The sequence below is a fragment of the Cydia splendana genome, chromosome 5 (genome assembly GCF_910591565.1).
Source record: "Cydia splendana chromosome 5, ilCydSple1.2, whole genome shotgun sequence".
Taxonomy (NCBI): domain Eukaryota; kingdom Metazoa; phylum Arthropoda; class Insecta; order Lepidoptera; family Tortricidae; genus Cydia; species Cydia splendana.
In genome coordinates this window covers 17,977,305-18,085,641 of record NC_085964.1, presented here as the reverse complement: position 1 = coordinate 18,085,641, position 108,337 = coordinate 17,977,305, and the positions used below count along the sequence as shown (strand labels likewise).

Here is a 108,337-nt window from a genome sequence, read left to right as displayed (position 1 = left end):
GGTTCATGGGTGTCTATTGTTGCGCCTGTGAATGGGTCCGCAGGCGTTCTACATGACATTAAAGCTCTCCAAAGGGCCTCTACGTGTTGGATCTGTATCCCCACGCAAGCCTATCAAAAGACCGGGATTTATAGGCCCGTGAAATCCAGAACGTCATAATCATAATTTTCATAGAAATATGATATTGGTGTTGACGCTCCACACTTTCTCTCAAGTCTATGCAAAATTAACTTGGTCTCTAGACCTATTAAAATACTTATTACCTATGTAGGTAAGTTGCTGTTTTGTGTCTGTGGCTACCATTTCAATCGCATTGTCCGTACGCTACTTATTCCTAGTAATGCCTGCGGTTTGGCCAGTTTAGTTGCGGTTCGTCATTAGCTGACCTCATTTAACATTCTTTTCATATATATGTATGTAGGTATAAAAAGGAGACAGAAATTATGTGATTTTTCTTCCCCATGACTTCGCAGTTACAATAAAACAATTTAATTTTTGAAGTTTATATTGTATACCAATGTATGTATTTATATAAAAATACGTGTGTTATCAATGGGGTCAAAAAGATTCGATACTAACTCAATTTTCACTTTTTCAGTGCAATAAAATCGTTGCTCGTCCAGAATCGTTGAGAGCGGAACAGCATCAGTTAGAACGGATGAAACGCTGTCGTGTGATTTCCACCCTGATGCAGGAGTACGCCAAGGTTGTATAATTTCGCCTCTACTATTCAACATTTATACAGAGATGATAATGAGAATTGCCTTGGAAGATTGGCCATAGACGGGGTCGTAATTGGCGGTAGAAGGATCTCCAACTTACGTTATGCGGATGACACGACCTTATTCGCAACTAGTGCTCGTCATATGGAAGATCTGCTGCATAAGATGGAAGCTACAACCCGTGAATTTGGATTGAAAATAAATCGCACAAAAACCAAAATGATGATTGTCGACCGCGTCAATAACAACTTACCAGGGATCACACACATAGGAAATTGTGAGGTTGTCCAATCATTTATTTACCTTGGGGCGTTAATATCCAACGAAGGCGGGTGCATAGACGAAATCAAGCGACGCATGGCCGCCATGGTACTAGGTTTGCTATGGACAAAATGAAAAAGATTTGGGGTAATAGGAACATTACCAAGACCACGAAAACCAGACTCGTTTACTGCCTAATATTCCCCATTTTCCTTTATGCGTCGGAGACATGGACCCTTCGTGAAACCGAGAAGAAAAGAGTTGACGCTTTGGAGATGTGGTGCTGGAGACGGATGCTAGGAGTATCGTGGACAGAGTTTCGTACAAATGACTCCATATTAAAAGAACTCGGCATCAGACAGCGCCTATCAACCACAGTGGAGTCACGCATTCTGACTTTCTTCGGCCATGTTTCTCGTCGTGGTAATGACTCCATAGAGCGTCTCGTAGGGCAGGGAAAGGTCGAAGGCACCAGGCCACGTGGTAGATCACCAATGAGATGGACAGACCAGATAAAGGCCGCAACTAAGTGCTCGGTTTACGAATGTACCCGGAAAGCTGCAGTCCGCGACGAATGGCGCCGTATTAGCAAGATCATCACTCATCGAGATTCACAATGATGACCACGACCACTCTGGCAAGAGTGTACCGACTAAGAAGAAGAAAATCGTTGCTAATTTAGAGACCAAGCTAACTCGGCAGCGGTTTTGATTTAGGTAGCACAGGCTGTGCTAAAACGTTTAACCTTTTGAAGCCACAGACGGCAATTGACGTCAACGCAAAATCGTGACAACGACGCCAAAGACGGCATTTGACGTCGATCGTTTTTTGATGAAAATCTACTGAAAAACACCCCACTTTTAGATTGGCATTATTTATTCACAAAACTAAATTTTACCCCCGTGGCGTCAATGGCACGGCAAATGGATGCGCCGTTTGGCGTTCAAAAGGTCAAGTGTTTATTTTAAACGTCATAATTTAATAGTTTGACGTTTAAATAAAATAACACTTGGTCAGTGCTATCAAAATCGCTGCCCAGTTAGCTTGGTCTGAGTCTACCTTACCTAATATAATAGGTACTTAAATGAATCTTATTTTATTTTGCTAAAACCGTAATGGTTTAATGTTTCAGTTCTATATTTTATATATTTTGTCTGTACATAACAATTAGTTATAAGTTAAAAGTTCCAGATCAAGTTGAGTAGGTACCTAGTCAGGACATCAATAGGTATTTTGTCGTTTTAGCGGCAACGCCCGGTTAATCGTACAAAAATACCTTTCGTGGAAACCGCGAACTGGGATGCAACATGGAAGGCGATATTCGGCAAATAATGAATCATGCAATCTTAACTTCGATTCTCGCTCCGCCAACATTGGATTCAATTTGGATTTACAGAGTTGGAGTACGTACAGCGCTAGCAAATATCTACACGCCTCTATTGTCAAGGCGTTAGAGTGCGTGCTCAGATGTTTTTGAGCACCTCGTCCGCTCCTGTATATCTGATGGCGACTGATGTATAACATACCAATAGTACCATTAATAGGTGAATAAAAATATGGGCAGCACCCAACCTTTTTCATAATACTCGTACCCTCACCCAGGTTAGTCTTTAAAAAGATTTTTTGATACTGAATTAACGTACCATTTTCACTTTTTTCGAAGTTATAAGTAGTACCTATATAAAAATCACCGCCTCGGGCAAGATTCGAACTCACATTAGATGGAAGCTGGTATCCCGAAGTTCGAGTCTGGTTGACGAGAGACGAGTCAAAAATTGTGATTTCGTTAGCAGATGGCTCTGTTGAGTATATCCTTTAAAATTAGCAAAAAATCATGGAGTTCAGGCCTCCTCGACGCTCAACGCTCAATAGTGCTAATGTTTCAGAAAAAATGCTAAAAATGGCTATAGTTTATGTGCCTGTGTCCGGTTGCCAATTTAAGGATTAAAGTTGAATTGAAAGTAATTGTTACTTGGTTGTCGCTGACGCTGAATACAGGCCTCGTCGAAATTAACATATGCATCCGATCGTCTGACGCAGGGCAGGCGTCCACAGCTGGGCAATGACGCAGTTAACCGTGCTACTGTACCTACCTATATGGTGAACCCAAATACAATTTTTCACGAGAAATATGAAAATAAGAAAGTTAAGTAATAAGTATTCATTCATACTGTTGTGGTCTAAGACTCTATTAAATAAGTGGTGTATAATAACGTGGATAGTACGCTTGTTATTCAATTAAAACCGAAATGATATTTTAGTTAGTTAAGTAACAAATATATTGATACATTACAAAAAAAATGCACTTTGCTCTACTTATAACTAGAGTCTGACCACTCTTAAGTTTTCACGCCAAGTACGTGAAGTAGCATTTCCATACATTGTCACAGGCAAGTCAATACAAACTTAACTCAGCGTAAATAGAATCTAAAAAAAAACATGTGGCTGAACGTGAACGTTGACCTAAGCTATAAATCCACTATAAATTTAAATCTCAATTACTATCGCACCAATCTACTGGTTAATATAGGAATCAGTTACCAGCAAATTCGCGCCACGCATTACACGCGTAATTTCTCCTCTAAGCGAAAACCACGCTTTGACGCACTCACGGGTCCTGCGCTCTGAAAGGGTTAAAACGAGAACTTTTATATTATTTTACCGATACACAGGACAACTTATCAGTTTAAAAGGGCAATTGGTATGTAACAGTTTAAAGTAGTCCAAAGTGGTCCTACTTATTGACTCACGCCCTAGATACGTTGATAGAAGGTACATAGGTAATCACCAAAATGTTGAAGTTACTTATCTAAGTTTTTATGAAATGGATTCTCAACCATGCCTACGTGCCTATGAAATAATTTCGGTTTACCATTGCTAAGGACAGTTAAATTGCAATTGTTTATTTTGTATAACTATCTAGTAGTAGTGAGGAAACCAGGCTGATTCAAATAAGAAAAAATAGTTCCCCTGACCTAAGGCAGTCATCGTCAGTGATTTTGTTTTACAAAGTTACTGCGAAATGTTTTATAGTAGGTACTAGTTAGTTGGGGTACCATAATAGACCGGGAGATAGTGACACATTTTACTGGGTCATTTGTACCAGTATGGCGGTTCGTCAGGGGTCTAAGCATGTAATGAAGGAAAGAAAAATGATGGTCATAGCGCTGGTACCGGCGGCCCAATCGCGTGGGCGTTAGTCGAACGTGTCGGATAAAATACGAGTGTCGAACGATTTGTTCCACAAAAATCCTCGTATTTTCCGATAGTCCATAAAAAAGATGTAGGCGGTAGCGTAATGCCATACTTCTCCGGTGTGACTTACAGCCCGCCATACTGAGGCGAACACATTAATTAAAAAAAAACAATTCAACCATTTGTGCCAAGCTAATTTTTGCACAGGTAATCATCGTCGAGCAGCCATTCATGGACATTACCATGCCATACTCTTCGGACGGTTCCAAATGGCCGCCATACCGCCGCAAGGGAGTTAATTTTTTTTTTTGTTAAACGATTTGTACCAGTATTGCATTTAAATTTTTGGAAAGTATTTGATAAAATGTGACCGTTATTATAATTGCCATACTTATAGTAGGGGGATAAAGTGCTGCCATACTTGAAAAACTTATTTAATCGACACGTTTCAAAAATACGACTATGTATACGTAAAATAATTTTTTACAGCATGGCATCATCATATTCTGTTTGTTTGGATACAATTGTACCTAAAAAAATATATTTCAGATTATAACTACGGGGCGGACGACTGTGAGACTTAAGCCAAGACTTAAAACAAAAAACAATTTTTTGACGATTTGTACCAGTATGGCATTTGGATTTTTTGAAATTATATGATGCAATGTGACCATTATTATATTTGCCATACTTCTAATAGGGGGAAAAAGGGGCACCATACTTGAAATAAAAAAAAAAATATTGTACACATTTGCCACCTCCTACAGGTATGGCATTATGAGATTTCCATTTATGATCACACAGAAAGTCTTGAAAAAAAATTACAAGATGGTACAACTCGTTTAGCAATAAAAAAAAATTAACTCCTTTGCGGCGGTATGGCGGCCATTTGGAACCATCCGAAAAGTATGGCATGGTGATGTCCATGGATGGCTGCTCGACGATGATCACCTGTGCAAAAATTAGCTTGGCACAAATGATTGAATTGTTTTTTTTTTAATTAATGTGTTCGCCTCAGTATGGCGGGCTGTAAGTCACACCGGAGAAGTATGGCATTACGCTACCGTCTACTTCTTTTTTATGGACTATCGAATAATACGAGGATTTTTGTGGATCAAATCGTTCGACACTCGTATTTTATCCGACACGTTCGACTAACGCCCACGCGATTGGGCCGCCGGTACCAGCGCTATGACCATCATTTTTATTTCGTTCTTTACGTACTTAGACCCCTGACGAACCGCCATACTGGTACAAATGACCCAGTAAAATGTGTCACTATCTCCCGGTCTATAAAGATAGAGAACACGCTCCCGATGCTAAGAGATACATAGAGTTATCAAGAAAAGTCTGCACCGATTTTGATAGCCCACGCAGTGCAAGTGTTATTTATACGTCATCATTTCATAGAAGTTTGACGTTTAAAATAACACTTTTCTTGGTATAACTCTATGTATCTCTTAGCATCCGGAGCGTGTACCTAGTGTGTGATTTAGGCATAACACGATAATTAAATAAAACAAATGTTCCAAAATTAAATAACTTCTTTTATTTTCAGAGTCAAATTTGTTTCCTACATAAACGTGTTAGAATGACAGGCGCAGTAACATTAATTGACCATTACACTAATGGTACCGCCACGCGGAACTTGGTGCGAGAATGGAGGGCGGCGCCGCGCGTCAAGCCCCACATGTGGCACCACCTTTAAACATCTCTGTGCAACCAGTATAACTTGGCTTTCAACTTCGTAACAGCTAATCGTAGTCGGAGGCCAAGATTTATACTGGCGATGTGTTCGATAAGTATAAATAACAGCCCGGCTGAGGACTAATTATTTTTTTAATTAACGTCTCCTCGTAATTAACGTCTTACTTAAAAAATAAGCAAAATAACTGAAAGATGCGAAATATGTTGCACATTCTAAAGGTGGTTACACATGTGAGCCCGGGAGCGATGCGGCGCGACTACACAGTTAAATACTACCGGTTTTATTACAGAATTTTCATAATACTATAATAATGTAGATTTTATTTTATTAACTATGCAATAATGATCACAAATACCCATGAACCGAACGCGATCTTAGCTTTCTGCAACCTTTTAACAATAACTACACTCCTCTAATGGCTTCGGGACCGGGCGAGGCTTTAGCGACTCTGTAACGAGACTTCAATACTCGTTTCGTGAAAGATCGTTACACAGGAGCTCCCTTTCTAATAAAAGGGGTTAAAAAGAGGTTTCCGCCTATATTCTAAGTTAGAATCTTTCATGAAACTGATTGCTTGTTCGCTGGCGTTCTCCGTCGAACCACTGTAGTGTAATTTCGGAGTACGGAATACGTGTATACAAGTCTCACCCTTAAGACTCGCCCTTGTTCGCTAAGCGTTGTCGCCGCCCCTCCAGAGATGTCAGCCGCGTCAGTACTACGATCCAATGCCACGAACATCTAATTTAATCAATAATCAACAATTATCGCCCAACTCTAACACTACACGCTTTACCATTTTACAATCAAGTGGAAAAATAATTTTTGTTCCTCCGTCGTCGAAATCATCGCGATCCATGTTCGTCTCGTACTCACATGGCAAAACAAAATTATACAACGCGACGCTCGGCGGCGGCGCGGGTCCGGACCGGGACCCATATGTGGTCCTCAAGGCATGTGGCATGTCACTCAAGCAATGTGGCAAGCCAGCTTTGTCAGCCAAATTTGAAAAATGTAGGCACGAAGGATCGACCTCTTATATAAATTTTGAATTTTGCGCCTTTTACTAGTGACAGAGTTGTCTTGTCTGAGTATATGTACCTATACAGCGGCCCCAGGCCGCGCCGCCGCCCGCAGTAGTCATTGGAAAGACATTAACTACTCTCCGTATGCTTATAAGAACACTTCATAAAACAGCTTTATATTATACTACACAATTTACACATTATTCGTAGGTTTACATTTTTACACAGCGATAATAATTGTTTTGTAGTCTTCATTATATATTCTATTTACTCCCGAACGCTAAATATTGTCGCATATTAAGCATTTTTTTTACATTTTTATGTAGACACCGCATGGTCATTGGTGTCTGAATACTTTTATTTCCACAAAATACTCTTTCTCTCGACGCCGTACCGTTACCGTAGAGGCCGCGAGAGGTTCTACGCACTTTTTGAACACCATATTAGTCACTATTTTTATTCCAAAACGTTAAGTAACCGAGTACACAACTAAAGCTAACTTTCAAAATTAAACTACCGAATTTTAATAAACGTTTTCGTGAATAGGATGAGACGCATCGAGTACACGGGAAGAATCGGAACTCGAACCGCAAGCCCGAACGTAAACTATAAATGCTGACAACATTGTCTTTTGTCTGGAATGACACTAAGGAAATGTTCTACACCAAGATTTAAAACATTACTTCTAAAGCATATAAATATGTTAGAATTTTGAAGACCGATCATTCTAATCGGACTTTACAAAAATCGACTCGCGTTAGTAAAAAATATATTAAATTTAGAAAATTATGGCAAAATATTGGCGAAGTGTGTCGAATCGGCTCCCCGCGAATATCTACAAGTCAAACACCAAACGAGCGCGAGCGTCCGACGGCGGCCGCGCATATTTACTAGCCCCCACACAAACGAACCGCGAGAACCAAAACGTGCGCCCTAACCTTTACGACTAACAAAGAAAACTGTGACGATACAATATAAATAGGGAACACTTTTACTAGTATGCGAAACACGAACCGAAGTCGACTCCGGGACCGCCTTCGTTTCGGAGCGGGCGTCCGCCGCCGCGATCGAACTTTGGCCATCGCACACGAACGGAGGGAAACGGGGGACGAAACTCGCTATTTACATAAATAATGCGCGCAATATAAAATATCTGAGCCCGGAACCGTCCGGGGTGAACGTTCGACTATGGCATTGCAAGTTTGTGACTGTAACGGCCGGAGTACATCGCCCCCGGCGCTACCAGGTGCTGGTGAGATGGAAGACGAAGGCGTAGTAGAGGCGCGTGACGCGCGGCAGTGACGCCCGCGCCGGCAGCCGCGCCAGGAACCACGCGCAGTGCAGGTTGCAGGGCACGCCCGCCGCCGCCGTGACCCCCCCGCCACGCGCCGTGACACGAGTGCCTGCCGGCCGTGCCGTCACCGCCGCGCCTGCTGGCCGTGCCGTCACCGCCGCGCCTGCGCACGGGCGTGACGCGCGCGTCGCGGGTGCGCCGCCGCGCCGGGACGAGGCGGCTCCGGCCCAAGCGGTATATTATAGGTCCCTGAAACAATATGCCCATCATCTAAATATTATCAGCGCGGGACGGTAACTATAGTTAGCGCACGCGCTGATCCAATTAAATGTTTGTATCGCCGTAAAAAAAGGGTGTAAGGTGCAGCGGGCCAATTTCGACTGCGGGATAATTTCAACTAATCGAAATATCTTCCATATTTTACATTATTAACTAGAGTGCCATAATATGTCCAGATAGCGAAAAAGATGTGTTGTGTGTGATTCTATTTAATAATGTAAAACATGGAAGATATTTCGATTAGTTGAAGTTACCCCGCAGTCGAAATTGTCCCGCTGCACCTTACACCCTTTATTAACATTAGTTAGTATGGCTGCGTACCTATTTCTTCATGATACATACATACTACCAAAGTTAAACCATAGATTAAAGAATTATCACTGTATCGTAACCATTAACCATCAAAGCGATATATTTTTAACATTAGATGAATGATTACAAATAAAAAGTAAAAATATTTCATTTGAAGTAGTAAGTGCACAAAATAATTTATTTTCACGAAAGAATAGGAATGAAATGTAATGGTATTACCTTACCTACCTCATCCACTGCTGCGTATTGTGGTGCGACGGCGCGGGCGCATGCGTCTGTGTGGCCACCCTCTGCACCACCTACGATTTAAAAAAAATATCATTTTACAATTTTTCAAAAAAGTACAAAAGCGAGATACATTTTTTTTAAGCAAGTTAACTAGTTTTACAGTACATAACAAATATAGTATGGCCTTTCTGATTCTGATAATTCACTCGCTATAAAATTTGGCCTGCCCCTGTCCACCCATGCTCTAAAGACTGCAAGCTGCTTAAACAACACGAACGACATGAGACACCGCGCTATGCCACCACGACATCGAGAAATTACCTACGTCATATCACCCAGCGATGCCAGCTCAGCTGTTGGTTGCAGGATTTACATATTGCCTTATAATTTGCTGCTTGTTTTCATCAATCAATCAATCATTTATTTATTTATTACAGGCACCTGCCGCGATAGCAGAGGACGCTGGTTCGATTCCAGCCTGGAGCACTTTTTCTTAGTAAATGACATTTATTTCAGTTTATAATTTATTTATTTCTTTGAATGCGGTACATTTTTAGATATAATAAAAAAATTGTTCCGCACATCCTGCCTGCATAGGCATGTTTTGTCAATTTGACAAAGTCGTCAAGCGATTAAAATACAATAGAGCGACCTGCTGCACGAAGGCGCGCGTGAGGTGCGGCGCGCTGCGCTCGGCCTGCTCGAAGGCGCGGCGCAGCTCCTCGATGGCCGCCACGCTGCCCGCGCCGTGCTTGCGCGACAACTGACAATAAACATACATTTGGTCACAATTTATACATTACAGCCCTAGGGAGCTGTCCATTAATTACGTCATCGATTTTTGACGATTTTTGACCCCCCCTCCCCTAAAATCATCCAAAAATCATGCTTGGAATGACCCCGTTTCCTCTTACGTTATGCTACCATCATCCGATGTCTAGAATTTTTTAATTATTCTTTTTTTTTTTTTTGAAATGACGTAATTTGAAATGACGTAATTTATGAATAGCCCCTAGGGCCAAATTTAGGATTTACGGACCGCATCGCCTACGTGGAATAACATCTTTTACGAGCAAGTGTGATGAAAAACTGATTTACAGCTCTGCTAGCCTATGACGTCAACTGACTCGCGCGGCTACAAACCAATATCAACCTTCGTGCATTCCCACAAGGATCACGATGACGTGTCAAAGTTCAAAAGATTAAATTTTAGGGACACACACACTCACACTTTTGATCATGCCAAAATTTTTTTCATAAAATAAAACTCAATAGTAGAATAGAATATTACATTCTATTTTTTGTTTGTTGTCTTACACACAGTTACAGAAAACTAGTCACATCGAAGTTTCGGATTCGGTAGAAAATCCGGTTTCAATCGCACACTGCAGAAAACAGTAGCCGGGTAAAATATGGTAAATGTGTAATTAAAATTTATATAAGATATCCGAAAATGACTTACCTCATTTAGTAGCGGGTAAATAAGCTGGTGCAAATATGCCTGATGCTTTTTGACTTTTTCCTCACTATTCGCTCCTCTGTGGTCCAAAGCCTGCAATGTAAATAAAATAATTACGATGTAATGTTGTTACATTAAAAAGCGGTTATATTTAGGTACTAAATAATCCGCTTAGCTAGCTTTTCTAGCCTAGAGTAGAGTGTACACCAAGGGTGGAAAGTCACCAATTTCATGGTTCGAAGTTAAAACGGATGTGCACACCACTTGCGTGACGTGTGCGTACACGGTTTCAAAATTATAGCGCACGCGCACGTCTACGCACTCTCAGCCGGTGTGCTCTGACCTTTAATGTCAATAATGGACACTTACGGCTTTATTGTAGGCTAGATGGTCGCGCTGCGCGGGCTCGTGGTCCTGGCGCTCGGGGCGGTCGCGGTCGTTACGGTCGCGGTCGCGGTCCCGGTCGTTGCGGTCGTTGCGATCGTTACGATCGCCGCGGTCGCGGTCCCGGTCGCTACGGTCACGCTCCTTGGCCGCTCGCGGCTCCGTCACAGCCACAGCCACCGGAGACTGTCGCGGCTGGAAAGTAAAAGAGAGGCCTTTGAAATGTAACCACAATTTTTGTTAATAGTAGCTATCAAGTGGAGGCAGATCTCCGGGAGCTCGGCGTCAGTGAAAATTGGCGTGAATCCGCGCAGAACCGAGTAAAATGGCGTGCTCTTGTGTTGGAGGCCAAGACCACAGACAAAACATCCTCCAGACTGAGCATAGTCGCGCTACCCCCTCTGCCACGCATACGGTAATTTTACTCCATGTTCGAGTCGAAAGTGTCTTTGTGTGACGTCCGTGAACTCGTTCGTCGTTTGAACGGACCAATCACGGCACGGGACTTCGCTCACCTCGTCCCGCGCACCCCCGCATTTTTGGCATCATCGGTTGCATGAAATAATTGCTCTAAACTCGGTCTAGAGGATTCCTAGTCTATGGCCAAGACTCATTTTGGGTCATCGCGCCAAACTATAAGTACATAGTTAGTAGCCATCCAAAAACATATTCGTCTAGCTCTAGCGGATTTCTTTATAAGCAAGGTAGTGTAGTAACCCATAGCATTGGTCGTAATCCAAAGCTTTTCTTCGCTCCGCTGGATGACCCTCAATGCTATGGTTGATTTCCGCCCGTCTCCTCTCATCTCCGCTTTAAAGGAAAGGCAGCCTAAAAGTAGGCCTAAATTAGGGGTAAAAAAAGTTTACAAATGCCTATTCAGCAGTGTTGGGCATAATGCAATAAATTTGTAATTACATTAGGTACGCATTAAATTACATTTAAAGCAAATTACTTGTAATGCATTATCGTAATTGAATTGAATTAAATTAAATTTGAATTACCTGGTAATTTTTAATTGAAATTACATTACGCAATTACGTTGTGTAAACTATTTATTACTTACACAAACAGGATCAATTTACCCACGTGGAATGGTTAAGGAGTAATAGTACAAAACGATTAAATACATACAGTGTATATTTTTCATTACTCTACTATTTATAACTCATTTATTTACATACAATATATGTATATACACTGTATAAACACTGTATAGTGGTACTACTAAACGAAATTAATAACTAGCTTAAATCTAAAATAGGCCCTTGAGGCATTGTACCAAGGATGCTGGCGGCATTTCCTCATTTCCTGTGTATATTTTTTGATGTCTAACCGCTAGAAAAGCTAATATCGATTTCAAAATTCATGTTTAGAATACCCGGAGTTCCAAAAACCGAACCGAAAAACTTGTTTTTTTCCTTATGTTGATTTCTTTTTATTTTTGTATCCTATGTAGGTACAAAGTCTTGCAAATATATATACCTATTTATATCAATTATCTAAATACATGAAACATTTTTAGCAGCGCACACATTTTAAGATATACCTATAAGTAGTAGTTCGCCTCGATCTAAGACACTCAAGTTATCGTTATACGTATGTTATCGTCTAACAAACTATCAAAATTTAAATTAAATCGAAATTCACAGCCGACTCAGTAAATGTGTCAGTCCAAACCAAAAGGGACCTTGTGGCGGACAATGAGTTATCTACGGGATTGAAATCTAGATACATATACCTAACTATTAATACAAGAATCAACCCACCTAAAAATACCGCCATAAGGTCCCTTTTGTTTTGGACTGACACAAATAGCGTCCAAAGTTGAATGTAAGAACTAAAACACGTACTAAAAAACTTACACAAGTATGTAAAAAAAATAGTTGAAAATTTTGAGGATAAGTTCCGTAAGATTGAGTTGCAAAATTAAAACACAAACCCACAAACAAGTATAGCATGCTATATAAAAACAATGAAAATGTTTTACTAAGTGAGTGTAATTTGTAATGCATGAAGTAATGCATTACGAATTAAAATTACAAAATGTAATTTCTAATTGCATTGCGAATTACATTTTGTAATGCAGTGAAATTTTAATGCAATTAGAAATTACATTTCCGTAATTTCAATTCATAATTCAAATTACATTTTGTAATTGCAATTCATAATTCGTAATGCAATTACTTTTTGCCCAACACTGCTATTCAGTTAATTGTGACGCCAAAAGTCTTCCATCCTCCATAAAAAAACAAAGATCCAAGAGACAGATCTCCGATGGAAGTGATCTCAGGTCTAATATGCCAGCATTAGTCGAGAGACCCCGAGACATGCCGAGAACGAGTATGTACATAGTTCTCCTTTCTCGTTTCGTCTTTTTCCGATTGGGTCGGTTTTTTGTCGAGACTCTTGGCGAGTGTGTAAAGGTGGTATTCAATATGTCCAATATCTTTGTCCAATGTGTATTGCGTCTCACATTTTGCTTAATGAGAGATTGAGACGCAATGACATTGTACAAAGATATTGTACAGGTGGAATACCAACCTAACATAGAATATGGTTAGTACTGACCGGCTGCTTGTCGGTGGAGTTGTTGTTGTTGGGCTTGGCGTCCTCCTCGCGCGCGGGCGACGCGCCGTTCTGCTTGGGCGCCGCCACCACCGTAGGCGACGGGATCGCTGGAAACAACACACACCACTTGTGAGTTATAGTTGGTCAAACCAATTTGTCAGTCAGTAAGAACCAGGAAAACTATACTCATCCTTTTCTTTTGGGTGCTAGTACTAGTGTAAGACAAAGATAGTATGATTTTCTCTGTCTGTGATTGAAATGAGACAGTCCTTTGACAAACTATATCTGTTTTATTTCTTCTTTTTGTTATGCAATAGGTATGGTTTTGGATGATATTAGTTCAGGATCGAAACAAGTGGCGTACTAGAAGAGAGGCCTATGCTCAGCAGTGGGCGATGAAAGGCTGATATGATGAATAGGTAGGTACAGTACTTAAAATTATGTACAGATTAATTGAACCTTTTCGCGAGACGACTCTATTTATTCGCGCTCATGAGATGATTCGCACTACCCACTTATCGATACGGTTCCGCTTACAGAACGGAGCGACTCTGAACCTTAGTACATATATTTTGTGAGCATGAGCATCAAGTGGACCAAGGAGACGGCTGTAGATCAGGCGGGCATGCGAGCAGAGTTTTTTTTTGTTACCGAAACCTAGTTAATAGATTTTGTTAGTTACTACTTGTATTGCTAATAGTTAGTTACTTGAATTTCTAATAGTCAAGGCGGATCCACACCCCGCTAGTGTCCGAGCGGGACCTCGCTAACCTATAGTATATCGCCGTCTCGTTCACATTATAGAGCGGGGTACGGATCCGCATCATCGTGATAACGTAACTGGTGTTCTGAATACACGTACCGTTCTCCCTGGTGTCGATGGCGGTGAGGCGGCGCTTGTTGTCGAGGTCGGGGTGCTGGATGGCGCGCGCGGCCGCGCCGCCGCGCACCGTCATGATCCACGGCTCGTCCGCCTCGCCCGAGCCGGCCGGGTCTCCTCCCTGCGACACCGAGGATACTAGTACACGTACCGTTCTCCCTGGTGTCGATGGCGGTGAGGCGGCGCTTGTTGTCGAGGTCGGGGTGCTGGATGGCGCGCGCGGCCGCGCCGCCGCGCACCGTCATGATCCACGGCTCGTCCGCCTCGCCCGAGCCGGCCGGGTCTCCTCCCTGCGACACCGAGGATACTAGTACACGTACCGTTCTCCCTGGTGTCGATGGCGGTGAGGCGGCGCTTGTTGTCGAGGTCGGGGTGCTGGATGGCGCGCGCGGCCGCGCCGCCGCGCACCGTCATGATCCACGGCTCGTCCGCCTCGCCCGAGCCGGCCGGGTCTCCTCCCTGCGACACCGAGGATACTAGTACACGTACCGTTCTCCCTGGTGTCGATGGCGGTGAGGCGGCGCTTGTTGTCGAGGTCGGGGTGCTGGATGGCGCGCGCGGCCGCGCCGCCGCGCACCGTCATGATCCACGGCTCGTCCGCCTCGCCCGACCCTGCGCGGCTCTCCTCTCTGAAACACACAGGGAGGTACTGAGTATCGGCAAACAAACTATCCCCGGCCTTTGCAAAAGCCACCGCCAAAGACGTCAACTGACGTGCGCGGCTTAGCCATCAACCTTCGTGAATTCCGACAAGTTTCATGATGACGCGCCGCGCACGATAGGCGTGGCGTTCAAAAGGCTAGCCTCGGCCCCGGAACGCACACTCTGAGATTTAGCCGTACGTTTGTGGCTTCGGTATCGAGCCTGCGCGCTTCTGACACTCTGAGCGTTCGTTTTGTAGCCTTCGAGTAAGTCTCTTATACAAATATTAGGGCAAACTGAAAGTGTTTAGAATAGAAAAAGCTGAAGTAATTAGGACGTTACTCTTTATTTTAATGCGTGCTTTTATCTCTTTCTGACCACGAGTACAAATTTTCATTAGGATAGGATTACCCTGAAGCGCACACAGCTCATTCTTCCAATGCCTTTTTTGTATAGCAATTTTAGGTCCTCGGAGGTTTTGTATGAAATGCATGCTTCTCTATGATCATCCGTTGAATAACTACAAAAGCGATTAAATGTGTAATTTAAAAAATAAACAGACGTACAAGAACTAGGCTTCATTATGAAACTATAACTGAAGCCTAATGTAACTCTGTTGTTGGCTGAGCCCACAATGAAAATCGTTATAAATAGTAATACGAAAAAATTCTTAGGTCGAAATTGGAATAACGCTCGACGTACAATTTCCAAATTGCCATCAATCCTGAAACACAGATAATGACCAAATTGCATATACCCCAAAAAATGTATAAAGAGGTATATTTTTATAAATAATATGCCTCTTTTTGTTATATGATCTCTAAGTAGCCTTTTCTAAGAACTTTCAGAGTTGCCGAATACATAGGCGAACCCGTCATCAAAGACTTGGCTATTTCACGAGAGCCGATTTGACGAGCGCTGCGGATAAATATGGGGCTTGTCTTGGCGAAAAATCGACGCCTTTGTATTTACATACTACCGAATTGATAATATTGACAAACGTTTCATACAGGAAAGGTTTTATGATCAAACGGCCAACAAACAAACGGATTACGTATGACCTTCCAAACACTCATTTTATAAAAATGGTATCTTATATTCGTTAGGTATGCAAATTAATGGTATCTTGAACGCTTATCGCAGAGATAGCGCCAATGAATGTGGCTTTCAAGTATTAATATTGATTCGTCTTTAAAATAAATCAATATGACATGCATGTATGTAGACTGAAGTTACATAGCTCTATTGCAATTTCACGTCCCGTCTTGATGGCCAACATGAGACTCTGCCATGACGAAATTACAGTAAGCGCCTGCCCTCATATTGAAAAAGAAGTCGTTAATCTATTAAAATGAGTTTATAGCAGTTACAGTTACCTACATAATTTTAAACACATTCGTCACGCCCCCATGCGGGTGATAGGTAAACACATTTTTTTCTCTACAAATAGGTACCGAACTGCAGAATATACTAATTTAATTCTTGTTTTGGGTTCGTATCTGACTATTCTCCTGAAAGTGTAAATATCTAGACGAATGCTCTACCCATAATGATATACATACACCGAATTTAATAAAAGTGACAAATGATTAGAATACTATCTAATCATTCCATATTTTTGTTCCTCATAAGTCATAACATTAACATGTTTGCGGAATGTGTGGACTTGTGCTTATTAATAGGTGCGCGATTATGCATACTTACGAATCTGAATTCTCCGATTCGGTCTCGCTTTCCTCGCTCCGCTGCGCTTTCCACTTCTTATACCTATCTATAAGGTCCATTAGATACGAGTTCTTCTTTGCCTTTCTGATGAACTGGAACTTTAATAACTCTTTTGCCGTTGGCCTCTGTAAATAGAAACGCATATATTATCGATATTTTATCGCGCAAAGGCATGCCCCAACAAACAACATAAAGAAAGGCTATTCGGTCCGGATCATCGTAATTATTCATAGGCAAATTTATAGCTTCTCCGAACAAGAACATAAATAAATACATCGTGCCTAATTAAGCAAGGATAAATAACGGCCAGCCAAATTAAGCCTAATCTTTCAATTCATTTTCCTCATCGCAACTCGTGTACAAGCGACTAGCCACCATTATTGCCACCAAACACAACACAACATCGTAACTCACATTTTCCGGGTCCTTATTCAGGCACGCTTCGACGAACTCCTTAAACGACTTGGAGTAGCTCCCCGTCAGCTGCGGCGGATTGTTCTTCGGTATGAGGAAGAGCACCCTCATGGGATGTAGTTCGGAGTTTGGCGGTTCGCCCTTGGCCAGTTCTATGGCGGTGATGCCGAGCGACCAGATGTCGGCCTTGCTGTCGTAGCAGGACTGTTTGATGACCTCGGGCGCCATCCAGAAGGGCGTGCCGACGAATGTGTTACGCTTGCTGGTCGTGTTGGTTAGTTGGCCGGCGACACCTGGAATGTTGAAATGTTACATTATTATTTGTCAGCCTGTTGTGTCCCACTGCTGGGCAAAGGCCTCCCTCTCTTTCTTCCACGCGTCTCGTTCTATGGCAATATTAGGCCAATCTTTCCGAAAGACGTCAAGATCGTCATCTCCTTCGAGGTCTGCCGTGACGCCGCATTATGTTTGGTGTCCACTCGGTAGTTCTCTTGGCCATGTTACATAAAACATTTGAAATGTTGTCATGTTTGAAAAAAGGATTTGGTTGCTCTTAGTGAGTTTTTTAAATCTTACTCTCACGAACGAATCACACAAAATGTTTAAAGAACAATCATGTGTATGTATGGAAGTGTTATATCCAATGCGGTGATTGCTATATGTGGGAGCTGTTGTTGACTACAAAGAGAAGTACCTACAGTCGGTAACAAAATATATTTTAAGAGAGTTGTACTAGTTAATTTACGTTTTTAGAGCGACATTCTGCTATGGAATATCCAAGCAAATACTGTCGCATATAGACAGGCTTGGTTGTTAATTTTTACCGTTCCAGCGGGTACGAACCATCACAGCTCAAACATTGCGCGCTGGCCGGGCGCCAACCGGCACCCTAACGTATAGCTTCACTTACCATGTAGAATATAGATGATAATATGTGCGGACTCAAATTTACGGCTCTTTAGTGTAACATCTCTATAAAACGACGAAGGGGCGATTCGAAAGAATGGAAAGCAAAAAATATACGAAGGTCAATGAACGCAGGGGAAATAATTTCTGAAAATTAGAAAATGTCCGCAGCATTGACCGCAATGAGTTTCCTCTACCGGTGTGATTACGCTGACATACATTTAAAAAAAGTAGCGTTAACAACCTCAAGGGGCCCACTGATTACCAGTCCGCCGGACGATATCAGCCTGTCTGTTAAAGGAAAAATTTGACAGTTCCGAACAACTGACAGGCTGATATCGTCCGGCGAACTGGTAATCCGTGGGCCCCTTAAAAATGGCTGCTATTTAACTGATCACCAGATTTAGTAAAATTTAATACCAAAAAAATCTATTTTACCACCCTAAAATCATGAATGATCACCAAAATTATAACACCATTTTAATGTGAAATGATTACCAATTTTATTACATTTTACTATCCTTTTAAAGGAAATGACACCAAACTAATCATTATTAACCCAAAAATAGTCAATGATTACCAAATTTCAAACCCCATTTTAATGTGAAATGATAACCAAATTTTTACATCTTGCTATCCTATTAAAGAAAATGACACCAAAATAATCATTGTAACCCCAAAAATAGTAAATGACCACCAAAATTCGAACTCCATTTTAATGTAAAATGATAACCAAATTTTTAAATCTTGCTATCCTATTAAAGCAAATGGCTCCAAAATAATCATTGTAAACGCAAAAATAGTAAATGATCACAAAAATTGTAACCACATTTTAATTAAAAATGTGCAAACATTTAATATATCGTTATCCTATTAAATTAATTAATCCACTTCGTCACCTTTTTCTAGTAGCATTTTATTTCTGTAACAGTCGCAGTTCTAACCTAACCTAACCCACTTTTCTAGTAGCATTTTGTTTCTGTAATGGTCGCAGTTTAAACCTAACCTAACCCACTTTTCTAGTAGCATTTCTTTTCTGCAAGGGTCGCAGTTCAAACCTAACCTAACCCACTTTTCTAGTAGCATTTCGTTTCTGTATGGGTCGCAGTTCGAACCTAACCTAACCCACTTTTCTAGTAGCATTTCTTTTCTGTAAGGGTCGCAGTTCAAACCTAACCTAACCCACTTTTCTAGTAGCGTTTCGTATCTGTATGGGTAGCAGTTGAAACTTAACCTAACCTACTTTTCTAGTACCATTTCGTTTCTGTAAGGGTCGCAGTGCTAACCTAACCTAACCCACTTAACTGATAGCAGTTTAACTTACTTTTCTAGTAGCGTAACGAAATGCTACTAGAAAAGTAGATTAGGTTAGGTAGGTATGCGGTGCGGGCTACTGGGGGTTGAGCGGGAGGGGCTAGTAATTTTGGCATCAGTTTACTTTATTTGGTAATATGTATACATTTTTTGGTAATCATAGTTGTTTATTTAGGTGAAAATATCGCATTAATTTGGTCTTCAAGATTTGGTGATCATTAATGATTTTTGGTGATCATTCAATATATTTGGTATTTGAATACAATTTGAAGTGCAGTCGTAATTAAAGTGGTGGTACTTTTGTATTTTTAGGCCTTACTTTTTTGGTGTTCAGTAATTTTTTTTGGTAAGCATGATTTTTTTATTTAGGGTACCAAAGTATTTTTTGGTGGTCATTATATTTGTAGCCCTTAAAAATGGTAACTATTAGCCTTCCTCCTTAGATATTACACACGTTTGATTCCTTCTTAAAACTTGTGTTTAAGTTAATTAAGTACCTAAGTAAGATCACTGTTGTAATACGAAATACAAAAATAATGGAAACACTGAGTACTCAGCTCTTCGAAAGGATATTTAAGTTATAATTGTATAAACCCAGTCAGCATTAATGAATAATAATGATATGACAATTAGGGTTATAAAGAGTTTTAAGTACTAATTTATTTTTCCAGTCTCTAAGACGCCGCCTTTTATTACAGGTTTAATCTTCAAGCACCATTTTAAAATAAAGCTCTATACAAAAACAAAAAATGCTTCTTTTATTGCTTAGGTACTTAATATTAATTTAATAAGTATAATCTGCAATAAAACCTTGATGCACAACAAATAAAATAGGTAATTATATGGGCAAACGAAATGAAAATACAAAATTTAATGATCATGTACGATAAAAATACTGCTGTATTCGTCGTGTAACCCGTTGGGAGGATAAATCGCGCAGCCATTTATGAAGCTATTAGGTAAAACGTCACATCATAACATAATGTTATTCAAAGTAGCGTGCCGCGAGCGGCGTAACAAAGGAAGCATCGACCTACAAACCGTGTTGCTTACCAACAAATATTTGAATGTACTAATTCTGGAGCGACGCCCTTACACATAAAACACTTAGTAGACTTGTTACAATCATTACGTGTAATTGAATAAATTACATCGAGTTTTCCCGCCCGTCTGAGCTACAATACCCAATTATCAATTAGGCTCGTCCGCACAGAATCCACGCTTCTGTTTTATATCCGCACAAAAGGAACATATTCGAAACTGATTATCCATTTTAATTAAATTGCTTAAATATTTGCGCGTGGAATCAGGAAGTCAGACAGCTTAATTAAAAATTAGGCGCAGATCCAGGATAATAACGTGTTATTTTAATCCTGTTTTGGATGATAATTTAACGGAAAAATACGGCAGTTACTAGTTGGGGTTACCCACATCCTTTATATATTAATATTACTGGAACGCGACGATAAGGAAGTCGCTTATTACCTATTAATATATTATTCCCATGTATTTAAGTAAATTCTCAATAACATAAATGGAGAACAGAAAAACGAATTTAGAAGCCAATAACACAACAATTCTTTCTAACAGAGTCCAGGATATTTGTTTTTGATCACTTTGCAGACCCGACTGAGCCGACAAAGCATTTTCATATCGGAATGACGAGCATTTTCCACATAGCGAACGATCAAATTAAGCCGAAACTACACCGCCTATTGTGTTTGACGGCCGTCTGTTATTTCAGTTTGCATTGTGTTTGATTTGTACGAATTAGTAACGTTTCAGTTAAAACTAACGGTGTGTAAGTAAAGGCTGATAATAGTAATAACTTATTAAAATTACAAATCTAGAGCTCCTTTTAATTAAATCATGGAATAATATATAAAATTGTTGTTACTTTGATAAGCTATGAGGCTGATGTCATACTTTATTATTTTATATCAGTATCTAACCAAGCTATCGCGTTGCGATAAGGCATGAGCAATCATGGAGAGCCCTAGGAGTTACCTATAAATATTCATAATAAGTAGATATAACCCATGGCCTACATTTACACGTGTCCACTTGCCCAGCTGTACGATATCTTCTAGTTAACATTTGAGCAATTATTAAGAGAAAAAATAACCATTCTTCCTTCCAATGAATCATTTTATATAGTGTGCATAAATATGTGCCAAATTTTATCTTCTAATGCAATGATTGGCTAAACATTATACGAAATGTCTGCAAGAATAGTTATTTACGATACAAGTGCGGAAAAGAGGAAATCCGAAACGAGTGGCGATAAATTAAAACACGACCGAAGGGATTGCTTTAAATCGATGCGATATTACCTATTCGCACGTGTATCGTACAACGTTTTACAGTACATATGGCCCTTTAAACTTTTGACATACGCACGAAAAGTGCTATTTTACGCACTAGTGCGGGAAAATAGGACCATATGTACTGTAATAATATTTAAGTTCCGATTGCAGGTAATCACGCCCCGCACCTCGCCAGGAACGGGGAGGTCCCGCTTGGTCATCAAGGAGTACATGAAACATGTAGGTAGCTTACCGAAGTCGGCCAGCTTGACGTCGCCCATCTCGCTGAGCAGCACGTTGGCCGCCTTGATGTCCCGGTGCAGCTTCCGCTCCGAGTGCAAGTAGTCCAGCCCTCGCAGCACTTCGCGGAGGATCACTGCTATGTGCATCTCCTCGAAGCTGCCCGCCTTCATCAGGTCTAGCGCCGACCCGCCGCCGAGATATTCCATTATAATCCATAGCTTCGTTCCCTGGAAAGAGGAGAGAGTTTTCTTTATAATATTTTCTGACGATAAGCGCGAGAAACATGTCACGAATTAGCCCTGTTATTTCGTAATAAAACAAAATACTTTCAATCTATCCGATACAAAAAAATATGAACAGAATAGTGATGCTTTGAAATGATCTCACTATAGTTTCCCTTAAAAGGTAAGCGTCTATAAATAAAAGGCTTTCACTGTTCTCTATCTCGTGTATGCTGGCTATACATATGCTAATAAGTTAATTAAATGGAACCTTATTCAGAACGCCCCCGTTCAACCTTGAGATGAAAGTAATTTAGATGAAAGAGCTTCGCTAAACAGTAAATATTTTCGTCAAACAACCAAACTCAAATATGTAATACAAATAAATCGCAGTGTCTGTGTTTTGTGAACCCATTTTCCACAATCCCCTGTGATATTCAAAAACGCTCAATCATTGGCCAAATGAATAGATAATATATGGGCATACGATTCACGGCGTGGCTCCGGACAATGGGCACAGAATGGAATGAGATCCGTACTTACTGGACGGGACGGAATACTTAATTATGCGATTCCCCGAATTTTGATACGATTATCCTCAGTGAAAATTAAGCTCATGAACAGTTACATAATGTAATCGACACTTGTTAAAATATGTTATTTCAGCAATATGCTTTTGAATTGGAATCAACAGATTATTTTACCGATGGATATGTATTTATGTACCAATATAATTCCTACCTGTTGATCTATCTAACGAGAAAAGAATGGAACGGATAATCAACTGCGAAATTGGCAGCTTACGTGATTTTAACGTTTTATTTGGAAGCGGATTTATGACTATTTTACGTCGAGTTGCCTCGTATGTCACGGTGTGCTATACATATATAACTAAAAACAGTAGAACGTTACTTCCTGGTTAATTCTGCAAACATGTCGTTCAGGAAACTACCCTTTACCTAGCACGCAACGAAATCATCAATCACACTGCTTCACCGGGTTTAAAATGCAAATTCGACAAAGCTATACTTAATCCCTTCGCATGTATGAAATGTATACCCAAAATTCATATATTTGGATAGACTACAAAATGAACTTTCTTTAAAGATATTAAGATATTTCGGTGACTACGAAAGTACATAGTTGATTTTTGGGATATAAGTTATATGACGTTAATCCAGGTTATTAATATAATAAACTATCCGTGCATTTGCAGCCAAAACCCTATTACTCAAGATACATACAACCTATCCAATTAGTGATTCAGGGGATAGCGGAATTAGTAAAGCTATTGATTGATCTGAATAAAATAGCTGCGCAGTTGTCCCAACAGATTATATAGGCAACTAAATTCATCACGGGCACGTGCAGAGGTACGTTGCAACGCAGAAGATGACAATGGGTGCGGTGGAGCGAGGATCCCTCGCGACCCATTGACGGTCCATCAACTGAGACATGCGTCGGGATGCCAGGGTCGCTCATCTGTCTCGGCTGACGGATATCAACGTTCGTTCTATGTTCAATTATAGAACAAGGCTGAACTGAACAGCCTAGCAGATAATTTAGGTGTTATCATCACGGGTACGATGCATGTAGGCACGGTGCATTGCGGAAGACGACAATGGGTGCAACAGAGCGCGTATCCTGCGCGACCCATTCACGGTCCATCAGCTCGTACATGTGCTGGGATGCCAGGGTCGCTCATCTCTCTACGCGAGCGGATGTCAATAGTTTTTACTCAATGAACCAGAAGAGGTTATGTTTCAAGTGTAGATTTTTATCTGTTTCTTTGGCGCGTCCAGCTTGGTAATTTGAAGTAAATAGGAACGTAAAATAAAATGTTTATACCAAGAAAGGTCGTTCATGTTATAAATAAGTTATTTTGTAGACAGCACAACATTGTGGAAACCTAGGATTTTTCGCATTTTAAAAACCATTTTCACCCTACAAATAAACCGATATATATACGGCACAAAACTCTGAAATATTGCAGTTTATAGATTTTTTCCCCAAAATCGTTAATTCCGCGTAGCATATTTTCCATTCGCATTTTTTCCTACCCGAATTTCTGCCCATACTGTTTTTTTGTCATTCGCTTGTTTCTCTATTCTCAAATTATCGCAACATTTTTATTTCTTACGCTATAATTTTCTTATAATTAATACTTTCCTTTCCAAGTAGTTTTTTTCGCATTCTTTTTATTTCTTAGGCGATAATATTACCATGTGGTCCCACCGCACTGTTTATTTTCAAAAATTTAGTGTGACCTATTAATTTAGTGTGACGTTCATGAAAACATTACACTTTGAGGCAAAAAGTGTAGGTAGTTTAGGTTCGTTAGGTAGCTTCAGATGCCCGAAGGACAAACCCCCCAAAAATAGGAGCGAAGCGGGGCTCCGTCTAGCTACGTTGTAAACTAAATGTTTTTTTAAAAGAATCAGTGCGGTGGGACCATGGTAATATTATCGCCTAAGAAATAAAAAGAATGCGAATAAAACGACTTGGAAAGTATTAATTATGAGAAAATTTTAACCTAAGAAATAAAATTGTTGTGATAAATGTCAGAAGGTCATATTTGATGATAGAGATATAAGCGAATGACAAAAAAGGGTATGGGTAGAAATTCGGTTGGGAAAAAATGCGAATGGAAAATTTGCTACGCGGAATTAACGATTTTGGGGAAAAAATCTATACACTCATATTGCAATCGATACAGAGCAATGGAATACAGTTTCACGTAGATCAACCGAGTGTTAACTGCACTGCAGGCTGTTAGTATAAAACCACCATTGCAATCTAAAAGCTATGAGGAACCAAACCATTTCCAAAATAAAAGCAATCGCCTATGCAGAGTTTCTGTTACATTGGGAAGCTTACTCAATTGTGCACCATAATATAGCACAATAAAGTACATGTTCGAATGGATTTTACAATGTAACACAAGGTTGTTTCGCGTTGGGGCAGAGATGTACCCGCTGCATCTCTAACCTACATTGACTACTTAGAATAACAAATTCGACAAACGTTAACGATCCTACCTCGAATCGTTAACAAAAACATGTAGGCGGTAAAAATATTTGAGAAGAGCTTTACGTTATCACGGAGACACGAATATTTTTATGACGTGACATCTAATTTTGTTTGTGAATTGCGAAGCACGTCCTTTCTAGGATTAACTCCCGATGAAAGCAAATACATAGATATTTGTGATAATTACTGTGATGACACTAAAGCTCATTAAATTTAACAAGGACAATATATCAATCTTATATTGAAGTAAAGTTAGATAGCCATAAAAGCGTCAGAACCACTTCAATGAATATAGCAAGCATCCCAGACGTTAGTGCCGACAGCCCTAACAAAATTTGCCAGACGGGAGGCAATAACAATAAACAAGTGATAACACAACGCACATTCACTCTGCTAATACAATAGAAGAAGGTATGTACTTTAGGCAAGGACAATATAAATAATTCCCGTCAGGCTATTTGTGCCGTCGCAGCCAATATTATGAAGATGCCTGCATCATAACAACAAATGTTTACATTTCAACAATGGTAACAAACATCAACAATAGAGTTAGTTTGTTATGAGATGATGGAGCGATCACTAAATATTTATTATAAAGTTATTCATTATTTAGATTTCAGGTGACAACTCTGCTCGACTTATAAGTTACTATAAATAAACATAAACAAATCAACCGAAATAAAAAAGCAGTAGCGTTGTAGCTACAATTACATATGTAATTTGTAACGGCATCATGGACCTATATAACCAAAAAATCCGAAAAATGGACAAGGGCAGCATATATATAAAGCATTTTTGGGCAATTTTATTCAAAGTTGTACACAGTGTTTTCGGGTTGTCCCATACTTTTGATATAATGGTTTGCATATTTATAGGGCTTAATTAAATTAATTTTTTTTTTAAATCAAATCCTCATTTAGTTTTTAGTTATTTAGCGTATTCATTTAGTCATGTAGTATAATAATACATTAAATAAAAAATATTGTGTGGTAAAAAACGTCATGCTTTTTGCTGTCCCAACTCGATTGTTGAACTTCTTAAGTATTTTTTTCAAAAACTATTCGTATAAGAACTTAACGAAGGCAAAATATATATAGACTGATATATGCGCTATTATGTTATTAAAACATATGATGTTAAAAACTAACACACTATGTGAAAATTATTAAAATTTGTTGAGACGGAATCTGAACATTGCGGAATTTTCCGTTCCGAAACCGCTATTTGATTGTGTAATTTAAAATATTATTGCTACTATTTGGTATCATTTTACTCTGCGTGGCAAAATTAATCTAAAACTTCATATATCCGCAATTTTTCATTGAATAGTTGCCCGAAAAACACTCATCGAAAGTGCATGTACGCAGTGGTAACATTTTGTTCCACCATCCGAAACCAAATTTGCCGGTAATTACGTAATGTATATATTTTTTACATTGATTACTTATACAAATAACGTATACAGAATCCAAATTATCTTAAGATTATTTAATGAAATATTTAGTTAAATGTCGCCAGAGGTAGTATTCTGAAACTTCCATTCCGAAACCCAATCGTCGGTTTCGTATAAGCGGAACGAAGAAAGTCTACGGTATGGAAGTATAACGCGGCATACATATTGTTTTAATGTGGTGCTGTTTTAGTTTAGGTACTTATATGAGGAATAAGTTAAACCAGACCTGGTTTAACTTTCGGTTATAAAGGAAAAATAAAGGGTATCAAGCCAAATCTCACTACATCTAAAGACTTGAAGCTGTGACTGTGAATAAATCAAACTTCTAAGTTAACGTAAAAAATATACGGCCATTTATGCCACAAAAAAACGTATAAGTATATCGACACTCTCAAGGGAATCAAAATTTATAACTTCCTGTTGACCTAGAACTTCGAAATTCTCAAGTTATGTCGTCTTACACTACAAGTACAGGGAAAAATCTCAAAAATGAAAAATAAAAAAATTATAAGTTATATTTGTACGGAACCCTCGGTGAGCAAATCCGACTCGCGCTTGTCCGGTTTTTAGACAAAGGTTTAATTATGTTGCGATTTTAAAAATAAAGGCTTTAGATTTTTTTTATCGGTGGAAAATATGCATACGGCCCGACTGATGGTAAATAATCACCGTAACCTATGGACGCTTGCAACTCCAGAGGTGGTACATTGTGTTAAAAATTAGACTTGTGCTATTACTTCTGGACGCGTCTTTAGAAATTGTTCTGTCACTGTCCCGTGCTAGAAATATTTTAATTTGCTAAAATATTGTATAATTTGTTTATAAAGTTACGTGTTCATTATTTTATATAAAATAATAAACTTTTATCATTTTAATTACATGTGATTCAATCGAATAAACCCGTAAAACCATATAGTAATGGGAAAAAGTTTGATTCATTTTGTCCTCCGAGTCACGGAGTGGAATTATGCGAGTGTCTCTAAAAAAAGTTGGCTACATTTATGTTAAAATGAAAGTGCAATATTATAATTTACTCTTTTAGAAATAATATTAAACACATTGCAAACATTCAATCCTTTTGTTTTTATTATAAACGTTCATATACAAGTTGGTTTCGGAATGGAACGCTCGCTTCGCCCCGACTCAAGAAAACCCTGTTTCCTTTATTAATTACTTAATAATCAAGTAAATTATTTACATTTTACATAAATTTACTCATAAAAGTATCCATAAAAATAGCTTTCATCCATTTCCTATGTGATTAATTTTCAACACAACATTTTTCGGGGTGTACAACTTTGAATAAAATTGCCCTTTTACACAATTCTGATCGTGGCAGTGAAAATAAGTAAAAGGGAACTAAAGCTTCACAATAATGAAAAAAAAAACTATCTAATTCAAATTTTTAGACCTTCTGCCTACGTGGGTATTTACACCTGCCCTGGTTCAGCGACCTTATTAGCATTAGAACAGTGGAAGATAAATGGCTAACCTAAGGACAACATGGCTTTGTTGTCTACAAAATGTAAACCCGCAAAATTAATTACCTTAATGAAACTAGCTTTTATCTAGAGAGGGCTCGGTAGTACCGACACTTAACATATATTTCACGGTTAACTTGGGACAAAGAACGAAAAACTTAATGTTACTAAAAACTTGAAAGAAATAACACTAGTACCTTTGGCAGCGCAGAGGCTAAAAGCATAATTTTAATGAGGTATAAAAACTGGTTAAAAGTTGTAAAGGCTTTCATAATAAGCTTTTTCAAGCTCATACCCTTTACACAAACTCGTGTAGGGACCACGTAGGTATTCGTTGTCATGACGACGGGGAGGCGTCCGCGGCGGTCAAAGACCTCGGCGTCGCGACGTCCTCAAAAGAGAAACAAGTAACTTGCACTATTAATTGGAGGGAAGTCAAATAAGGTTTAGCAAAGTTAAACTTTGAATAAGCAGACGTTTAACAGACAGAGCATAGAAATCTTTTTGTCTTTTCTTGGTTAAATTTGCAAAGACAGTTCAAAATAGATAATAACTTTGTTCATTACAGGACTGAACGTAAGTTTTATTAAAGACGAAGAAAGAACGACTGAAGTTCACATAATGGCAAGTGGATTCAAAGTTTTTAACGAGTTAGCTGCTAGTCTGATAGTCACGACTTTAAAGCAGATCTTGATTCTGCAATATAGTTTTTATTAACTTTTGCACGTACGTAATATAGCTATAGCTACAAGAAAAACAACCTTCCCTGCCAGCGCGCTACACTACTTATCCCACTAACTGAAAAAACTAAATTGAGTAGTGCCCGTCGTGAATCGTACAGGTCGAGGGGCGAGCTCATCATTCGCTTAATCCAGGGAACCGTTGCTATGACAACCCTACGACGGAGCACAACTTCCTTCGCCTCGATAATTTCCCGAATGATTGGGCCGCCACCGACTGGTGTAAGTTGTAAACAACAGCTATGCGGCCAATTTAAGTTTGTTACTTCGTAAATTGGTTCAATTTTACAATGCAATTGAAAAAGCCGTCGTGTTCCAGATTTAGTTTGATTGGATGAATCCGCATAAATTGCATTAAGCTCGCTGTTACGTGATTTTGTTCAAATAGTTCATTGTACAGTTTTTGAATAGTAACTAACAAACATTGTAGAATATATAAATTTTATTTTGGAATATGTTAGATTTTAAGTAATTTTAAGTAAGTGCCTAGGTATATTTTCCTAAATGTTGATAATAATTTTATGAATAATTATATATATCTATATACTTAGGTATAGTTTTAACGTTGTCCCGAAAGAACCATTTGGAACAAGTCGGAGCTTTTTATTCCCTATTTATTCCCCCTATATGATATGTCAAAAACATACGGTTACCATGATTTATAACTGTATTTGTAATTTTTATGTAAATATATTTAAAAACTACTTTTATACAGTGTGATTGCCATTGCATTGTGATAACAATCTTCTATTATAAAAATATAAAAGGAATTAATGATTAAGTATCACCAAATTAACTCTGTATAGTTGCATCGAATTTAGTTTTACTGTTTAAATTTTAAACACACAGATACAAACGAAATTCCGTTGTTTAACGAAGGCACACACGTCCAAAGCTCTTGTGAAAACAGTTTAATAAACAAATTTAGTGAGGCATTTTGTGTCACGTATACATTTTTGATGGGCCCAAATCTCTCCAAATGTAATGGGCCTCGCATCACCCACATCACGTCAGACGGCCTTTAATGAGGCCCACGGATAAACCCGACTGCGAATAGCACGGCACCGGTAAAAACAGCATCAAAGGGGGGTTTATATCCTGCAGTGAGCGTAAACAAGCCGAAATGGATTATTGTCCATTCGCGAATATCCGTGGGAGCTCCGAACATTGACCTACATATTTATTAGTATTTTTTTCGTTCTGATTTACTTTCTAAACTGGACTGCTAAAGATGTCATTGATATTCATAAACATGTTTGAGATAATGGAGCCAAAGCCTTAAGAGTAATAAACTTTATACCTTCAGGAATTCTGTTTTCCTCGAAAATCCAAAACCCGAGCACGAACTTTTCAATCAACGTTGGATTAATTCAATGCAGTTCAATTTGGAAAAGGAAAACCTCGCAGCGGAATACATTTCAAAACGAAAACTCAAGAGTAAAGCGGGGATTGTACGAAATTGCAAAGATAAGGACGCTGGGGTCCCAGCTAGTCGGAAGGGAAGCCGCGGAATCCCTTATAACAGCTGGAATTAGTCGCAATCGTATTCGCTCTCCAATAACCTCAGAAACGAGGACGACTAGATTTTTATCTATACTATTTAATTCAATTTGCTTTATTTGCAATAAAATATACGTAGATGTAGATACGTAGGTACCCATATTTCTCAAAGAGGAACAATTTACGTTGTGCAGCCGGAATTATCCGAATTCTATGCCGAAGTTCCTTTATTAACCCCAAACTATTGTTATGGGGAGTTCCGAAGACTCCAATCCACTAAGTAGTTATCGACTTTAGTAAATGGCCTAAACATGAGCTTCGTAGCAATTTCGTATCAAGGATTTATGAAGCTACTGCGACCACAAATTGTACTTTTTAAACTTGTGAAATATGAGGCCATCAAGTTTGTATAAAAGTTGCTTGTTCTTACGCAGCATTTTGTCACTGAAACGCATCGCTGACTTTGGTTAATCTTGTTTGACGGAGGATGGAGGATTATCTCCACCGGCAAAGTTTCGAAACTTTTCAAGGTAACATACCGACGTACACTTTATCATATCTTGGATGTAAAGAAATGCTTCAAAGTTACATTAGTGCTGAGTTATGAAATTATAGGCCCTCACCGTGCAGCCTCGCGTGACGGTTTCGTTGCCAACAGATAAGAGCCATTGTTGCGATAGTCTGATGTTTGCTAGCAAACATTTTGAGGAGGCCGCATCGCCGCCAGCGTCGTCAGAGGCAATGTGGAAATAGCTCCCTCCTTTGCTTTGAAATAAGAGAATAAGGAAACAAAGAGACGTGATAATAACTAAATAAATTATTCATACGATGTCCGCTCGTATCGCGCTTGTGAAGAAAGATTTGATGATAGCAAAATATATTACATGAAAGAGATTCTTTTAGTCTTCGGGTGTATATAGGCGATGCGAATAGGGGATAGGAAATGGGAAATTCCCTAATATCATTTCAGGGAGCTATTACGCGAGACTGTGACGGGCTATAAAACAGTCAGCACCTCCGATCATACGCGGCTGGTCTCATAAAATCTCCGTAAGGACCATTGACGAAAGGGCCCAGTAAGGTGAAAAGCGTAGATAGCTGAATAGACCAGATGTAGCATTTAAATTTGCTGACTGTTTCGGCTAGTAAATAAGTGCTTTTAGAGAATAGACTTAAAAAATCGCTTATTTTCGTGGCCCTTAATTAGCATACAAAGAGTTTTAGTCGTATTACGTATGAGTGTTGTCGCAAGAAATCCCTATTGTGTTCATTTATAACGCAATATTACCATGTGTCTGCCCCTCTACTTAAGAACGAAATCGCTAGCATAAATTTATAATACACCGTATCTGACATCGGTTTAGTGAAAGTGTAAATGTGTACATTAGACATGCTATGTCACGAAATGCTAAATAATAACGTTTAACCGGAGAGCTTTGTGTTACCTAACGCCTAAGGAACGCCATCATTACTCGACACTTATTTAATTATGTCAAAGAAAACATGATTTGGCGGGTCTTTTAACACAGAATTTACCCTTTAAAATCGATATGACCAAAATTGTTAACAGAGTAAAATAAAACTCGAGGCGTAATTATGAAATTTCCAGGTTAAATATCAGGTTTCTAGTCATCATTCATTACACTTCCGATGAAACAAGTAGGTACCAGTGGCGGCGCGTGGAATTTTTCGCTAGACAACTCGGAGCAAAAAAAAACACCTACATTATGTACTTATTTTTTCATGATAAGCGAAGGTAAAGTAAAGCGCTAGGTGTGTCCTTGGGTGCGTTCTTTTGCAGTTAGTGTATAACCACCTTTGCCATACTTGTCATCACTGACGTCACATGAACAGTGTATGTCGAGTATGACAAAAGCGGATTCCTACTCCTAAATTCCTAACTATCCTAACTAATAAGTTTTTTGCAAAAATTTCATTTTTGGTACAAGCTTTTATCGCTGACTATACTTTTCTTACGACAGACAACTAATACTCATCGAGTCAATTCTAAAAACCCCTAACACAATTAGGTTGCGTTGTTTCATCACAGAGTTCTTATGGCGACCTCCTGTCTCCATCATCAGATCAGTTCGACAGTATCATATTATTGTATTGTCATCAGAACTACATACAGCTGTCAATTTTCATGACGCTACGATCCTTGGAAGATGGTTAAATTAGTTACCTTAGATTCCATTACATAGTTACATACAGGTCGACCTAATAAAAGCTTGTTAAAAACAAGGACTGACCTTGAAACACCTGCACGAACAATACGCAACACTTATGACACTCAAAAATTCACTGCTTTAGTCTTTATATATAAATATATGCACAAAACTAAGTAAAATCTCATTAAAACCTATAAAACTCTAATAAAAACAACAATAACAACAAATCTTGGCAACAACCGGAATTGTGTGTTGTCATAATTATTCCATTTTTCACCCACGACTTCCAAAACCTATTACTACAAATTTATAAACAGTACTTTCTTTGAAGAAACCCTCGTTATCAAATTACCTTAACTAAACTTGCGACTCCATAATATTCTTGGATTTTGTAATAAAATTTCTTTTTTTAAAGGTTTTTTGAAAATTTGGTATTAATGATAGCAAAATACAATAAAATTTTACCCATTAATTCAATTCAATGTTGGTATGGCAACATTAACCACACGAGCGGCAAACGCGACTCGATTCAAAATTGTGAAACATTACAGTCCAATATAAATCTTACCTCTTTGTATTTAAGGTTTAAATTCAAATGAAGCAGCAAGTGAATACACTTGCGCCACTCGCGGACTTTGACTGTGTGCGTGCATTTTTCCAATATAAACCTTATATTGTTACGTTTAAGGTTTTTATTTAAATGAATAACTCGATACAAAACCGTGTTATTTTGAAGCGTAAATACGCGGACTTTCTTTAGCGAACTTTATGAGCGTGTGCGTGAGTTTTCTTATGTGTGTGGTGGCTCATGAATGAATATTCAAGCTTAAACTTAGTTGCCCGCGCGCCCGCTATGATTAGTTGAAATTTAATCAATAGTGAAGCTTTAGTAAATCGTGTTATCGATGCCAAGGTAATACGTAGTGTTTTCCTTATGGATATATATGTAGCAATATATTTTAGGCAAGCCGGTGGGAATCGGGTTGTATGAAGCCGCCGCTACTGGTAGGTACATACCTATTTAAGACAAACCCAAACGCAACCATTCGGCCATGGTTGAAAATAGTGTACAAGAACCTACATTTAGGTAAGGATAATATTCAATATAGAATAGCTTATTCATAAATTATTCAAATAGAATATTTTAGTACATATATTGCAAAATTTGTTTATCGCTTAAAAATATTGCACTTAAATCTGCCTGGTTCAGATTTGATTGGTATTGTTGTGAAGTAACATAATTTGTAAAAAAAACCCGTTACTCCCTTCACCATTACCCCCTGTACCACTGCATTTTGTGGAAATTATGGAATAACACCCTTTTCGAGCAATTTCAACGTAAAGACAAGCTATTATTTGTAATGATTCTGTGTCCTCTCAGCAGGGAATTGCTGTTACCTTGAATCTAATTGGCAGCTATTGAAATATCCTATAAAGTAACCCATTAAAGCGGTAAAAATTACATTGCGAATAGATTTTTTATCGACGGGTCGTCCTATCACCCTTACTTGGCTGTCGGTAGTAACTCTCAGTTTATTGCTGTTGGTGTAACAACACGGAATTTATTGAGTCGTCAGGGATGTAAAAACGTCTGGAACGAGCGTCGTCCGCGAGTACCTACATCTAATAATTTATTTCGTGCTTTCCCGGTTACACCAGCCTGTCATACATTACAAAACGATAAATTTAAGTACATATATTGCAGCTGTCAATATAACCATTACTTAATCAGGTTTTTCTCCAATTTTGTTCAATAATGTTACTAAAATGTTTTATTTTGCAGAATATTATTTCACGGAAAATGTGTAACAGTAAGTGAGTAACCATTATTGTCTGCGTTTAGCTTTTCGGTTTCAAACAGAAATCATTTTTATACTTCTACAAAACTTAACATTCGGTCAGATCAAATTGTAGTATATGTACCTATATGAAACAAAGTCATTAGAATGAATCGAGGTCATAATTTTATTACTATCACGGGACTGAATCCAGGCCATAAATAAACGTAAATTTAACGTGATTAAATCCCGTGTTAGTTATAAAAGTATGAGTGAAAATCGTGTTAGTTTAAATCAATATATGAATCGAGGTGATGTTAATAACATTGTAACAGGACAGCAGTCTCATACGAAGGGTTCCGGATATTGAGGGAATGCAAATGTGCGACTAATGTAATACGGCATTCGGATGGAAAAGGCCCTACCAAGTGTCGTATTCGCTATAAAATACATGTGGAAATCCGAGGACGATATAGCGTAAGATAAGCTCGGGTTATGGAATTCCTTCGTTTGTGAGGAACACGCTTTGACCGAATGTTCTTTTTGGTCTTAAGAGTTTTGTATGAGTAGATAAGTATATTTATTTTATAAAATTATGTACTATTTATGTTTGAATTTGGAGTTGACGCCAAAGGAGTGTTTGATAAAAATTACGAATTTCCAAACCATTCATGAAACAGTGATAATTAGTGATTAGTACCTACCTACTAAGGACTAGTTGTATTTTACTTATGTTAGGACTATTTACAACACCATTTATTTATCTTAAAACGTTGAAATCATTTTTGCTTATAAAATAATCATGTATTCTTATAAAGGTGTATCATTCTTGTCAATAAACTTATTTGTTCCACATCCAAGTCGCTCCACCAGCGAGTAACGTAATAAAGCTCGTCACAATAGGCTCCCACGCGTCACCGGTAGTATTATGCATACTTATACCTACCATCTTAGCAATCATACCAAGCTTTTCTTTAAGCGTTGTCGTTCGCCGCATTATTTCAATGAATAGATATTTATATAGTATGACGAAACGGCTTACTTTCTAACGATGTTACAATACAATGGAACATAATTACGTTTATGAGTCTTGTTAGCTAATACATGCGTAAAATTGTAATTTCGAGAACATAATAGAGTAACCGAATAATTGAGAAGTAACCTACATACGACACAATTCAAATGCCATTTGATAGGAACGCACATAATTTTGTACCGCATTTCTTGAATGAAAGTGCTGTATAATGTGTAAGATATCATAAACATATGTAATTTTATCACTAGGCTGATCGGAATTCCATGATAATTTAACTGTGGTTTCAATTACTTTAGCCGTGAATAGAATTTTAAGGCCACGTAAAAACGGTACAGCAATAAACATATAAAGTCGGATAGGGTAAACTGTTTAAATTTACTTACCTACTCAACAGGATCACCACAAGACGTGATCAATTTGAACCATAAATGTTTTCTGTTGTTGTCATAAATATTTAAATTAAGGCTATAAATTGTGAGAAATCGTATTTATTAGTGTTGTTCTGAAACAGAATAGCTGTTTATTAAATTATAAGTTTATAGTTTTAGTTATTTTTTCCAAAGAACTGCGTATTGATTGCCTCACCAATCTCACCATTTGCAGATATAACCTTATTATTTCCTAATGTATTCATTAAATCCCGTTACAAAAAAGTTAGCCATACAACAGACGCGTACTTATTCCAGTTATACATTCCAGTTATTTAATGAATGCTCAGTCAGTATTTAATCCGCAAAGGAAAGCAAATAGACAGAAACGCCACGAAACTTTCCCTTACCCCTCGGGAGCCGCGTAGTTAATAAGATATTCATGTGTGTAGCCCGAATTATGACTCAAATCAGAATATATGGTCAGATAAAGGTGCCCCAACCTGAATTGTTTCAGATTACACGTTGTGTTCGGCATAATATTGAGCAGAAGCAGTGCCTGCCGTTTTTTATTGCGTGCCTGTTTTACGCGTGGGGGTCGGATCGTACCGATTCGTGTCCTAACGGTTACTTTACCAAGTTACTGCAAACTCGTTCGTAAATTGAATTTGAGAAGAATGTCTATTTGCTACATTGAATTTTGATAAAGTTTTTTTTTTAGTATAGTTAAATTATTTTCAGTTCCGTATTTATCGTAAGTTAATATTTACTTTAGTATTTACGTTTTATATTTCCTCAAATCATACAGGAATTAAGATATACTTTCATACAAGGTATCTCTATCTCATAATAATCTCATAAAAGTTTTGTCGTAATCATAAAGCACAATTTGGTTCCTTTAACTGCAATGCCCGTTTGCAAAAAATCATACTTATTTGCACGTGTGGCATCCCCATATCCCGTTGGAGCACCGTCGCGTGCTGCCGCGACATAACGGGGCGACACGACCGCGCCGCGGTGTACGGCCGCGATGTGTACTCAGGAACTTCTGATTTGTTCATCGGAAGCCTCGCAAGTCAGATAGCTTTATTACCTGCACTGGAATGGGTGCAATTGTTTTTTTAATCCATTCATCGCAGTGCGTAAGCTGGAAAGCGGACCCCGTCACAGTACGGGACAAACGCTAGGAGGATGATGATCGTTGCGGTGCGTGCGTATTTTTTTTTCCTTTTTTATGGTAAAAAGCGTCTACATACACAAATTATACATGCAGCCTAATGTAGGTATCATAAAACTATACCAAAATAGGTATTAGGCAAGGTTAATGTACTCACATGTCATAAATTACATCTGTACAAAATAGAAAATGCAATAAACTGTATTGGCAACACGTGTTAATTACACGGTAGTAACAATAAATTTATACATATAGGAAGTCTGCGGATAAACATCCCGCAGATGATATAAACAAAATGATTAATTAACAAGACATCACGTCCCAGAGCGGACATCATCATGTCTCAATTTGAAATGAAATTGCGATCGACAAGTTAATTGGCAATGGCAAATGATTGAACGGGCATCACGGCATCAGTATTCGGCTCAATGATAATGACTCCGAGATAGTGTATGGACTGCCAACTCGTTACACTTCCTCGGAATTTCAAGGCCATTGTAATAGCATGCCTAACTAGATTTCGGTCAACATGTCTAACCAGATTCTGCGCTAGACTATAATAGCTGTATAATTATTTAAATAGGTGATCTATGTTGATGTCGATAGGCATCTTAAGCTTATTGTCACTGTTAATAATGCCGATTACAATGTTCATTAAATATGCTACTATTGCCACTCAAGTAGGTACAAATGTGAAGAACAATTGAGGAGTTAAAATACTTAAAATATAAGAAACAAGAAGAAAAATATTGTTTTGTTTAGTAGTTGGTTGGTGGTTACTTACCGTTTACTGGTTCTATATAATATTTATACATAATATGTAAGTCAAAGCTACAGTAAAGACTTTTTCAAACATAAACACGGACGGAATGACGTAATAAACTAAGTAAACTACTTCTGGGGTAAGAAAATGGAAAATCCTCGCAATATTCAGAATAAGATAAACGTGTGAAACTGAAAGGGAGCTTTATATAAATATCAATCTTACCGGATTTCCGCAACTCCGCCTGAGAAATGTCTCGTAAAGGAGTTTTGACGAAGAAAAAAAAACAAACCAACAGGCGTTACAGGCGGGATAAGGGATGGGAAGAAAATGAAAGCCCCAAGATTACCGACTATTATTTTTGGATGAAAATAAAATTAAGGTGGAATGCGTGTCGTGGAAATGAAAAGGTAACATTGCAAGTGCTTATTGTAATTTCACTATTAACGTTAACTATCGCGTCTATGACATTTGGTCTTGGTACCAAAAGTCTTATACAAGTTGAAGAAGTTTGCCGGAAGGCATTATTATTTAAATGTTGACTACTAAGTTTAAATTTTCTTAGCTTCCGAATTATCGAATTGTAATAATCATGCAGACAGTCACATAAACTAACAAAGCCACTATCGCGGACGAAGAACACTAAAAAGTAGATAAGTAAAATTGAACTTGCAAGAATTAAGTTAAAACAATCAAGGGGCAAATAAATTAAAAACAATGCCTAAAACCACGTAGGTATCTGTTTTCCAAAAAGCCATTTTATCCTTGGCTCCCCCATTGTGACAGTGGCACTAAAGGTTTTCCTTGAATAAATAGTACAGGGCCAGCGACTCACGCTGTGCCCGAACATGATGATGATGCACGTGAAATCGTTTTATTTATTTTAGACAACGACACTACGTTTATAGGGCATCACTTTAAATAGCCCCAAGCCCAACATTAGTGTGTGTAAAAGAGAAAATCATACCCAGGACTTTGCGCAATTTCTAGTGGCCGAGTCATTCAGTTTTTAACCGACTTCAATTTCATAGAAGGAGGAGGTTCTGTATTCGGTTGTGGCTATTTTCTTTTTTTTTCTTTTTTTTTCTATGTACGTTCACCGATTACTCCGACATCCGTAGTCCGATTTGAGTAATTCTTTTTTGTTTGAAAGGAGCTACCTCCGAGTTGGTCCCATTTTAATTTAGTTCTGTTCTGATGATGGGATCCATGAGGAATTGAGGGAACTCCTCAATTTTTAAAGGCACATGCATGATGTTTTGGGCGTTTTCTTAAGCAACTCGAGCATTTTCTCCCGAAAACCACAAATTTGATGAAGTAGACCTGATGATGATGATTATTTTGATGATAATGATGATGATTTCTTTAAATGTAAGTATGTTTAACGATTACTCCGGTACCTGTGATCCGATTTGAGTAATTCTTTTTTTGTTTGGAAGAAGTTACCTCCAAGGTGTTTCCGTATTATTTTTGGTTCTGGTCTGATGATGGAATCCATGAGGAATTGAGGGAACTCCTCAATTTTTAAAGGCACGTGTTAAGTGATTTCGGGGTTTTCTAAAGTAACTCGAGCATTTGCTTCCGAAAACCACCAATTTGATGTACTGCAACTGTACCTTTACCACGAGTTTGACATTGACATATTCGCTTAAACGTCTTATGCATCTAAATGTAACTTTTTATGCATCTCACGAGCGAGATGCATAGGAAGTAAGTTACACACATGCTAGCGAATATATCAATGTCAAACTCGTGGTAAAGCTGGTAAGGCTACTGATCGGGGGTTAGGGTTAGGAGTTAAGGGGTCGGGGATGGCGGTTGAAGGGTTGCTGGTTCAGGATCGAGGGGTTCCTGGATCAGGGGTTGATCTGCTGTGAGGTTGAGTGATCGGGTCAGTGGCGGGGCGGGCGGATGGATTTAGTTGACAGGAATTATAATTTCCCAGACGGACTCGAGAAAATTCCTGATTACATATTTACTAAAGTAATAGGTACACGAATTTAGTGTTAAACATGATCTTGTTTTTCATTCATGCGTCGCGCTCTTAACAATGCGTTAAAACTAAAAATGGTAAAATAAAAACTTTTTACAAAAAAATGAAACCGACTTCAAAAAGGATGAAATAAAATATTATCCTTTTTTATGTCTATGCGTTACCAACTGATATGTTTGAAGTCGGTGCCAAGCCAAGTAGTAACAATACCAGTCAAAAAATAATCAGCTTTATGGCTATAAATCCCATTAGAACTGTACTAATAACTATTATAAATGTGTAAAGAATTCTGTCTGCCTCTTTGTCGCCTTTTCATGGCTAAACAACTGAACCGCTTTAGGTGAAATTTGGCAAGAAGGTAAATTCCTTGAATTGTTTTATATTTTGAAATGTAGTCCTCTGGATAAGGGACGGGAAATAACTCAGTCCCAATCCCACACTTGCGTACTATAGACTGTTCAAGCATTAGTAAGATATGCTCTTTAAAAAATACGACGGCAAAAAAATGCATTTATATTTACACTAATGTGCCGACAAATATGGTACGGACTGCGCCAAGAAGGTTTGATCGTGTGTTCTGAGGTGTGTTCTTAGATCCAGTCGACGTCAATGATATGTTTACACTTTTGCATGTAAAACAGCCATGATGCGCAAAAGTGTGCTAGGAATGGCACCTCAAATATATAATAAAATTCCGAACACTATAAAAGAATTAAATATTGTACATTTTAAGAAGACTTTAAAATCACTGCTAATCAAGAAATGTTACTAAAGTGTACAGCAGTTCTTGAATGATAATGATTTATAGCTCGTTTTCTATTTTTGATTTTTTTTCTATTTTTGTAGTTTTGTGGTTGAAATTTTCATTGTTGACATTCTTTAATATTTATAGTTTTAAATTATTATTGTGAATTTTCTTTATGTTCTTATTTGGATTAGGATGAATATAGTTCGACAAGAAATTGTAGAAAATCATTGAGGGCGCCACTTCCTACGTGACTGTCACATTTTTTGACGTAAAATCCTTAAACATGGCAGCAATTTGATATGCAAATTTTTTTTAGTTCCATTTTATTTAATTTCTACTATTTTATGTCGCACTATACCTTGGACTTGTGCATGTTTGAACTTAGTATATATATATATATATAGTATAGGTAAACAAATTCGTACGCCTAGCGGCAAAACATAGCGTTCGCAATTATGCTTTAACTATAAGACCAATACAATGTACCAATGTTATAACGAATAAATGCATTCTGATTCTGATTCTGATTCTGCACCTTACTCCTTTGTAATAAGGCGAAAAGTGTGAACATATTTTTAACGTCGACTGTACCTACAAAAAGTACGTTCATTGTCGTCGTGTAAAGCAATCCAACGTAGGTAAATCCTTATCGAATCGCACCAAAGTCATGGTATGCTTTAAAATTTGGCTTGGCACCGACTTCAAACATATCAGTTGGTAACGCATAGACATAAAAAAGGATAATATTTTATTTCATCCTTTTTGAAGTCGGTTTAATTTTTTTGTAAAAAGTTTTTATTACTAAGCTATACCTAATACCTAAATTAAAAGAGACAGGATAGCTGCTTCTACATTTGGATTAGACCACAAAAGTACAATAATTTGAGGTCCATTATTCAAGAAAACGACAACCTCTAGCGGATTAATGTAACTAATGAATTCTCACGAAAGCCCTTAGAGCAAAGGATTAACATAATATATTGCGTTAATTATTACTTAGATTGCCTTGCTTGCCACTTCTCTAAGTAATCCTAATTCATTCTGTTCATGTTACAATGCCTTGTCCAATATTTTAGGCTTAAATAAGAGTTAGTGTAAATAGAGTCTGGCTTGTCATGTCACGATCTGCGTAGCGAACCGCGAGTCCGATCGCCCGAGGCGACCGAGGGCCGTGTTTAAACGAATATCAATCATAACTTTTCAAACCGCTCACGGCGACCCATCGGCCCGTAGTTGCAATAACAATCTCCAAAACCATCAACATCGAAATGGGAACATCAAGGAAGAAAACTTTCATAAATAAAAGGAACATTAAATAAACGGCATTTTGACGGAGTTGAAAAGGGAGTGTAAAATAAGGTTCTTTAAAGAAATGAGCGCGACAGTACGACGCAGGGAGACGTAAACAATTTAAGTGTGCTCGATGCACTTCAGCTGAAGCAACGAACCGAATAAACGCTAGTGCGGTAGGTACAGGCAAACAAGACGGACGGAGACCGAGACTCACTTTACCTAATAAACCTCTTGTTTTAACAGGGCGCTGTCGTCCGATGTTTTTCGTTCCTAAAATACGTTTTTAATTATGCCCTCCTAAAGACAATAGATTACGAAGATAAGTAAAATAAAATGCGAATAAATGCTATTCTCAAGCAGGATCTCGTTTAAAATTAACAGGGTTAAGAGCTAAGACTAGTTTGTTTTTAGATATATTTTATTTTTAAAAACAATATCAATCAATTCAATAAATCTACCTAGACTACCTACCTCTAAATACGAAAGCCCTTCCCGGGAAGTCGATATTAGTCATAGTGAATACATATTACAAAATTATAGCATGGCATTCAAACCAATCGAAATCAGTAAAAATACACTTTATATTGGGATACTAGTCGTAAAAAATGTTATCGTAGCAAAACAAGCATTTACAATTTGCTCAAGTGGTTACGAGGTAGTTACTACTTGTTCTCATACTCTACGCCCAACCTTCATTCATCGACTGCGTGTTTTATGCTGTATTTCACTCAATTACCTGTAACAAAAAACAATCAATGAGTCAACTTATAAATATAATTGCTATTCTTTTACACTTGTAAATAAATAGTTGTTTCAATACCTACGATAAATTATAACAAAATATCAGTTAAACATAGCAAAAATGTAACAATTTAAACCTTAAATACAGGCATGTTGGAAGTATTCTACGCATTATTTCATAATTCGTTTGTGTACTTGTACGCTACAATAATTCTTTGTTGTATGGATGACATACTTGCACGGAAATATTATTATTTCCGTGCAATAATCGAAAATAGTATAGCACCACGCATCTCCTATCACTACACCTTATAAAACAAAGTCCCCCGCCCCGTCAGTTTGTTTATGTGTTTGTATGTTTGCGATAAACTCCAAAACTACTGAACGGATTTTCATGCGGTGTTCACTATCGATAGAGTGATTCTTGAAGAAGGTTTGTGTGTAATTTGTTAACCCGTGCGAAGCCGGGGCGGATCGCTAGTCTATATAATAAATTTCCTTTTAATTAAATAGTTAAGCGCGACAAGGATTATGACAACACAGCTGCAGACATCGTGCATAATAAAACTAATTTGGTAAGTTCCACCGACATTACTATATGGTATGCGATATCCTGGCAATGAGTTGCGCTATCATCGGCAGCGCGATTTCGAGCCGGGCAACTTTTCCCATTAGTTGGGTGTACGGCTTCGCGAACCAAGTAAATTGGGACGCACAAGATGCCTGCGAAACGAATCTTAGAAACAAGAGAACTGTGTGAAGAAGGGTTGGCACGGAAAAATACTACAGATTGATACTTGGGTTAACCCTCCGTTTCTCGTTTCATAAAAGCAAAGATGCTTTTATGAAACGAATCATAACAAGATAAATAAGAGGCTATTTATAAGGATAATTAAAATTGATGTCACCTTTAATGACATATTTATTTACTTATTACTAGTTCAACTCGACCAGATACTTCGAAGTGATGTCCCGGGGCGCGCGTATTACGACTTTGAACCCCTTAAGGGGTCATCCATTAATTACGTCACACGAATTTCTAGGTTTTTTTACCCCTCCCCCCCTCCTTGTCACACTTGGTCACATTTGGCAAACCCCTCCCCCCTGGTGTGACGTCACATTTCTTCAACGAAATCGGCAAATATTTATTTAATATTTTATCAAAATATTTTTGACAAAAGAAATATTAGTAATAATATAACCCAAAACTGATTAAGAAATAAAATTAAACGATAAAAACGATTATCGTTTCAAAACCTTGTTATTTAAATGATAATTGGCGTATAAAATAATTTAAATACAAAAAGTGACGTCACAAAGTTTATGACTCCCCCCTCCCCCTTGTCACAACATGTCACATTTTCTTGACCCCCTCCTCCCCCTAAACGTGTGATGTAATTAATGGATGACCCCTAACTACATAATGCCATCACTAAATTTCAGACCAGATCTAGCTTATAAATTTTATTACCTTACCTCACCTACGATATTTCTAAAATTATTATTAGTTAATTATTAGAGTTATTCTTGTTTTAGTTATCGCGAGACAAATATCTTTCATCCCAAGTCAGCATATAAACCTCGTCTGAAAAGATAGGAATTCCATTAACCTATTTAAAGGTCCATCCTACCCATATAGGATTTACGGTAACCATATAAATAGCCCATTCAGGCCTAAAACATTGAAATTGGTGCAGAAAAGTTAGTGTACTGGCCTCGAAGTGAAATAACGATTTACCGAACGCCCGGAATACTAATCCAGCCAATCACGGCAGTGTGTGGGTAACGACTACGAGCAATTATTGCCGAATCCGAGGAGAAACTTAACAGTAACGGCCCTTTAGTTGAAATGGTCGTTTCGGTTATTCGCCAACTTTGCGAACTTCATCGTACATTAACAAAGATGAGTTTAGATTTAAACACTATCTGATTCGAAAGAAGAAGAATTCGAAATCTGCTTACGAATTTCATCTGCACTTGTTATGGATAATGATCTGTCACTGTCAAGAGTGACACTTCCGCAACCAGAAACGTCGCTTTGAATTGACTGATCATATACATAGATACAATACAACTGAAAAAATGACGCTGAACATCAAATAACTATTAAAAGTCTATAAATTTCAGTCCGTAAACTCAGCACTGCATTTAATTTGCAAATTAATAAATTATTTTCGTGCATACCTACTTGAGAAGCCGTTGTTATTTTACGGATCATTAATTTACCTACAGCTTTATTTTTAACGAAGTTAACTTTAAAACCCTTTAATGCGAATGAATGACGCAAATAAATTGAAAGCAAAATGGATTGCAAAACGATCGTTGAAAAAGTTAATAGCATGGCATCATAAAGCACTCACGTAATACCATAATTATCCGTCGTATCGTAACCGAGCTGTATCGGAGACGGCAAATGCCACCGCAGCAATGGCGACCCCGTTCGTAGTGGCCGATGCCCTACCTCAACACGGAAATTATTATCACGGTCATAAATCAAGACGGGTTTACAAAGACAGGCTGAAATTTGTCACGTCCATGCGAGGGTTGGGTTTATATTCGAGCTATCAGAGAAGAGCCGGGTTTGTGAGGAACTGGGGCGCCATTACTCACACCGACTATCTTAAGGCTAGGTGTAGACATACAGTTGACATTAGCGCAAATGTCATTGCAGATATAACTCGGCAGTTTCTTAGTGCTTGTTTGTTTTATTAGCGAGCAAGCATTCCTGCCACTTGTTTTGCCTTAGTGCAGTATTAAATGTGTCATCATCACAGTTTTATGCACGAAACAATGTAAGTAGATTTATTATATTACAATAATTATTACCGCCATTAATTACAAGTTAAAAAATGCTAATATCCCCAATGGAGGTATTATTTACAACTACGGTTAAATAAGTCAATGAGGAAGACCTTCGATGTGTACTGTTCAAGGGGTAGCTTTGAAAATGCCAATCGCCATAGAAATAAACAGGCGTAACAATAAACAATCACTAACCAGACAAATAAATCTATAAGCGTGGACAGCTAATGGCAGTATAAACCGCACGGGAGCCCGAGGCGCAGCGGCGGGACAATGGTGCGCCGTCCTTGAATTAGCACCGGAACCATTGTCACCGCGCACAATGGATAGGATTTGCCTAGATTGTCACTGGTATACACAGCACGCGCTCGTAGCATTGCAAAAACTACATCAAACCCAACTAAAGCGGAAAATTGGATGGAACGGCAAGGCGATTAACTAGATGATGAGTAATTAAACCTCCCAAAAATGCAATGCTTCATGCATTTCCCGGAAATTCTCGCGGGAATGTGACGAGGTACCTAAGTATGAAAACTTTACGGTATCTGCTGGCGGTCTTTGTCTGAGTCCCAAGAGATTTTTCGCAGCGAGTATGGAAGGAAGATTAGTCCTGTCGTGTATCCCTAGTAATATCATAAATGCGAAAGTACCTCTGCCTGTCTATCCGTTACGTCTGTAGCAAACCGATTTAGCTGAAATTTCACATGGAGATATTTTGAGGCCCGAGAAGTATTTAGGATATTTTATCAGTCATCACCATCATTCTACAAGACGAAGCGGGCAGAAGCTAATTAGAATATTTTAGTGGACAAAATGCTTCCATGCGCTGTTTCTATCGAGGAGTATCGACTGACAAAGTTTAAAACGAGATTGTTGTGTGCCATATCTATGCCGTAGTGATTAATTGTCCCCTCAACGTTGATCCGCTGGCTGTAGTGCATGCATCCGTGCATGAGCAGCGGATGGAAATATCTAAACTATTTTCAGTCGAGCACTATCGAATTCAGTTCAGAATAAATCGATAGAATACAACTGCACAAATTGAATACGATTTATGACGCGAACTCCTTATTGGCGGTCTGTTTACTACAACTTTCAGCAAATGGCCCAATTTCGTCTTATCTATCTTCTGATACCGGAGATTATCCAGTAATATTTTTAGTCAAGTCTACTATAGCCAATCGGTGATCTATTTATCTAAAAGTAAATTCATGATTAAGTCGGTCCAGATTAATAGGTACGTAACATGGAATTTTAATTCATCAAACGCAATGTCCTGTGTTAATTAAATTGTGGGTAGACTGGGTCCCCTTTACAAATATTTGAGGAGAAAAAAAGAGCCGTTTTGAGAGGCTGTGGATTTAGGTCGCGAGGCCGCCGGAGCATCGCATCCCTACGTAAATAAATTCATATACACGTCTCGCTAGTTATAGAGGCTGTACGCAAGGATTACAGCCCAGGCTAAATTCAGCCGCGCGCCGAGTGAGACACGATCCACGAGACCACGATATGTTAAAAGGTACCTATGTTGCAATCGACGGGCGTTTTATTTTTAGTTGAATCAATATTTTTCTGCACAAAAATGTTTTAGTAATAAACGACAGTTGTTCTGCGGAAGAAATGGCCTTAGTGCAGATATGTAGCTATGAGTCATCAATATCGATTTGCAGAGAAATTGTTATCAGAGCCATTTCAATCGACACAAAGACGACCGTTTAGTCTACGTTCAACAACAGGAATACAATTACAAATGGAACACCCTGTGCTGATAGAACCGAATAGTTTATTTTATCGGATCAGTGTAGATACGTGTTAATGATTCGTGAGATCAATGCGTTTCGTAATTATTGCGAGGCGAGGCGAAAACGTTATGTATGATACAATAGCAAGGCCAGGCCGCGTAGCCAAGATGCCGTTCGCTTACGCTCCGTAGGGATCGAAACGCAACTGTCACTGTCGCACTAATATGGAAGAGTGATAGAGAGACATAATGCTTTTCGTTGTCGAAGCGATAGCGATTGTAACCTTGGCTAGGCCGGCTGAGTCGCGTGAGTCACGAGCGAGCGCCCGCATTTCGGTGTTAAGTTCACTTGTAATGTGTCGCAACTTCGCCGACACATCATGAGTTTGGATGTAAATTAGTTAGGAAAGCTTACAGCACGCGGGTATTTGTCACTCGGAATTAGTACGCAAATTTAACCCGCTCTCAACCAGAAGTGTAATTAAACACTCGTGTCATCGCTAAGCAAAATACCGTTAGTAATAGTTACTTCTCCATTGTGTTGTAATTCGTAATTGTTAACATGGAGTGGAGAACTGGGGCGCACCTTTCTAAATGTGTCGTCAAAGGACAACTGCGGTGAGTGGTAAATAGCGATGGGCGGCGGGTAAATACCCGGGGTAGATATCGGGTATTTATCGGGTATTTACCCAATCTACCCGGTATTTACCTTTTCTACCCAAATGAGTGGGTATAAATAAAAGTTGGAAACGGAGTAATAAATTGAATTGAGATAATGTAAACAACAGTTTTTTTGATACTCATGTAGTTCTATAAAATGTATAATATTCGTATTGACTAAGAAAATTGTCAAATGTTTAATATCTTAATACATACGTTCTACAATACGTGTGTTTGTCACTCTACTCCTCCTAAACGGCTGGAACGATTGGGATGAAATTTTGTGTGTATATTTCAACGGGTTCCTGAAGGGTTGGGAAAAACAATTAAACCCGGTAGGTGGCGCTGCTATCGGTAGATAGCCAAATTCGATTTACTGAAACCGATTTGGGTGAAATTTAGTGTATATGATTATTATATATGTACATATATTTCAACGGGTATCTGGATTGTTTGAATAAACTATTGAACCCGGTAGGTGGCGTTGCTGTCGGTATATCACCTAATTTTATTTACTGAAACCAATTTGGCCTCTCAAGAAGCAACAATCCGACCAACTTCACGTCGCTGAAATGCGAATGCTTAGGTGGTCTGCAGGAGTGACACTCATGGACAAAGTGCCGAACCGTTACATAAGAGGCTCGTTCAAAATAAGACCCATACAGGACAAGCTAACGGAAACACGACTCCGATGGTACGGTCATGTCATGAGAAGACCGGAGGACCACATGACTAGAAAGGTGCTAGAGTGCATGAAAGGACCGAAAAAGAGTGGACGACCCCGACTTACATGGATGTCTGTAGTTAGGAAAGACCTAGAGAATAAGAATATAGATCCAACGACGACCCAGAACAGATATAACTGGAGAAAATTGATTAGGAGAGCCGACCCCAAATAAAAGTGGGATAAGGCCGGAAGAAGAAGAAGAGAAGAAGACTGAAACCAATTTGGATGAAATTTTGTGTATATATTTCAGCCGGTATCTGGATTGTTTGAAAACACTATTGGACCCGGTAGGTGGCGCTGCTGTCGGTATATCACCTAATTTTATTTACTGAAACCGATTTGGATGAAATTTTGTGTAAGTATATTTCTACCGGTACCTGGATTGTTTAAAAACACTATTGGCTATATATATACCGATAGCAGTGCCACCTACTGGGTCATATTGTGTTTTCAAACAATCTCATCATCATCATCATCATCAGCCTACTCTCGTCCACTGCTGGACATAGGCCTCTCCTATTACATGCCATTGAGCACGATTTGCGGCCACTCTGATCCAGCTCTTGCCAGCCGCCTTGCGAAGGTCATCGCTCCATCTAGTCTGAGGGCGTCCTACGCTACGTTTGCCGATGCGCGGTCTCCACTCGAGAACTCGTCTACCTTGGGGTATGGGTTATCGGTTCTACGGCTAATATGAGCGGCCCACTGGACTGCAGTAGACGTATGTAATAGGTAGACGTATTCCTGAACAACCTCGAGAACAGCCCCTTGTACTGCAATAGGTCCCGGAGCAACACGTTCGTTGAACATAACTTTCGTTTTGTCCAAATTCATCCGGAGACCTATGCGTTGAGAAGAATCAGCTAGACCGGTCAGCATATGCTCTAGATCCTGCAACGTCTCAGCCATGATGACGATGTCGTCCGCAAATCGCAAGTGGGAGATGTATTCACCATTAATGTTAATACCATGTTCCTTCCAGTCGAGCGTTTTAAACATATCCTCCAATGCATTTGTGAACAATTTAGGGGAAATCACATCTCCTTGTCTCACACCACGATGCATGTGGATAGTCTTAGTCTGCTGGTTTTGGACTTGGACGGTCATGGTAGCTGCGCTGTACAGACATCTCAACACTTGGATATATCGCCCGTCGACTTGGCATCGCTGCAGGGGATCCAGAACAGCCCAGACTTCAATGGAGTCAAAGGCTTTCTCATAGCCCACAAGGCCACAAATGCTAAGCACAGGGGCCGATTATACTCTTCAGTCTTCTGTGTAATCTGCCGCACTGTGAAGATGTGGTCTATGGTGCCGTATCCTCCTCGAAATGCGGCCTGCTCCGGTGGCTGAAATTCGTCGAGTCTTCGTGCTAGGCGGTTCGTGATGATTCTCGAAAACAGCTTGTAGATGTGGCTTAGGAGCGAAATGGGTCGGTAGTTCTTCAATAGGGCCTTATTTCCCTTTTTGAAGAACAGCACGACAACACTCCTACTCCACACCTCTGGAGTTCTCCCATCGAAGAGAACGGCGTTAAAGATGTTCTGGAGCTCCTTCAGTGCAGTTTTGCCTCCCGCTTTCAGAAGCTCAGTTGTAACGCCGTCCTCGCCTGGGGCTCTTCCATTTTTAAGCTGTCTGAGGGCCATGTCGATTTCGTCAGTGCTGATTTCTGGCAAGTCTTCGGCAAAGTGGCGGATTAATGTGACTCTCGAATCCTCATTTTCGGGATCTGGTTGAGATCAAACAATCTAGATACACACAAAATTTCATCCAAACCGGTTTCAGTAAATCAAATTTGGCCATATACCTAACGATAAAATTACTGTATTAAACAATAAATATAATAAAATGTAGAAATATAAAACCAAAATATGAAAACAATTTAAAAATAGTAGGTATATAAACAAAGAAACACACAAATTAACAAAGAAATGTAAATACTCCGGTATAAAATAGCTTAATTAAATTAACATTTCTACACCACAAATCAGTGAACAAAATGCACTCGTCGAAAAAATTATACATTAATTGTGTACAAAAAAGTTGTGAGATTGTGATTTGTATACTTTATTTTAACTTGTTTTCATATTTATACGATAATAATATTGATATATTTTAGTAATATAATGAATTTCTTCAATTATACGAACAAATTTTAAATACCCAACAATTTGGGTAGATACGGGTAAATATCGGCTAGATTGAGTAGTTTTGGGTATTTTCCCGGTATTTACCCGCCGGCGCCCATCTCTAGTGGTAAACAACGCTCTGATTCATGCAGCAAACACAATGCAACGAACTGTTCGATAAGATTACGAGCCTAACCTTTGCCTTCGGTTGTGGGTGAACGATTTGTCTAACGATAGTTCACATTTGCATTAGGTACCAATGGATAGACAAAACAATGAACAATGAGACTAATTCTACGTTTAGTTTATCCAGTTTGGCCCCACCCGACTACATATATAGAGGAGAGTTTTTCGGATGATCGAAAATCTTTATACTATCTCTGTGAGGATAATTTTGTATGAATCTTATTAAAAAAATATTAGGTCAAGACTTGTGTCGGTACAACACGAAGGTAAAGGAAGATACGGGTCAAAAACGTTCCGCAAAACGGGCGTTTTGTTTGTGGGCTACATAATAGTTAACGATTCAGTAAAATGTTTTCATAAGGTTTTTAGGAAGTAGAAGGTTTGAGCATGCCTTTATAAGCATCAGACGTCGACCTTTGAGGGTCCAGAAAACGAGACTTTATAAAGTTCATGTTTTTATGTCCATTAGAAAGATTATGCGCCTTTCTAATGGACAAGCTAAGTCAAGCTTAAAAAGTTTTTGACCTATAAGTACATCTCATGAATTATATTTAACATGAAAGCAGTAAACACATCGTCATTTAAATTCCACGGTTAGACACCCAGTCTGTAACGAGTTGCAACTATGTACAGCATTGCGGTATACGTAGTATTTGCCAAGCATCCGTGCGATAATTACGTAGGTTGCCCTGAAAGTTTCGGGAATGGGACACTTAGAAATAACATAATAGAAACAGGCATATAATTTATAAAAATGTAACTCTTTATAAAACTTTTAAGGTATATTCCATTTGGTTGTCATTTGTATTTAAGAATTACTGGCAATTTGAAAATTGTATGTCGAACATTATTTGAATTTTTGGCCAAGTGATTTTTCGGATCATATTTTTAAACGGTTTTCAATATGCCCTCAGCGAACAAATAAAAGTTACAATGGGCTTCTGTTATTTTTTTATGAACTAGAGTTCATCGTACGCTCGTTTGCAGTTAAAATTAAATATGAAAGTCACTTTCATTTTATCCCATGGGTGATCTTAAAGAAGCATGTCATTCCAAAGCGACGTCAAAAATTAAAATCGCATTTGTGCTGTTAATTAAAAAGACTGCCAAAAAAGTTGCATATCGGCAGATTTCGACATTCCTAAATATTCATATGACAACAGTAAAAAAATCTTTTATATATATATATATATATATGTAAAAAAACTTCAATTCCGTTGGCTACTCCACGAATTTCATACAAAACCACTAAGGCCCCAAAATCGCCATACAAAAAGGACTTTGGGATTATGAGCCGTGTGCATTACAGAATGATTACTTTCAAAAGAAAATTTATATGCGTGGTCAGTTTGAGTTTAAGTATGCATTACAATAAAGATTGACTGTCTAGATGCGACAGTTTTCTCTATTCCCGAAACTTTCAGGGCAACCTACGTATTATTATGTCACAAGCATCCTGTTACGAGGGCTTGCACAATCGCAAACCCGTAATTAACCGAAAAAGCTCAAACAATTAAACATCCACAAAAACTAGTCGGAAGCGAGTCGCAATCAGGACCATGGTTTCAATTAAAACTGTTTACCGAAGTAACGAGAAAGCAAAACGGTTTAGCCGCACACTAATGAGTTTTATAAACAAAATCCTTACTTTGCCCATGCCCTGCTTAAAAGGCCTGATTGCGCGAGGTCAAGGACAAGAAAATGTAAACCGTATTCATTTTAGAGATGAAACAAAAGATTCGCTGACTGTTATAAGTATCTGGTTTCTTAAAACGCATTACTGTCAACTCGACGTCTGCTAGCGAGAATGTATGCCGGGTTTCTAGAAATGCATTGCCAACTGCATACAATCTGTACATAAGCGAAATGCCAAACTAAAGCTTTTAGCTGGCAGCGGCGACGATGGGAACTATTGAATCGCCCGTGATAAATCAACAGAGCTTGTCGCTGCCTGGGAAATCTGTAAGTGGAGGTTTCGACGCCATCTATTTCGAATCCAATTCCATCTATTTCGAATGCATTTTGAAACCTCGGAGTTTCAGATTGTGGGTTATAAATGAATTGTACATAACTTAGTTGGTTGCAGTTGCTCAGTAAGTGATAATAGAAACGTAGATCTAGAGGGAAGGCTGTGGCGGAGAAGCGATAATTGAATCTACTTTTCATTAGAAGATAAACCTTGGATAAATGATAAAATAAATTAGAATTTGACGAATGGATAAGATGCACGACTTTCGCACTGACAATTTGATAGATAATCACGAATGATATTAATTTTGTATTAAGAAGAAACGTCTGCGAACAATGCTATTAAGCGCAGAAACCATGTTCACCCATGAATTAAATTTCTACAGACGAATTGAATAAATGTAATCGATTTACTGTATGAGAAAGATAGTGACGAAACCAAATGTGTTTTAGTGCGATGTATTTTGAAACAAGTTGGATTTTAAATGAAGACCCTCGTCTTGAAGAACATTCGTACGGACTTCAACGAACTAAAATTTCGGTGCCTAGGAACTAAGTAGAATACCGTGTATGAAACGGGCAGATGGTGTGGCAGAACGGAATAATTCATAACGTGCTTTATTGTAGTAAGAGCGGGCATAACAGCCACATTTATAGCAGGGCAGGTATGAACGGTTGCAATATAGATCGCTTCCGCCTCATAATGTATGTAGTGGATCCTGAGCGACGGAAGAAGCGTGGGTTGGTAGAATATTGAATTCGAAATACCACTTCAAATACTTCTACCGCTTTATATCAGTGATTGCCTTTCGAACAGAATATACTTAAGTTTTCTCTTTGTTACATATTTAATATTTTGATGTCGAAATTGTAACTCTTTTTATTTAATATAAAGGATACCGAAAATGGGGATAACGGTAAGTTTTTTTTTCTTCAACAAGAAGACACTACGTATCAACTATCAACTTAAAACAGTAGGACCGATTTAGCAAAACCGGATTACATTATAGAAAAAAAAAAACAATAATAGGGACTAATTTTGTAATAAACTATTTTTGAAATTACTAAGTTTTTCAGGAGACTTCAGATGACACATATCAATGTAAAAATCCAATTTCAGTGCATAACTAAGTAAACAACGATAAACATAGGCAGTTAAAGCGATGATACGCTAAAAGCTTTTAATTATGGATACAAGCGTTTTGATATTTAAGTGCCAACAAAACCCTAATCTAAATTGAAACTGCAATACATTGTTGGTTCACGTCAACGTACCTACAAAATGTTTAGAACTTATAGTCATTCAAAATTGCACAACACAGAAACTTAGTAATTTTTGAACTCGTAGTTTTCTCGAGTAAGTACGAAACTAATTATTACTCAGAAACGGATGGCGATAGAATAAAATGTATAGTCCGCAGTAGACAAGAAGTCGATCATGACATTCATGACAATCGCCATTTTTATAAATAAAATCCATAGGTATTTCAGAACCACTGGACACCATTCTCAGGATTAATTTGTTATAAGCCAAGAACGAAAACCATAATTTAAGATTAGTTTACGCAATTGACATTTGATGTAAAATTAATTTAGTTCCAAAGTTGTCAAATCGTAATACATATTTAATATATAATCCACGAGTAATTTGTAATACATTTCATTCATTGACAACCGGTCTGGCCTAGTGGGTAGTGACCCTGCCTATGAAGCCGATGGTCCCGGGTTCGAATCCCGGTAAGGGCATTTATTTGTGTGATGACACAGATATTTGTTCCTGTCCTGAGTCATGGTTGTTTTCTATGTATATAAGTATTTATATATTATATAAGTATATCGTTGTCTAAGTATAGTGTGTAGCTTTCAAATAGAGCTCGACGGCTAATCCTATTGTCTATTGTTAAGTAACACCGCACGTGCTACTTACCTGCAAAAAAGGGTCTTATTTATTCTATTTGGCACCTGAGCGCGGGCTAGTCCAACGCTCAAAAAACCAGTGTAGGTGCGCTCTCCGATAAGCCGATAACGCGCTATTGTTACGCATCTCGATGACACATTTTAGACTGGTTCTGTAGCGTTCGACTCGCCGGCACTCAGTAACCGAAGTACGTATTTTTTATGCAGGTGCATGGTTGTGGCACGTGGCACGAGCGGTTTTACTTAACAATAGACAATAGGATTAGCCGTCGAGCTCTATTTGAAAGCTACACATTATACCCACAACACAAGCCTTACCGTGGGGCTTAGTCAATGTGTAAAAAAAATGTCCTATAATATTTATTTATTTATTATTTATTTATTCATAATTTCAGTCACATTAATTATAGCTTAAATTCAATTTATTCGCTCTAATATGTATAAGGAAAAAGTTCGTGCTTTTAATTTCTAGTACCTATGGCACACCTACGGTCTCTCACTCGGCAGAAAGCATATACAATTATACATTGGTACTTGGCATGTGTGAAGTTATTCGAATAAACTGAAAAAATAAAGAAATTACAAAATTAGAAAACTTTTTAAAAGTCGCGCAATCACTGATTTTTGTTCGTATAATTTTAGAATCATTCATAAAAAAATTATGAGATATGATATTCCCTTATAAATATAGTACACTTGTTTTATTATTTGGAGGGAAATACATTTTCAAAATTTATAATCATAGGAGCCCGTATATTTGCTAATTACTACCTACAATACATAGCTTTATATTCAGTAACAATTTATAGGTTATTACCCCGTTTGGCACACAATTGGAAAGCATAGCGCAGTAATGGTCGATAGCAGCAATTAGGCAGGGCATGGGTGCGTCCGCGCAGCGCGCATTGGGCCAACGCATGCAAATCGGACGGCAATCAGATCGCGACGGGGACGGTCAATCGAACAGCGGGGTCGTCGAACTCTGGTGACAGTGATTACATTGTTTGCACTACAATGTAACTGTTCTATAAGGAAGGTACCCTCAACTGAGATTCTACACTGTTTGTAAATTGAAGATTTCTATGCAGTTAGCATACCATGTAACTCACAAATTCATCACTGAGCGAAACGGTATGCTTTGGCTCAATAAGGTTATATAGGGAAAGCCAACTTGCTTTAAATTTTCCCAATAAAATTTCGCTAACCATTACCTTGTCAAAAACCGTAGGCAGCGAACAACTAACAACTGCTATTTAGCCCAAATGCCCCAAATAGTCCCAAAGTCCCATGTCATTACTCCGCCCAGTCTTCCTTCAAAATTATTAAGATTTCAAGACCGGGGCAAAACTTCATTAAGGGTCCTGAGAATCCGCAGAAATACCTTCCCCACATATAATAGACGCAATGAATCTGTAAGCAGGCACTTATCAACAACCAAAAGTGAAGAAAGTTCTACAGGGTACTTTTTTATCTGAGTTTCAGTGTAACATAAATTGCGTGGAGCAGTTTTTCACTTTCGTCGAACAAAAGAGTGAAATTTCTCATTAAAACCGTTTATTTATGAATGAAGTTGTTCCTGATAAAACTTTCTTCTTCGCCACGGATAACGTTTCATTTCTGCGGCTTGTTTCGCGAGTTCATAATTCAAAATACTTTCATGTTGCATCAATTTAGGAAGTTTATAATTAAAACGAGGTCTTGATAAGCTGCAACATGGTGAACTTTGTTTAAATTTTGATTGTATATTAAATGATGAGTATGATTACTGCATATTTAATAATTACTTAAGCTTCTTGGAAAGTGTCTGAAATAACGCAGATCATTTAATTGTGCCACACACACCTTATGTTAAACTGAAACTAAACTCCATTTGAGTAGCAAATATAATACTGTGTTATCATTCTTATCTGGAGTGGAATAAAAACAATATGTGTGGATGCACTGTTTACAATACTGATTGAAGTGCATTATATAAATAAAGTCTATTAAAAGAAACCAGCTGCCTTGGTCGTTTAAATATATAATTAGCTTCAATGGTGGTCGCGCACCTGCTCTATTTTTCGTTCGACATCAGACCTTACTTCTTAAACAGTTTCAGTAATTATAACACTAGTGGCTCTGTGAGCTGTAGACCTCGCGAGCAGAGCTTTAAATAACATGGTGCTAAGAGCTTTAAATATAGTCAATTAAAATAAAACAATACGAAATTTATGTGTAAAAAAATACAATACCTAAGTTATAATATCCCACAGCATACAATTACTGGGGATCGAACCCAGACCCTCTGTGCAAACAGACAAAGCGAACGTTTACAAACTGAGCCAAATAGTTCTTAGATGGGTTGACGAAATTTAGCTACTCCTTCTCAAATTAAAATTAGTTAAAATTAAATATCTCAATACCTCCGAAACCAGCGAAATAAATTTTCTGAATTTTTGGCCATTTAATCTATAAACATATCTCAAAAAGAAAACACTCGTATGGTACCGATACCACTATTTGTTTAGGCGCGAGCTATCACGACTCCGCCATTTTAAAAAAATTCAAAAAACCGGACGGACAAAAAAAAATTATTTAGACATAGAATCCAGTCACAAAATTTCACGAGATTCGGTTAAGAATTGCGACCTGTAGAGGAGAACATCCGGACATACAAAAGCAAAATGCTCCAGTCGAAACGTAGACCTTCGCTACGCTCCGGTCAATTACTCTTTTTACTGTAAATACAAGCGAATATTTTGATATTTTTAATACTGTGAAAAGCTTTAAGCTTGACTGTCAACAAAGAGAGCAGATGATTTAATAATGTCATTTAACGAGCTGGTGCTCGTCGAAAATACTTTATTGCTCACTGGGCTAGCGATCGTTAAACTGCAGGGGATATCATAAAATTTCCATTAGGAGTTTGATTAATATGATTATACAACATGGATGGCCAACATGCATAGTTTGCCATTTGGAGCTACTACTTAACCCTCATTCACAAAATATTTCCCTCTTACAACTTTTCCATACCCATGTTATAAAAAATTCGTTGGTCGCTCCTGAAAAACCATATGGGTACAGTCACTTGCAATCCTGCAATAGTATTTTACTCTCCGAAGGCCGCAAAAATATGTAACACGCTCTTATGGCTCTACAAATAAGATCGTGTCTGATATTTTTGCGGCCTTTTATGTGTAACATATTATTGCAGGTACCTGTACCTAATCATAAATTCATAATCTACCTAATTATAATTTTTATGTCTAGAAAAGGTAGAAGGCTAAAGAAGACCAAGTAAATAGACGGTACATACGAACCCCTCTACGGACACTTCATCAGCACCGGATCATGTTGCAAATAGCCGCGGTCCCCATACGAGACCGAGGAGGGACGACGGCAATGAATCGTTTCCGCGACTCGACGAGGCGTCAGCCTCATAATCATTACATTACCACTATTACGATCCATCAGAGCGGGTGTCTACGACGTCAGTGCGTGAATGAAGACTTTAATTAAGCGCGCACATTTATGTTTAATGTAGAAACACCTCCTGAATACTGCTCGAGTATGCCGTTGGTTGTTAGAGAAGTGTGTAGAGGCATGTGATGTGGTTAAGGTCGTTATCCACCTACGAGCGTTTTATGTAATATGTATGTATAACCATTGATTTATATATATTGCTGCCTAAATAAATTGATATTTAAGCTCAAAACTCTGCAAAAGGTAGGTCCGATCCCATGTTCCATTCGCCATTCCTTAAGCTCACCCAAAAGGTACCATTAATCAAATCCAGTAAAACATATCCGTTTTTCAGGCATTGAATAAAAAGGCCATACGTTGTCTCCGGGCCGTCAGTTGAAGTTTTTTACTGCGCCTCCGTCAAATCAAACAAAGAGGCGGAACAAAGCGGAGAGAGCGGCCTTTGTGTGGATACGTCGAGCGGCGGCACTTAACTCTGACATCGGTGACGGCAACAACGGCTCTGTCCACCGGGGCGCCACCGCTCCGAGACCGCGTAATCTTCCAGTGGACATCTCACTGAGGGCTTTGTTATGTCATAAACACGAGATAACGTCCAGGCTAACGATAATAAACTATTATGTTTTGTCACACAGACTGCTCTTAATCCCTAGGGCGTATCGCCAAGACTAGAAGTAGCGCTACCTGCAATATTCCTAGAATGAAAGTTTGAAAACCCAGTTCGTATTGTTCATAAATTTAATTATAGAGATGATGACAATTTTTTAAACGAAATGGATTCTAAATTCGTCATCCGCTAACCGCAGATGGCACAGGAAATTAAAAGCATAATGTTTAATGCATTTTATAAGGTAACCCATAAAGTATTAATAGGTTTAAATATGGGTCGGCGGTCGGTAGTGCATCAGCGACGGAGGAACGACCCGCGCTCGTTAATGGCGTTGTTTTATTGGTTTGGCCTAATTGCCTCCCTCCCCGGGTTAAATAACCCCGCACCGACCTGAATAGGTGTTCCACGGTTAATTCATGCAGAAACGAACGTGCCGACTTATGAATAAGAAACCATATTTCAAGTCGACCTTTCAGTGAGTAAGCAAAATTCTGGTAAGCGCCGAGCCACAATGGTCAGCGATAGTAGTTCCATTGCCCACAGTGAACGTAATCAACTCAGAACCGATAACGGAAGGAAGTTGGTGCCCGTTTCCAATATTCCTAACCGACAGTCAGCTGCGTCCGCGTAATTCGGAATTTATCATTCTCGCCGAGACGGACACTCGTCGCCTTTCAATCACCTGTTTGTGTCCCGCCGTCCACGGGAAAACGAATTGCGAAAATAGGAATTGGCGAGAAAATATATACGGTTACGCGACAGCTGTGCGCAGATTGAATACGGGATACAAGGGTCCTTTAAGAGGGCCCTCTTGCGTCTAACATATAATAAACTTGAATATTTTATTTAGAGTATTGTGACTAAATTCAAACAGGCGTGCACGGTACGCATACTTGTATAGCACGTATTAACCAAAGTAGTTTAATTAAATCAGAGATATTACTAAGTTTTGTTACAATGTAAACTCGGAGTTCTGTTCTCTACTCGGAATAGCGATTGAGCAAGTCAGTATAAAGGGGCCCACTGATTAATAGTCCGCCGGACGGTATCGGCCTGTTAGTTGTTCGGAACTGTCAAAATTTTGTTCTAACTGACAGGCCGATACCGTCCGGCGGACTGTTAATCAGTGGGCCCCTTTAGAAGCTTATTTAGCATCAGTACTAGTAAAAACTAGCACCGGCAGCAGGTGGGATCACTTTGCCGCCTTGCGCCACAGCGCGCGCGCCGATCCGGTTTCGTCCCGTGGATCACGCATATAAACGCATAAGAAGTATAAGAACGTTCGCTGCAAAACGTCAGTGACGCATGCGCGCCTTCTACGGCCAATTTACTGAATTTATAGCAGCTGCAAGGTCGGCAAAGGATAACGAACTCCACACACGTGCGGCATGTTACGAAACAAGCGTTAGCTTTACATATTTGAAACACTGCGCTTACTTAAGGGAATACCTAAACAAAAACATCCTTTGGCACTCTACGCGTGAACTTGAACTCGAAATATGTCGATGTAAAATTATTATTAGAGGAACTTTTCCAGTCATGCTATCGAATCGAATCAATACATAAGTGTTTTTATTGTTATACTAATATTTAAAAACATTCAAATTAATACCAAAACTAGATGATCTTTTCATTCGGATAGTACAAACTGATTCAAATCTTTAAAAGTAATGCCGTCCTAAATACCAAAGTGAAACCTGGCCACCTGTAAAAAAGAATTTTCTCGGCTCACATAGACACGTACGTAACGTAATATAATGTCAGATTAATTGAATTGCTCGGAGCGAATGCGAGTTCATTTCTACAGATTGGAAGGCGGGCAAAAAACGAGGCAGAGTTAACGTCGTCATCTAACGGACCCGACCTTATCGGTAGTGCTTGAATATAAGACGTGTGAAAGTCGGTCAACCCCTTTCGGTATATTTGTTTCTGTAAATGGAGAATTTACTCGCAAGCTCGTTTTAGTTTTCAGGCACTTAATCACGTATTTAATTGTGTTGTAACTAAATAATCTGAAAATAATGAAATAAGAAACTTTCCAAACAAAAGTGTGGTGTGAAAATAATCAAATAACGAATTATCTTTTTAACTCAATTTTAAAAAGAAGCTTAGCTTCGTATTATAGCGATATTACAATACAATCGAACATAACTTAATGTTTTCTATCCTCGTTTCTACAAGAGTAACTTTTCTAATCTTGCTGCTATCTCGAGTATCAGCGTTCCACTGATTGCTAAACTGTTTATGCGCTTCATTTTATACTGAAAAAGATTTTAATACGAATGTTATGCATAACGTCAAAAGGGTCTAGTTAAAGAGATTTGTATTTCCTTTGTACCATTTAAAAGTCTAGAAAAGCACTTAAATAGTGACAGTCTAAAAGAACTAAAACTGAGTAGTTATTAAAATGGGTCAACTAGAGCACTAATGGATTCGGACAGAGATATTTATTCAACAGCACTATGCACTATTCTAACCCTGAAAATGCAATTAAGTCTGGAATTTAATTTTTCCTTATCTTTTATGTTCATAGAATTTTCAAGTCAAAATGGAGTGAGTGTGTATGGAGGGAGTGTGTGGTGTGTGTGTGAGTGGACCGAGTCCGTACGCAAGTTATTTGTTTCATTATTTATTATTAAACAACTGATTTTTTTTTGTAAAATGTATTTGCTGGTAATATGGCTTCATCGCACCTATACTCCTATTAAGGTTTATCTATTCCGTTCAGAAACATAATATTTCTTCCACTCATAAGTAAGTATCCATAAGGCACTGTAAGTAGGACACACACACGACGTTTCCCAGGCACAGGTCCCGTCGAATGTGTTTATCCAGCTAACACTAATGAGCGCTAATGGCATCAGTCCAAATATGTCATGACATGCCGATAATGATAAATGATAACACTCGAACTGTTATTACTAAACTGCTAAATAAGGTAACCTGTAACGATCTTGTTAAAATTAATTTTGGTGAGTGTTACTTTTTTTTGACACAGTAGTAGCAAACAAGAGTAGGTACGACATGACGGAAAGTTAGACTAATAAGTCTACGGGTGATAATACATATACAGGGTGATTCAGGAGACGTGAGCAGGATTTACACTGCACATTTCGTAAATTATAAGCAACTGTTTCGTATCAGTATTAGTGAGATTAACGTTAATTTTCTATTCGAGTTGAAAAAAAAAGTTATTAATTTTTTTACGACATGCATGGTCACCCTTAAATTAGAATACTAAACTACCGATGTTCTGTGTCAAATTGAATGTCATCACTGTCATCACAGTCTGGTTACTTTTGAAAACTCGTATCTCACTCAAGTTGACAGTTTATTTTCTTCGTAATCAAAATGCTGTCATTACGGTTAAAGAGGTTTTATGTTTATTAATTAGGTCTTGTAGGGTGACCATGATTGTAGAGAATTAAATTTGCCCTCACCAAAAAGTTAAAAAATAGGAAAAAGTGTGGCTGTTTTACCTAAATATCTGATAGATAGGATATGATCGATCAATTATCAGTAACTGAGTGTGCAGGATTAGTCCTGCTCACGTCTCATGAATCATCCTGTATAGGTAAGGAATTACTCACCGGCAGTAACACAACATTACATAGACATCTATAGAGTAAAGTGACAAAGATCTCATTGTTGGTCGGAACCATTTTAAGTTTCCACGAGATTAATTTAAATTTGAATACGCAATGTGACGCAAAATGGTAAATTAGATTTCACGAAACTTCGTTAACTTACTTAGGGTAGGTCGAAATTGAAGTAATTATGATAAAATATTCAATTAAACGTAGAATGGTGTCCAGCTAGGTACTTAATTCAGAAGCATTTGCCCCCAGCATAAATTGTTCCCAGAAATGTGTAACGCATTTAGAGGTACTAACACTGTTTGTGCTTCTCAAGCGATGCGAATGACAACCCGAGAATGCCATTTCCATCGTCTAAGAAGATCAGTCGAGAATGCGCCTCTGGTTAAACAGTAAACGTGACTTCGATTACGCATATTTGTTGCTGATTTTAAGGTCACCCTTGTACTGGATGTACTACGCTGGACGGCAATGGGAATACTTGGTCAGAAGCCTGCGGTTAAGTTATTAAGGAAGCCTCGAAGCTACCCGTAATGAGATTAAACGGCACGTCAGGATCTTGCACGACCTCTACATAGCTACACCGTGGCACCATACAGGATTATATACAATTGAGTGAGTTAAGAACTTGGTCAGGACGATTTACATTTAATACAGGAGAAAAGTAACAGGTCTAGATTGAATTTCGTAAGAATTCTTACAGACTTAGCAAAGGCAGGTGGTATTTGAGGTCTGCCGCATATGTACTAATTGATCGCCATTTTATTTCATTGGGCCGATGACAAGGCAACCTAAGTTAAAAAAACGCATTTAACTAATTTGCAAGACCGAAGTGAGCCTATAAGTGTTCTGTGAACAAAGTTTTGTACGGAACACTAAAAACACCAGCTATCTGTGATTACTTCACTGCAAAACATCACTGTTTTTCTAACAACAAATTTGGCAATTTTATTGATCGCACAATTTATACATCTCTAAAATCGTCTATCGAAACAATCGTCTCTAAAATCGTCGTTAGTATCGTCTTGAAACTTTTTTCTCAATCTAAACAAGTAACCGTCCGCAGCTTGAGGCCATGTACCTCGGTTTGAATTATCCACGGCCTCTGTGACGCGACCGGTAATCTTGTTTATCAGCTAAGGTGTCATTCCGATAGCTTACCGAGAGCAGGCACACATTCACTAGCACAAGTGCGTTCTCAATTTTTTAATTTAACTTTGGAGGTGACCTGGCGTAAGTCCCGCCTTAGCGGTTACAGTAGTCAAAAGCCGTTGAAATATGTAGAAGAATACAAACTTGGAACACTACGGGAATAACAGGCCCAGGCCCAGGCCCAGGCATTTGCAAACCTTTTCAAAACATGTACTCTTCTTTATTGAATGACAGCAGCTTCGGAGCAGAACGCCCCATACAAGCATTATATCAATGAAACTTAGCGTTTCAACATGATAATTTCTAAGCTGATATAGTTGATGCAACGTATTTCGTGGTCACCACCTAGTTTGGCTCAGTGAGCAAAGGGAATACACAACAAGCTTCGTCACATGCGCTGTGCCGCTTGTGCCCCAACATCTCAGCTTTACGATGAGTTTACTGCGCACTCAACTTGGCACTTACATTCGACTATAGCGAGTAGTTTATAGTAATTACTCACTATTTGTCGTTGAACATGTTAATTACGAACATATGTTTTTAAATGTATTGAATTCCAAATCATAATTATGGGATTATTACGCGTCAAAGTGTCCAGGTCAAGATAAACAACGTGGTTATCTGCACAGATATAATGTCGTAGAATATGACGTAGAGTCATAGACATTACAGCCGCGGTAAGTATAAGTAATTATTAACCCACAGTAGGTTAACTCTATGTATATACCATACACTTTAACGGCTTGAATTTTTTTTCTGAGCGTACCCTTTCTGTCTCATCATAATTTGCGAATATCTAGTCATTTCAAACTGAATAATAGACGAACGGACATTAAAATCACAGGAAAATAAAATAATATGTAGTTTGCATTAAAACAACACGCACCAAATATCCAGAAACCGCTTTCAAGCACCGAACCCGAGAAATATTACAGGTGTCATATTCATGATCCAACAGCAAGACCACAAGTCTTTGTTGTCAATAGTATTGTATTGTGTGTACCTATCGTATACCGTTACCTTTATTAGCGTGATGATATTGACTATAGAAGCTAATAACCCAAAGTCCGATCAGCTTATGCTGGGATAAATTATCCGTGTCGTAATCCTTAGTGCATTTGCCGTGTAATCCTCACATAACCCGCCGACCCGGGACCGATGAATGCTAACGACCCGGCTGTTCGGCTTGCTTGCCGTATAAAAAGTATTCACTGTTAGAAACGTACATTTACAGTGATACGGACAAGATGTTCCGGGCCTCCTTTACTTGGACTGAAGCATTGACAATCGCAAGATCCGATATCATCAAGTGGGACGCACTTGTCCTTTCGGGTACCGTACGCTCGGATGTCGGGATTTTTGCCCTAATGAGGTGGCTTATGGCTGATCGCTTCTAATTTTTATCGTGAGATAAAGAAATCAGAATCTGTAGTAAGTCTATACGAATAGAGTACATTTCAATCTATTGCAAAAGTTACTGCATGCTGGTCCTCGAGTAAAGCTATAAATCCAAACATTCAATGCGAAATCATGATCAACAAAAACGCGTAATGTTTGACGAGCCAGCAAAAAACTCATTTATGTCTATCTCTAAAATTAGAAAAGATATTAGTCTGTAAAAACCACTTTTCACGAGGAGGGTGCGATTGAATCAAAATGTAATTTGATAAAAAGCGGTGAGCGAGTCGAGTCGACGTCAATTTGGCGAAAACCTTGAGTTGAAGCCATCATTGTGATAATGGATTTAATATAAAGATAAGGCAGGTGACTCGAGGGGTGCATCTGTTTAGAAACTTCGTACTTCGAATCAATCAAGTTGTTAACACTCATTTGCATAGTTTCAAGAGGTAAACAAGATTTTGCAGGTAGAGTTTCGAGGTACAATAACAACTGATTTCTGAATTCATTTATTCGAGTCGGAACGAAAATACCTTCGAGATCTCCTCAATCCTACCTAAAATAGTCAAGTGTCTTCTTGACTTGACCACTTGTGAGCGAACAAAATAATTAAAGGAAGAAAATTGTGGCTCGAGCCTACGAGGAAAGGAAAACAAAAAACATTTTATTTATGGTTAAGTTATCATAAAAGGGAAGGAGGAAAATAATTTAATGTAGGCAAGCGCGGTTCGTATACGAATCGGATGTGTAGCGAGGCATTGCACGCGGAAATAAGGGCCAATTAAAAGTCCGACTCCGTTCGCATATGAACACTGAATAATACAAAATACAATACCATTAACGAAAAACTGCGCTGCGTTTTAAAGTAGCGATGTTTTACAAAACAAAGAATTTACTATCAGGTGACCTCGTTTAAAGAGATTCAGGAGATAACATCAAGAGATTTCTGTTCAAACAATATTATCTCGAATGTTTTTATGATAGAATTTCAAAACATTGTCATGTGGTTTTACAACTTAATGTAGGTTCTTGTATTCTATTCTACATAACTAATAATCTTAAAAGAAGTTTAAGCAATCAAGAATAAATTGACAGCAAACAAGAAAGTTCGCCCGAAACAAACTCTTTAACGTTGCCGTCGATTACATATAAACAAAGTTAGTCTTAATAAAGGAGTTTGTCGTAGACACCCAATAAGGGGAACGTGAACTTTTGGAACCTGACCTTCCAAGTTCAGAAGCGGTCGCCCCACCCCGGTCGCATCCCGGCCCGCATTGCAGGCAAGCCGACGAATAAAGCACCAGATTACTGAACCCGTGTCATCCAAACTCTTCCAAAAATCCCTTGATCTTATACAAAGATTATGTATTTACTCCGACTATCTGAATACCCTAAGTCGGATCAAAGAAAGGAGAAAAAGCTGTGTTTGTTCAAGGCGAAAAGTAATCTGTTTTATCTTTAATATTGGAGGAAGACAATCGCCGTTTACGCCAGGGTTAAAGAGCCCAGCGTAATGGGATGGCTGCGAACATCAATAAGGCAGAACCTTGACAGGCGGTGTTCATAGAGGCGGGGGTCAAGGTAGCCCTAATGCGTTTACTGCTACGGCCTTGCGCACTTTATGGTCATCGCAGGACCCTAAAGGGGTATTTACCGTAAATCCCGTAGATAGAAAATAAAATGTCACATTCGTTTTAATGAAAGTAACTAGCTGTTGTTATTTGCAGTTACAATCGCAAACGCTCGGTGGTGACATTCATTTCACCGAGATTTTCACCTAAAGGAAAGCTATTTTCGCCTAAAGTAAGGAGGGAGTCAAAATAATAAATTTCGCTAATATTACAAAACTAGAAGGCGATTTATTTCCTTAATAAATCCCGAGCAATTAACGGAAATGGACCGTATAATGAATGCGTTTGTTTACGCAAAAGTTCCCGTGTTTTGTAGTTTATACGCGGAGTAGTGATCGTACAAATACCTACACTGTTAAAAATTATGTAATTTTAAATTAAATTATGTAATTTTACATGCAAAAAAATTACATAATCCTGTAAAATTCCCGAAAAATCTGGGAAATTTACGGAAAAATATGACATTTTACGTAATTCTCGTAAATTTTAACGAGAATTACGTAAAATGTCATATTTTTCCGTAAATTTCCCAGATTTTTCGGGAATTTTACAGGATTATGTAATTTTTTTGCATGTAAAATTACATAATTTTTAACAGTGTACGTGACCGTGAATTGCACAAATTGTGGTTCACACGTATACCTAATCTAATTAGGAATATGTTCATTGACCGGTTTCATTTCAATTATAGGTGAACCAGGATCTATTGAGGGTGCGCCATGTTACGGAAATTTGTTGGTACTAATTTCTAGCAATGGCAACAACTTTAATAATAGACAACATCTACCCTCTATGATAGTTGTCAATATTGACAATGTAAACATTGCTTTGTCTAGTTTCGTGTGAATTATTATTAGACTGCAATAATCATGCCGAAAGTTTTAGATTTTACAGAGAAAAAGTTGTAAATAGTGTATATAGTTATTTATTGGAAAAAAAACGTGCGGGAGAGAAATTTCTTCCATTAGAAAACATAACGAAATTACCACCTGAATTGACGGGTAAGTTTCAAACTTATGGACAAATGTCACTATAGTCAGGTCGTCACGATTTGGTTGATGTCTTGTAATAATTTGATTTGTGTATTAGGTGTATCGCATGCATCGGTATCACGGATTGCTAGCGAAGGGCGTAAGGGCGGAATTAAACGACCAAACCTAAAAAAAAAGAAAACAAAAAAAGAAAATAGATTTGGATGATTTTGATTTATGTGTCATACGTCGTAAAATTCACGAATTTTATAGCGTAAAAACCGAAGAAATATCCAAACATCAAACTTCGCACTTATTAAAGTTGTCGGAATAAAACAAAAATCATCTGCCAATTTCCATTGTCCCCACTATACAAATTGTTGCTATATAAAATTCAAAACGAGCGCCCTCTTGACAATACTCCCAAAGTTCTGGTTTACCTATAAATATGCTTCGATTCGATAGTCAAACTATCTGTTATAAAAGACATAAGTTAGATAATACATAACATTAAATTCAAACAAGATAAAAATCTAAATTTCGGTTACCGGAGATAACACACATAATTCCTGTGTTGCTAAAATTGTAGGCATATATGGAGGTAAAAACTTGGCATGTGGTTAATAAAATGCCACGGATTCCATCTAGCTTTGTAGTTGAACGCTCGATGCGCGTCACGCAGCGTCGTGGAAATATGGGCATTCGCGGCATTCTGGCCAAGAACTTTTCCAGAATCATATATCTTGTCCACGAAGTTATTAAATATGAGCTTTATGCAGTACAGATCTAGGTAGCTGTTGTAACTATACGAGTTTAAAAGATAGGAGTTTATGAAAGTAAGTAGAGTACCCTAGTGAGTCACCAGCGTCCTTCACCTCTGCGCGGATCCGCATTCAGAATTTTACCCACTAAAAGCTCTTGTTATTTAAGACTGGTTTAAATTCATTCATGCGCTTATGGGCTTAAGTTGGGAAAGGTTTTAGTATAATCTATAGTTTATGCGATAAAACGTAAGTTGTCTTGATTTCTTCCTAATTATTACAGGTCCATACCTAGGTTTGTGTGTGTTGTAGGTATTTATGTTTGTTGTGTTATTAACATTTAATATAAACATAACATCATAAATTATGAAGTTATATGTATCTTTCGAAATCAATATTTTCCTCGTACGTAATTTTATTGATAACTCTGTTTAGAATTTTATGTAAGCAAATTAATTGTTACGGCAATCATTGTTTTGTTTAATATTGTGAAATAACGACTAATGGTGTAACAAATTAAGAGGTTTTTAGGTTAATTGATTAAAAAAATATTGAATGTGATTATAAACGCAACAGGTAACTTACATACAATGTGGAATGTTTCTGCAAGAAAAAACAAATGTCTAGATTGGACATAACGGGATAGGCAAATGAAGTTCATATAAAGACGCGACGTCAATAGACGGAAGTTTCCCGCTACTATAATACAAAGATGTTCATTATCGACTAGCTTCTGATATACCTAATAGGAGTAGTTCGATTACGAACGTAACCCGCAAAGTAATCAACTGGCTAATATGCCGTTGAAGATGGAGCGGCAAGTTAAGCGACACCGCTGGCACCAGCATTAGTTTGTGCTGGCATTGCCGCTATCACTAAAATTAAACCTATTTGGCATACCTAAGCATGGATTGGAGAGCGTAGCTGTCGGCAAATGGTAATATAGGAACAAAAACTAAGTTGTAGCCAACCAGCCAACCGCAAGAGGGGCCTAATTTCGATTACGATACTACGCAAACTTACACAATGCTTTCCCTGTGGAACAAATCGCTAATGCAGAAATTTACAACAGGTACTTCTAACAAATAGTAAAGTAGCTTTAGAACGTTATAGAGTGGCGTAATCATCTGTCGGAATGTATGAATTCAGATCTACCCGAAATGCCATTAAAATGTCATCAAACCAAATAGCCAGATCAAACAATAGTTAGTCCGATCAAACAGAATAATGATCTAATCAGTTTTATATTGCAGTAAACACACCCCAAGGGCGCAGCGGCCCCGAGTAGCCGCCGTTAAAACAATGTCACGCAGAAGTCATGGTCATAAAGCTATCTGCGCACAACTTGCGAAGGCCTGCCGTAGGTCCTCGGTTCGCGTATATCTGTAACACGGCACGCAACAACTCGTCATCGACACACATGCAAAGAATAAATGTACAACCACACCATGAGAAAATTGTATCATGTTTGTAATTTTTTTTTAATGTACATTACATTTTTTGTTATGTAATAGGAAGCAAACGAGCAGACGAGCCGCCTGATGGGAAGCAGTCATCTTCGCCCATGGACATAAGCAACATCAGAGGAGCTACTTATGCGTTGCTGACCTTTAAGAATACTAAATACCTGTTTTTTAAAGAACCCCATGTCATAGCGCAAGGGAAACACCTCAGAAGGTAGCTCATTCCACAACTTCACTCAAGCCACAGCATTAGGTATAGCTCGACGACAAAAACCTCAATTTGTTCTTTCGTATTATGCTGAATACGAAAAGCATCTTCGTGTATGCTAAACCAGTTCCGGAATTATTATAACAAATACAAGCTCACGGAACGCGAACGGGATATTACATTATACTCAAAGTTAGGGACTACATTGCAACCGCTAATGTTTATCAGCAAAGTTGTGCAGTAAAGCTAATTTTAGGTGACAAATGTGCCAAGTTTGTCCTATTTGAAGAAGGGAAAATCCAAAAACATGATCGTGAGCCGACACTTAGTCCATTTACTAATGAAGCTATATATTAACTCGTGTATCAAGGATCGATTCGCCGACGTCTATTTTCGATTCTTACTAAAATGAGCTTGACATTTGTATCCACACCTACACAGTATTCCTACGCTGATACGTTAGCCGTAACAAGATTAAATAAGGGAGAATTTGATATTTTATACCTACATAACGAAATTAATATGTCGTCGGGTGAGAATACGTTTGTGCCATACGCCACTTACATGGTTTGCAGGAGAGCGAAAAGAAGCAAAAAAAATATTTTTCGAAAACTTCTACATTTAGAAAATATTGAACTTATTTATCATTTAGGCACATATGTTTACTATTTATAGTACCATATAAATATTGTAAATATAGTGGTAATCATAAAATAAAAGCATTTCTAATATTGCCATATCCGTTTTTGATGAATAAATGTTAAACGTACAATGTATGATATGACACAAACGTTTTGGATATGTCACACTTTTGTGATAATTTTCTGTTAAAAGAGTGTAATTATATATCCTATAGCAAAATGCGGATATGGCACAACACTTTTCAAAAATACGTTTTTTTTTTTCAAAAACGGATTACTGTCAATTATAGCATATTTTTTGTTATTTTAGGAATCATTAAAAAACGATTTTGCCAAAAATGGATATGGCACAAACGTATTCTCAACCGACGATGTATAATATGTATTTCCACATATGTGGATTTCCATCGCAGAAGGGTCCTTGTACAAAGTGCAATAAGGGGAAACATCCGTCCATCTGAAATTCTAACAAAAAATCTGATACAAACGTTATTATTGCAGATGAAGCATAAGGACCCTTCTCTCATGCCACATATTATCCAAACCATAAAAATCTACCTATAAAGAAATTGTACATAGGTGTGGATGTTGAAAATTTAAGTAGATACGGCATGCAAACGCTAGATTGTATTTTGCAAGGTACGCATAACAACATCATTGGAAAGTGTGTCAAGATTGCAATAGCAACGTGCAGTGCCGCCGGTGCACAAAGCGGGGAAATGCAACACATCAAACCATTACGCTGAGTGGCTTCCGCATGTCAAAGCGAAACTGTCACAAAATTTTTGTTGTTTTTTTCTGTATTAATTTACTTACGCGGGCAAGCTTGAGATCTGATTCATAAATTGATGGAATGGAATAAACGAAATAAATGTTAAATTAAATTACGTGTGCTAAATTTTTAGGACAAAGGCAGTTTTCTATACTTTAGGAAGTAGTCAGCATCAAATTAACCGCATAGGTATACTAATTCTGGGGCTAATTGTAGTAACATAGGTAAATAGCAACCAATAACGAAAAAGGCAGTTAGATATTGAATCATTTTCCTCTCAGAATTGTAAATTTATAAAAGAATAAAAGAGAAAAGCATGAAAGTTAAACAGAACTATGAACAGTGCAGCGGAACACGCGAAAGAATATTTATGTGCTTGAAATGAAATTCTACTCAGAGAAACATTTCCAAGAAAAATGGTACTGAAAGTAAATTTTACTGCATTTGATCACCATGATAATGGCTGTGGTCTTATATTGCATCCGTTGCAAAAGAAAATAAACGAAAAGTAATTAAAAACAGTGCACAAAATGAATACCAGTTTTCATCAGTAGAACAAAGGCGTAATTTTCTTTGCATCCTTTACCGGTCCGTTGCTGATGTAAGCGAACGCAAAGCAATCATAGCTTTGTGACGGTCAGAATGTGGGATAATAAACTGAGTATCGATCATAACTGTCCCGACAATATTCTGTCCTGGCAGAACGCCACACATTCTAGACTCTCGGTTTTCAAACGTAATAATGACTTAGTACTTTCGGAAATTGACTTCTTATCATTTTCATTGTTCTCGTATTTCTTTCTCAGCTCTATAAATAGAATATGGATATTTTTTTAGAAAGGCCTCCTAAAAACCAAACATCCGCAGAGAACAATTGAAGTAGCTATTAGACAGTGTTGTTGTTAGTAAATTCGTTTGCGTTACCGCCCACGAGCCAGTCATCTTGTCAATGAAGAATGAAAACGGAGTATGATTAATGTGTTACCGGTGTCCCGCTTCCGATCCAACTGAACTCCATAGGTTTAGGTATGATCAAGTTTCCCTAACAGCTATTGACAACTTTAGCACAATCTATATGTCTAAAATGTTTAGGTACATACTTACGCTTTTACTATTTATTTTGTGTCCGATCGAGCTGAAACTTGGTATTAATTTATTCGTATCATGTGCTGATCTCATGGTGCTGATCTCATGATGCAGTCGGTAGGAAACGCAACCACATCGAGCTTGTGCTGATGGGTTAACCTAACCTTTCTGGAGCTACCTTTGTGTGTCACGACAATAAACATCTCATATTTCAAAAGAATGCATCTAATTAGCCACTTGGTAGCTACAATACCAAATAGTTCGATGAATATTTCACAATTATGACAATACCACAAATATGATAACGATCAAGTATTGCGAGTTATAATTAATATATTTCCTCCTACCGTCTACACAAAGTCCTGTACTACTTAAATAAATGAAATGTCCATTTAAAAGTCGATTAGCCAAATTGGCTAACTAATTATCCCATCAAATTGTTTCTTAGTAAGATTTGGCGATAAACGTAGATCTAGTAAGCTCAGAGTTGTTATTATCATCGCATGAACGCGTAACAATAAGCGAATCAGTATTGTAACAAGATTTGTAAGATTTACGATATTATCAATCCATTCAATTTCATCATAAGATGGGTCAAATCATGGTATAATAATATATTCCGCCTGGTACTCTATTCCCGTCTTTTCTAGGTCACCTAACTGACACAAGCCTACGTCATCATGCGACAGCGCTATATGATAATATGCGATAGCGCTATATATAGCGGCCATGTTATTGTGACGTAGGCCTGTGTCACTTTGGGAATAGAAGACCATGTTTTATTAGACCATGGGTCAAATGTTACTAGAAAGCCTAGAAACCTACAAGCAAATTGATACCTACAAGAAAAGAAAAGTCTAGTCTACAAGCATATTAGGGCGGCAACAATTCTTACTGGAGGTGCAAGGGCTGCGATGGTATTCCTCATAGCTGCGGCGAGTTGTATTGAGTTCTAAATGGCGTTTTAAGTAATTATGCATTTTTTTTACATAAAACAACAATATTTAATTATTTTTAGGTATTCCAATGTAGAGAGAAAATTGTATATTTAGAAACATTGTATAGGTATGTTTTTAGGAACATTCCTTAATTCTCCGTTAGCATTGATATGTTACACATTTTACTACGTGACTTATACTGGTACGCCTCAGGCGGAAGCTTGGTACCTCGGTAGGCTATTGCAAATAACAGCCCACCTTGTGAATGTAGTGGGTCTAAACCTCCAACCGGTTCGTGTTTGTGTCGTGTTCTGACCCCGAAGAGTTCGTGACGGACACAGTTTTACTCCACCAGTACGGCACGCAAACGAAAACGCGTTCGGGTGAACGTTCTCAGAGGTAAGTTGGCTACAAATTTCTTGGCAATCAAATGGATCGTTATCGTTACGTTTACGTTATGGCAGCAATGTGCCCACGTAAACGGAACTGTGAATATTTTAGGTCATATGCAAATCTTACTAAGCCACAAGCTTTCTCAATGCTACAAAAAGTCGTTTTGTTTATAAATTATTATGTCGATAAGTTCTTTAAACTATCGATCGTATTTCTGCGTCGATATCGAACCTAGCCAAAAAAAATATCATGAATTTGGCAACACATACGCACACGCACACACATACAGTCAAGAAAAAAAATCGTAGCACAAAAGACGTCAAAAACACATTCAGTTTCATATATACCTTATGCTTAAACAAAGTTGCTCTTCGAACACAAAAGTAGGCGACACAATGTCATGAACACATTGAACAACAGCTATGCAAATTTGATGACGCGTAGGTATTTTCTATTACGGTTTGTTTAATCCTTGAAAATGATTGGGTTTAACAGACAATACTAACCGTACGAATTCGGGGAATCAGTTTTAAAAAACAAATAGACGACTTGCGCAGGAATGTCCACTAAATTAGGATATTCCTTGGGGAGTTTTCAGATTCGAATACGTACCGTGTTTGACCAGATGTAATGTGTTTGTTTCATAATTAAAAAATACCAGTACTGATTTGTTTGTTAAATGGAATAAATAGCACACATACATGTACTAGCGAAACGCGCTGTACATAGTTATTAGAGAGACCGTCAAATCCTAAGGGTCATAAATTGATTAATTGATGTATTCGGAGCGTATGATCAGTGCTAGTTCCTCAACGTATACAACCCCATTACCCAGACAATGATTGATACCGCACGCAGCGAGACCGTCACGATAACGCCTTATACATTCCCATTACTTCTTCAAGCCAGGTTGAAGTGATTTGAACCATTGTAACTGTGACCACAAATCCTTAAAAACTACGCGTAAATGCAGTCAGCATTATGATGGCCTCTTTGGGCAGTAAACTACGGGAATTACAGTCCTGATGTATTCCACGCGGTTTGTCTCGCGATGCAATCTAGCCTTACATGTTATCGGACGCCATGAAGCCGGGCACGGACTTTGAATATCCGATGTACTTCACTACACACGGAAACCTACTTCCATTCCATAGGCACGTAAACGAGGAAAATGTAACATAAAATACCAAATGTAAAGTCAGTTTTAGAAATAGAATTAGTTAACGATGTGAAGGATATATAGAAAGAGTTGTAGTTAAGAGAAAAGTTAACGATGGCGCAAGTAAATCAATAGATAGTTTTCTTATGACAAGATACTTAAATGATATAATAAATACACCCCGGAACCATATATATGCATCAGATAATGTGATGGCATAAATAGAATAGTGCGACGCACAAAAATCGCACCAAGATAGCTCTGCACAGACAGTTACATACTATAAAAGTGTCACCATTAACGTCAAATATCAATGAAAATCTTGACGTTTAGTAAACCTTATCACGTCAAAATCGCTGAAAAATTTAGACGGACTCTACGCTATAGGCATAGAATATGCGAAAAGGATATAATTTGTGTAATTGACCACCGCTCTAAAGAGATAAAAAGTTTGCTAGGCTTACCTTTAAGTAGGATCCATAGTATTTAGTGACGTACGGGCTATCGCACTGCGACAGCACCATGATTTCCTGCTGTATGTCTTCAATTTCATCTTCGGCTTCTTCCAAGTCAATTATCTTTATGGCGACCACCTGCTGCGTCCTGTTGTCGACGCCTTTGAACACCTCGCCGAATGAACCCTTGCCGATCTTCTCTTGCTTCGTGAAGATCAGCTCGGGATCGACCTTCTGAAAAAAAGAAACAAGAAAATAAATAGATTGAATTTGTTTAACTATTCATTCAAATAAGTTTTTGGCAAAAAAATCATTTTTGGTACAAGCTTTTATCGCTGACTGTACTTTTCTTTCCACAGACAACTAATATAAAAACCCCAAACACAATTCGGTTTCGTTGTTTTATCACAGCGTTCCTACGGTCACCTCCTGTCTCCATCATCAGATCAGCTCCATGGTACCATAACATTGCATACCAATACCTATATCGAGATGATTAGATTTATCAAAAGTAATCTAGTTTTGTAATATTTGTTATTAAATGGCCCCATAATTAGTTTTTTAGCATTATAAGGAAAATAAGTGATCTTGACGTCTCTTTTTATTGAAAAACTTATGAAAAATAAGTCACGGCAAATATGTAACAATTATAAATATATATACGATCATTTACAATTTTATATTAACGATTTTTTTAATAGCGTTAATAGCGTTTTTCAATAAAAAGACACTTTAAGATTGTTTACCTGTTTTCTAATTAAAAAAACTAAGTATAGTTATGAACCTAAAACGAGACGAATTCTTTACACATAATAGTAGTTCAAAAGATTCAAAACATGAAAATCAGATGAAGCCAGACCGATAAGCGACGGATCAAGGCAGTTTTTTATTTAGTGGTTAACTAATAAATGTTTAAAGTACCGGAAAATGTAAAAAAAAACATTGTTTATATTTATTTAACTACCCAAAGAAATACACTATCGACACAACGCGTGTTTACTTATGACAAGAGATTTATATCTCGAGTTCTCGAGGCATTGAGTCTTTTTTTCCCGCCTCGCCGAAAGACAAATTTCTCGAGATTTCTCGCCTCGAGAATTCTCGAGCAGAAACCCTAATTGTCACCCGACATACACACGTGTGCAAAATTTCTATTCAGCTTCATCTGAAACCGGAAAGTGGGTCTTTAACTTGCAAGATTTGACCCGTACAAACATACATACTCGTAGTTAGGTACAGTCACCTGCAATAATATGTCACTCTTCGAAGGCCGCAAAAATATGCGACACGCTCTTATGGCTCTACAAATAAGATCGTGTCAGATATTTTTGCGGCCTTCGAAGAGTAACATATTATTGCAGGTGACTGTACATAGGTACATACAATGCAAGTAAAAGCTTGTAAAAAGCAGAGTGAACACATTATGAAGGCAGAAGTGTGTCAGGGTCAGGTAAGAGGATTGTGTTGCTGTTAGGTTGATACTAAACCTAAACTATTAGAAACACTCTTAGCAAACACCAACCTTTCCAATATATCCTTGTGATTGTTTGATCATTGTTTCTATGAATATACGCCATGACATAGAGAAAAAATACACAGAGTGCTCACTCCATACAGTCCATACTTCCGTTTTTAGTACCAAAAAGACTAGAGACTTTTCGGTCGGTGCTACATCTATTGTCAAGTAGCAGTACTGATAATTCCGCTACTCGGTGCTAGATGTCGACTGCGAAAATAATAGTCGTTTTGGTACCAAAACTAATGTATGTTGTGAGCACTCTATTCTTACTATATTTCTCTATGGCCATGACTACGTTAACGTTAACCACAGATTGGCTCTCTGCAGATAATGTATTTAGTGTGGGTTTCGAGCGTGGTGGTGCAACAGACAGCGATGGCTTCAATACATTTAGGTCGCATACACGTATAACAGTTTGTTGAAAATGAAATTACAACCAACACAGCAATTTGTTAGCGTTTGTGTATTCTACGAAAATTGGTACTAATTTTCAATTAGATCCAAAGCTTGTTTCCAACCATGACAAGCCACATCGCAAATCATGCGTCGTAATTAATCAATGCTAAATCTTTTGCAGTACAATCGGAGACACGTAAATAACAAAGACTAATATTAATATTCCTAATATTTGCTGACTTTGCTGTAGATAAGTACATAAGTAAACATACTTATAGTCTGTATCTTTAGGTATTTAACAAAAAGTAAACAAAATCTACCCTGGAATGGCTTCTTAAGCCAGTTGAGGGTAGATGAAAACATTACATGATCAAATAATGTAGGTTAAAGTCAGGTCGTTCAGTGACAGATCCAGGTGGTTTTATGTGGTTGGTTAATCAATAAATGTTATAACTATCTGAAAATGTACAAATTATTTGTTTACTTTTATTTAAGTACCTAAAGATACAGAGTATAGTATGAGGCTTTGACCCCAGTTGAACACCGTAAATGGCATAATTCCATGTGCATTTCGTTCGTACATGTGTAATTGTGTATTGGCGCGAGCGAGACGCAAAGGCATGTTAACAAAATGACATCAAAATGTAAGTTCGAATCGGTTTCCAGAGTTAAAAGCGCTATGCAAAACATAAAAAGCGATGGGCAGTGCGGGGTGATGTCATCTACAATTATGACAAGGAACGCGATTTGTATGGAGATTGTCAATCTTCATTATTGAATTGTCTTCGAGTTTAATGTAATAAACACTCGCGTACTGGTACATGTATAACGGATCTTTCTGCGTAATAGGATGTTCGAAGCGGTGATTGATTTATTCATGGAGCGGTATAAAATATTCATACACACGACCAACCCGGATAATTGAGAGTTTTATACATTTTTTGAAGCGAAAAAATATTAAAGGGTTTACGCCTTTACGGAAACTTTTTTCACGTGTATTGTGTACATTACAAAATAGAACCGAAAAACATATGGAATATTAAATACCTACTAATAGCTGTTTCCGTGTTTTTTTGTGTCCTAGAGGATCGGAATTTTTTATTAATTAATTAAACTTTATTGTATATAATTTCTATAAAAAGATTGCCTTTGAGCCTATAATTGAAAGCCTTCACAGTTTTCTTATCCGAAATAGTGTGTGATCTTTACCCTTCTTAACAAGAATCCATCAGAATATTCCACATATTGAAAGTACAGTAAGTGAGAAGGCTATTTTGGTCCACATCAATCTTAGTGGATTAACTTGTTGAGGTTTGATACAACTGAAGATATATTTGAACTCAACCAGGGCCTAAATTTTGACCAAATCGGCATTTTAACTTGTATTAATTAACCCGTCAGTCCGATGTAAAACTAGACGTACCTACTTAAGCTTAGCAGACATAATGAAATGTTTTTATAACTTAAGGATAAAAGTGCCTGCTTCTTTTAAAACTGCTTAAACTTCAAGCATAATCGACGCTTGCTTGACCGAAGAAATTGTATAGATTTAGTTACTTTAGGTTTCTGGAATAAATAATATTTCATGCTTAGTGAAATTGACGTTTATGTTGGTATTTTCGTGAATAACCCCTCGTTCCTACAGTATATTTTTACTCTACCGCGTCATATAGATTCTCATAAAGTTGAATGCGAGACCTCTTGGCATTTAGCTGACATTGCCGCACGAGTCAAGGCTATGGACATCGATTACCTACCACTAGATCTACCATTGAGAAGAATAACGATGACATGTTCTCATCAGGCATGAACCCTTTTATTATTTCAGTCATTAAAAACAGTAATTTACAAACATTTAGCTTTGAGGGTTATTGTTGGTCTACAATAGAATGTAACGATCTCTTAGTGGCATAGAATTATGCATTTATACATTCCTTCTATGGTGTTTTCAACGCCGCGAGAAGAATAAGTAAATAAAACATTACTGTTTTATACACTTTAGGTGACTAATTTTAATCAAAGCAATTTTTAGGTTTATTTTCAAGCATAGAGAATGAGTGAATATATACAAGTGAGCGCGAGAAGTCTTATATAGTTGGTCAAACCAATTTGCCAGTCAGTAACAACCAGGAAAACTATACTCATCCTTTTCTTTTGGGTGCTAGTGTAAGACAAAGATAGTATGATTTTCTCTGTCTGTGATTGAAATGAGACAGTCCTTTGACAAACTATAATTATGCTTCATCCAGCGGTAAATCACTTGATCTGTCTCAGGCAGGCTATGCCGCGCTCGCGCGCCGATGCAGCCAAACGTTGGTCTACGTGACGCTTTTACGTAAACACATGCACATCCCACGTACATTCTAATGCAAATGCACACTACACTAATCCGTGTTAAATCGTTTATAGCGTGGCAGATCGTAGAAAAGACTATACTGACTGACTGTAGGTATAATAGGTATGTAGAGGCTGTTACCACAGTACACTAAGAACAGTAGTGAATCTAAGGCCGCTCGGCAAGTTATTTGCCTACTCTTGCGTTGGCGCTTAGGGTTGTCACTTTTATTTTTAGTTAAATATTATTTGCGTATTATGAGTAGCACTACGTTTATATTTATTATAATATAATGAAATGTTCTATCAATTCATAAATGAAGTATAAATAAAACGCTTTTTAAATATTAACATTAGGAAATGGCAGTTATTAAAAAAATTATAAATTCGATACAGAAAAATATTCCTCCGGTTTCTGCATGTTCGGAACGCTTTATTGTTAGCGGTTAAAGTAAATTCTCATCCTTACGTATAACTTTAATAGTAAAAAGGTTTTAGGGAAGCATGGGCAAGTAGGTATTATGAAGAATGACAAGTCCGGGTTTGAGGAGTCGTTATTGAGACGCTATATTTTTTTTCTACTGTACGACTGTAATTTTTAAATTAAGATTTCTTATTCCAAACTGCAAATGGGTATTTTTAATGTACGGGCTCCCAACTCAACTATAATATTCATTTCGATACAGTTTAGTCAACTATAATGAAAATGACCAATCACAGCTCGCCGCGGTCAAGAGGACGAAACAAAACCATAGCTCAAATTAATTATTTATTTTAGGTTGTATAGTAGAAACAATTGGTTCATAAATCAGAAACGCGCATGTGACACCCTTAATATAGCAACATCCATAGACTACGAAAACCACTTAGTGTTGCTTGTTAGTCTCCATAGGCTACGGTGGCCAAAATCGAGAAAACAACTGTCTAAAAATTGAATTTAGCGCGGAGCAAGTACCAGGGCCTCATGAGTTACGAGAAGGTGTCGTTGACCAGCCCGCCGGGTCGCGGCGGCCAGGGCGCGTACCAGTATTATGAAGGTATCGCGGCTGCTCCCGTATCTTAGCTGTATACTTTTGGTTTGGTTTGTTTGTATGATTCTACTAGTTTAAAGTATTATTTTTCGTATGATTCGTAGAAAAAGTATTGTATACAATAGTGATATAATCAAGCTTTTCAATCTAGTACCTTACTTATACTATTGCCTCTGTTCATAGTCATGATCAAAAAAATTAAGGCGTACCGTCAGAGCAGACAAATGCGAGCGGGCGGGTAGCGTACTCGAATGCGCGCGATCACAGTCGCGGTACGGCTAGGGTTGCCAGATGGTCGGGATTTGGCGGGATTTTCCCGATTTTTAGCATGTGTTCCCGATTCCCGACAAAGTGTAAACTGTCCCGAAAAACAGCTTCACGTTTTAAAACAATATAATTTCAAGCTCCGAACTGTCGTCGAGCGAGCGAGCTGACGTAGTGCCAATAATGTAAAATATCGTTGTTTTTAATACAATTACTTTAATTTGAATGTTTTTTTTCCCGACTTATGTCCCAAAATCCCGAAAAATTTGTATTGTTCCCGATAATAGCGCCTTTCGATCTGGCAACCCTAGGTACGGCCCACACTGCCGCCACCGTATTCCCCCGTATATTATGCTAATGTGTGCGTGGCAGCGCGTGCGTACACGGCGCCCGGCGCGCACGCACACATTCAAGCCGGCAGCGGCACATTTCTATGAAGATTCACTACTGTTCTTATACTGTGCTGTTACTGACGATTGACACCTGACACTGACAATTTCCTGTCCATTTCCAGGTCGATAAGTGACGATGGTATAGAGTTGGTCAAGCAGATCTTGTGAGAAAAAGGCGGTAAATTTTAAAAATGTAGGCGCGAAGGGATATCGTCTCATAGACAATTTGAATTTCGCGCCTTTTTCTACTGACAAGATTTGCTTGACCATCTATACTTATCAATGAGCATAACAACTACTGTGTGTTGGACCAGCATTGTCGGCGAATTGTACCTAACTGCCAGGTTATCGATTTTGTCGATATAAATCGCATAATATGAAAATCATGAAATATTCACGAACACAATAATGAAGTCGACCTCGTAATGCAAATATAAAATTTAGGTTTATATTAAACTTAAAGTAAATGTTAACGAGTCTAAGTTTAATTTCTTGGAATGCTATTAATGATAATTATGAAACAAAAATATGAGATCCAGTTAAAAAAAACTGCTGAAAATGACTGCAGAACTGGATAGAAGTGATACCAAGTCTGAAAACAGTGTAAAACGCGGCAATAATAAAATACAGTAAAAAAATCTGAAGGAACTATATATTATATACACCAAAAATGGGCCTTAAGCGGGAAAGCATTTCAAGTGTAAACAAATAGATGTAAACATGTCGCAGGGACCAATGTTAAGAGCCAACAGGAGTGGTCATTCCTCCATACAAACGTAGTCCTCGTTTTCCTCCGTGGTTTTTGAAGCTAGAGCAATGATTTTTTCAACACAGATTAATATTGTCAATATCTGTGTCGGACCGTTTTGCTTTTTTTGATATTTTTGTTTTTTAAGGCGCTAGAGCCCTTCAAAAACGGCCAAAATGGCCTAATAGACTATGCCGCAATGAGAGGCGTGGTATTCAAAACTGATATCAATTAGCCAAAAAAGCAAAACGGTCCGACACAGATAATTTCATAATCATTTAGATTTCCAAATTTGGTTACGATTGGTTAAGTTTTGGGGGAGGAAAAAGAGGACTACGAAACCTCGATTTTTGTCATTTTTACGCAGGATTTTTCGCCTCAGCTGCAGTTGTCCCTATCGCACTAATTTTAGGGGCGGAGTCAAGTTTCTAAATACGTACACAGCCAGAAAAGTGATGGGCAATATTCGACATTTAATGTCGATAATCTAGTGATGTAAGAAGTTATCGATAAACCGTCTTGTGTGAAAATATCTAGATCCTAAGATACAAGGGGTTTTGGGTTGAGAGTAGGGAACACATTTTTGTAGTTATGATATACAATCTATTATGAACTTTTTGATTCTAATATTTCAAATTAGAAATCAAAATCAAAAATATTTTATTGCATGGTTAAAATGGGTTAACAAAATTTTTAGGTACCTACAGGCACGCTTCGTAATTGTCGAGCAATTTAGGGTCCTAGCTGAATTGGTTGTTCCATACTTACTCGTGCTCTATGGAATGTCCAATTTAGCTAGAACCCTAAATGGCTCAACAATCACGGAGCGTGACAGTACAAATGATTCATGTTCTGTATATCCTGCCCTACAATGGCGTTAATATTTGGTTGTCATGTCTATACTTCGTTTTTAAGCATTATTGAAAAAAAAAATAGTAAATACTAATATTAACCACTAAGTACATAACTATTACAAAAAAAGCTAAATAATAATTATACGATTGCATGCTTAAAAAAGACACGTCACCTTCACTCTAATGCTAAACAAACGAAGAATAAGAACTAACAGCGATAAAACCGCCTGTTGCTACCTTTATCTACATTGTAAATCGGTTTTAGGGTTCCGTACCCAAAGGGTAAAACACGGGACCCTATTACTAAGATTCCGCTGTCCGTCCGTCCGTCTTTATCTCTGTATCTCACGAACCGTGTTAGCTAGACAGTTGAAATTTTCACAGATGATTTATTTCTGTTGCCGCTATAACAACAAATACTAAAAACAGGATAAAATAAAAATTTTAGTGGGGCCTCCCATACAACAAACGTGATTTTTGACCGAAGTTAAGCAACGTCGGGCGGGGTCAGTACTTGGATGGGTGACCGTTTTTATAAATAATGGTACGGAACCCTTCGTGTGCGAGTCCGACTTGCACTTTTTTTTAAATTTGTTTTTATGTTTGTGGTGTAATAAAGAATATTTTAGAGTCAGACCAAGAAAAGTCTACAGCAATTTTGATAGCACACGCAGTGCAAGTGTTATTTATATGTCATAATTTCATAGAAGCGACGTTTGAAATAATACTTGCACTGCGTGTTCTATCAAAATCGCTATAGATTTTTCTTGGCCTAACTCTACTTTAAATTACAAAGTAAGGCCTAAATTATAAAATAAGGCCCATCAATGTTTTTTTTTGTGTTTATTAAACTTGATATTTTGTCTATAGTATTAGCGGACATGGCCTCAAAATTTAAACCCGCTTAAGAATCGGGCCTTATTTCGTGCATTATATATGTCACCGTAAAATTGTAAACACTCGTCAGTTTATAATATCGCTAGTTAAATTATAAACTGACGGTAGGGAGATTACAATCTAACCTAACCTAACCTACGTTAGATTATAAACTAACGGGTTCACAATTTTACGGTGTCATATACAATACTACCCATTTTTGTGTAGTCATTATTTATACTATAGAAGCATTGTTTGAGTAGCCAATTATTTAAACAGTATTTTTTTAAAGGGCAACGGTGGCAATATTTTAAGGTCTGGATAATAAGATACAGATCTTAATAAGGATATCAATGTAAGTGAATGTTACCATGACTACCAAACAAACAAATGTGATAGAATTTGCCAGCTGGCATTGTAACATTCAGACAGTTACCTATGTACCTAATCTGAAATATGAATAAATTAGTAATATTTTAAACAGGAAAGTAAACCGAATTTTGGCATTTTGCTGGACACAATCACAATAGTAATTTGTTTTACAAGAGGGCAAAGTTTATCGCCACCGGTTGATGCATTTGCAGCACCAATGGTAGAAAATGCAAGCTCATCATCAACTGCATAATCGACGTTTGATATGACTATTGAATCCGAGCTTTTTGATCATGAATCATGATAAAACAAAATTTTAGAAGGTCGCAGAATAGTGGATTTAAAATATTTATTTTCTGTGATCTCAAATATCAGGCACGATCATACAAATTGTACATTTGCTGATCTTGCCTTTGTCATTGAAAGACGTAAGGGTTTACACAGAGAATATATGTGACGTCCCACGGTCAAAGGTACCTTATGGCGGGTATGGAGTTATGCATACCCCAGTAATCTACAATAAATAAGCTATCGATAACACAAAAGATCAACCTTCTAGGTTGCGTAGTTACAGAGATATGATTTTTTGAAAATAATGTTGTGAAATGAGCAACTTTACGATAGAGAAGTTTTAAGTTTAGCCGCCTAAAAAACTATGTTCCTGAAGTAAGTTACATAGTTGACTACAAATAATAATACCTTATATATCTGAGATTAAAAAAATATTGCGACTTGTTCTGTAATGCAAATAGAAACTTTTGATATCGACTGATTTATGTGTATACTAACCAATCTCTTGAAAATAAAGTTTTATTTCATTTTCACGATTGATTGCAATGAGCTCTCAAGATTTAAATTTTATCTATTAGAAAACGACACTGACAGACAGTTTAAGCAAAAAACAATACCGATTTAGAGGTGAAATGTATTTTCTGACTTTTTCATATAAAATCACAAAATTGAATATTTTCACTTTTAATGTGACACACAATCAATTTTTCTGAGCACATATGAAAGAAATTCTGTCACTCAAATGAAATAAATCCTAAAACCCCAACTAAATACTATATTTAACCCCTTATGCCACTTTAAACTTACATAACAATAACAGTATTTGCTCCATACATTTACGAAAAGGTACCTTATGGAAATAAATCTAATAATACATCACTACAAAATATCAATCATATTACAGTTTATCTTTTATGAATAGAAAATATTAATTTACATTAAACTGCCCCAAATTTAATTAGTTCTTCGTCATAATAATCTTAAAAAAGACCAATAATTTGTATGTAATGAAAAGGTACCTTGTGATTAAGTTACATGATGAGGCATGATGATGATGGAACAGTTAGGATAAACTAATAATATTTTGGGGTTAAGATGGTATAAATCGTCTATTTCTTATCAATAATATATTTCGGTTGCTATTGAAGATAAGCGGCATTGAGGTTCAATGACCTCAGATATTCCATAAGGTAATGCGTCGGGTATTGGCATTTTTCAGCAAACCAATGGCTGATTTATTGCATGCGACCAAACCAAATGAAGATTATTCTAGTTAAGAAAGACTTGACGAGAGTAACTTTGGTATAATAGCAGGCTACTTGGATTTGTGATGTCGGTCTATGTACGGTTATAATATTTGCGAGGCGCCCCAACCAGAACTGAAATTATCAAATTAGTTTTGCAGAATGCTAATACAGTTCTCTACCAACCTTCTTTTCCCGTATTGACTAGTTTTTTTGGGAATTTTCAATCTTTTTTCCATAAGGTACCTTTTCTACTAAACTCTGAGACGACATTACTAGGCTTATAACTAACTTATAACAAAAATAAAAACAGGTAAACAAACGTTACGCATTAAGGTTTCAGATCACACAATAAAAAAAAATTGAGCATTTTTTCACCTCTTTACAAAACATTTCATATCTCCGAAACTAGAAACCCTCATAAGGTACCTTTTCCCGTGGAACGTCACATATATTTAAGTGTAATATGTGCAAAAAAAAGGAAACGATACACTCTGAAGACCCAAAAAGAAAATGTTAGTAAATACTGCTCCTCCCCATGGTTACTTGGTTCCTTATTCAACCTACCTGAAATTAAACGAGTAGGTTAGTAAATTATATCATTTTACATTATAAAGTTAAATGTTTAGGTATCTCAATCACTTACTCACTGGTGGACATGGACGCAAAATTTTTGCCCATCTTAAGTAGATGACTATCTTATAAAAAATGAAATTTTGAAAGTTAGCACGCTTAAAGTTCGTTTTTTTTGCATTAAGGTAACAGATTTTGACATGTCTTATTAAAAATTACCATTGAAAAATAAGTCATAGCAAATATGTTAGAATTATAAATCATATTAATCATATTAATGAGCAAGAGCACCCTAAACCGGCGAGCGTGTATGAGGAATGATATGAATGTGAAGGAAGCGAAAGTGGTATGTCAGGATCGTAGCAAGTGGAAATCCGTGGTCTCTGCCTACCCCTCCGGGAAATAGGCGTGATTGTATGTATGTATGTATGTATGTATTAATCATATACTTTTTTATATTCTTTTGCTTTCATAAGTAATATAAACTAATTTTTGAAAGCGTTTTTCAATAATTATTAATAAAAAGACACGTCATGATTGTTTACCTTCTTTCTAATGCTAAAAAATAACGAACTATAATAACCGGGCCTTATTTGGTACAGAACCTTGATTTGATAGGTACATCGGATATTCTGGGCCCCTGAGTTTGTTACGTAAAGGACAAAATGGTGACATGTGGTTAGAGCTGATACTGTTAAACTAGTGGTTCTGTGCGCTAAGTATAAAAAATAAGCTTCAGCGAACTCATTAAGCCTAGAAAAAACCCTACACCCTACTGCCACTTAAGTCAGTCTTGAGTCTTTGAATCAATTTCCGTAGTAGTACTACTACTACTAAGGTACTAGGAGGTAATAAGGCCTATAGTAGGTATAATAAGGCCTACCTGAAAAATAATGTTCTTACAACAGTGTAACCGTGTTAGTTATTTGAGTAACATATATGTAAAGTGATACAATTAAAAGCTAACAGCAAACCAGTACATAAATTATATCTTATGTACTTCTTATGAATTACACTCTTATAAAGGTTTCGGCTAATTACGCTTAATTACTTGAATAAAGGTAGATGAATTGCGTGCGGTCCAATAGGTAACCACAACTCACGGAGTCCAAAACAATAAGCTGATCAGCAAAGTCAAGTAAACAAAGCCAAGTCACAGTAGTAGAAAGATTATCGAGTTCCGTAAACGTAAGCCGGGTCAAAAAATTCAATCGCAACACAGTAAGTAATAAGTGAACGCCTCGTGGCAGTAACGCACGAAAAATAACATTGCAAATTGTCGGCAATGAGGCGCGCGCGGGTGCAAGCGTACGCATCTGTGTGCGTGCATTACACACACAAATACAGTCTCTCACGCCCCGTCAGAGCGACGGGTATATTCAGCTTGAAATCTCAAAATTGACTTTTAGCTCAGCTCCCGTTTCGTCTTAAATGGTGTATAGTATAGTATAGCGCGAGAAATCATATTAAAAGTGATATATAGTATTAAAGCGGGTTTATTGTAGTGCCCGTACTGCACGACAAGGTAATAGAACCCATAAAAGTACTAGTGATAAGCTGATTGAACGCGCAGCGTAGAAAGTGAACATTCCTCGGAATTAATAGGACACGCGAGAATAGACTCAGTAAACACTATATGTAGACAACTATACGTGCGCGAACACAATAACCTTTTATTCAAGTTAATAAATCAATAGATTCAACGTTTCCTAAGTAATTGGCACAATAGAAAACGAAACCCTTCCTTTTAAGTTTAAGGAAATAGAAAATAATAGATTGCGGCTCATGTATTAATAGGCTAATGCCGCTAATGTTGTCACGTTACGGTCACAAAATTTACTCTTTATGAAACTAGAAAACTATTTGTTACCAAATATTGACGTTGCACTAAGACATAAAGACGTCACAATTTGATCATCTAAACACACCCCTTTTCTTGTTTCTAAATGAAAACGGTTGAAACTAAACAACCATAACATAAGTCTGAGCCTGTTTTCGTTTAATACGAACGATTGTAATAAAATTTACCTACAGGAAACTAGGCAAATTAAATTGTTTTGTCTTATTGAAAGAGTGTTGGCAAAGCACGTGTAGCTTCGAGATTGCTTCGAGATAAGAGCGCGCATAGAGATAGAGGCACGAGACACAGTTGCGGAGACGTGACCGGACTGGTGATGAGGATGCAGCTAGTGCATATTGAGGCGTGAATCTTTGGCCTTTTAAATCGCGTAGTCCGATGCCGCATACTGATTTAGATGCAGCACTTAGCGGCATGGCGGCGAAAATAATAAAATATGCTTACAGACAGTACACCCGGCAAAATAAAACCCTGACCTACCTACCTACCATTGAACTATGGCAAAGTAACTTTAAGAACTTAATTGTATAAAATCTATGGCATGGTGGATGGAAGACGGGGTAGTGGACATCCACCAACCCGCTGGGTGGACAGTTGGACACTGTAAAAAAGGCCTGCCAGGGATCTACACAGGCGCCTATTATTAGGAAAGCGGAAAATCGTGCAGAATGGAGAGCCTTGGTGCACAAAATAACGACCTCATGTGGTCGCGACCCTCAGTCATGAGGAATCGAGGAAGAAGAAGAAGAGAAGATAAAATCTCATTTGTTAATTTGACGTGGTTCCTTGGTAGGTCAGGGTTCTATTTTGCCGATTTAGATTGCAACGCTCTAACTAAAATACACTTATGAAACTTCTAAGAAGCATATGTAATTTCGGAATTGTCGCAAATGTTGCACAGAAGCTTTTTATCATAAACACGGAAGCAAATAATCAGTCAGACAATGAATTACTCATAAATAAAATTGCGTGAAAGATAATTTTATGATGATAACCATAATTCAAAACAAGCATTTATGTATTCACTATTACGCACGGTAATATCGAACTGAATGACGAATAATAATAATAGAATTAAAGTAATACCTAAATAATAATACCTAAAGTCTTAAATCGTTAATATCTTTATACGGAAAAATGCTCCGTTCAAACTTTCTTCACCGGACATATTCATGTAACGTATTGCAACAATATATTAAATATCAAAAAAAATATCCCAGCAGAAATACCAATATTAATAAAATATAATTTTTTGGCGTGTCTTGGACCGGAAAATTGTTCCGTCTAATTTTTTCACTGGAATGCCATTTTACTGTACTATTTTCAGAAATTGCCTTTTTACTCGCTGTGGAAAATTTCTCTATCCATTTTATATACTGAAATAAGTTCACAGTTGTCTTTCTATTCAACTATAAAAACATCCAAAAAATAACGAGCGTTTTAAAAACTAAACATATCGGGAGCACTAGTGTACAAGGTATGATATTTTTTTGGATATTTTGGATTTAAGTGTATACGTGACTACTTAGTACATATTTAAAAAGAAATCAGACTGAGAAATTTTCCACTCTCAGTTTTTAATAGTTCTAAAATACATAAATTTGGGTATGCATTTTTTTTTCTTACCCACTACGCCAAATTATATTCTAAGATCATATAAGAAGAAAAAAATGACAGAGCAATTTTCCGATGAAAATGAGCGACAAAAAAAGGAGTTATCATAAAAAAATATTCTCATGTTTGACAAATGTTTTAGATTTTTTTCTAGTATTACATACTGATACAAATAACTTATTTGGTAAAATAATTTTGGACGGAGGAATTACTCAGTTCAATATATAAACAGATTTGTATTTTTACGTATAAATACCTAACTTAGGAGTGTTTTTTTTTGGATATTTATATGTTAGTTTCGGCTCATACTATACAATAACCAAGCAAAATTTCATCGACTGAGAAATTAATGCATGTGTCTCCATACAACAACTTGCTTCATTTACTACACTACAATAACTACATTCCTAGCTGAGAAATGTTAAAAAAATCTACTTTTAAAATCGCCCGTTACAACTGTGCATAATAGTCACTTCATAAAATAATGTTCTGCTATCCGATTTCGCTCTGAAAACTTTTACTTGCGCACAATACATATTGCTATTCTGCTTCAATCGTATGACCTAAAAACTTGACGCCAATAATTATGATAAGTAATTTGAGAAACTTGTTGGTGTGAGTAACAATTTTAACGAAGAATTAATATAAAAAACTTAACAAAATACACGTAAGTGATGGACCACAGGTGGTAGAATTTCAATCAAAGTTAGTAGAGAGTTGAAAGCTTGTAAAATATAGAAGTGGGATAGAATTTAATCAGAGGGTAGACCGACCGTAAAATGGGCATAATATAAGAGAAAGGACGTAACATCATTACATCCTCTTAAAAATTCCGCGCGTAAAGGGTCCTAAAGGGGATGATAAAGTGAACGACTCATCGCGGCGCGAACAAAAAGGCTTATTGAGTTTGGGAGAGCAATTTTAGAGAGGGCTACAAAAAGTCGCAGCTAATTCCGTAGGCACAACCTTTAGATAAGAGAATTTAGCACGAAGCAAAATTTAAATGCGGAAACCATAAAAACGTGAACATTTTGCTAGTGGAATTACAAAAATGTTAATCGACGGATTAAAACGTTCGGGCTCTAACTGAGTTTCGTTTATCAAAAGTTAATAATGCCTGAAGATTAACAAGACTGGACTTAATAGAGCCAGCTCATCAAAACTTTTATATTAGCAGCAATAAGAGAACGCTTGAAAATAAAAGATCATAACAATACAAAAAAGATTTCTGAAATGGGTCATAACATTTGGGCCCGACTAGGTATTTCGCAGTATTTGACATTTGCGAGTCGGCAGAAAGGTAATCGTGCGTGAAGTAATTACAGTGCGGTGACAGATAAAATTAATTAATTAATAAGTTACGCAAACAGATAGGTACCTACCGAGTCGATTTGCTCACGTTAAGAGCGCTATTACATTTCGGCGTTGAGCGAGTTTAGGTATTTTACGCGCTGCGGCAGGCCGTGCGAGCTCAGTACGCCGATCCCTTCTACCACACTCGCACTACAATGATGGATTAAACATTCTTGATCCTTCGCGAAGCATATTGAAATCAACCATAACAACACTAACTGTACTTAACTTTTAAAGTTCTAAAACTGTTATTTGGTAAGTACGAAAATACTAAATGCAGTGCAAATGTACATAGGGGCTGTTCATAAATTACGTCATCTATTTTTGACGATTTTTGACCCCCCCCCCCACCCCTCAAATCATCCAAAAATCAAGCTTCGGATGAATCTGTTTCCTCCTACGTCATGTTACCATCATCCGATGTCCAGACCCCCCCCCCCCCTCTCCTCCCATTTGAAACGACGTAATTTATGAATAGCCCCATACTCGTACTTATGAAGGTATATTACTCGAAAGAAATTATAGGTACCTACTCGCTTATTTACATGTTTCGTCATTGCATTTGGTACCTATAGGTTGTAAAGTTTGTATCAACGAGGGTTTAAAAACGAACTGGTACTGAGGATCTGATGATGATTAAGGTGGTCACGGATACCAATCAACCATGTAGTAACATGATTAGGCTCGTTTGATTCGTCTCAACAAGATCTTTGACACTGAAGATACACAGGGTCTGATGATGGAGCTGGAAGGTGGCCACGGGTACCAGTCTATCATGTAACTAAACAACTTCGTGTTTGGGCTCGTTTGATTCGTCTCAACAAGATCTTTGACACAAGACAGTACTCAGGGTCTGATGATGGAGCTGGAAGGTACCATTACCAATCAACCATGCAACTAAACCACATCGTGTTTAGGATCGTTTGATTCGTCGCAACAAGATCTTTGACACAAGTTAGTACTCAGGGTCTGATGATGGAGCTGGACTGTGGCCACGGGTACCAGTCTACCATGTAACTGAACCACTTCGTGTTTGGGCTCGTTTGATTTGTCGCAACAAGATCTTTGACACAAGGTAGTACTGAGGGTCTGATGATGGATCCGGAAGGTGGTCACCGGTACCAATCAACCATGCAACTAAACCATTTCGTGTTTAGGCACGTTTTATTCATCTCAACAAGATCTTTGACACAAGGTAGTACTCAGGGTCTGATGATGGAGCGCGAAGGTGGCGACGGGTACCTGTCTATCATCATCAGCTCCATCATCAGACCCTGAGTAGTATCTTGTGTCAAACATCTTATTGCGACGAATCAAACGAGCCCAAACACGAAGTGGTTCAGTTACATGGTAGACTGGTACCCGTGGCCACAGTCCAGCTCCATCATCAGACCCTGAGTACTAACTTGTGTCAAAGATCTTGTTGCGACGAATCGAACGAAGCCAAACACGAAGTGGTTTAGTTGCATGGTTGATTGGTACCGGTGACCACCTTCCGGATCCATCATCAGACCCTCAGTACTACCTTGTGTCAAAGATCTTGTTGCGACAAATCAAACGAGCCCAAACACGAAGTGGTTCAGTTACATGGTAGACTGGTACCCGTGGCCACAGTCCAGCTCCATCATCAGACCCTGAGTACTAACTTGTGTCAAAGATCTTGTTGCGACGAATCGAACGAAGCCAAACACGAAGTGGTTTAGTTGCATGGTTGATTGGTACCGGTCACCACCTTCCGGCTTCATCATCAGACCCTGAGTATTATCTTGTGCCAAAGATCTTGTTGAGACGAATCAAACGAGCCCAAACACGAAGTGGTTTAGTTGCATGGTTGATTGGTACCGGTGACCACCTTCCGGCTCCATCATCAGACCCTGAGTACTATCTTAAGTCAAAGATCTTGTTGTGACGTATAAAACGAGCCTAAACACGAAATGGTTTAGTTGCATTGTTGATTGGTACTGGTGACCACCTTCCGGCTCCATCATCAGACCCTGAGTACTATCTTAAGTCAAAGATCTTGTTGAGCCGAATCAAACGAGCCCAAACACGAGGTGGTTTAGTTGCATGGTTGATTGGTACCGGTGACCACCTTCCGGCTCCATCATCAGACCCTGAGTACTATCTTGAGTCAAATAAATACATATAGAATGTCAGGTCGTTTCAAATATTTTTAATCCTGTCCGGTAGTTTATTAAACTGTACCATTATAAATTATAATACTATAAAAACAGTGCTAGGATCAAAGTCTCTCGTTGCGGTTTACACGCACACAGTATAGCGTTTTACACGGCGCCCGCCGCACACAATGATAAAAAACCTCGTCGTCGCCGTTGAAAATGTGCGGAGCCGACCAACACACGTCCTGCCTCTACAAGCTCTGCCGCGGCACTGAGCTGGCGCAGCGCGCGTCATCGGTAATATAGAGTAGTTTTCAAAAAATTGCCAAAAAATTATAGTAGAATTTCATAAACACTAATGTATACCAACAGTATAAGCAAACGTTGCAGATTGCTTGAGTATGAAAATGACTTGGATATTAAGTAGATTTTCGTAGGAATTGACACTTGTTTCGGAGAGAAAATCGAGTTCGTTTTACTTTGATTTTCTCTTTCTCAAAGGTATGTAGGAAAAATATAGTTTGATATGCCTAAAGTACAGGGTATTAGTAATACAAAATAGCCAGGTTTAGCAGAGTAAAATTCTCAACATTTCCAAATAAGAGCTCGCCATTCAGTGATTCACGGGGTTTTTCGGAAACGACCATCAGAAAAAAAATCATTACTAATTTAATAAGTCCTTTTTCTAATATTTACAACGATATTTATAAAGATAAGAAGACGCTTTTACTGGAACAAGTACTCATTGTTTCTAATAATGAGCGCAAAGTCCTGAATTTTGTCGACTAGTATCATCAATTTTGCATTATTTCGACTTTTCTTGTAAGAGCGCTCTTAAAAGGTCGATTAATCACACCACTCAAGTAGGCAGTTATGATTTAATAAGAGGATAAGCCAATTGAAATAATGGCACACAACACGCAGAAAGGCGTTAAGTCACGTAGACATGAGCAGTTGAGCACAGAATCATATTATGCATTCTTAGAGCACCTATAGTGTTTATTTTGAACAAAACTAGGTTGATATAGAGATGGGGTATTTAAACACTCCTCTGGTTATACGCTGGCCCACCAAATTGACACTGGTTTTTGTTATTTGTAGTGGCTCAAACTATATGGGTTATACATCGTTTCTACCCGTCTGAAATTAACCAAAAAAAAACACATCATAAAAAATTACGGAAACGTAAATATTCCATAGTTATAATGAAATATCACGATGGAATGCACGATATTGCTAATCCACGCGTATCCATCTAATTGTCAGATAAGAGGCGTACGATAAAGTTGCTATTTTTGTGCGATAAGCCCTCTGTCAGAATACCGCGACCGCGAGTGACTAACTAGTATAACCACAGTCAGATGCAATGATTAACCTGGTCTGGTAACGAGAAAGATTAAGTGTAAAAGGTTATGAACGGACTTCAAAAATGAGGAGGTCTTCAATTAGTTGTGATCTTTGTACTTTTCGGCATAGTACGTCAAATTATAAATAAATATCAAGACAGCTACGTCATGTGCGAAAGGTTAGGAATACACGTTTGACGTTCACGTCTCGGTCTCAGCACTGCTGATTCCTAATAATTCACGTCAGCAGTGCGGTTGCAACGTGTATCGGTAGACCGTCAGTTTATAAGACTTTTATGTTTGAATTAAGACTACTCTTCTTGTATTACATTGTGTACAGATTGTACGCTATAGTAACATGTGAATAAATTTAGAACAGTAAAATAAAGATTACATTAAATAATCAACCTTTCTCTAATTTATGCTAAATAGATCACAACACTTCATTATCCAGAGGTTTATTGATTTACTGTCGCGTAACGTTCTATTTTATCGCCAATCACAAAATCAACAACCATAAAGGATAAGAACTTTATCTATACATCCAGTGCGTCATTGATTAGATAAACAACTTCATCCAACTGTGCAGAAACCTATACGAATTGACTAAAAGAATGTTTATGCTGAGCCCTACAGTTATTCAAAACAGGGTTAGCAAGATTAAGTTAAGCTTGTCGACTTACCGAATTTAATTTAATATAAATCCACATATCCTTAATGAATAAATAAAAATATAGTTGCGCAAGACGGAAGTTTTACTATAGATCCATTTTATCATATGATATAGGGAGTCGTATAAAGTTTAACAAAAAAACATTAAATTACTAGAGCTTTTACAAACTGTAGAATGCTGCAAAAACATAGATCCAATCAGTTTAAAAATATATATATATTTTTTTTTATATGAAATAGGAGGCAAACGAGCAGACGGATCACCTGATGGTAAGCGATTACCGCCGCCCATGGACACCCGCAACACCAGAAGGGTTGCAAGCGCGTTGCCGGCCTTTAAGATGGGAGTACGCTCTTTTCTTGAAGGTTTGTAGGTCGTATCGGTCCGGAAATACCGCTGGCGACAGTTCATTCCACAGTTTGGCTGTGCGAGGCAGGAAGTTTCTGGAGAAACGCACAGTTGAGGACTGCCAACCATCCAAGTGATGAAGATGGTAATGTTGTCGCGTAGGGCGATGGCGAAAAGAAGCGGCAGGGATTAATCCGAACAATTCCTCGGAGCACTCCCCGTTATACATGCGATAGAAAATGCAGAGCGAGGCCACATCTCTACGCAGCGCCAAGGAGTCAAGCCGTTCCGAAAGACGCTGGCAGTCAACAATTCGAGCCGCTCTTCGTTGGATGCGGTCCAGAGGGAGAAGCTGGTATTGGGGTGCCCCTGCCCACAGATGAGAGCAGTATTCCATGTGTGGGCGAACCTGCGCCTTATAAAGCTGTAGGCGCTGGGCCGGTGTGAAATACCGTCTCGATCTGTTGAGCACACCGAGCTTCTTGGAGGCTAATTTAGCCTTACCCTCTAGATGACCGCGGAACTGGACTTCACTCGAAATACTTAACACTGTATATATAGCCCAGATGCCGATTCTAGTTACCAACTTGTTTTGATTTGTTACGATACCTATTATTATGATAGACTGACACTCCGCGCAGTTATCTACAGGTAGTAAAATAAAAACATCAAAACCTTAACAAATTGTCAAATCATAAACTACCTCTCAGGCTAGAAAATAACAACATCGAAGAATTTCATTAAATTTTTTTCAACCAGAAGCGGTATCATGGTCGCATTTTTATCACCTGTCATGCCATGCGTCACATTCGCACTTACATATTGGTTAGAACGTGACAGGCATGGTGACAAATGATAAAGAGCCAACCATCTTAGCCCTACAGTTATTGTTAGAGACAAATGATAAAACATTTAAATTGTCAGTATTCTGTACCGCTCCCTTTCGTTGCATTGCAGTTGAGTAACTTCATTTGACATGCTACAAAGTTTATCTATACAAAACATGTCAATAATATTATAATCCCATAATTGGTCAGATACTTCATAGTAGCCTACGAAATGCAATATTTAGTTCAGTCGCCTTTGCGCCAGTGTTCGTTTTCCGTAAAGAGAACAGCCTCGGTTACGACTGCATTTGCTATTCATTAGATCCTACCCTATATAGGAAATCGTCTTACGCCGGCTCACTATAAAAGGGCTATTGGAATGTGCTCAACGATTACGTGATTTTTTGTCGAGCCTCTGTAAGAGTTACGTAAATAAGTAAACATTGAGGCTGACGAGGACAAGCACGGGATTCGTGAGAAAATCTTTAACGAGTCAGTTCTATTAAAGCGACTAAAGTTAAACTGGACGTGAAATTTAATCGTAATGAATGTCGTGATGATGCACGCGACACCTTTCGGTTTTTCATTGCAAATAGCTGCGGTCTTGAACGCATTTGGTTTACTTCTAATAGTAGTTATACAGAAGCCGCATGCCTTGATTGAATGTCCGCAGTTAACCTTAGAAAGCTCGGATCTCTTAAACATGTGATCATTGTAACAGCAGCCCTGCAGCGGATGTAATAAAATGCAGATTTGAAAACAATCGAGAAGCAAGATAAGAAGTTCAGAAAGTAACTTGTCGATAATAGAGAAACTTGTTCGTGTCGGGTGACGCGCGCGCAGACATCCGACACGCGTTGCAAGAGACGAGGAAATAAATTATGGCAATACGAAACAGCACAGCGCACGCATATTGTGCGAGGACACGGCACGCAGTAACGCAGTCTACAACTACATCAATGCAATAGATAGCTGCAGTCAGGTGAAACACTTTAGAAATTATCATAGTTTACAAGAAATCTGTTTCGTAGTGTTTATAATTGGCTACTTACATTGTTAGTAGTTCCTTGCCTAGCCTGAGCAGGGCGCACGGGCGCTGGTCTAGCAGGTTGTGGAGGCACTTTTAATTGCCTGCGGTCGAAGGACGAGGCGTGACTGCCCGACCAACCCCACCGACCAGGCCCATTGCTGCCATGAGGTAGAGAGTATGAGGATTGTGGCCTTAAATGCCTAGGACCTAACATCGGTCCGTTAGGGCCCGCCATCATGGAACCATTGGGCCCCAGCAGCATGGGGCCATTCGGTCCAACCTGAGGCATGGGCCCGCCCGGCCCCTGAACATAATGATAATGCGGCGGATTGGATACCGCCGCCCCCCACATATTCCGAAACACTTCTAGGTCTCACTTACACAGCGGTAGCACTATACACAGATCACCTCATCACACTGGCAACGAATTCACACTAATATCTATTTTAAAAACCTACAAATTTCATTAAGCCTTTTATCACTAATGGATGATAATTGAGCAACACAATTCCATTTATAAAATCAACACTTAAATGATAACGCACAGTAATCGGCTACCATCAGTTTGCGGTAGGTAGCAGGCAACGAGTGAACCAGGCCACTGTTCACGATAGAAAGACACCTCGAAAACAACAACACTCGAAAGCAACCTCCACCGGACACGGCCGATACGCGTAAAGAATTAATTTGTTTTTGATGGACAATTGTCCCAACCATAAAGGCCGCTAATGAACTCCAGGTGATTTGGCCACCTATTATACAAATTACTTTTTGGGAGAATCTCGGTCAACGAATCGCCGTATAATGGTCCGTTTTACATATTCCGCGGTAGGTACAGCAGCGAACCTTGGCGATTGTGGAACATCGCATTACGCAAATGTTAACATTAGCAGTAAAGCGAGAAAGTGCAAGCCAGTGTTTTCGAAACGGCGGCACAAAACGATCAAAAAGTAAAAGTACACGTCACTGAATTCGAGCATCCAATGGTTTTCAGAAGCGATCACCACGCGGACAGTTTCCACTTCAGCGGCCGCCTGAAGAGAAATCAGTTTCCCGGTCCGACTAAGCCATCATCGTGATGGACGGCGTGTGAGTTTCGACGCATTGAATTGCAGACTGGCCGGGTGTTGCGAGTGGTTGTTGAGCGTTCCACACCGGCCGTCCTGGTGATTGCATTATGATTTTTTCGCAAGGGAACGCGGGGGCAGTTGAAGTGCGCGGGCGGCGTGGTCGCCAGCGGAGCGTGCAGCAGAGGCGGTGTTCCAATCGTTCACAGAGTGCAGGCGAAGAACCAGTGTAACCGATTTCTCCGACTACGCATATTTATTAAGGATCTTCAAGTCACTGTTATACCGGTTCGCCTGAGCGTTTGTTTCGCCTGCGCTTAGTAATCAATGAGAATAATATGAAGCCAGCCGCCGCCTGCCGTGATGCCGGCCGCTACGGCGCAACGCATCGAAACTCGCGGCGCTGACAACAGCAGTGCATATTCATGGTAACGCAATGCATTCCTATTGCCTTGCCATCTCGCACCACGCCAGCGATCTACAAATTATGCAAATACGAGCGGACCCCGGTATCGCCATCGTTCCGCATAACGGCTAAATATACTCTACTGAATAAAATATCTGGGACGTACCTTCTGTAGTTACGAACTTTTAGACAAGATATTTCTAATAGTTCAGTGAATGAGATACATTGAGATAGCCAACGTGTATGTATAAAGACTCAAGAATAGATGTTTTGCTAGCTTCGTGAAACTATTTGTTCGAAAAAAGTTGGTATCAATAACTGTCAAGAGTCTCCACAAAAAACTCATTCGAAGCGCTACAGGCAATCCGTCAAAAGAATGTTCCAGTTAGCGATCGCGAAAGTCAGCAAGACAAAGGCGTTACAAAACTTTCGTTGGGCCGCGAAGGCGAACGTCTGGGTTTGACGCACAATGGAAGGCGTATTAGTATTCGAGGTAGAACACAACGGCGACGATAGCAGGGTGGAGTGTCCTGAGGAGTCAGCGTCCTCTCTGCGCCGTGCGCTGAATACGGTCCCTTCTGGAGCGCTGACATTCCACGCCTATATGGCAACACCTCGCGCTGCCATAACCGCGCGTCATTTTTCGATGCAAAACACGTACACAAATACATTTGGTTTATGGACCGTTAGATCCTTCTATGGGCGTAACCTGTAGTACTAAAAAGTAACGATCACGCGGAACCTACATATCTATACTGAGACCCACAAAACTACCTTTGTACAGGGAGAATATAAATTGTAATAAAATAAGTTAAATACACTGGATTGAGAAGTCCTCCGAATGTGCGCAACAGGTGTGCAAGTCTGCGTGGGTTTCACTTAGGAATTCAGCGTGGTATGCCCATGTCTTTTATTCCGCATTCTGCACCGTCGCATCGAGAGATAAGTATCTCAAGTGGTTAACGTTAAGGTGGAAATGTACCAGATACAATTCAAAGACAATATTATGATTATAGCCTAAAGAGAAACGCGCGGTGGCCCGATTCACTTGCTTTTTAAATATTCCAACCATTTGTGCAAAATAAAAGCAATATTACACATTTTGAACGTTCTCAATCTCACTTTATGCTTAAGTCAAGGACCAAGTGGCATTAAAAACAAAGCCATCCGACCGACAGGCGGCGATGCCTACGCGTGACTAAAATCGACGACGAACGAATACCGACAATAGGTGTAAAGAACGGGGACAAGACAATATAGGAACAAAGTTTGGTTCTTTAACTGGACTGAGACAAAAGGACCTAAGCGGTTCAAATTAAATCTGAAACCATTTACCATAGCAATGACTGTTCCAACCCATAGTGAGGCGTTATCATCATCTTTGCATAGCTATATATTATGCTTTACAACACTTCAGGTAAATTTATGCCAGGCTGGGTCAAACAAGAACGATATATGTATTCCATTATCGTGATATACCTATGATAACGGTTGATAAGAAAGCAGATGCAGCGAGCGTTGGCATTCTCGTGACTATGCAGCCATACTTAAATATGAATGTTGAAATAGTTTTAAAAGAAATGCCATAGTAGGATCGGCCAGGGCAATTGCAACTACGGATTTTCTCTCTAACTGTATTTCTTAAGTAGTTTCAAGTGTCTAATCGTTGCAATTGCCCCGACTGACCTTACTCTATCAATTTACAGTAAGCATGTAAAACGTTTGCATGTTTACCGCAGTATTGAACAGACATGAATCAGCTCTACGTAAACACAGCTAGCGGCTACCGCGAGTGCTAGTAACGGCGCATAAATCCTCTAAACGCATTGGGTCTAGGATTTATAGGTTCGGTTTAAAATTCGCTATTCACGGAGATAAACCCACTGTCCCATTACTGGCTATACAGCTCAAGCACTGGGAACACTAGCATCAGATGGGGCCAATGCGGATCTATGAGATTAAATCAAGAAAAGCAGACTGCGCTTTGTAATCTTTTGATCGATTCTATGTAACGTTTGATTTCATCAAGACAACTATGACAGTGGCATAAGGATGTGACGCATTTAGTAGTAAGTTTTCGCAGCATCACCTACTGGGAAAGTGCAGGAAGTCAAGAACTTCTCCAATAATGAAGTTAGATGAAGTTCCGTTGTTCCTTATAAATACCAAATACCCTTCTATTATTCAAATTAACTTGTCACAGGCAAATCATGTAGGCATTCGAGATAGAAGATAACATAACCGCACCGCCAAACGGTTATGTATCATTTGTATCATAGAGATTAGCAGTTAATACACCTGTGCTCGGAACCAAATGGTCCAAGGGCGTGCAAAACATCCCATTTGCGTCACATCGGAAACGCATTAAGCGAACCGACGACGCCATAACAGCGCAATATCCGACCGGCGCAGCACCGGTAGCACCACTCTACGCGGACGTTTTCATCTGACTGAATTGCGGACAATATTTTCAATAAATAAAACAAATGTGAGGATTAATGGACATTCTATCATATCATTTCAGGCTATTGAAAAAAGAGGCGGAATTATGATTGGACTTTTAGCAATACTTAACATATAACGCAAAGACTTTTTTTAACCATTATGGACGGGAAAGTACTTAGAACAGGGAAGAATGTAAAAAAACGGGCAAGTGCGAGTCGTACTCGCGCACGAAGGGTTCCGTACCATAATGCAAAAAAAAAAAAACGAAAAAAAGCAAAAAAAAAAACGGTCACCCATCCAAGTACTGACCACTCCCGACGTTGCTTAACTTTGGTCAAAAATCACGTTTGTTGTATGGGAGCCCCATTTAAATCTTTATTTTATTCTGTTTTTAGTATTTGTTGTTATAGCGGCAACAGAAATACATCATCTGTGAAAATTTCAACTGTCTAGCTATCACGGTTCGTGAGATACAGCCTGGTGACAGACAGACGGACGGACGGACGGACGGACGGACGGACGGACAGACGGACGGACGGACAGCGAAGTCTTAGTAATAGGGTCCCGTTTTACCCTTTGGGTACGGAACCCTAAAAAGTATGAACTAAGAAGTTAATGAACTATTTTACCGTAGAAAATTTCCTTAATTAAGAATAATGTTTGTGATGATTATTTCGGAAATATCTGCTAATTTAATAGAGGTTTGGTTTTCGCAAAGATATAATTTATTTGAATAGTAGCCTATTTAAAAAAAAAATCTCCTAATTAAATTAAATTAAATAATAAAGGGTCTCTCCCTTATCACCTTGCAATAACCCTGTCCTGTAAATGAAAATGGAACGAGAAATGTTCCTCGAGCAGATAAGAATACAAATTCGACATTAAGTAGAGTAACTCTCCTTATTTCACTTATAATTGCACCTCATGATACCTTTTGCTCTGAGATTATGTGTTAGAGAAGGAAATTTCGTTATTCGAATATGTAATATTAGATCCCTACCTATCCCTACCTTCATAATGAAACCGAATGGAAAAGCTTTTTCCATCCAGTAATTTCTCTTGTCAGACTCAATTACTCTATTTTATACATTTCCAAGTTCCCAGCTAACCAGAATTACTTCTAAGCTGCCGCCAAATAAATTGCGAAAATTTTCAGCAACGGCAATGCGCTGAAATACTCGACGCGCTTTATATTCCCCGCTGGCACATTTACACTGGAATAGTGTCAGTCCATTTGTTAAAATGGTTACCCCGTATTAAAGGACCCTGGGTGTATTACAAGAGATTTACGGAGCTAGCAACACGGCATGTGACAACGGTTATAGTTGTGTTCTACGTCACGCACCTAAACAAGGTAGTATAGTCTGATCGTAAAGCTGAGAATGGTATGAGTCATTTGTGCCTACGTCCGTCACTGTCTTTAAATTTATTATAGCTTCAAGTTAGGATCAATATACATTTCCAACGCATTGTCATATTGTCTTTTTTTTATACCCACAATGAATAGGAAAAAACATAAAATACACAGATAATTCTTTTTATATGACTATTTCAAATTGAAAACAGTTCCGTTTTCTTCAGATATTTCATACAAAATGTTTGACCCATATTTGTTGCTACACGTACATTTTATGCAGAAGTTGCACCGCGATAAAATAAGCTTTGACGTGGGAGTGTGAAATCTCATTCAGCAAATTCCCTCTCTGAAAAGCCCTATCGCAGAACGGAATTGCAATAAAATTTTGCTTCTTCCAATACGTTCGGGGTAAAGAGCCCTCGATTATTCAGTGTGAACTAGCATGTATGGAGCGAATGCAAGTGTCAATGGTCTGAAAAGAGCTATTTCTAAGAGAAAAAGAAAATCGGTTGCCGCAACTTACGTGCTCACGACCTCCGTCTACAGGATATATTTGTTAGAAAAGTTTTCCAGCGAACTAAAAGAAGCAACGTGAGAAACGATTCCAACTCCAGCTACAACAAGGTGCCTTTAAAATGGATTCTTTAAACGTATTACAGCAAAATTGGACGTGTAAAGTATTACAGTGGCTGCGGTTCGAAGCAGAAACCAAAACTACTCTGAAACATCCTGAAATAAGAATAATTCATCCCTCACAGCATTTCTTGACTCAACTTTTCTCTGGGGAATTTCATACTATTCGAAGATAAAAACTGACTGTTGTTCTCTCTACTGACCAATCAATAAATATACGTTAGATAGGAAAGTTGTGTTGAAGCCGTTAAAGGTCACGCGGCTGTCGCCCCCGCAAAATATAGTGGGTATATTGGTTATGTCGATTTTGGATTTACAAGTTGTCAATTGGACCCGTGGCATCAAACGAGCAGCTGACAGGGATGCAACTAGGAACTAGAAATTCACTGCGACGCAAAAAGTCTAATTGAGGAAGACATATTTTTAAATAGTTAAATGAAAATCAGTGTTTACAAAGTAGCGTGTACAGTAAATGTACAATACAAATAATGCGGATATTACGTCGCGGAGGTGGCGACGCGAAAACATCACGTTTTCATAGTAAACAATATTGCGTTTGCAGTGTAACCTGACGCGACCGCTGGCTATTTGTTTTGACTGAAACAGTGAAGAAAGAACAATTATTGAAATATTTGAATCAAACCAGCTCTTTCATATCATGTATCAAATTATTTTATTGTTTTGACTGAAACAGTGAAGAAAGAATGATTATTGAAATATTTGAATCAAATCAACTCTTTCATATTATTTACGACACGAAAGGGTTAGTGAACATCTACCTGATTGAACTTATACTACTTGTTTTTTTTTTGTGGTTATGAGGTTCTTCATGGTCGATCTATCACAATAACTATCTATAGGTCACAGACAGACTTCCGAAGAGAGACATCTACCTGAATGAACTTATACTACTTGTTTGTTTTTTATATTTTTATTTGTGGTTATGAGGTTCTTCATGGTCGATCTATCACAATAACTATCTATAGGTGATAGACAGGAAGTTATTTTTAAACTGCTCTATCGACGACGAAACTAGACCTAAAAGGTTCCATAAAAGTGCTTTGTTCAATTTATTTTATTGCGCAACACTGAAGTCTAAAAGTATTCAAATAAAAGATATCGGATCATGTTATGTAAATGTAATGTAGCAGGACAACTAAATAACCTTGCACTTGAAAGCTGAATAATGACTGTGCATGCATCATGTGATGCTATTATGCAAAAGAGACCCATTTAACGTGGCTGGTCAGGTAGCAACGGCAATTAGAGATAACTTTAATGGACGGTTATAAGCCTGCTTTCGAGCTATCAAATCTCTTTCAATTCAGGCCAACTGGCTATTAAGCGCTCAGTGCTGGTGGCGATTCAATAATAATTTTAGACTGCTAAGAATATAATAATCTGATACGTTATATGACTATGAATTGCACTTCATTCGCTAATAAGGATATTTTACATACAACCGCCTCGTTGCTTCTACCTTGTACAGCAAAAGCAAAGCACGCCATCCATGCAAGTGGCCATGTGCTTTTGCAGCTCGGTGTACCTACTTAGAAAACACCAAAATATTGAAACCCGTAAGTTAGATATTATGAATTGCTTAAGTTTTTATGGGAGTAACAAGAGCCGAACCACAGAATAAGTAATAGTACTACCGTACAGAAACGACACTTCCTAGAAAACCGAAGTTTGGCAGCGATTCAGGGACGAATCATGCTATCCCATTCTTATTTATATACTTACTCAACATAATTTGAAAAATACTTATACATACTTTACTGGAACTTGAATTTGGGCTAGGGTGGTTCACGTTTGTATGGGAAAAATTAAAACTCTAGCTAGAAGAACCCCCTCATTTTGTTACACTTATTATATTGACAAAATACGCCAAGTTTTATAATCTTATCTCAACTACAAGGGGGTGCTCAAACACTTTGAAATTTTTCAAAATTGTATGATAGCCAAAAAAAATAAATTATTAATATTTTTAGATTTTTATGTATGTAGTAGTTTTGACATTATTAGAAAGTGTGATTTAAAAGTTATTAAGTAAATAAACATTTTTATTTCTATTTTTATGATTTTTTTAGGAGAAATTCAAAAAATCTTATTTTGAAAAATTATAAAAATAGAAATAAAAATGTTTTTCTACTTTAAAACTTATAAATGACATGTGCAAATAGTGTGAAAACAGATACTTAAATAAAATTCTGAATAATAAATACTTTTTTTTGGGTTTCATACAACATACAAAATTTCAAAGTGGTTGAGCACCCCCTTGTAGTTGAGATAAAGTTACGAAACTTGGTGTATATTATCAGCATAATAAGTGTAACAAAATAAGGGGGTGCCCCGTAGGAAAATAAAAAAAAATGTATTTTGAACCACCCTAATTTGGGCCAAAGTTGTAAGTTGTGGACTAAAGTTAGGTACCTGATTTTACGGTACAGATTTTTATAATCAATTAAATAAAAACGAAAACGCAGACACGTAAGACTCGTCTCTCGCACAAACGCGGACCATTCAAGTGCCCCGTAATTGTTTAAACCGCTACTCGAACCACTCAAGCTTTGGTTCCTTTGTTAATTAATTAACGTGTATCATTCATCTATTACGAGGATTCCGTGACGTCGGTGAATTAACTCAATTTTGGAAAGTGGCTGGCGCACGCGTGATCCTTGATTGACTCAATCATGTTTAATGGCGTAATGACAAGCAACTAATTAGTCAATCTGGCTAATCACTGTACGTAAGTTAATTAGTTTAATTAGAAGCCCCTTGATGGGTTATTGTCGTTAAATAGTTGCCAAAAGTACAAATAAATTATGTGCTTAATCGTTATTTGGCAACGCTAAGAAAACAAAATTTACTAAAAAAGGAAACCGACTTAAAAAAGGGTAAAATAAAAAAAAATCCCATTATATGCGATAGCAGCTGATATGTTTGAAGTCGGTTTGTACTACCTACTTGCTGGCTTGCGCTCAAACTCATTTTTATATTTCTATCAATCAGTAATTATAGTAAACCTGGTTTTAATATGAGGAAAAAAATAGTGTCTAGGTAAAAATAATACTACAGATTGCTACTACATCTCACTCTATTTAATGCGTTCTACATTTCCATATGAAACGCAAAAAACACGCTGAGCTTAATGGGTTTAAATCACTACGGGGTGCCTCGACAGTGTGACGCCTAAAATATTTTGTGTATTTTCATGTGTTTACTTCGGGTAAGCAAACCAGTGTTAACACACTTGTCAATATTGCCACCGGCACGAGCTGGATAGATATTAAAATCGCCAAAAGCAGGTGAATCGAACGCATTTTACGCATTGGAAAACCAATATTGTAGTATGTATAAGGCTGCGGCCTGGACACACGCGACCGCGATCGCTTGCGTCCAGGATGCGGCCTAAGTACGGACACTCATAACGGTTATGTAGCATAATTTATAAAATCTAATTTCCTACACAATTCCTAAAGGCAGAACACCGAAATTCAAAATGTCTAATGTTACGAAATTCCTAAAGATGCATGTCCTAATACACTTTTAATCGAACGACCTCTTTAAAAAAAATATTCCTTTGTACAAAATGCCTAATGACAAAACTTTGTAAGTCAATATGTCTACTGCTCAAAATAGCTACGTTCAAAACGTTCGCAGCACATGCACTTTTAGAATTTTGGTACATTAGACATTTTAATTTTCGATGTTCTGTCTTTAGGAATTTCGTACTTAGGATATTTGATTTTAGAAATTATGCTACATAAACCCTCGTAAGGCATTTATGTATTTGACATTTTCTAACTTTTATTGATTGCACTGTTATGTGTTACATAAGGTGGCAGATAGGTGCTTAGCAGTGCTACCACGAACATCGATAATCGAAGATTCGTTATCAGCTTCTCTATAGTCTCTATCTCTCGAATATGCAAGTGATAGGCGAGGCAGATTTGAAAGTTCGCGTTTGGTCCTCAACATCTCACTATTATAACAATATTAATTAGAAAAAGACAAGTCTATCCCACGCACACATGTGTATGTGCGAATATGTGCGTGGTACTGGTTAGCATGAGCGTACGATTCACCTGCGCTCGATTAGCGACGGGAATACGTCGCTTGTGCGCGAAGTGTCATATGGAAATCGTCAAAGCGTAAATAATTATTGTTTCCCGTCTCCAAGGTCATTGCTTATATTTCAATTGCTTACGAAACAAATAAGAGTAGAACGCTCAAGACGAACCTTGTGTGTGACAATTTTTCTATGGTCCCAAATCGACACTATTTTTTTGTATGGATATAATGGAACTTCGTTCTAGCAATAAAAAGATCGGAAATGAATTTTAAGTCGGAACATTCCTTTGGACACTCATAATGCCTCATACTAAACAGAAACATAGTGTGACGTCAAACGAGCCCTTAGGTACTGAGTGTGTGACAAAATAAAAATAATATACCGTATCACGCATGGCCAGATTTTATCGTATAGAACAGCGGTTGGCAACAAGCGGCCCGCGAGCCTCCCTGGCTGTTTTGTATGTAATATGGACAAACAACAATGTCTGATAAAGTCATAAATATTAACAAAGTGCGGCCCGCGTCAACTTCGTTCACTGCTATGTGGCCTGTGACCTGTGACTATATAGAACTATAGAATATTCAAAATCAGGCAATAATACTGCTATTTGCAATCGGAGAGCGTTTTATAACTGATCCTACAGCTACAACTCGCCTGCACTCTGTAATGGGTTGGAATAGACGTCTCATTGCTCGTAATCAGTGTGAATTTACACCCATACTGTCATAAGCATACATTATAGTCCGGTGGCCGGCTGCATGAAACAAACCTCATCAAAAAATAGAATATACCTACCCTGTAGAGGTACCTGACATTTAGTAGCTTCCAACGCACTTGGTCGGCCTAGGCTTAACCTGGCAGATTTTGTACAAATGGCAAAAACGTTGGACAAAAATTCATCAAAAAAAACCTCATCGAAAAATAGAATGAAACTTGTATGGTAGTATACCTGACCTTGAGGACAGTAAAAAAAAAGTGGTCGGCCTCACCTTAGCCTGGCAGTTTTTGCAGTCCGACCAGATTTATTGGGTCACGTGAGAGCTACAATTTACCTCATCGAAAAATAGAATGAAACAAACGGATTATAATAGCTAAAATAAGCCT

General features: G+C 38.1%; 1 protein-coding gene across 1 annotated transcript; it reads right to left on the bottom strand.

The window, feature by feature from the left end:
• Positions 1-5,704: 5,704 nt before the first annotated feature.
• Positions 5,705-98,507, bottom strand: LOC134790396 (MAP/microtubule affinity-regulating kinase 4). Its single transcript, XM_063761163.1, has 13 exons — positions 97,270-98,507; positions 75,194-75,418; positions 21,873-22,089; positions 17,094-17,386; positions 16,659-16,804; positions 14,621-14,941; positions 14,295-14,548; positions 13,433-13,539; positions 10,850-11,059; positions 10,484-10,573; positions 9,674-9,784; positions 9,022-9,092; positions 5,705-8,451 (listed from the first exon to the last, which is right to left on the bottom strand). The coding sequence occupies exons 1-13, from the start codon at positions 97,597-97,599 to the stop codon at positions 8,442-8,444; spliced, it is 2,385 nt and encodes a 794-aa protein (XP_063617233.1). The 5' UTR covers positions 97,600-98,507; the 3' UTR covers positions 5,705-8,441.
• Between the last annotated feature and the right edge of the window lie 9,830 nt (positions 98,508-108,337).

What these genes read in the sequence shown, in the direction of transcription:
- LOC134790396 (XM_063761163.1), bottom strand. Translation starts at nt 97,599, where the DNA reads ATGTGGGGGGCGGCGGTATCCAATCCGCCGCATTATCATTATGTTCAG. An exon ending in GGCAAGGAACTACTAACAAT is followed by an intron (nt 75,419 to 97,269) that starts GTAAGTAGCCAA and finishes TCTTTTTTTCAG; the next exon opens with AAGGTCGATCCCGAGCTGAT. An exon ending in CATCGACACCAGGGAGAACG is followed by an intron (nt 13,540 to 14,294) that starts GTACGTGTATTC and finishes TGTTGTTTCCAG; the next exon opens with CGATCCCGTCGCCTACGGTG.